General features: G+C 44.8%; 7 protein-coding genes, 1 long non-coding RNA gene and 2 pseudogenes across 13 annotated transcripts in view; 3 read left to right on the forward strand and 7 right to left on the reverse strand.

The window, feature by feature from the left end:
- Positions 1-2,991: 2,991 nt before the first annotated feature.
- On the reverse strand, positions 2,992-10,110 carry LOC136462669 (uncharacterized; annotated as a pseudogene).
- A 14,593-nt stretch (positions 10,111-24,703) lies between these two features.
- On the forward strand, positions 24,704-28,274 carry LOC136466595 (metal transporter NRAT1). Of its 2 annotated transcripts, XM_066465046.1 has the most exons (13): positions 24,710-24,821; positions 24,915-24,990; positions 25,113-25,153; positions 25,737-25,815; positions 25,922-26,026; positions 26,115-26,224; positions 26,339-26,520; positions 26,653-26,722; positions 26,855-27,028; positions 27,114-27,218; positions 27,365-27,496; positions 27,608-27,703; positions 27,796-28,274. In XM_066465046.1, exons 1-13 carry the CDS (start codon positions 24,741-24,743, stop codon positions 28,132-28,134), a joined length of 1,590 nt encoding a protein of 529 aa, XP_066321143.1. In that variant the 5' UTR covers positions 24,710-24,740; the 3' UTR covers positions 28,135-28,274. The 2 variants fall into 2 exon arrangements, with proteins under 2 accessions (XP_066321144.1, XP_066321143.1); XM_066465047.1 differs by lacking the exon at positions 25,113-25,153 and having other exon boundaries at positions 24,704-24,821.
- Positions 28,275-29,476: 1,202 nt separating this feature from the next.
- Positions 29,477-39,006, reverse strand: LOC136466596 (probable ATP synthase 24 kDa subunit, mitochondrial). The gene is made up of 7 exons (XM_066465048.1): positions 38,850-39,006; positions 38,050-38,152; positions 37,067-37,211; positions 31,006-31,116; positions 30,586-30,732; positions 29,968-30,090; positions 29,477-29,840 (listed from the first exon to the last, which is right to left on the reverse strand). The coding sequence occupies exons 1-7, from the start codon at positions 38,886-38,888 to the stop codon at positions 29,777-29,779; spliced, it is 732 nt and encodes a 243-aa protein (XP_066321145.1). The 5' UTR covers positions 38,889-39,006; the 3' UTR covers positions 29,477-29,776.
- Positions 38,921-44,558, forward strand: LOC136466594 (uncharacterized). The gene is made up of 10 exons (XM_066465045.1): positions 38,921-39,670; positions 40,005-40,481; positions 40,571-40,728; positions 40,872-40,955; positions 41,054-41,106; positions 41,339-41,420; positions 42,211-42,318; positions 42,532-42,655; positions 43,207-43,292; positions 43,414-44,558. Exons 1-10 carry the CDS (start codon positions 38,986-38,988, stop codon positions 43,639-43,641), a joined length of 2,085 nt encoding a protein of 694 aa, XP_066321142.1. The 5' UTR covers positions 38,921-38,985; the 3' UTR covers positions 43,642-44,558.
- Positions 44,559-46,926: 2,368 nt separating this feature from the next.
- Positions 46,927-63,410, reverse strand: LOC136466597 (uncharacterized). Its single transcript, XM_066465049.1, has 8 exons — positions 63,223-63,410; positions 52,627-59,711; positions 51,331-51,957; positions 50,992-51,237; positions 50,577-50,651; positions 49,765-50,088; positions 49,386-49,646; positions 46,927-49,277 (listed from the first exon to the last, which is right to left on the reverse strand). Exons 2-8 carry the CDS (start codon positions 59,614-59,616, stop codon positions 47,217-47,219), a joined length of 10,584 nt encoding a protein of 3,527 aa, XP_066321146.1. The 5' UTR covers positions 59,617-59,711; positions 63,223-63,410; the 3' UTR covers positions 46,927-47,216.
- Positions 63,411-72,623: 9,213 nt separating this feature from the next.
- Positions 72,624-73,432, forward strand: LOC136462670 (cyclin-dependent protein kinase inhibitor SMR6-like). Its single transcript, XM_066461737.1, has one exon. The coding sequence runs from the start codon at positions 72,765-72,767 to the stop codon at positions 73,212-73,214; it is 450 nt and encodes a 149-aa protein (XP_066317834.1). The 5' UTR covers positions 72,624-72,764; the 3' UTR covers positions 73,215-73,432.
- A 5,694-nt stretch (positions 73,433-79,126) lies between these two features.
- On the reverse strand, positions 79,127-83,795 carry LOC136462671 (uncharacterized; annotated as a pseudogene).
- Positions 83,796-85,661: 1,866 nt separating this feature from the next.
- Positions 85,662-86,502, reverse strand: LOC136462672 (uncharacterized). The gene is made up of 3 exons (XR_010760786.1): positions 86,376-86,502; positions 86,151-86,216; positions 85,662-86,044 (listed from the first exon to the last, which is right to left on the reverse strand). It is a non-coding gene; the product is annotated as an uncharacterized lncRNA (long non-coding RNA).
- A 49,409-nt stretch (positions 86,503-135,911) lies between these two features.
- LOC136466601 (F-box protein At2g35280-like) lies at positions 135,912-137,577 on the reverse strand. Of its 4 annotated transcripts, none has more exons than XM_066465055.1 (4): positions 137,434-137,577; positions 136,799-136,958; positions 136,512-136,674; positions 135,912-136,435 (listed from the first exon to the last, which is right to left on the reverse strand). In XM_066465055.1, the coding sequence occupies exons 1-4, from the start codon at positions 137,498-137,500 to the stop codon at positions 136,010-136,012; spliced, it is 816 nt and encodes a 271-aa protein (XP_066321152.1). In that variant the 5' UTR covers positions 137,501-137,577; the 3' UTR covers positions 135,912-136,009. The 4 variants fall into 4 exon arrangements, with proteins under 4 accessions (XP_066321152.1, XP_066321151.1, XP_066321153.1 ...); XM_066465054.1 differs by lacking the exon at positions 137,434-137,577 and adding an exon at positions 137,038-137,423; XM_066465056.1 differs by lacking the exon at positions 137,434-137,577 and adding an exon at positions 137,295-137,313.
- An 81-nt stretch (positions 137,578-137,658) lies between these two features.
- LOC136466598 (pentatricopeptide repeat-containing protein At2g17140-like) overlaps positions 137,659-141,470 on the reverse strand; it is a 5,106-nt gene continuing 1,294 nt past the window's right edge. The window contains exons 1-4 of one of the 2 annotated variants that reach the window (XR_010761387.1): positions 139,987-141,470; positions 139,119-139,738; positions 138,247-138,367; positions 137,659-137,683 (exon numbers count right to left, since the gene is read on the reverse strand). The exon at positions 139,987-141,470 is cut by the window's right edge and continues 1,294 nt beyond it. Coding sequence is in view for 1 of the 2 variants with exons in the window: in XM_066465050.1 (XP_066321147.1) it covers positions 139,609-139,738; positions 139,987-141,470 (1,614 nt within the window). In the remaining variant the exon portion in view is untranslated. Of the gene's footprint in view, positions 137,684-138,246; positions 138,368-139,118; positions 139,739-139,986 lie in introns of those variants that run through there. The other variant, XM_066465050.1, reaches the window with a different exon arrangement.

Raw genomic sequence — 141,470 nt, forward strand, 5'->3', positions numbered from 1 at the left:
GACGGTGGAAGAGAGGAGGGGGTGGCCGCTGTGAGACCTAGGAGCGATGGGAGTGCGGGCGTGGTCTCGGACGGGTGCGGGCGACGCGTTTGGGATAGAGATGAGCGGCCGCGTCTGGAGATAGGTTTAGGGTTTTTTTCTGTGTATATAGTTTTTCTGTGCGTGTATCTAGTTTTTCTGTGAGTTTTGAAAAGACCGACGGAATAATGTCAAATTTTCTGTGTATTGACACGCACAGAAAAATCACGCAATTTTTCTGTGGGTTTTCGAATATTTCTGTCGGGATTTTTGAAACGCACAGAAAAATTCATCACCCACAGAAGTATTCGAGTTTCCAGTAGTGCACGTTGCGCGGCCGTGGGGGCTCAAACCTGTGACCTTAGGTCTCGCACGTTCGTACCCTAATTAACCACTTCACCCATACAACACTTGTTTGAATATTGGTTCTCCTCATTTTATATTCATCCGGTTTTGAAATAAGTATTTGGAACCCTAAATAAATTCAAATGAAAAATTGTCAACTACAAAGTTTTATAACTTTTCGAGATCTATAACTTTGGTTTTGGTCGTTTCTCTATCAGAGATCGTTTGAAAAAATTGAATTTCAAATGTAAGAAATTCAAACGTAATTTTTCATGCATAGATGAATTCAACTGGAAACAATTGTCAACTACAAGTTGCATAACTTTTTGAGATCTACGTACAAGTTTTATCTTGGTCATTTCTCCACCCAAGGTTGTTTAAAAAAATCAAATTTGAAATGTGATAAATTCACATATAATTTTCCTTAGATAGATTATTTCAGATGAAAAAATTGTCAAATACAAAGTTATATAACTTCTCGAGATCTACTACTTTTGTTTTGGTTGTTTCAACATCATATCCGAGGTCATTTTAAAAATTTGAATTTCAAATGTAAAAAATCCAAACGTAGTTTTCCATGCATAGATGAATTCAAAAGAAAAAAGTGCTCTACTATAAAATTGCATAGACCTACAACTTTTTTTGGTCATTTCTCCATCTAAAGTCATTTGAAAAATTCAAATTTTAGTATGCAGCTCCTATTTTAAGAGGCGGCTCAAATCAATTTCTAGAGATCCATTTGTAGAGGCGATTGGGAATAGAGCCATGTCTAATAGTGGTATTTGTCGGTTTAGAGGTTACTCTGGAGGCGGCTGTATCTTGACCGATCTCTAAAAAAAGCCTCCATTGCTGATTTTTTAAATAGTGTTAGCACCTTCTGGAAGAAAAGAATTTAGCCACAGCTCCAAAATGGAAGTGGTAGAAGCATGGTTTACTTTTTCCAAATAAAAATAAGATATGCTTTAAACAAAGCAGAAGGGGGCAGGCAGTCACTCTACACTACTGGAATCCTCAAATTTGCCGAGTGTTTTTACGTTTGCCGAGTGTATTCTCTCGGGCACTCGGCGAACAAGATCTTTGCCGAGTGATGAGATAAAAAAACTCGGCAAAAAAAACACTCGGCAAAGATTCGATTTGCCGAGTCTAAAAAAAACAGTCGGCAAAGAGGGGGTTTGCTGAGTGTAAAAAAAACACTCAACAAATAAATAAAATATTTTTTCTGGAAAAGAAGGAGAAGGAAAAAATGAAAAAAAAAACTTTGCCAAGTCCTCATATCTAGAACACTCGGCAAAGAAGAAAAAAAATAAAAAAAAACTTTGCCGAGTGCCCCGATCATGACACTCGGCAAACAAAAAAATATCCTATATCCTGTCCGCGTTCCCTGCCTGCCCCTCAGGCCTCCTGTTCTCCCTCCCGTAGCGGCGCCCATCCATCCCCTCCGCCGCCTCCTTCCACCTCAGCGCCCCCCTCTGGCCCGGCTGCTCCATCCCGTGGGCCAGATCCACCGCCGGCGGGCAGGCCCCTGCCGTATTTGGCCTCCCGCCGGCGGCCTCCCCCACCGCTCCCCTCCCCTCCGCCGCCTCCCTCCACCTCAGCGCCCCCTCCGGCCTGACTGCTCCATCCCGTGGGCCAGATCCACTGCCGGCGGGCAGGTCCATGCCGTATCTGGCCTCCTGCCGGCGGCCTCCCCCACCGTCGGCTCCCACCCCAACCGTTCCTGTCGAGATTTCCCGGCGCCTGATCTCCAGCAAGGCTCCAAGACGTCGGATCTCCGACCTCGACGATGTCCTGGACCTCTAGGACAGCCAGGATGCCAGAGCTGCAGCCCTTCCCGCCGACAGCGCTGGCATAGACGGGCCCTGGTGCGGCAACCCCGGCGTGGCGGCGGCGCGGATCTAGTGGTGCGGTGATCCCGATGAGGTAGGCCCTCCTCCTCCTCCTTGATCTAGGGTTCCGGCGAGCTTTTCTCCTCTCTCTCCCAACTCTGATCCAGCGCAGGGAGGATGGCGCAGGGAGGCCAATGAGACCGTGGGGAGGTGGCGCGGCTGCATCGGGCGTCGCGGGGAGGACGGCGCGGCTGCGGGGAGGTGACATGGGTGGTGGTGGAGGTGGTGGCATGGATGGAGTGGTGGTGGCGGCAGCGGAGCAGGAGGTGGTGGTGGCGGCCGGTGGTGGCGTTCGGTGACTGGTGGTTGTTTTTTTATTTTTTTCAAAAAATATTTGCCGAGTGATTTTGGGGCACGCCGAGTGCCCAACAAAAAACACTCGGCAAAACAGTGTTTGCCGATAAAACGTTTGCCGAGTGTCGTTTACCGAGTGTAACACTGGGTAAACGGTTTGCCGAGTGTTTTGGGGGCTTTGCCGAGTGCCCCTGACACTCGGCAAACCTCCTGTATCCCGTAGTTTTAGTTTCAAATGAGCAAGAATCGATCACGTACAAGAACACAATCATTTTGGTAAAGAGAAACCATATTACATTATTCCGGAGCTTATTATTATTGTCTACTACAAAACTACTCACATGGATCAAGTAAGCTCGAACTATAAATGCAAATGACATTCCAGAACCCGAGTCTCTCTTTGGATATTTCTCGTCGAAGACTAAGAATTTAGCTCAAATTTGGACCGCTAATATGTGGACGGCTGTGTCTGGAGGCCGAAGCCAAACAGGAACAATGGATCGTAGTGCGCGTCACCGACGTTCATTGGCAGCTGATCCACCGAGCGGAACCACGTCCTCGACAGCTTCCCCATGAACCCGTAGTCGCCGAACAGCACGTCGCTGACGCCCTGCCCCTCCATCCCCGGCAGCCACGCCGCCACCAGCGCGTCGATGATATCGATGAACGGCTCAACCACCAGCGGCCGGCCGGAGACGAGCACCACGACGCACCTGATGCTGCCGCAAACATTCTGGATGATGTCCGGCCCGGGGGCAGGGATGGTCAGGTTCAGGTTGTCGCCGAACGTCTCGGCGTAGGGAGGCTCGCCGACGACGATGATAGTCTCGGATCTCAATCACGCACTGTATGTGGCTGGATCGAATGAAAGAAATCGATGAACACGAAGAACAAATGGGCAACCGCCACGATGGCACCAGGGTGACAGCGCCCCTTTTCGCTTTTAATGGTTTTCAACACACTGAATCTAACCGGCCTTTTTTACAATGTATAACTCGACACCTCAATGACCCAGCTACTTATACCGTAGCTAATGCACACGATTATAAAAGCAACAACTGCTTAAACACACTCTAAACATGACTAAAAATCCACTATGCAGATAACTGCAGTGTCATGGGCGCGGTCACCGCTAGCCTCCCGCTGCACCTTGATTCAAACTGAGTCTTGGCGCCTGGCTTGACCAACTGCTCCATGCCACGTCGCTGCTCTAGGTGTTCCCAATCAGTGTGACCAGGATTACACCAACAAGTTCCCTCCTAAGCCTGAGGCACACTGAGGTTTCTGATCCCAATCAGATGGCTCATGACTGACAGCTTCACAGCAGGCATGGCCTTGGTCAGAATGTCTGCTTTCTGCTCCTCAGTTCCCACCCTCTTCACCACAATCTGCCCTCTTTCAACACATTCTCTAATGAAGTGATACTTCAAATCAATGTGCTTACTCCTCCCATGAAACACTGGATTTTTCATGAGGGCTATTGCTGAATTGTTGTCCACAAATAAAGTAATAGGCTTAGGATCTTGCTTTGTAATCTCACTGATCAGGTTTCTAAGCCATAGTGCTTGCTTGGCTACTGCAGTGGCTGCCATAAACTCTGATTCACAAGAAGAAAGTGACACTGTTTTTTGTTTCTGAGAGCACCAAGTGATCAAGTTCTCATTCAAATAGAATGTCATTCCTCCAGTGCTTCTTCTCTCCACTGTATCACCCCCCATGATCACTATCAGAGTAGCCAATGAGCTTGTCTGCACTCCCACCTTGGACATACACCAGCCCAAAGTCCACTGTGCCTTTCAAGTATCTCAAGATCTGTTTGACAGCTTTGGCATGCATCACTGTGTGTTTTTCCATGAACCTGCTAGCAACTCCCACAGAGTAAGACAGATCAGGCCTACTGTGTAGCAAGTATCTTAGGCACCCAATCATCCTTCTATACTCTGTTGAGTCCACTGGTTGTCCACCTTTGTCAGCATTAAGCTTGCATCCAGGTTCCATTGGGAATTTAGTTGAGTTACAGTCACTCATACCAAATTGATCCAACACCTTTCTAGCATATCCACTCTGTTTCATAGTGATGAAATCTTCCCTTTGCCCCACCTCAATCCCAAGGTAGTAGCTTAGCAGCCCCAAATCAGTCATTTCAAATTCATTCATCATTTGTCTCTTGAACAGGTTGATCTCATCTGGATTTCCTCCAGTCACGATTAGGTTATCTACATAGACACCCAAAATGATTGCATCAAAACTAGTACCCCTGGTATACATTGCTTGTTCACTTAGACATCTTCTAAAATTCAACTTCCTTAGACTTTTGTCAAGTTTGACATTCCAAGCCCTAGGAGCTTGCTTGAGACCATAGAGAGCTTTGCTCAACCTGAATACCTCATTTTCTTTCCCTTTCACTTCATACCCTTTAGGCTGTGACACATAAACTTCTTCCTCTAGATCTCCATGTAAGAATGTAGATTTCACATCAAGATGATGAATCTTCCAACCATTGTTAGCTGCAAATGCAAGCACAGTTCTGACTGTATCTAGTCTGGCAACAGGAGCAAACACCTCCTCAAAGTCAATGCCATACTTCTACACATAACCCTTTGCAACTAGCCTGGCCTTGTACTTCATCACCTCACCATCTGAATTCCTTTTCAACTTATAAACCCACTTGAGGCCAATGGGTTTCTTTCCCACAGGTAACTTGACCAGTTCCCATGTCCTGTTTCTTTTCAATGGATTCCATTTCTCTATCCATTGCTTCAATCCACTCTTGATGACCAGCAGCTTCTGCATATCCAGTTGGTTCTCCTGTCTCCACCAACAAGGCTTCCACATCAGAGTCCATCAACTCTATTTCTGAGGTATCATCATATATTTCCTCTAAGTTTCTGAATCTGATGGGACCACTATCATTAGTTGAAGTAGGAGTGGAATTGTCTCCATGAACAGCACTATGTTGTGGTGTCACCATGCCATCACTGAAATCAACAGGCTCCTGAACAATCTGTTCTCCTTGCTGTGCAGGTGACTGTGGTAATTCAGCTCCACTGTCAACACTGACAGATGCATCATCTGCCTCTTCTTCCTGTGCTACTGCATCATTGACACCAAAGTCAACATAGTCATATTCAAAATCATTTTCAACTATGACTTCACTAGACACATTTTGGCCCATAGCTGATTCCCAGTTCCACACTTTCTTTTCTTCAAACACAACATCCCTACTGACAACAATCTTGTTGTTTTCAGGATCATACATTCTGTGTGCTTTGCTTCCTTCTTCAACCCCAAAATAAACCAACTGCTTACTTCTATCATCAAGTTTCTTCAGATGGGGTGTTGATATTTTTGTGTGACCAACACACCCAAACACTCTCAAATGACCTAAACTAGGCTTCCTCCCTGTCTAAGCCTCATATGGAGTCATGTCACCCAGCTTCTTGGTTGGCAACCTATTCAGCAGATAGACTGCTTGCCTGACAGCTTCTCCCCAATACCTTCCTGGTATTTTCATGCTCTTAAGCAGAGCCCTAGCCATCTCCATCACAGACCTGTTCCTCCTCTCCACCACTCCATTTTGTTGAGGAGTGTAAGGTGCTATGAGCTGCCTTTTGATCCTAGCTTGTTCACAAACCTTTGCCAAGACACCTAACAGAAATTCCCCACCCCTGTCAGATCTAAGAACTTTCACCTTGCACCCAGTGAAATTCTCTACCTTTGCTTTATACTTGACAAATACATCACAAGCTTGATCCTTGCTCTGCAACATGTAAGCTTGCATCCACCTAGAATGGTCATCGACCAATAGCATAAAATATTTGTTTCCACCTACTGTCTCTGGTGATATAGGCCCACACAGGTTAACATGAACCAGAATAAGCTTCTCAGTTGACTACCACTATGAGGCCTTAGGAAATGGACTCCTAGTTTGTTTTGCTGAAATGCAATCACTACAAACTTGTTCAGGATGACTGATCTCAGGCACCCCAACTGCCATTTTCTTACTAACCAGCTGTTTCAAAGATCTGAAATTCACATGGCCTAACCTCCCATGCTAGAGCCAAGCCAAATCATCAATGCATGCTAGTAAGCTTTTAGGTTCTATAGTTTCAAGCTCAATCTTGTAAAGTCTATTATGTGTCCTAGGTACACTCATGATCAATCTGTCAGGATGTTTCTCTGAAACTTCTAGCACATTTTCATCAAGCATAACTCTGTGTCCTAGCTTAGTTAACTGACCTAGACTGATTAAATTGCTTCTTAACTTTAGAATGTAGTAAACATCAGATAACACCCATTGATCACCCTTCTTCCCTTGGAACACTACAGTACCTTTACCCATGATTTCTACTGTAGAACCATCCCCAAATCTTACCTTGCCAGAAATAGCACTGTTCAGATCTCTGAATTTCTTGTGATCACCAGTCATGTCGTTGCTTGCTCCATTGTCCAAGTACCACACATTGCTCGATGGATCACCTCCACCAGTCAGATGAAGTCCAGGCTGTACTTTGGCTTCATTCAGAAACAGTTTCTGAATCCTATCCTCTGAAGAACACTGTAGCCGATCCGGCAATACAGTTTTTGCCAACAGAACTGCAGGCTCCCTCTCCACCTTGACAAGGTGAGCTTCCTCCTCCTTCTTCTCACCCGGGCATCGATTGGCGTAATGCCCATAGGCATGGCATTTGAAGCATTTGATGTGACTCTTGTCACGCTTCCCATTGCCATCCTTCCCGGCATCAGCTCCCCCGCCACGGCCACTGCTGCCTCCACCGCGCCCACGGCCTCGCCCACGCCAACTGCTTTCTCCTCTCTTCCCTTCCCCGAGGAATCACCATCAGATTGCTTCTGCCTCGCCTCCCACTCAGCCTGAGTTAGGAGGACCTGGCCTTTCACTGGACGAGCACCACTGCTGCCCCACCGCGTCCGCTCTTCGAAGGCCTTCAGGCGCCCTACTGCTTCATCGAATGCAAGAGTCTTCAGATCAAAGAACTGTTTGATTCCTGCCACGACGGTGAGGTACCGATCGGGCACGATGTCAAACAGTTTCTTCACCAGATCTGCGTCGGTGATGTTCCCCCCAAGCTGCTACTCTTGACTGACAGTGCCGTCAGTCTCCCCACAACTTGATCTAGTGGATCATCATCCTTCATCTCGACTGCATCGAATTCGCTCTTCAAAGTCTGCAGCCGAGCATCCCTGACTCGATCTACACCGACGAAACGCGCCTTCAGGGAGTCCCACACCTCCTTCCCTAACTTCTTCTTCGCAACTTGCATCAAGATGTCGTCGGGAATGCACTGAAGAAGGTGCGCCTTCACCTTCCGATCCTTCGCGTCCAGCTTCACCTTCTCCGCCACGGTCGGCGCCGCAGCTTCCGGATCTGGCTCAACCACCTCCCACTCCTCCCGATCCTCCATGATCGCCTGAACTCGAATGCACCAACTGGTGTAATTCGAGCTCGTCAGGGTTGGGTAAACCTGACACGCTTCCCCGCCGCCTCGCGCCCCATCCCCGCCGTCGCTGCCGCTGGCGACGATCGACATGGACCTAATCTGGAGTGTCTCCGCGCGTGATTAAGGCTCTGATACCAGATGATAGTCTCGGATCTCAATCACGCACTATATGTGGCTGGATCGAATGAAAGAAATCGATGAACACGAAGAACAGATGGGCAACCGCCACGATGGCGCCAGGGTGACAGCGCCCCTTTTCGCTTTTAATGGTTTTCAACACACTGAACCTAACCGGCCTTTTTTACAATGCATAACTCGACACCTCAATGACCCAGCTACTTATACCATAGCTAATGCACACGATTATAAAAGCAACAACTGCTTAAACACACTCTGAACATGACTAAAAATACACTATGCAGATAACTGCAGTGTCGTGGGCGCGGTCACCGCTAGCCTCCCGCTGCACCTTGATTCAAACTGAGTCTTGGCGCCTTGCTTGACCAACTGCTCCATGCCACGTCGCTGCTCCAGGTGTTCCCAATCAGTGTGACCAGGATTACACCAACAGACGACGATGGCGTAGTCGAACAGGGGCTTGTTCTGCTGGACGAAGTCCGCGTCGGGGTTCTCGGAGTAGACGACGTCGGTGCCGGGGGCGACGGCGCGCAGGATGCTGTCGAGGATGGTGGTCCCGGCGGTGAGGTTGTTCCCCGTGAGGCCCTGCCAGGTGATGGTCCAGCCGCCGCACTGGCTGCCGAGATCGTCAGCGTGGCTGCCGGCGACCAGGACGCTGCCGCCGTAGGAGAGCTTCTTGGGCAGCGACAGCAGCGGCTTGGCGCCGGGCTTGCCGTTCTTGAGGAGGACGAGGGACTTGCGCACGGCCTCGCGCGCCAGGTCGCGGTGCTCCTGCTTGCCGAGCTCCCCGACGAGGCTGGTGTCGGCGTAGGGGTTCTCGAAGAGACCCATGGTGAATTTGACCCGGAGGATGCGGCGGACGGCGTCGTCGATGCGGCTCTTCGGGATGGTGCCGTTCTGCACCAGCAACGTGAGGTCGTCGATGAACTCCGTGTACGTGTAGGGGATCATCACCATGTCAATTCCGGCGAGGATGCCCAGCTTGATGGACAGAAGGTAGTCAGCGTGATCTGGGGTCGTGATCCTGTCAAGCCCTTGCCAATCCGAGATGATGAAGCCCTGAAGTAAACAATTAAATTAAATACATACAGTTCAATTCATTTTATTTATGCCTCAACAATTGACTTCAACGTGGAGTACCCTAAAGCGGAGCCTGTTCTTGAGGTGGTCGGTGACGAGGAAGTGGTTGGCGTGCATCTTGACGCCGTTCCAGCTGGAGAAGGAGACCATGACGGTGGAGACGCCCCGGATGACGGCGTTGTAGTAGGGCGGCATGTGCACGGCCATCAGCTCGTGGAAGGACGCCACCGTGTTGCCCTCGTTCACGCCCTTGGTGGTGCCGCCGTCGCCGACGTAGTGCTTGGAGCACGCCGCCACGTTGCGCTGCCCGGCGACGTATGGCGCGCCGGGGCGGCCGCCGCTCGCCGGGATCTCGCCCTGGAACCCGGAGATGATGGAGGTCATGTTCCGGACCACCCCCGGGTGCTCGCTGAAGCTCTCGTAGCACCGCCCCCACCGAGGGTCTCTGCACACCGCGACGCAAGGAGCGAAGACGTAGGGGATGCCGGTGGCCCTGACCTCCAGAGCTACAGCAGCTCCAATCCTCTGTGCTAGCTCTGGGTCCCTGAACCGAATAAACATGCAACTCGATCAGATTTGTTTAATTATGTGATGATGAAAATTATATGTTATTACACACTTGATTTGTTTTAGGTCCAGTTTCACAAAGAAACTCGGCAAACATTTTGATTTTCATTTTTCCTTGTAATTTATTTTTGGCGAATAAATTGAAGCACACGTACGTACGTACGTACCTGGTGCAGCCGAGTCCGATGTTGTGTGGGAAGATGGTGGCCTTGTAGACGTTGCCGTGGCCGTGGACGGCGTCGATGCCGTAGATGATGGGGATTCCCGAGGCGCGTCGACAGTGCGCCGCTCTGCATCCCGTTCACCATCTTCACCCACGCCTCCGGCGGCGCGTTCTTCGTCGGCACGCTGCCGCCGCCGCTGAGCACGCTGCCTGCACGGCCCGGACGCATGCATGGCTTCAGGATCTCGCACGTGTTTACCATACATGCATTAAACTAGGACGTACGTACGATTCAACTCTAGTTTAATTATTTTAAGCAGCCACGTTACGTTACGTTGACTGGGAAACTTTATTTACCCATACCAACGTCGTCTGGCACGCAGTATTATCAATACCATAAAAAAAATCAAGTGGCCGGCCTAGACTAACTAAAGCACAAAGGTTTATGATAATATATATCATCAAATGCTAATAATCTCTCTCCCATCAATCTGGCAGATCTGAATAGTTTTAATTTACGCTAAATACTGGTGACTGTTGCAAGCATGTATATATATAGATATTATAGGCCTAAGTGTGGCCTTCGTTTGACGTTTATTCGAACTTGCTTAGAGTTACCAAGCTCAATGGCCCAAACTATAGACAAAAGCAAAAGCAAGGACTACACGGCCAAAATATATATACATACTCACCAGTACATAGTTTTCACGTCATTAAACAGAGTTTTCGTGCACCCATAATTACTGTTTGACTACTATTAACCTGGCCAAATAAAGTTCAATAGAATGCTCTATTGCAGTATCTAACCCGTCCGTCAGTACTGCTGATAGCTACTAGCTGCATCCAGAGCTATATATGGCCCGTTTGGGACTTCTCACATCCATGTTTTTCTTCTCCGCTCGCAACTTTTGCTATCCAAACAGGGACACCTTTACGAACATCGCTCTAAAAAAAAGTAGAGTTGAAGGTCAACTGCCTCTAGGTTTTTTGTGGAGCTACTTCATGACAGAGTTGGTGGAATATGATTGGTTTTGGTGGAGTTGAGCAGTGCCAAACAGCTGAATCGAGTAGTCACGCGCATTCGAGGTCTATCAAGCGACTAGCTACGAATGACAAGATGCACGTAGGCGCGCGTGTGTGTGTCTATATATATATATATATACACACACACACTCTCGACGTCGGTGGTGGCGTTCTCCCGCTCGATCTGCGACATCTCACTACCCTAGATCTGGACATCACTTTTATATATATATATATATATATATATATATATATATATATATATATATATATATATATATATATATATACACACTCGCATATATAGTCGCATACATACACATACCTATGAGGTACTTGTTGACGACGTCGGTGGTGGCGTTCTCCCGCTCGATCTGCGACATCTCACTACCCTAGATCTAGACATCACTATCGGATTTTGAACCGACAGTGGCATACCGGCAGTGATGGGGGTTGACATCGCTGTCGGTCCTTAAAAACCGACACTAATCTGCAGGAAACAGTATCGGTTCCTAGCTCCGCCCGACAGTGTCCAGTTGAACAACACTGCCGGTTCATGGATCAAACCGACACTATTGTAGTAAATATCAGTGTCGGTTCATGGACCAAACCGGCAGTGTTCTTGTAACTATCAGTGTTGGTTCATGGTTCAAGCCGGCAGTGTTGAGCAAGACAACACTGTCGGTTTGTTTCTAAACGGCAGTGATGGTTACGACAACACTGCCGGTTTGTTGCTAACCAGCGGTGATGGCCTATTCGTATTTTATTGTTTTATAATTTATTTTAATTTATATTTTTTCGTGGAATCGGGTTTCGCTTTTATATACGCTACGTAGACGACAGGTCCATCAATATTAAACATTACAAATGTTACGATTACAATTCAAATGTTCTTATCCACATCTCGATCCCTCAAAACAAAAAAGAAATGTTCTTGGACTTCACACATGCTTCTCGAACTTCTTACAATAATCTGGCGAGCCGCTCTGGGTCATACTAGTCCTTGTACTTCACGGATTGTGCAATGGAAAATACTCCATCTTTTTCCAATACCTCGGCTAAGAAGAATTTTGCCAGCTCCGATTGTAGTGCGACGATCTCCATGTCTAGCAGCCTTTCGTGCTTATATTTCTTGCGCTGTCGTTCAAAAAAAGATGATAACCAAAGAGAAACAGTAAATCATTTTGTTAAATTATTAACAGACATAAATGAAATGGGGATTATACACATCAACTTATCGGCTTCTTCCGATTTCTCGCCGATATAGCGAAGCATTGCCCACATTACATAAAACCCGCATTCATTGTTTCTCGCCGGCTGTGATAGGTACTTCCCCTCCATTTCGACAACCTTGAATGGGACCGGCGTCCCACCGATATGTCTTTTTCGGACACTGAGCAACATTAAAAGGAAAAACATTAGAAAGCGATATGTGTGATTAGAAAATAATAGTTATTAGGATCGCTTACTAATTCAGCACTGCCACCGGTGCATCGAGATGATGAAATGGTTTTTTCTTCGAGTCCCACACCTCGAGCATATTTTTAGCAAGATTAACACAAATAAAGACGAAATGGTTGCTGCAATCACATAATCCTAATTATCGAATAATATTAACGAAAAAGAAGCATAAAATTAAAAGCCGAGAACACATACTCGCAGTTGTAGGTTAGAAATATGTGGGTTTTCTTCTTCATCGTGAATTCATCAAAAACAGCAATCAATCTCTGTTTCAGGTCTTCCACGTCACATCTATAGAGACCTAGACATGTCCTCTCATTGACTCGCATGGGGTCCAAGAAGCCTATGTAATCCCATTTGCTTTTTAGAACGCAAAATTTTGCTATACACATACATAAAATCATGGAAATTGCTCAAAAGTTAACAATTTGTGTCTCGAGAGAGTAGTTAATTGTAATATCATGCGTGTAGGGTACTTACATAGTCCACAGCGTCAACATTTGAACATCGAGAGAGCGTTTCTGGTATAGCTGGAACAAGCACTCCCACTCGACATCGAACTTCTCTTCTTCAGGATATTGGAAAACATATGGCGAATGGATAATAACCTCAAAACCAAAGTCGTCCATCTCTGTTGCTTGAGCCATGTAATATTCATGTAACTGGCGCATATATGTTGTTAGATTTTTATACTCATGATCGAGAACCAAAAGATTGCCCCTTTCATACTTCATTGTCGGTGTTCCCGTCCCTTGTACATCATAATAAATGTTCGCAGCCTCTTCCATGGTTAAATCAGGGTTGTCTTCGACTAACCTCATAATGTTCCTTAAATCTTTATTGTGTATTTCTTCGTCTCTTGTTGTAGCATATTTATTCTGTGTTTGCCTTTCGAATTCGGACTTCAACAAAAATGGAGGCAGTGAGGCACATAGATTGAAGAAACTAACACAATCTTCCTTCGAGATGTGTGCTGTAAATTTTTCTTTCATCAAGGTGGTAACGCTGCCACTGAATGGCCTTTTTCTTTTCTGTTGGTCCACTTTGGGAGCATTAGCGACCGAATCCAAGGACATTTTCTGCGACTGTGAGGATGTCCTTGATCTTGTTTTGGGCTGAGGTGGAGGAGGAGGATGACAACGAGAATTCTGTTTTCCCGGGGCTGATGAAGATGGAGTCGGACGAGGAGGAATAGAAGGAGACATCTGTCTTCTCGGGGGTGATGGCTCTGGATGAGGAGGGGAGTGATCTCTGTTGGGAGATGATGAGTGATCATCGCGGGTGGGCGAAGACTCGCAGTCGTCCTCATCATCAGAGGACAATTGATGGTCAAGCTTAATGAAGCGCTTGTGCCAGGCCACTTGAGAGCCCTTGTTTTGACCAAGTTTCGGCCTGTCTTCCGCTACGGGGTACTCAATGGGTATCTTGTTATACTTCTTATCAAGTATTCTATCAATGGTGACGCGAGCGTACCTCAGTGGAATTGGGCGGCCATTAATTGTCCCGTCTCCCGCAGGCCAGGCCTGGCCGAGCGCCACCTTGTCCTTTGTCCATTCCTGATGGATGTATAACCTAACATTGATGGGTTCAGTGATGTCGTCCACCGGATGAGGCACATTCGCCTCTTCTTCATCGAGCGGGGTCAATCCGCAGCTGCTGCGACCCCTAAACCGTGGGCTAAAGGCACTAGGAGTAGAGTTTTGTGGTACTACTGACCCCTTGGACAACAAAATTTGCTCGACTCGCCCTTCAACGATCGCCTCAATCCGTGCTTCCATTCTGTCTTCCATCTCTTTTAGTCTCCTCAAATACTCTGCCTCATGTTTTGCTCTACCCCTCGAGCGGCTCCGATAAGTGTTAGATTCTTGGGGGAATGCTAGTTTCCAAGGAACAACACCGGTTCCTCTAGTGCGACTAGGGTGCTCCTTGGTTCTGAGTGCTTGGGTGAGCACATCTTTCTCCCTATTAGAAGTGCGAGTCCCTTGCCTCACATCCTTAGTTACCTAGGAGATCCTCTGGATGAGTTCGTTCATGGGTTGATTTAAGGAGCTAAAGCTCCCATCCTCGGCGTGCCGTACATTTCTTCCCATATAGTATAATACCGATCTGGGCTCCCAATCGATGGTCTCAACCTGAACGCCTTCCTCAACAAGGCGATCCATCTTTTGAAGTTCTGCTTTAAATTCTGGCATCTTTTTGGCGCAGCCATGAGAGCCGAGATGGTGAGGATTCGTCGCTTTATGTGAATTCTCCTTATTCTTTCTATAAAATGTGAATCCATTGATCTCATACCCTTGGTACTTAAGATATATACTCGAAGGCCCCTTGGCTAAGGCATCCAGTTGATTACCCAACTTTATTCCAAGCAAGTGAATCGCAACCAGCTGACAAATTCCTTCTTATGTTTTTTATCTAGCCAAGCCTGTGACCTGCTCGGGTACAGAGTTTGCAGCGATTGCCTATGCTCGTCAATGTATGGCATCACACCCTCGGCTTGCTGGAGAACAGCAAACTATGCCTATCTGAAAGAAACAGAGTCGTCTATTGTAACAAATTTCTGCCCCATCGTTCCTTTGCCACGTAGTCTTCCCTCATGACGAGATTCTAGAACTCTGACCCTTTTGATGTCCAGATAATATGTGCAGAACTCAAAGGCCTCCTCCGTTGACCATCCTTCAACCATGCCCCCTTCTGGCCTGAATCTATTCCTAACATACCTCCTGAAAACTTTCATCAATCTTTCAAAAGAAAACATCTGATGCAGGTACATTAGGCCAAGGGCTCTAATTTGGTCAACAAGATGAATAAGCAGATACAATGAGATATCAAAGTAAGTCGATGGGAAATGCATCTCAAGCCTAACGAGAGTTTTGGCTATGTCCCACTACAGCTGCTCTAGCATGGACACATCAATGACCTTTTTTGAGATCGTGTTGAAGAACGAGCAAAGCTTTATGATTGGGGCACGGACCTTTGGGGAGGATACCACGCAGGGCAACAGGGAGCAGCTGAGTCATAATGACATAACAGTCATGGGCCTTCATAGGGCCATAGTTGAACTTGAGTTCTCTCATGTTCACTAGCCTCTTCGGGTTTGCACAGTAGCCCGTCGGGACTTTGAGTTCATTGAAGAAAGAAATAAGCGCACATTTTTCTTCCTTCTTCAATGTCCATGACGCAACCAAAAGTTCGAACTGGCCATTCTCTAGCTCCACGGGATGCAGCTCCTTCCTGATTCCCAAGTGTTGCATGTCCAGGCATGTGGCTAGTGAATCCTTTGATGTCCCCCCGGTGTCCATCAAGGTGTTAAGAGTGTTAGCGCACACATTTTTAGTGATGTGCATGGGATCAAGACAGTGGCGTACACTCAAAAATGGCCAGTAAGGTAGTTTCCAGAAAATCGATTTTTTCTTCCAAATGCTCCCATCAGGCGTTGCTACTGCATTGTCCCCCTTCCCAAGGACAACCTCTAGTTTGTTGAGTTCTCGAAGTATCGCAGGCCCGTCTCAATATTTTGGAGCTAAGCGTTTCTCAATAGAACCATTGAAATCTTTTCTGTTCCTGCGGTAAGGGTGATCTTTAGGTAGGAACCTATGGTGTCCCATATAAACTATCTTTGAGTTATTTGGCAGATTTACCGCATCGGTGTCGTCCAAGCACTCGGCACATCTAGTATAGCCTTTTATCTTCTCTCTGGACAACGAACCTCGACCTGTTAGGTCAGTGATTATAGCGATAAGTGCTCCCTTGATCGTGACATGTTCCTTTTTGTACTCGTCCCAAACATCCGGCACACCCTTTTCAAACATCTCCACTAGTTCATCGATCACTGGTTCTAGAAACACATCGATTTCATTCCTAGGCTGTCTTGGCCCTTGGATCAGTAGTAGCATCTGGATGTCCGACCGCTTCATATAGACCCAAGGTGGAAGATTGTATATACAGAGCGTCACTGGCCAGGTGCTATGATTGCTTCTAACCTGGTCGAAAGGATTCATCCCATCTGTGTTCAAAGCAAACCAAAGGTGCCTTACCTCTCCACCGATGTCATTATAGAACATAGTATTGACAGTCCTCCAGTCATGCCCATCGGCAGGGTGCCTCATTATTGTATCTTTCTTACGCTCTTCACCATGCCAGCACAACAGCTTCGCTGACTTTGCATATGCAAACAGCCTATGCACCCGGAGAGCTATAGGAAAATACCAAACGACCTTTACGGGACCTCCTCTGGTCTTGGTGCCCTCATCTGACGGCCCTTCCTTGTACCGTGGAGCTTCACACTTGGGGCACTTGTCCAAGTCTTTGTATTTTTCTTTATGGTACAATATGCAATCATTGGAACACGCATAGATTTTTTCAACCTTGAGGCCGATGGGGCAGATCATTTGCTTGGCTAAGTATGTCTTTTCTAGCAACTCATTTTTTGGAGCATTTTCCTTATTATACCTAACAACTGATCGAAACCTTTATCGCTCAATCCGTTTGTCGATTTGAACTCTAACAGCATGATGTCGGCTTCTAGTTTGCTCATTAGACAATTCCTATACAATGGTGTTTTGCCATCTTGTCTCATTTTCTTTAGCTTTCTCAGCTGTCTTTCACTAAGATATCCGGTCTCTACATTACGTAGCAGCTGAGAAATGCCATCGTTATCCTCGGTGTCGTCAGCTAGCGTGTTCCTAAACACATTATTAACTGTGGACATAGGTTCCGTGTTGACATCGGGTTCCTCGTCAGCATCGTGGATGGCTACGTCAGGCATGTCCACATCATCATCGTTTTCCTGTAGAAAATTCACACCAACCTCGCCATGCATAGTCCATATCGTATAGTTTGGCATGAACCCCCTGGTAATCAAGTGCGATCGTATCGACTCAATTTGACAAAAGTTCCTATAATTCTTGCAATCTTTGAATGGGCAGAAGATAGGGTTCCCATTCCCAGCATGGGCTTTGGCATCGGTGATAAACTGGCTGACGCCATGCATGTACCGCTTGTCCGTTCGGGACAGATGCATCCACTCTCGATCCATCTCTGCACAAAAAAAATATTAAGATAGTAATTACAAAGAATTAATAAGAAATCGAGCTTCATGAACAACTATTGTAGCTCGAAAGTACTATTTTTAGAAAACATTATTGTATACTAATTATTGGAAAATTGAAAGTGGTAGCCCCGGCCCTGTAAATTGAAAATCATAGTAAAAAACAATTACTGCACAATATTGAAGAACAACTATTCTACTCTACTTCTAAGAACTAATTATAGCATCACATACTAACAATGATGATCTTGACCACCAAGGAATAATTAGCTAGGAATTTAAATGTGTTCATAGACACCAACCTTTTGGATAATGGATTTACCATAATTTGAGCCTGGCACAAATGTCTAATTGAAAAAGTGCTCTCTAGAATAGAGAAAGAACTAGAATGAGAATCAAGCAATGTAGCCATCAAAATGAAGCTAATTAAGCAACAAAATCAAATGAGTCGATGTTTGTTACTAACCTTAAAGCAAAAAGATCAAGCCATTCTTCAAAATCCAAGCACTAGCTTCATGGTGAAGAGCAGCCGCAACAATAGAGGGAAGGGTCCAAACGCGTGCCTCTGTTCTCGGGATGGAAGAGAGGAGGAAGGAGAGGATGGCTGCAGCCTTTTGTGTTGTAGGCTTATCACCGTCGGTTCTTGGCTAGAACCGACAGTGATAGAGCCCAATCACTGTCGGCTCTTGGCTTAAACCGGCAGTGATGAGTGCCCGCCAAAACACTGTTGGTTCACGCCACAAACCGACGGTGATGTGGTCCTTCACTGTCGGTTTTAGCCCATCCCCAATCATTTTTTTCATTTTTAAGCTCATAACCGGTAGTGAAGGTGTCGGTGTTTTGGACCGGCAGGCCCTCAACCAACTAGTGAAAGTGTACCGCATGCCCCTAATCCCGGATGGTGATGCAAAGAGACACAAGGTTTATACTGGTTTAGGCAATAGGTGCCCTACGTCCAGTCTGAGAGAGCGATCTTGTATTCCTTGCACCGAGGTACTTGTAGTAGGGGTTTACAAGCAGGGCGAGAGAGGGAGCTAGTCCCAGGTCTCTGCGTGGAGTGGCGTGGGCTGCTTGAGATGTTGATCTCTCGCAGTGCGGAGGAGTGCGCGTATTACAGAGTGTTGCGCGTTGCTCGTGCGTGTGTGTGTGTGTGATGTCTCCGTCTGTGCGTGCGTCCGTGTTCGTGGCTGTGTTCGTCTCTGTTCGTCCCTAGAAACGGCTCCGGTCACTCCCTTTTATAGTTGAAGGGGGGATAGGGGCAATACATGTGTTCGCTACGCGGCGGTTCGTGAGCGGAGGCGGTATGCCCAGCCCTGTGGCTTGTCACTGTGGCGGCATAGTCGACGGAGCGGTCTTGTCCTATGTACTGGAGCGACGCGCCGGTCACGCCCGATCCTGTGCGATGTGGGAGCTCCAGTGATAGCTTGACGCAGGGAATGGCACATGCTGTGGACGACGTGCCGGTCGCTGTATGTCGACAGCGTAGAGATCCGAGGCTCAGTCGGTGCAGAGGCCGAACCATCGTGGGGGCTCAGCGGGCGCGAATCCCGAGGCTGTCGAGACCCCGAAGCGGATGGCCGAGGCTCGGAGGGAGCAGTTGGTCCTGTACACTGATTCCGAGGCTACAGGGACCCGGACTTGACTCTCCACGCCGCGCTGTCCTCGGAACAGGCGGGGTTAGGTAGCACAATGCCGCATGGATGTCTGTTGTGGGCACAGTGCCGAGCACAGCGGCCGGTAACCCCTACCCCGTCTTGTCCGGGCGGCATGGTGTCGATGTGATTCCCATCTCGTCGGCCACTCCGCTGTATCGAGCTGTCGTTCGACTGATGTCGCGGGAGTGGTTGGTCGCGTTAATTGGACGTGACGTTCCGGTCGAGGCGGAGGTGATGGGGTGGCTACCGAGCCGGTCTCGAGCGAGGCGGAGAATCGGTACCTCATTCGAGGCCTTACGTGCGGGGTCTCGAGCGAGGCGGAGAACCGGCACCTCATCCGAGGCCTTACGGGCGGGGCCTCGAGCGAGGCGGAGAATCGGTACCTCGTTTGAGGCCTTACGGGCGGGGCCTCGAGCGAGGCGGAGAATCTGTTCGAGGTGGGCCGGGCGGTCCAGCCGAGCCTCGGACAAGGTGGGGGTTAGCCAGTAGTTGTCTCTTTGCTTCGATTTTTACAGGGTCTAAGCGATTTTTTCGGTTCTTGCTTAGGGGACCCCTTTTTATGGTACCCGACAGAAGGTACATCACTGCCGGTTCTCACAAATCCGGCAGTGATGTGCAAATCTGGCGTAGTGTCTACCTTTTTACTCCAATAACACCATCTCTCCTCTAGAAACCACCTGTAGAAACTATGCATTGGGAGTTCCCTAAGCAAACTATACAGGGACGTCTAGCCATTATTGACTTAACACTAAGGTGGTGACTTGGCTTTGCTATCCGAATAACTAGTGCAAACTCTTTTTCGAACAGATGCTTGCAACATTGTACAGAAGTCTGGATGTTTCTCAAAATGTGATCATTCCAAATAGGCCCAGATGGACTAGCACATAATAACTAGAGTAAAATGCATGGTTGATTTATCAACTTGTCTGTCTATGTCGACTAGCTCCATTAACTTTTAATTTTTATTGCATGGTGTAGGGTCCATACCAGTTGGTTTGCGATTATATCCCATGCGCCATATGTACACCATCGCTGCTGAGGTAGATCTACAGCACACGTTGAGGGGTGCGCGCGCGGTTGGCTTTTTCGCCCCAACCTCCCTAGACTTCTCCCTCAATTTCATCCTCAACTAACTCCCCCTCCTCCCATACCGATGGTGGAGAGGGGCGTTCGTCCACCCGTCCCATTCCTATCCCTATCATGCTAGTTGTTCGAGATATCAAGAGTCACTAGACCCAATCAGTCACTTTTTTCTCGATCGTGCCTCGTGGATTTCATCAAGGAGACCAATCAGTCACTTGATAGCTGACTTATAGTAGTATGCAGGTTTTGGTATGTACTAAGACATCCAGTAATCATATTGATAAGGTGATCCGACGGGAAAAGAGTAACGTTGATAGGCGCAACTCCTCTCCACTCTGCACTCTGCTTCGAGATATCAACGATCGCGACAATCGATCAGACATGGTCTACGGATAGAAGCTAAATCGTCAACCGTCCGTGAAGCAGATAATATCATATCATATCATATACACTCTCTTCTTCCTAAGCTAGTAGTAGTTAGGTCCAAGTTGGTGAATAGAGTGTGGATTCCAATAAAGAGGAAGGTTAATAAGGCTCTTGATCATAGAGTTTTTAATGCAGTGTGACAGAACGCTTCTTGTCCTTTCATCTGTTGCCGTGCATATTCTTTAAGGATATCACCTGCATGGCTATAATATATATATATATATATATATATATATATATATATATATATATATATATATATATATGACAGAGATATTGGCTGCACCAGGTCTGAGCTTCTTCTAGTTAGGTTGCCTTCACCAAAAGATGGCTGCCTGCAAGGCTCCAAATATTTGGCAAGAAGCAGACATGAGAGCCACATCGATCAGTAGCAGCATCTAGGAGTAGGTGTTTACTGCTTTTCTTGACTTTATCTGTCTATTTTATTTAGTTAAAGGAACACGCTACTACACGCGCTACATGAGACCTATACGTAATAATAATATATATACGGTGCTTAAACTTTCTAGCTGACAGATTATATATACGGTGCTTAGTGTCGAGCTGGTACATATAGTCTGTCAATTATAAAGTTTCAGTATATATACGCCCTACATGAGCCATTTGGAGGCAGTCTTTACATTCCCTGCTATTTTAATCCCCACATGGTATGTACCAGCTCGACACTAAGCGCCTCTAGATGGCTTTGATTCCTTGCTATAGTTGGGGATGAAAACGGATCGGATATAAATTGATATCACTATATCGTATTTGTTTTTAGGGAAAATTATGTTCTTGCCCTTCTTCAATAGTCCAATTATGATTTTATCTTTGTTTTTTTAACTTTGTGATTTTGCCCTCGTTATTTTGAAACGAATCCTCCGTTTGCCCCCTGTTTCGGATGTCCGTTAGATAAGGATGGAATAAATGGTTTAAAAAATACAAAATCTGTAAACACAAAAGGAAAAAGACCAAACTGCCCCTTATCAGCCTGTCCCCCCATCCGACCAGAAGGAAAACGTAGGCGCGGGCTTTCTCGTGGGCGACGGCTACATCGGGGGTGCATCCGAGACGGGGTCCGGCGGCGGCGGCAGCGTCAAGGGCGCTTCTAAGGCGGGGTACAGCGGCGGCGGCTACTGCATCGGCAGCGCAGGCGGCGACGAACATGCGGGGCGGAGGCGGCTGCCGTGCGCCCCATCGCGCGGAGGACACGGGCAACCTCTCTTTTTGGCGCCCAAGACCGGCGGCTGCGCTGCCCCTCACGCAGAGGACGCAGGGTGGCCTCGCCCAACGGTGGTACGGCCTGCTCGCACTCCGCCTTGCGCGGTGGAGGTGGGGCGGCCTCGGCTGGCGGCACACCAGCTCACTCGCCTGTGCCTGCCGCGCCGCCCTTGCCTGGTGCCTGCTGGAGGAGCGACGGTGGGACAGGAGCAGCAGCCTACTGGAGCCACCGCAGCAGGGCAGGCGCCGGTTCCTCGCTGGAGCTGCCGGTGACGGAGGGGCAGCCCTGGGCCTCCAGCTGGAGCTGCAGTCGGAGGGGTGACCTCTGTAGTTTAGGCTCACCCGTTCGTATGAATGCTAGCTACTGCCTACTAGTAGTAGATAATATCTGTAAAGATTAGTTTGATGAATGTGACGATATCTGTTGTCTGCTGGCTGTGTGGAAATGTGGATTTCATCACTACATTATCGTTCAATTTGTTAGAAGCATTCACACCCCGATTGGCTCCTGATGTAGACCGCATGGTTCATTTTATTTGAGGATGAATTAATTTAAAATCATTGCAAATTGTGCCAGATATATTTGATAAAATATAACCATTTTTTGTTAAAATACAATATAAATATCTTATTCCAAATCAAGGGTAAAATCACAAACAACCATAAAAACTTGGGGCAAAATCACATGGACATAATTGTCATTTGTATAAAAGTTAACACCGTTAGGTGAGGATGACGGAATAGGGGCAAAGTGGTGCTTCGTTTTGAAAACATAAGGGCAAAATCACAAAGTTAAAAAAATAGGGGTAAAATCATAATTTCGATATAAAACAAGGGTATAAATACAAGAGCCCCTTATTTTTATATTTCTATTCGAATTCGGATTCGGACATGGATAGCTACCGGATACATATATGAATATGGACTGTCCCGGTTACAGATACAAATAATGAGTATCCAATATGGTATGAATCGGATTCAGAGATTCAGATATCGAGTGAAAGCAACATATATATACTACACTTTATATTATTTACAAAGGCAGTGGAACTACACTTTATATTTTTATACACTTTTATTATTTAAAAACCATTTACTAAGCCTAAACCAAGTTAAATCAAGAACTCAGTCATACATGCACCAATGAAGTTGAAATTGTTACCACAGAACAAGCACGACATTGATAGCATAGCAATTGGAGCAAATATAACTGCAGACATGAATTTCACACTAAAAAAGCATAGCCAAGCATCTACAACAAAAACTTTCTACTGAAACCTATCATATTATATGTTAACTCTACTTATGTGGAGCTCAACAAAACTGGATTTGCCACTTTTGGAGTTTTCTACGAATTACCACGCATTTATCAAGTTTCAGCCGATTCAAAGAATAATGAAAAACGGAAAACAACTGACATAGACTTTGCAACTGCAACCCTAATTTCTATGGAATTAACCTGCAGCACATGAACACTATACAGCACTATTCATCTAAGTCTAGATCTTTGTATTGGGAACCCTGGAGAACTTCCCTAATCATTTTTCCTCCTTCCCTCTCTTCTTCCTCACAAACAGAGCACCGGCGGCCTGTGTATGCGCTGGCTGGCCTATGCTGTTCGGATGATATTCGACCGGATATATCCGATTTTTTCCCGTACCGATACTGATGATATTACATCCGTATTTGGTATCCGCATAAGGTATCCATTTTATTATCCGTATCCGAAAAAATATCTAGATATCCGAGTAACTATCCAAATAAGTGTTCATATCATTGGGTTGAACGGACAGTCGGACAAATATTCGTACCATTTTCATCCCTTGCTACAGTTAACAAAGAAACCTGAGCGGGTGAAGTTAAAAATAGAAGCTTCACCAGCTTCTACTTCATTCTAAGAAAAGAGAGAAAAAATAACTCCTTGCTATAGTAATTAGAGGAGCTAGAGCCCAAACCGGCTAGAGCTTTGGAGGCATAAGGGCTAGTATGACAAGGCTCCGACTCCTTTAAAAGGCCTTCAACTCTGGCTCTTTTTGTGGAGCAACTTCTCTAATAAAGAAAGTTATTTTAGAAAATATTGGCAAAAACAACTATGGTGACAATTTTGTTATAATTCGTGCTATGTTTGTAAACCGGAGCCTGAAGAAGCTACGTTTTTGCGACTCTGCCCACCCAATAGAAAAACGGCAGTGGCTCCTCCTGGCTTAAGGGATGTTTGGTTCGAGCTACTAAACTTTAGTAGCTACTAAACAGTTTAGTCACTTTTAGTAACTCCAGAGTTACTAGAGATGACTAAAGCCCTTTTAGAATTTTAGTAGCTTTTAGTCATAGCGTTTGGTTAAAAAGTTACTAAAGTGACTAAAAGTTATTAAATTTAGTAGCTACTAAACGAACCAAACAGACCCTTATTCGCCAGAGCTGTTTTTTGAATGGCCGTCTGACAGCACTTTGATCAGAGCCGGAGCCACGGGAGAAAAACGAGAGTTTTCACACGCAGTAAGGACTAGGAGGCTGTTCGGCAGGACTGAAAAATAAACCAAAATATTGTTCCAGCTGATTGTTAAGAGAAAAATACTGTTCTTGCTGAAACACTGTTCATGTGAACAGTGGTTTTGTGTGTGCGCCGGCCAGCCAGCCGAACGCACAATAGGGTTCAGATCTCAAAAGCATACAATAAGTGAGGAATCAGGAGACGAACCATGATGACAGCTAGTCACCTGCTCTTGGACTGCACTTGATGTTTCAGTGTCTGTATGGGGCAGTCTTCAACGGGCCCCTGGCCTATAAAATACATACACAAGAACGTGGCCTGTTGAAAAGAGCAAGACTCTGTCTGGCCAACTTCCAGTGATAGGCACATTACTAAAACAGAGAATGGAGCAGACTGGTGAGATGGGGGAGATTGGACGAGAAGCTCGCCATGAAGGTGGAAAAGACGAGGAATTTCGGGTTCAGGTACATAATCACATTTGTCCACGTTTGCAGGTCTAAATCCAGCCCCCTTTTTGTTACTGTCCAGTGCTAATCTTTTCTGCTGGCCTGTAACAGCCAAAATGGAGGAAGTTCTTGGCCCATGTTGGACCTGGAGCTCTTGTGGCCATTGGCTTCCTGGATCCTAGCAACTGTAAGCTCTCTCATCTTTTTTTTCTTAGATTGGCATACTGTTTCTTTTTAGATACTCTGTTGTTGGGAAGAAATAGAAAGTAATTATAGTGGTAATGCTTGGTTCTGAATATGGTTTGACAGTGGAAACTGAATTGCAAGCTGGGGCTGACTTCAAGTACCAGGTAGGCTATGTAGTTCTTGGCTTCTTGTCATAGCGAACCACAACTACCAACTTTGTATTAGCCAATGCTTTATCAAGCTTTTATTGCCCTCCCAGAAATAGATATCAAAATTGCAAATTTCAGCTGCAAAATCAATGCATAAAAGAGATTTATGACGAGTTGTAAACTATACAAGGGAAAGGAAAAGAAACATAGAAGACTATGTTATTGCCTGAAAATTTATATCTTTTTTCAGATCCCAATATTAGTCCATAGTAGAATTTCAATTTTGAAAGCTGGTAGATTATTCATGAAATACCTCGTGGACATTTTCAGGATTTTTTTGTGTTGACTCAGTAGCTGAATTAGAACGATTATTCCTACTGAAAGTGCATGATCTGCATATAATATTTCAACTGTACTAAACATGTGTCTGCACCAACAAGGATCTGCCCTGCTTTTAGTTTTAGTGCTCTGCATTTCCAGACCTTAGTTGACCAGCATTGAGCAGAGCAGCAAACTGCGTCATTTCCTCAATTTCTTTTCTCAAGTCTTCAACACCTTCTGATCATCTCGCTTTGTACTGCAATTTTATGATGAACAGCTTCTCTGGGTGATTTTAGTTGGAATGGTCTTTGCACTTTTGATCCAAACACTAGCTGCCAACCTTGGAGTGAAGACAGGTTTCATTTCACATCCATGTTGATCTCTGTACATCAAATCCTGAAAAGGCAATTAGGCACATAACCTCACCAAACCCATGGATGTCATTGGTCAATTTTGGTATAGGGAAGCATCTTGCTGAACTCTGCAGGGAAGAGTACCCGCGTTTCGTCAACATTTGCTTGTGGATCATCGCGGAGCTGGCAGTGATATCTGATGACATCCCTGAAGGTTGGTAAATTAGACAATTAGTTTTCCTCCTTCTTGTGTGTGCTCTGATGACATCCCTGAAGGTTGATCGATTGTTCCAATACTGCAGTGCTGGGCACAGCCTTTGCATTCAACATACTGCTCAAGATCCCAGTGTGGGCTGGAGTCATCCTCACGGTGTTCAGCACCCTCTTGCTTCTTGGAGTGCAGAGATTCGGGGTATGGTATTACATATAACATTCATTCACACTGAGGAAGTGAGGATACAATACCTTGAAGACGGTTTGGCCTACCCACTAACTAAGGCATACATATGTGCACCTCACCACACAGGCCCGCAAACTGGAGTTCATCATAGCGGCTTTCATGTTCACCATGGCGGCCTGCTTCTTCGGGGAGCTGAGCTACCTGAGGCCGTCCGCGGGAGAGGTTGTCAAGGGCATGTTCGTCCCCAGGATCCAAGGGAAAGGTGCCGCGGCCAACGCGATCGCACTCTTCGGCGCCATCATCACGCCGTAAGCAATCAATTCATCTGCTACCTGCCATGACCATGATGCTGTCATCAATAAGACTCTTCTGGATTTGATTGATGATCCATGACTTAGAAATCCAAAGTTGGAAGTTTGAAACGTGATTGGTCCGTACAGGTACAACTTGTTCCTGCACTCGGCTCTTGTGCTCTCGAGGAAGACCCCACGATCAGTGAAAAGCATCAGGGTAGGTCGTTGCACTGAATACAAGATTAGTGTCAGGATCCTGCTGCAGCTATATTAGTACACACTGTGTATCCTTCCTTCCTGATGAATAATGGCTAATGGCTTGGCTTCGTTCTGGCACTGGAATGGACAGGCTGCCTGCAGGTACTTCCTCATCGAGTGCAGCCTCGCGTTCGTGGTGGCGTTCCTCATCAATGTCGCGGTGGTCGTCGTCGCCGGATCCATCTGCAACGCAGGCAACCTCTCCCCGGACGATGCCAACACGTGCAGTGACCTCACCCTGCAGTCCACCCCTCTGTTGCTCAGGGTACACTAGTACACTCATGCATGCTGTACTGTATGTTCTGAACTGGATATAGATGAACTGATCACGCTCTTTGCTTCACTTTCAGAATGTTTTGGGGAGATCAAGCTCCGTCGTGTACGCTGTTGCGCTGCTGGCTTCTGGGCAGAGCACCACCATTAGCTGCACATTTGCTGGGCAGGTTATCATGCAGGTATTGCCAGTAGAACACTACTGTACACTGATCGATCCAGGTGTCGTCATCATGCATGTCCATCCACCCAGACCAAGTGTTTAGTAGTTAATTAAGGCCCTGCCATTGCCATGGCAATCATTCTGTCTATACTTGTGTATTTGCAGGGGTTCCTGGACATGAGGATGAAGAACTGGGTGCGGAACCTGATCACGCGAGTCATCGCCATCGCTCCCAGCCTCATCGTCTCCGTCGTCAGCGGGCCGTCAGGCGCCGGCAAGCTCATCATCTTCTCATCGGTGAGCAATTCAATCAGTTGGGTTGGATCATCCATCCCTCGAGGTTCAGGAGCTAGCAGTTATCTGTTTCTGTTCTGTTGTAATGACAGGTACGGTGTTTGAATACTGCAGATGGTGCTGTCGTTTGAGCTGCCATTCGCGCTCATCCCGCTCCTCAAGTTCTGCAACAGCAGCAAGAAAGTCGGGCCCCTCAAGGAATCCATCTACGTACGTAATCCGTCTTCCAATTCATTAATTTCTGACAAGGAATACATGTATGTGATGATCCAGTCTCAAGTATCATCTATGCATGCACGCAGACGGTGGTGATCGCGTGGATGCTGAGCTTCGCGCTCATAGTGGTGAACACCTACTTCCTGGTGTGGACGTACGTGGACTGGGTGGTGCACAACCACCTCCCCAAGTACGCGAACGCGCTCGTCTCCATCGTCGTCCTCGCGCTCATGGCCGCCTACCTCGTCTTCGTCGTCTACCTCACGTTCAGGAGGGACGCGGTGGCCACGTACGTGCCGGTGTCGGAGCGCGCGCAGGCGCAGGTAGAGGCCGGCGGCGGGACGCAGGGGGTGGCTGCATCGGCCGCCGCCGACGCCGACCAGCCGGCGCCGTTCAGGAAGGACCTGGCCGATGCCTCCATGTAGATCGGTAGATGTGTAGATGCAGATGCTTCGTTCGGGCAGTGACGATGTCGATCGATCACTGTTCATGCTGATCCTCTTCTGCATACTCGCTCACTGTACTCTGGGCTGGGGCTGATATGTGATTTGTCGATTGCCGTGTCGAGAGGTGTCCTGCAGGTTCATTCATTTGTCCCTAGCTTATCATCGGATCTTGCAATTGGCCGTGTACACGTAGGAGTGTCACCCGTGTGCATTGTGCAAGCGACTAGGTTGCGTTTGCGTTTGGTTGTCCATGTGTTCTCGTTTGGTTCGTGGGGTAGATAGGGTGAGGATGAACCGGTCGTTGCCCATCGTTTGCCCACCGTCTCATTAGTGGGGCTCTCAAGTGTCAGCCACTCAACCTCCAAGCGCGCGTTAGTAGCCGCCATGGACGATGGGGGAACTCCGCACGTTAGGCCACCCCCCACCCTGCACCTCCATGGACGGCAAGCCACCTCCTCCCACTAGGCCACCTCGACACACCGGTCGCTCTCGCCCAGCTGGCCACGCCGTCTCCGAGCACCACCACTGTATATGCTCACCCCGCTCAACCCTATCCACAAGAGCTCCGCATCAGGGTCCACGCCATCCCTGACCGCCCCCACCCTAGCGTGCCTCTGCCCAGAGGAGCTACATGCCGCGGTCCACGTGAGAATTTCCACCGGAGGCCACACAAGAGCTCATGGCAAAGCTCCGTGCCGTGCCCTATAGGCCCCAACTCAAGAAAAAGAGGAGCGCAGACGGACCCTTGACGTCGTGAAGGTAGGATGTGTGCATACTTCTAAATTTTAGGGAACGGGTTACCTCGGATCTAGAGAAAATATTCCTATCTAGATATGACTACGTCCCTCTCCCCCCTCAACCAAATTCCTGTGAAACTAGGATCACCCCCAGTCGTCTTTCCTCATCTCAACCGAACACCACCTAAGGTCCATTCTATAAAAACTAGCTTCGCTCCACCACAGGCTCAGAGCCCACGCCTGCTGTCAGTGGAAAATGTTAGTAACACATTTTTATATTTTCTTATCATGTAACTTTTTAAAATCGCAAAAATAATAAAAAAAAAGCTCTATCAAAATCCACAAAACAGCACTCATGTCCACATCTCTAGGCGTACGACAAAGTTACTTCCAATCGCATATGCAAATGTACAACATACCAATACCACCTCCGGCGTCAGCAATTTTGCAGCCAAACCATGACTAGCAGAAAATCATAAACAATTCCTTTACAAGGCGCAAAAATAATAACAGAATAAAACAAATGGATCTTTACTCTCCAAACTGAGTATCATCTCTTGAGCGATATTAAAGAAACCAAAATAAAGGTTAAATACCAGGTATCATCATTGCCTGAATGCCTCGTATCATAATCTGGTTCATCTACTATAACACAAGGACATCTCATTGTTGCTGGCCACCAGAGCAGTAGAATGGCAAGATGCAATCCAACTCAACGGTTGACTGTCCTTGTACTTCGGTGCAGTTTTTTATTACAAAAAGGGTAGGAGCAGCATTCATAGGTGTAGCTTACAGCACCGATCAACTTGAAACCAAAACCAAAGAAAAATCACAGGTGGTGGTTGGGCGATTTGCAATGCCTCAAAGATTATCGTCGATCAGGCCTACAGGAAGTTTCTGATGTCCAATTTCCTGACATCAGGCATCTCCTCATCTTGAAACTCCTCCCTGGCAACCAAGCACAAATGTGTGTTGTAATACAGATGTGCACAAAAATATGGTAAAAGTAAGAATCCAGAGGTTTTAGATAGTAGAGGCGCTAGATCAAGTAGTGAAGTTCAGTTAAGATGCACACCTCTTGAGTTGAGTCTCCATTGCTTCAACACATTCCTTCTTAAGTTCAGTCAGCTCGCTTTTGGCAATTTCCAATTCAAGCTCTTCCTCGATCTTGGGAAGATCCTCCTTCTGAATGCCAAGCCTATATCAAGTTTAACAGTGCAGCAGAAAAACTTGAGAATGCAAGGACAAGAAGCTAAATGCAAACAAAATGGTTTCCCGTAAAGACTTGTTATGCACAGGCTCGGTTTATGCTTAATCATAGTGAATTTGCAGCATCAAGGATTTCATTCTTTTCCAATCCAAGGAATTACATATAGAATATCTGACAATCAAAAGAAAGCCTACATCAGCAAATCTAAACAATTGATCTAGATTGCCTAGCTGCAAAAGTAACAGTGGGCCAGAACCATGCATTCTTTGCAAGAGATTAAAAGCCATGTGATGTATTGGTTAATTGTCAGCAGAGAGCCATTCAGATAAAAGAATGTTTTGTCATCAAGTATTTTACCAGGGCTGTCCAGATCCTCCAATAACCATTAATAATCAAATATGCATCTCCCAGGAGAGCTAGCAATCTAATAAATTTGCTTCTAAAAATACATTATTGAGATGAAAGATGCATATATTGGCATACTTTTTGTTAATCTTGTCAAACTCTGCCAAGAGGGTGGCCATGTTCTTCTTGTCGCTCCTCAAAAGTGGTTTCTTAATGTCCTTCTCAATCTTCTCAAGAGCTTCCATCATCAAAGGCTCAATTCCAAGATGATCTATAAGACCACTCCTGTATCATAGAACACAATAAGAAACAGCTAACACAATTTGTGACAGAATTTTGCAAGATGAACCAAAGTGACAGAAGAAAAAGTAGCACTTGCTCCAAAAGTGTATAGTCTAATAGATGCCAAAGTATACGGAAGGTGAAAAGAAAGGTACCAAAAAATGCATTATATCTAGGCTTTTGTATTATGCCATTTAAATGGTAAACACACACAAAAAAAGTGGCATTCAGCATTTTTGGAGAAAAGAAAACATGCGACAATGGCAATGGATGTACTTTATTCTGATCTGTTGAAGAGTATTCAAGTAAGTCCGTGCATCAGGGATGCCCTTGGTGAAGGTCTCAATGGTATATTTAATCCTTTGAGAATCAGAAAGAAGATCTGCCCTGCATTTAGACAAAAGTAGTATAATCAGATGAGCAGACCAATAACGATGGGCTTGAGTGAATATATACAGAAAATAAAAAGTAAACAAGGAAAGTGAATGCTTATTCAGGACACTAGATTTATGTTAGAATTCAATTCACAAATGTGATTTCAAACTTATCAGACACAGAACAGAACAGTGGTGATATATGCATTAGCAAAAACCCAATAGGCATTAGCCAATCCTGAAATCAAAACGTTTTTCTCACAAATATCATAGTCATACTCTACAGTGTTTATTTTGAATCATTTTTTATGGACTCTAGCACTACCAATTCTCACAACAACAACAACAACAACAAAGCCTTTAAGTCCCAAACAATTTCTCACTACGTCCAGAAAATTATAACAGAAAAACATATAAGCAAAGATAAAATTGCTGCAGATAATAAGCTAATGACCATTAATAAGCTAATGACCATGGAATATGTAAGACATAATCTGCTGCTAATCTCTCTCTCTTGTTGCAGCAGAGTTGGCATTTGGTCAGCTCGGCTGTCCAGTCTCTACTGCAGTGGCAGTATGGCAATAGGCCACCTCTAGTACATTAGTTGGTAGCTATTACATCAGCCATGTCTTGGTAGTGGGCTGATCTAAGCTTTGTACTGCTAGTACTAGGAGTAGTTGGTGTACCTTAGGAGTAGGTAGTTGATGTACTAACCAACAACTATGTACCTGGTAGAGATACTAGCACTTGTATCTATATCACACCTAAGGCAATGCTAAAGAGCAGTTCAGTTTGCCACATCCAGAAGCAGAGCTTTCGGCCAACGCTGAGCTTGTGCTGTGTGTGTGAGCTGTTCTCAATATCTTCTTCTACCTCTAGCCATAGTGAATAAGTGTGCTGGTAAGCTTACTGCTTACCTGTGCAGGGCAGCCGAGGGACCAACAAGTGGTATCAGAGCCGTACAAGCGCCGTCGCTGGACTAACCGCTAGCGATGACAGACGGTTCGAAGATGGGCGACAACAGCGGCGCTGCTGTGGCTGCCCAGCCACGACAGGAGGTCATCGTGCGCACGGAGCGGGAGATCAGCAGCACCAGTTGGCCGACGCTGACTCGCGCCAACTATGGCGAGTGGGCGGTGACCATGAAGGTCAAGCTCAGAGCCCAACGGCTCTGGAATGCCATTGACAAGGGCACCGACAACGAAGACGACATGTCAGCTTTGGAGGCTATCCTCGCTGCTGTGCCAGCGGAGTACAAGGAGCCGTTGGGGGCGAAGAACTCTGCTAAGGAGGCGTGGGAAGCCATTGCAGCGATGCGCGTCGACTCCGACCACGCAAAGAAGGCGACGGCCCAGCTGCTGAAGCAAGAGTACGCCAACCTCAAGTTCAAGGATGGTGAGTCAGTGGAGGACTTCTCCCTCCGCCTGCAGTCGCTCATCAGTAAGCTGAGGAGCCACGGCGTCACCATCGACGAAGAAGAGGCGGTCTCCAAGTACCTCCACTTCGTGCCGGTGAAATATATCCAGATCGCTCTCCATAAAGACGATGCTGGACTTGACCACCCTCACCATTGAGGATGTGACAGGCCGCCTGCGGACGGTGAACAAGCGCATGGAGCAGGCCACAGCAACGACGGACAGCGGCAAGCTGCTGCTGACAGAGGAGGAGTGGGCTGCTAGGACGAAGGAGAAGTCCGGGAAAGCCTCCTCTAGCCGCGGTGGCGATGGCGAGCGTCGCGGCAAGGCTTCTTCGGAGAAGAAGAAGAAGAAGCTCGACCCCAACGCCTGTCGGCGCAGCGGGAAGAAGGGCCATTGGGCAAAGGAGTGCCCAAATCGCAAGTAGGAGAACAAGGCTTTGGCTCATTTAGCGCAGGCTGATGAGGATGATAAGGCCACTCTCCTGATGGCGATGTTCTGTGCACTGCACGGCGTTAAGGCCAAGAAGAAGGGAGAGGTGATGGCGGTGGAAGGGCACGGCAAGGCTATGAAGGCTGTCAACCTCGACGAACCGCGCGCCCAAGCCCACCTCGAACGTGTGGGCAGCGAGCAAGAGCAGTGGTGGTACCTGGACTCCAGCGCTAGCAACCACATGACGGGCTCCAAGGAAGCCTTCTCTGAGCTCGACGGCAACGTGACCGGCACGGTGAAGTTCGGTGATGGCTCAAGGGTGGCAATCTGAGGGCGTGACACCATCATCTTCAGGTGCCAGAACAGCGAGCACCGCGCGCTGACAGATGTATATTACATCCCGCAGCTGCGTTCAAGCATCATCAGCATTGGCCAGCTAGATGAGCGCGGCAGCGAGGTACTGATCAAGGACGGCGTCCTCAGGATCAGAGACCGGGAGCAGTGGCTTCTTGCCAAGGTGAAGAGGTCCCGGAACCGGCTGTACCTGCTCGACTTGAAGGTGGAGCAACCCATCTGCTTGGCTGCACGGCACACGGAGGAAGTCGTGGTTGTGGCATGCCCGGTATGGCCATTTTAGCTTCGATGCTCTTGGTCGGCTGGAGAAGATGGTGACTAGGCTGCCTCATATCGAGCAAGCAAGCGAGCTGTGTGACAGCTGCCTGGTCGGGAAGCAAAGAAGGTTGTCGTTCCCGAAGACGACGAAGTACCGCGCGGCAGAGGCCCTCAAGCTGGTCCATGGTGACCTCTGCGGGCCGATCACCCCGGCGACGCACGGCGGGCGCAAGTACTTGATCTTGCTAGTGCGTGACTGCAGCCGGTTCATGTGGTTGCAGCTTCTGCCCAGCAAGACCGAGGCAGCGGAAGCGGTCAAGAAGTTCAAGGCGTGCGCGGAGGCGAAGAGCGGCAAGAAGCTGCGCGCGCTGCGGACTGATCGCGGCAGCAAATTCACCTCTGTAAAGTTTGCAGCGTACTGTGCAGATCAAGGTGTGGTGCGCCACCACACCGCGCCGTATACACCGCAGCAAAATGGCGTGGTGGAGAGGCGCAACCAGACAGTGGTCGGCATGGCGAGGTCGATGATGAAGGCTAAGAAGATGCCGGCGGAGTTCTGGGGAGAGGCAGTGACCACGACGGTGTTCATCCTCAACCGCGCGCCCACCAAGGCCCTGAAGGGCAAGACGCCGTTCGAAGCTTGGCATGGACGCAAGCCGAATATGTCCTTCCTCAGGACATTTGGCTACGTCGGCCATGTGAAGAACACCAAGCCTCACCTCGACAAGCTGGAAGACAGGAGCACGCCGATGGTGCTCCTGGGCTACGAGGAGGGCACCAAGGCGTATCGGCTCTATGATCCCAAGAGAGGCAAGGTGGTGATCTCTAGGGATGTAGTGTTCGATGAGATGGCGGCCTAGGACTGGGAGGGTCCAAGCACGGGGGAAGCTGGCAGCTTGAGCAGCACCTTCGTCGTCGAACACTTAGTCATCCACGGTGGTGGAGACGCCGGAGAAGAGGTGCCAACCATCCCAGGAGTGGTGCCGAGCGGTTCAGCAACAATGACAACCACTCCAAAGGGGGTGCCGAACACTTCAGCAGCAGTGCCGAGCGCTCCAGCAATGGAGCCGACCACTCCAGGAGTGGTGCCGACCGCTCCAGCAGTGGACCCGACCACTCCGGCAGTGGTGCCGAGCAGCCCAGCAGTGATGCCGACCACTCCGGCAATGATGCCGAGCGGTCCAACAGCGATGCCGACCACTCCGACAGAACAGGGAGGCCATGGACCACCGATAGAGTTCACCTCTCCACCCACCGACATCGATGAGTACGTGGACGCTTTCCACAACGGCAAGGAGGTCCGGTTCAGGCAGGTGGACAACACCGTCGGCTAAGGGGGAGCTCCTGGGTTGGCCAGTTATTTTCTCGATGACCCAGAGCTGCTCCTTGTTAGTGCAGAGGAGCCACCGACGTTTGCAGCGGCTGAACGCGACAACAATTGGCGCTAGGCGATGTTGGAAGAGATGAAGGCCATCGAGGACAATGGGACATGGGAGCTGGTGGATCCACCGGTGGGCTGCAGGCCGATCGGGTTGAAGTGGGTCCAAGGTGAAGCGGGACGAGCGCGGCACCATTGTCAAGTACAAGGCTCGGCTCGTCGCCTGCAGCGTGAGGGCATCGACTTCAAGGAAGCGAGGAAGTCTTTGCTCCGGTGGCGTGAATGGAGTCCGTTCGCTTGTTGGCCATGGCAGCAGTAAAGGATTGGCGCGTCCACCACCTCGACGTCAAGTCTGCGTTCCTCAACAGCGAGCTCGCGGAGACGGTCTTCGTCATGCAAGCTCTGGGCTTCGGCGTCAAGGGCACTGAGCACAAGGTGCTCAAGCTGCGCAAGGCGCTCTACGGGCTGCGGCAGGCCCCTCGGGTGTCGAACGCCAAGCTCGACGCTACCTTGGGCGAGCTTGGGTTCACTCGCTGCACCACAGGGCACGCGTTGTACATGCGGCGACGGGGGAAGGAGCTCGTCGTTGGCGTGTATGTGGACGACTTGATCGTCACTGGAGCGCGGACGGAGGACATCGACGGCTTCAAGCGTGAGATGGCTGCTCGTTTCAAAATGAGCGATCTCGGCACGCTCTCCTACTACCTCGGCATTGAGGTGAGGCAAGGGAAGGAGCACATCTCCCTGGGCCAGCGCGCCTATGCGGAGAAGCTGCTGGAGCGCAGCGGCATGGCGGAGTGCAAGTCGTGCGTAACTCCAATGGAGGAGTGGCTGAAGTTGTCCAAGCACAGCATGGCGACGAAGGTGGACGCGACGCGCTACCGGAGCATCGTCGGCGAGCTGCGCTACCTTACGAATACTCGACCGGACATCACGTTCGCGATCGGGTATGTCAGTCGCTTCATGGAGGACCCGCGCAAGGATCACTGGACGGCGGTGAAAAGGCTGCTACACTACGTCAAGGGGACGCTCGATCAAGCAATCATCTTCCCCAAGAGTGGCGGCAAGGGTGGGCTGCGGCTCACGGTCTTCAGTGAGGCACCCCCCAAGACAAAGGAAGGTGAGCCGGAGCTCACTGTCTTCAGCGATGCAGACATGGCGGGCGACATTGATGGGCGACGGAGCACCTCCGGCGTGCTCGTCTTCCTTGGAACGACCCCCATTGCTTGGCAGTCGCTGAAGCAAAAGATCGTGGCACTGTCGACGTGTGAGGCGGAGTACGTCGCAGCAGCCACGGCGGCGTGCCAGGCTGTCTGGCTACGCCGGCTGCTGGGTGAGCTGACAAGCGGGGAAGCTCACCCGCCAGCTCTGATGGTGGACAACCAGCCCGCCATCGCCCTTGCCAAGAACCCTGTCCTCCACAACCAGAGCAAGCACATTGACATCAAGTTCCACTTCCTCCGGGACTGCATCGATGGAGGGCAGATCGTCATCAAGTTCGTCGAGACCAGCAGACAGCTCGCTGACATCCTCACCAAGTCACTCGGACGCCTGCGGTTCATGGAGCTGAGGAAGATGATTGGCATGGATGAGGTAAGGCATCGGGTTAGCAGCAGGATTAGGGAAAGAATTGTAAGACATAATCTGTTGCTGATCTCTCTCTCGCTCTTTTGCTGCAGCAGAGTTAGCATTTGGTCAGCTCAGCTGTCCAGTCTCTATTGCTGTAGAAGTATGATAATAGGCCACCTCTAGTACATTAGTTGATAGCTATTACATCAGCCATGTCTTGGTAGTGGGCTGATCTAAGCTTTGTACTGCTAGTACTAGGAGTAGTTGGTGTACCTTAGGAGTAGGTAGTTGGTGTACTAACCAACAACTATGTACCTGGTAGAGGTACTAGCACTTGTATATATATCACACCTAAGGCAATGCAAAAGAGCAGTTCAGTTTGCCACATCCAGAAGCAGAGCTTTCGGCCAACGCTGGGCTTGTGCTGTGTGTGTGAGTTGTTCTCAATATCTTCTTCTACCTCTAGCCATAGTGAGTGAGTGTGCTGGTAAGCTTACTGCTTACCTGTGCAGGGCAGCCGAGGGACCAACAGAATACAAGTCACACAGTTGACTTACTTTTCCCTTACAGTCTTCATGACTTGGGCATAACGAGAAACTGCCGCTGGGTCATCTGGATCGATAGTGATCTTTTCCTTTTTAAGGACACCAAGAGCTGTCTCAAACTTTTTCTTTACCTCAAAGAATATGCCCTTCAGAAGATCTTGATAACATCAAAGAGTGAAGTTAGGAATGAAAATTAAACTCCAAAAGTTCTGTAACACATAAAAAGCAGTATTCTGATCATTGTTTTGTATATATAACTAATAACGAAAAATTGTACATGACTTTAAAGTAAGGGCCTGTTTGGATCCCAATTGAATTATGGTAATCTGTATTATGGATTATATCATTATAATAATCTAGACTGTTTGGATCCATAGATTATATAGGTGGAATATTGTTATTTGGAGTATAAATGACCTATAATCTAAAACAAACAGTCTGGAGAGAGAAAATAAGATTATTATAAACAAGTTGCAGGACTATTCTAATATAACCTATAATATGGGGTGTTTGGATCACCTTCAGGTTATTTTATCTTATTACTATAATCTAGATGGGACTGATACACCCTGTAAGAAACTACAAAGATTCTAAATTATAAAATGGACATCTTAATGTCAAAGGACAGATAGAGCAAACATCATTAAACACACAGCTTAGCCATGTCTGAAATGTTCAATAAAATGAACTAAATACCACAGTTATGTAGTTTGATGTTTCAGCTTCCTGTGCCCAGACTTCAGACATAACAGAAATTCTGAGCTATGCAAATATAGTTGTGATACTGGAACGCTTCATGATAAACTATCATACCACCAGGTCCCATAAAACAACAGGAGTTCAAGATGGAAGATTTGTGATTTTTAACTTTTTCCAGGACTGACAATTACACTTGCAATAAGCAGTTCAAGCACATATACATAACTGTAATAGATCCATGACCAAAGCAGTTTTTCAGCCAATAGGATACACAAAATAAAGTATGAGCAGCTTACCATCCCCACTGACAGGAGGACGGTCAGCTGGAGCTGCATCCTTGGCAAAGGAGCGAACTTGAGTGGCACCTCCATTCCCAAAAGCCGCTTGAACCGAATATAGCTGCAACAGCATCAACAAATGAACTGAGTAATGCAAACACAGGAGCCACCGAATATAGCTGCAACAACATCAACAAATGAACCGAGTAACACAAACACAGGAGCCAGTATAGAAGGTGAAGCGCCAATAACAGAACATATGCTGACACTAAATGGCCCCACACTGAAAATTAACGACGGGCACATTCTTGCTAAATAAACTCCTTTTTTCGTACTCAATTCAAAATGCACAACAATAATCAACTGTAAAAAACACCTAGGATCAATGATACTAATCATGGCGTCCGATATGCAAAAATGTCCAAATGGAATATTGGAAAATTGCATTCGGGTTGAAAGGATCTGGAGCGGTTGTAAACAAGAGAATGCATCGTCACCACGGCCTGCCCCCACCAATTCCCATTCTAGCGAACAAACTAAAGGTTTTCCTTTCCTAATCGATAAATTCCTTCCACACTCCGACCGCTCAGTCAATGCTGGCAAACTATGACGCCAGAGAAAAATGCATCGGAATAGAACATCGACCACCATTTGCGACCGATGTCTCCTAGATAAACTCCAGAGAGAACCACAGATCCCAGGCAAACCATGCGCGCGCGCGCGCCGGGGCAGACGGCACCGGATCAGATCTAGCAAGAGACTAGGATTCCCCAGGGCGCGACGCAGAGGGAGGCCAAGGGGCGAGCAAGCGAACGAACCTGACGGGAGCGCGAGATGAGGCGAGCGGCCAGCGCCATGGCTGATGTGGCGGTGGGGGCGGCGCTAGGGCTGGGGCCTCCTCCGCTTCTCTTCGATCTCCGCGAGAGCGAGCGCGAGCGAGAGAGAGATGGGGGGATGGGAGGAGAGGAGAGATGGGGGCGGCGCAGGAGCTCCGCTTTGTGCCTGCTCCCCCGCTGCTCTCCGCCGTCCGTTCCGCCAGGATCTCCCGGACCCTTGCACGGATCTCAAAGCACTCGTCGATCCGCAGGCCCCGCCGGTGCGCTGGACCTCTCTGGGCCCCATCACTCCTCTCGGTGCGCGGTGGGCCCGGCCCGGTCCAGCCCGCCTCGGTTCTTCCTCCCCGTCCCGTCGCTTGCCTGCTGCAGAGGTCGCCGTCTCCCCACCGTCTCTCGCTCCCTCCGCGGCTTTGACGTCGGCTCGCTCGCAATGAACTCTCTCCTGCGGCCGCCGCTGCCGGGGCCGACGCCAATCCTGAGCGCGAGGCGCCGGGTCTCGCCGCCGCCAGCGCCGGTGCGGGTCGGCTCGGCGGCGCTGGTCGGCGGCGGGCGCAGATGCCGGCGGGGGCTGGCAGTGGCGGCGTCGGCGGCTCCGTCGTGGATGGAGGAGGCCGGTGTGGACGTGCTGGAGGAGGGCGGGCGTTGGAACCCGTCGGTGTCGGACTCGTACCGCCCGGCGGGGCTCCCGCGGCCCAACGCCACGGTGCTGGAGGCGCAGGCGCGGGTGTGCACGGGGCCCGCACAGACGCGCCCGCTCGGGGAGGAGCAGGCCATGCGCGTCCTCGACACTATCCTCCGCTCCGGTGAGTACAGCCAACTCGCCACCTTGGATAACTGTGGATAGATGGCAGCGCGGGCTGCTTCGAAACGAACTGATTTTGCTAATAAAGCGCTGCTGCTTGGTTTTGGCGGTAGTCCAGTGACAGTGAGTGACTGATGTCTATGATTAGAATTTGGAAGCTCGATGCAACCTTGTTGTCTTAGAAACTCTGCATCATCATCATAAACAGCAATTCTGTTACTGGTTGGTTGACATGCATGCAGACAAATAGCGCTGCTGTCAGTTTCTTTGTTTTTTTCCTTGCCTTGCACTTCCCTGAGAAGCTTACACAGCATTTTCTTCGCAACTCTGTGCAGCGATGGGAGAACTCAAAGAGGAGCCAGTCTCTAGAGCACAGTTAGGTGCGTTCTTTGCAGGCATGACAATAAGAGCTAACTCATTTCCAGAGGCCACGCAGTGGAGCGAGGGCGAGCGACACGCCATGAGCATATTTTGGCCACGCCTTGTACAAGTCCTTCCTCCTGAGGTGAAGTTTATAGCAGACCCTGAAGGGACGATCATGGGTGCAAATGGTTTAACAGGGCCTCGGTATGTTGGCCAAGGAACTGGAGAGATGAGACTCGTCAGTGCTATGAGGGAAGTGCTTGCTGGTGGTCATTTAGGTTATGAGGAGGTTCAATGTGTACTAAAGGATATTCTACTAATTGGATCAAGTTCAGATTTGACGGAGGTTAGTGAAGCACTGCTAGCGGCATTTTTGATTGGACAGCGGATGAATAGAGAAACTGATCGTGAGCTCAAAGCGTATTGCCTAGCCTTTGATGATGAACTAGGTAACTCCAGAAAAACTAGGTAACACCAAGTGGGTTCTTAGACTGAATAGACAAATAAATGGTGTCATTTATTATCAACTTTTTATCAGGTCCTCCACCGGTTGCTGACGTCAAGTCCTTGACACACTATGGTGAACCATATGATGGCAATACGCGGTTTTTTAGGAGTACTCTATTTGTTGCAGCGGTTCGAGCCTGCTATGGTGAATCGTGCCTCCTCCATGGTGTTGAATGGATGCCACCCAAGGTCGGTTATCTACTAAACTTATCCAACAACAATAGTCATCTGCAAGTATTTTCAGTAATATTTATCTTGTGGTTCTGTTGTGTATGTATCTTTCAGTTGTTGTTTGGGAACCATTTGTATTGCTTAATGATCAAGGTTTTCAGGGTGGAATAACAGAAGGACAAATGCTTAAATTCATGGGCGCAAACATACACTTATCTCCAACACAGGCCAAGATACTGTTGGAGGTGCGGTAGCAGCTCTGCCTATTCTTGCTGCAACCCAGTATTTTCGTCTCTTGTCACTGCTAACTGATCCGATTATACAACTCTTTGGTTGCTTTCAGGATGAAACCGCTGGTTTTGCATACTTGAATCTTCAGGAAGCTTGTCCACCATTGTGAGTTTGTCATTTCTTTTGCAACTTTATACTCCGATTACCAAAGTCATTTCTCCATATTCCTGCAGGGATGGAATCATGAACTTTTCTTATTAAAACTGCAAGAAACATGTACATTTTTCAACTTTAAGTTACCATTATTTATTTGGATGCATGCTATGTGATTAAGAATTTACTTGGTAAGGAAGTCATATTTTATGAGGAGACAGTTTTTAACCTTGTATTCTCGCAGACATTCGATTATTGGGCTCAGGGAGCATATTAAGAAACGTCCACCATTGGCTACCTCTGAGAAAGTTCAACAATTTGTGAGGGTGAGTTACTCTTTCTCAACCAATCGAGAATAGGTAAATCGAGAGCATTTTAAGTGATTGAATTTCTTTAATGTTTGGAATAGTATATTTATTTTGTATCATCAGTTGTGCCTATAGATACCTTAAAAGATTGAAAGCTTTACCTTGAAAGCTTTTTCAAAGCCTCCTGATCTTTGAACAACTAATAAGGTAAAGATTTAGTAAATCTCTGTTACACCTTCTTAATAAATTGTCAGGTGGTTTACTAGCTTTGGCTTTCGCCTTTCAATGTATCTCTTCACTAGGATATTTTACGCAAAAGTTAATCGTGAGACTTTTAAGTTTTAAGGACTGTCAAGATAATTCGAGTATTTCTTATGATGATACAATTTGGTGTCAAATTGAAGATCTTTATCGCCTACGACTTTATAGGAGTGCTTGTTCATTGTTTATAAATTGAATGAGTAATGTTATACTGGTGGTTAACCTTTTACTGTGTACTCTGGTGGGCGCTTTTGTTTTTTGTGTTACCTTTGTGTGTAAATGGGTTGCCGTGGGTTTAGTCGTGAGGGTTTTTGTGTTCTTGAGGGGTCTGTTTATTAATCTGTGCGTCTGTAAGGGTTTTAGGCCTGGTTTTCCCTTAAAAACTAGGCCAATTCTATTCTTCTTAATTGAAAGGCAGAGCTCCTGCCATTACATTAAAAAAACTGCAAAATGCGGCTTGGTCATGTATTGGTGCATGATTCACTCGAATCTATCAGTTCATTTTTTAAAAAGGCTTATTGGTCTTATTTGTGCTGCCACATGCCAGGCACGGGGGAGAGAATCAATGGTTGCAGGATTTTATCATGAAGGCTATGAAGATCCATTGCTTATGCTGATGAGAAGGAGAACTATTCATGCTGGACTAGTTGTAAAGGTAAGTTCAATGGTACTGTTTTGTTGCCTTTTTTAAGAACTCATTAATGTGTCCTTGAATAAAATGAAAATCAATTTGAGTTTGAATTCTGTTGGATAGGAAGTTCTGATGTTTCAGTTAAAATATCATTTCACTTCCCTTTGTCATTTTGTCGTAATGCAAATGCAATCAATAAACAATATTGTGTTCTCACCTAGACTGTTACACGTGCAGGGTGAGGAAGGTGCACTGTCAATGACAACCAAGGAAAGATCAGCTCATGCATCGAAAGGACTTCCTGTTAACCACTGTTCAGGGTTTCGGACACCAAACAGCATAAATTCCTCTGAGACTGATGGTACAAAAATGAATACATTTCACTCCTACTAGTTATATGTGGCCCTAATATTAGTAGTAATCTGCTGAACATATGTTGGAGCCCATTGGAGGCCATTGAGGCCCATTTGATGGAGCAAGGGTCAGCACTGAACCTCCCTAGGGCTGTCACATGAATAGTACCACATGTTTTAGTGTTCGCTCTAGTACAGGGTGGGTTCGTTAGATCAAACCAGATTGAGTGTTATCTCTTTCCTTAATTCTAGATAATCCCTACTCTTGTGGTGCAGCTGCCATTCACCGGCATGGTTGCGCTGCTTGGGTTCTGGGTCATCTAAAGTATGTCCATGACAATAGGGCAACTCTTTTCTGGTATGGATCACCACTCATATGGAAGGGATCGGGCTACTGCTGCCTAAGTTAGGAATATGTCAATTGTTTTCTACTTCAGCTTTGTCCTGTACCTTGACTGATCATCCATATAAACAGGATTTGTCCTGTACTTAAGTTAGGAATATGTCAATTGTTATGAAATGATTTCAGGCTTATCGGATTATCTCTTTTATCTTTCAGGTATTTCTAGAGAAAGCTTCAGGGTCATTGTGAATGCCCAGGAACTTGGTTTTGAATCCACCGAAACTCCAAGAACTGATAGATCAGTAAGCTTTTCTCCCCTGGCTCCTGGCAGTATACATAATGTTTGCTAGTGATCATGTATGGCCCATAATTTGTCGGCGTGGGATATACGTACGCTTACTTTATTTCCTAATTCTGAATCAGATTCTAAAGAACTTGGAGCTTGGTCTGGCAGCACTAGGCGGCGAGAAAGGAGCAGCCTATGACAGAATAGTTCTTAATGCAGCTATGGCTGACCACTTGCTAGGCTGCAGCGGAGCCGAGGACATCGACACTGCACTTGACCGGGCGAGGGAAGCCATTGATAGCGGTGAAGCTCTGAGAAGGCTCATGAGTTACATAAAGATCTCGCACAGAGTGTCCTATCGTTGACCGGTGACCAGGTACTGATTGTACAATTTTGGCTTGAGTCACGGCCGGATAGGATATCTTCTTCGCGGAGTCTGAGTGCCTTCCTCCACACGATGTTACAAGTCACCATGGAAAAATACTCCCTCGCCCTCAAAGAACATGTCAAAGAAAAAACGGTTGAAAGGAAACAGTGCCTTGTTGAAACTGGTAGTGACAAGGGATGTGTTTTTATAAGTTTTTTGTTTTGCCCTGAGAGAAGTCGATGTTGTGTAAGGGCCAGTTTGGCAGCGCTCTCAACCCGCTTCCGCCCCTGCTCCCCGTTGCTTCATCTCCCTCCGGCTCCCTAGTGCTCTCGGCGCTGTTTGGTAGAGCTTCCTCGCCGCACCTGCTCCTAACCTGCTGGAGGAAGGGGAAGGCAAGCTGCGGTGATGCAAGGAGGAGGCAAGCTCGGCCTTGGGCTCAGCAAGTTTAGCGGCCTCGATCTAGGCGACGGCAGCGGGCTGAATTTTTAGGGTTCGACGACGATGGCGACATGCTGGACCTGGGCAACGCCGGCGAAGACTCAGGCGGAGACGAGCTGCCGACAGAGAGGGGTGCATGCGACCGCGAGAGAAACGAGGGACAGAGAGGGGCGTGACAGATGCGAGAGAGACGAGGGAGCGGTGGAGAGCGGGTTTTTTCGCTCCCCATCGGTAGTGGAAAAATGAGGGAGCCGAGGAAAGATTCGCGTTGGGAGTAATTCGCGGAAGTGGGCCTTTGGCAGCGCTCCGCTGATTCTCACAGGGAGCAGAGCTGCAGGAACGCTGCCAAAGGGGGCCTAACACGTGCAGATTCTCCTCTTGAGATGTACAAATCAGATTACGGAAGCACTCAGCCACGGGCGTCCGTGCCGTCAGACACGGCACCCAGTCCTGCCTCTTGTGCAACGGACCAGTCTCTCTCTCAAAAGAAAAGAAAAAAAATTCCCCGCTTCGCTCATCCGCTCGGCGCAGCATGGCTGAGGATTTTCGGGCTGCTCATCTATCCGCCCCGCTGCACCCTCTTCCCCCACCGCGCCCGCGCCCCTGTCGCGGCGTCGCGGTGTGCCCTCCCCCCACCACACCGCACCCCATCGCTGGCTGCGCCACGCCCATCATATCCCCTGCGAGCGAACGACGCTGGACAACTGCGGTCGAGCGAGCAGCGGCGCTGGAATAGCAGCAACAGGGTTACACTGACGGCGCGTGAGCCTAGGCCACAAGCAAACGTTGGAGAATTGCTAGAGGGCCGCGCCACAACTGCAGAGGCGAGCTCTATGTGCCACCGCTGACCTCCGCGCCGATGTCGAGCTCCGCAATGTCAAGAGTCTATTCGTCCAAGCAGCAATGTGACATTGTGTTGAAAACACATGTATGCAAGCGTATGTTTCAAGTATTTCAGATGTTTCAGATTTATGTTTAAAGTGTTTCATGCGGATGTTGTAAAAGTATATCAGAATGTTGCATATGCTGCAATGTTTTATATGCGTATGTTGTAAGCTTCAATTCCCAATGTTTCATTTTTTTCGAGATATATGTTGCAAGTGTTTTATCTGGATGTTACATATGTTTTACAATGGTTTTCAAGTGTTTTTCATATGTTTTTGCAAGTGTTTCAAATGCATGTTGCAATTCTTGCATCTGGATTTTTCAAAAGTAGATGAGTATTGCTTCTCCTTCCTCGCTTTCTGCTGCCTCACCTCGGTGTCTCCTCTTCCTCCAAGACGTCCGCTGAGCATTCACCGCCCCCTCCCCTCTTCTCGATGCTAGTGAACGTTAGGCGCGGCGCGGGCCCCACATGGACGCGTGACGCGCATAGAAAATGGCTACAGACACGGCATCCGAACGTCTGAGCGCTAGCACACCCATCAGATAATAGTGGCATTGTAATGAATACTCTGCATAGTGCATAGCCTCATTAAGGTTGAAACAATACTAAAATTTGTTTATGGATCTATGTGCCCTTCTCTTTGTAGTGGATCAGTATCCCGTGTTTTGTTGTGATTAAGGATAAAAACGGTATGGATATTTTTCGATCGTATTCGTGACCGAATTCGTTTAAAGGAGTTCAGATCTATCTGTGTCCGAGTCTGGATATTTAACATCTAATACTGTATCCATATCTTAATACTAAAATCGTATATTTATAATGTTGATATCTAATCGTATTCTATCCGACATGGTTGCGTATTCGAATCCGTATTCAGACAGAAACGTAAAAATAAAAATAATATCACTGGTTTCCGTCCGTATCCTATCCGTAGTCGTGATATCACACTGATTTGGTGATTCTGGTATCACGTTTCAGTTGACGCCCATTCAACAGTTTCCCTCTTCTCGTCCGACGAAGATGCAAAGGTGCAGAGAGCCGTTACAACGAGAGCACCCGCGATTGTTGAATTTGACTCGGTCTTCCTCGCGTGCCTATGCAATGTACCTCGCCTCCACCATCCACTATTCATTGCCGCCGCCAAGCTCGAGAGGTGAGAGGGGATGGTAGGGCGGCGGCCGGGACGCCGCCGTAATCGCCGCCTCGCGTGTACCTCGCCACGCCCACCACCTGCTCGACGCTCGTCCTCCTCGGACCCGCGCCCATTCCGGTTCGCCACCTGCTCATCTCGATTCTCGACTTGGGGACGCAGCATTGCATGGAGCACGCGCACGGGGGCGTCGCAGAGTGCGCGGCGGGCGGTTCCGGCCGCAACGCGGTGCTGATTCCACACCAGATGCGGCTGCGCGGCAGAGAGCAGCTGCCCCGCGTCCGGTCTTCATATCACGTCAGGTTATCTCGCCCGCCTCACTTCTCGCTCTAAATTTTGTCCACAGACATTTGGGGTTCGGTCCAACGGCATGGGTCGATGCTGCTTGTTCTGTTCCTGACGAGTCTGGACCCACGCTTTCGTATTTTTTTTCTCCACATTTCGGCCGGTTTATAGTTACTACTGCTAAATGTAATACTCAATAGTCCGGATTATAGTTACTACTGCTAAATGTAAAACTCAATAGTCATTACTTGCTTGCTTAGTTCTAGCTTCCACTTTCCATCGTCATGATCTGATTGGAATTGCATTATCACATTTTACTTTCGAAGAGGGACTGACCAGACCAGGAGCAAGACACAGAGTGACAGAACATGGTTTTCCACTTTCCATCATCATGATCTGATTGGAATTGCATTATCACATTTTACTTTCGAAGAGGGACTGACCAGATCTGGAGCAAGATACACAGTGACAGAACATGGTTTTTTCACCTTTTCTTTTAGTAAAGTGAAGCATATGCTGCATCATGACCACAAATTGCTTGTGCATATCAACAAAGAATACAAGCAAGTCCATGTCCTTGATTCTACCTCAATGTTTCATGGAAACTTGAATTTACACACTAGACATATTTACAAACATCTGCAACATACTCTCGAGTGGGGGAAACAAACGTCTGCAACATCACAGAATTTCAATGGGATGGTTGTGAAGAGGACCTTCTCCTAGCCCATCGCAAACATTCTACCACCGAAATAAATGGCTCACAAGACTACAAACAATACAATAATGTACATGTTGTAAGGTGAGTGAAGTGTTATGCCTTCGGAGATTCTGTTTTTGTGCGCCCAGGTTTGCCTACGATGGCTTTCTTCACTTTTGCAAGTTGGTGCTTTACCTTTGATCCCACACCAGACAATAGGCCATGTTTTTTAAGTGCCTTCTGGGCTGCTCCTGGTGCTTCAGTTTTCATTGCCGCTTCATCAGTGAAATTCTTAGTTCCCTCTATGTCCTTTATCTTCTCGTCATAAATCTTCTCTTCTGCATCAGCCTTTGGACTCTGTTCTGCATCAGCCTTTGGACTCTGCATCAGCCAGAGCTTGCTTACGTCCACAAAGTTTTCTTCAGCCTCAGAAGCTTCTCTGGGTGAAACTACATTGAGATCACGTTCCTGGACCTTTGGATCAAACAGTTCCTGGTCTTCATTGGATTTTATGCTCACTGTTTGCTGAGGGCTTTCGACTGTCTCATGCACATCCTGTTCTTGGGTCAGAATCTCTTTCTTGGCCAAAAGTTGCTGGTCTCCTTCATCAGTCTCTTCAGGAGACTTTTGCTCAGTACCAATTTCCTGGTGTTCCTGAAAATTAGATTCCCCTACTTTTTCTGGCTCCATTGCAGATTCATTGTCAGCAGCTTCATTTTGCTTATCTTGGTTGATCTGCAAGTTTGGACCATCAGCCTGAATTTCGACTGCTGTTGGAAAGTTTTCTTCAGATATTTCCTTTTCACGAGCCAAAATTGTCTGAGTGTCACAAACTGGTTCGGTAATTTGAGTTGTTAGTTCATTAGATGTTACTTCGGAGCTTGTGATTTTCTGCAGATTTACATGTGAACTTTCTACATTCTCTTCAGAAACTTCATCTGTGGCTGTGTTTGCATGCTGCTCCTCTTCTTTCTTATCTACTTCTTCATTCTCCAGTTGAATATCAGTAGAACATGTGGCCTCAACGTTGGCAGATTCAGTGGGTTTGTCTTCTTTTGCAGACACAGGGTTCTGAACACTTGCAGTATCGCTAGACAAGTCATTTGCATCAGTCATTCCTGATTCTGTCAACAAAGGTGCTTGCTCAGACACTGCATCAACACTTTTGTCTTCAGGTAAAGATTCAAGCACGAGTCCTGTTTGTCCTTCTCCTAGAGTATCCTCTTCGGGAGCCTTTGTGTTTGTTGAGTCATTTAGGCTGGTCCTCAAGCTTCCATTTTCATATTTTGTTGATACCTCCATGTTTTCCTGACATACAGTACCAACTGCTCTGTCATCCAGCTCAACACTCGAAATATCAATATCTCTAGTTTCCATTTTTGTAGAAACACCAGCTGCTTCTCCTGTCAGCAATTCACCAGAAATTTCATCCTGGGGATTCTCTTGGTATGCTGGTATTTCCAAATCATGAGTGTTCTTTTTGACATCTTCATCAGTTTCAATTGATCTTTCTGTGTCCAGCTTAATATCATCACTTTGTTCTTTGACCATTTCCTGTGTTTCTTCAGAGCATTTAACTTCATGTTTTTCTTGTTCAACAAAGGTGAGATTGTCATCCACCTTATTTTCTGTAGGAAGTGACCCTAGACTTTCTTCTTGTTTAGAAATGAATGCGTGGCTGCCATCTTCTGTCACTTCGCCTTGTTTCCTTGTAGCCTCAGATTCTGAATCTTCATTTGCATCACTGCTCTCTTTTCCCAATATTAGATTCATCAGAAAATGGGAGACAGGTAATTCTTGTTCAACTTCTTTCTTAGCCTCTCCAATTTCTGTATCTTGCATGTCATCTTCATTCTTTTCTTTAGGAGTTTGATTCTCATCTTGTATGTCCTTTTCATCCTGTTCATTGGGAATTTGATTCTCTCCTGGTTCAGTTTGAAGGACCTTCTCTGACGAAGGCATCTCTCTTTCTGTTTCCTCTAAGCTGAGCACCTTTTCAGGGGTGTTGCCATCCTGTGCCGGATGTCCAGGAAGGTCAAGACTGAGGTTTTCCATATTGTCGTTCACACTTTCTTCGTTTGGTGTTGTAATTACCAATGAAACATCAAGATCCCTTCCAGTGCCAGTAAAGGTCTTGAGACTTCCGCTAGACGGTGCTCCATCAGCCCCGCTAACCTACATGGAAAAATGAAAATTACTTTAGTTTTTTCTTTCTCAAACACAAAAATTACTTTACTAATACTATATAACTCCAAAATAGTTAATAACTGCTGACTTACTGACCTTATCAGTAATATCTTCATTGATCGATACTGCTTCAGTGGCTGCTGTACTGCTTGTCTCTGTTTCCTCATGTGAATCAGTTTCTTCAATCTTGTCAAATGAATTTTCTTCTGTTTCAAGTTGCAGAACATCATCTGCATTAATTTCTTCTTGACATTGTTCTGTTTGGTTTATGTCTGCGGCAGATTCATCATTGTTTTCTTGCATAGCTTCAGTATCTACATCATTTTTCTCAGACATTGAAAGCTTTTCATCTTCAACCTGATTGCAGGAAAAAATGGAATAGAATTTCACCAAGAACAGACTTGATAAGAAAAACTGGTAACATGAATTTCGAGGCATATAAGAGTGATACTTATTGAAGGGTATTAGGACTGACCTTGTGATGACTGCTTGAGTCCTCAACATTGTTCTGTATGGATGATTCTACAGAAGGTTCAGAAGTGGAGTCGAGGCCCTTGTTTTCTCCTATCTCTTCGATTTCTCTAGGCTTTATACTTGCATTGTCATGGATTATTTCTTCGCATAGAGGTGTTGTATCATCAATTTTAGCATCCACATTGTACAGTTGAGGTGACTCTTCCTTCTCAGAATTTGTCTGTAATTCATCATGACAAATAGCATTGTCTTCATGTATTTCTTTACTTTCTTCTATTTCATCTGCGATCTCTTTCTCTGATGCTTGAATGACGTGAACAGGATCCTGCACAACAAATATAACAGCTATTGCTCATTGCTCAGATTATTATGGTGTCATTTTAACAGAGAATTACTGCTAGCTATGAATGCTTCTGGATCTGCTGGTGCATAGTGAGCTAACTGAAGAGTCAGACCATTGGAAATTGCAGAAATTTACTGAGTGATGATGCCCACTGAAATTGCATAAGGTGGGGGAGCGAAGGAGGAAACATGTTTTGTATGTAATGCAAATCTAAACATCACTCTTCATTTCTTGTTGTTTTGTTTTTACCTGTATACCACTATTGTTATTCCTATCACTTTACAGTTTTTATTATGGAAATTTCTTAATATTTCTTCAAGAGGAAAATAAATGAAAAGTGATTCCAAAGAAATTACACCTTTTGGACTTCAGAACATTCATAATAAACCCAATTTATTCATTACTTTTGAAACATCATGCACAATCTTCAGTCAGTTTTTTAGAGGAAAATTCAGTTAATTAGACCTTACATTCTCTAGTATTTTGTCTTTTGAAGGAGCTGGGTCAGATGCTTCTTGAATAGATGATACCAAACCAGGTTCAATCTGCACAATGAGTAAAACATAGCAGTGTTTTTAGTATAAGCAATGAGAGGCTTTCACCAAATAATCATTACTTTGGTATAGGTCATTTTTAATACTCATTTCTTAATTTTACTTCTACTTAGTGAGCTCACATAATAATTCAATGCACTAAGAGTAGTTTTCACATCTAGTGTTTTCTCAAGAAAAAATGGTGATGTGATAGACCAATAATAAGGAAGCATTTTCAGTTTTCCCCCCTCTACATTTCTAATCTGGAAATTTATCACTTTGAACTTGGTAATCCAACACTAATACGATTAGCAAAAGGACATATATCCACTGGTGAAAACTCAGAACTGACCTCTTCTTTTCTAATTTCATCAGTTGTTTCGCCTTGTTCATTAGTAGAAGTTTTTGCTACTACATCATCATTTTCTGCATTCTCCTGCTCATCTTTGTTATCATTTTTGGCATCATCATCTTCTTCAGTTTTTTCACTTGTTTCCTTAATGTTTTCAACTTTCATATCCATAACGCTTGGGGTGGATTCCTTGGATAGGGCTTCATTCTTGAGAATCTCACTAATGGTTGCCTCTGTTTGTTCAGCCTGCAGGGTTTCATTGGTAAAAACTTATTTTTCGTTGTTTCTGATTAAAGAAATCCAGAAAAAGTAACACATGCAATGAGTCCTTATATTTACCTCAAATTCATCATTATCTTTTGTCTTGTTTGTTGCTCCATTTTCGAAATTCTGGTAATCCACTAGTGGTTCTGTGGTTAAATCATCCCTGTTTTCTTCATGTTTCTGTTCATCTACCTGAAGTTCATCATTCTGACTTTCAATCTCCTCATCTTCTTTCTGCTTTTGATCTGAGTCATTCTTGTGCAGAGCCTCATCTTGTTCCAAAATGGATAAGGCATCTGTCTCACAACTTTGTTGTTGAAGTGCTACATCACAATGTTGCCTGCTATCGTGATCACTGGTTTGCTCACTAGCTTTTGTTGTATCATCTTTTTCTGTAGTATCTTGTGCTGCCTGAGGATCATTTTCAAATAAAGCCTGTGATGCTTCTGCAGTGCCACTTTCTGTGAGAATTTGCACGTCTACATTTCTATCTTGGACATGAGTTTCGTTCTCTCCATTACGCTCACTTGCCATTTCGCTTGAATTATGTTCGGTTCCAGCATTTGGCTCTTCTTTGACTTGATGGATATTGTTTGAAGTCTCTATTGTATCATCGCCAGAAGTTTGAACAGCATCTTCATCAATCATGTTCTCACTTCTCTGAGTTGTTAAAACAGTTTCGCCCAAATCACATGGATCGTCCTGTATAAGATACACTAGTGAGGTGTCTTGCAAGCTATGCCCAATCTCAAAGAACTAGAGTCATATTTTTTTCTCAAATACGCAGGAGAGCTGTGTATCATTGCATTAAGAAGAAAAAAAGTGGAGTACAAAACACAAACACCACCCACCACACCCTCACCCAAACTAGAGTCATATTCAGACAGCACTACTGATGTTTTTCTTTCTTTGCAGTATGCAACTTAGATTTAGCTTAATAATTCTGCATCTTGGCTAGCAATAGTTATACCTTTACTGTCAATTTATACTTTACAATATATGTTTCAGCTTTCCAACTTTGCATAGAGCCTGCTTATTCTCAAACTTTTTTATGTTGATCTAACTAAACAGTCTGGCGTGCCCAAAAATGAAAAATAGTCTGACAGAAATAAGTTAAGAGCTTATCTTTGTTTGGTGGACTCCTTCATGTAATATAATGATTCTAGTCAATCTATGATCAGATAGTGTTTATACTTGTATAAGGTGATGGATGCCACAGCTTGTTATCTGCCTCATACTGGATAAAAAATGCTGCGGTAATGCTAGGTGTTCCCAGTTATTTAAATTCTAATTGAGCAGTATACCAGTACCTACATCTTGTATTGGTCTAGCATTTATGAAAAGGGAGGTTAATGTACAGAATATAAATACCTTTAGTTCTTCTGACTTCTGTATTTCATCTTTGATTCCGTGTGCCAAAATGACATTGTCAGTTTCAATCCCCACCGTTCCTTCATTTGATTTTACATGATAATCTTCTAGTGTTGGTCCATTATCTGTTGGAGTTGGTTCCTCTGGAACAGAAATATTGGATTGTTCTCCATCATTAATGGCTTCAGTGTTCTTCTTTTCCTCCGTTCCTTCCAAGTCATCCACTTGCTGAATATCATAAGTCGGTTCAGTTGTTGCTATATTATTGTCTGAAGCTAGTTTCTCTATTGCATCAGCTTGGCTTGTATGAAAGTCTTCTTCAGCTTCAGTGGCATCGACACCCTTGATTTCTTCCACTGGTTGCTCTTGTTTAATGTCAACAGGTGGGTCAATTTCGCTTGCAACAGAATCTTCTGTAGTTCTTTCTTCAAGGGCAACAGAGTTGCTTTGGTCTGAGGTTTCTTCTGCCCTTACAAGCTGGCTGTGCTCATTGTCTTTGGATAATTCTACCTGTTCTGCTGGCTGGGCATATGAATCTGGATCACTTTCCAGTTCATTCCTTTCTTCAGCTGCATTATCAGGAGTGGCAATATTACTTTGCTTGGAGGCTTCATCAGCTTCAATTGCTTTATTGTCTTCCACTTCTGGTAGTTTGTCCTCATGAACCTGCTGATCATCAGCATTTGGCTCACCATCATCTACTGCTGGCTTCTCAAGGGTAGAAACTATGTGTTCTTGCTGATCTTCAGGTTCTACGTCTTCAATGTCTCTTGTTTCTTCTGTTAAACCCAGTTCTTGCACTTCTTGGACACCAGGAGTTGGTTCAATTCCTGGTACTTGATCTGCATCTCCAGGAGTCGGAAAGCTACTGATATCTGAGAATTCATCAGTTTTGTTATCTTCACTGTCCTTGGTTTCTTGAGATGTCAGATTCTGCACTTCTTGTGTATTAAAAGATGGCTCTGTTACTGCTGTATGTTCTTCTGTTGGAGTAAGCTCATCAGAAGTAGAGCCATGGGTCTGTCCTGGATGTTCTGTTGTGTCACTGCTGTCTTCAACTGATTCTAGTTCACGAACAGGTTCAGAACCAGCATGTGGGGCATTTGGTGTTGAAGTGTCATCTTCAGTGTGTTCCTTTATATTTGCAACATTAATCTCATGAGGGACTGCTTCAGTCTCCATGGTTTCCATGTCCATCTTTTCTGATGTATAGTCACTTGATGTCATAACATCCTCTGTTTCACTTGTTCCTGTGTCCTTGGTTGTGTCCTTGGTCTCTTCTAGATCTGCCTCATGGAAAGATGATGTATCAGCATTTGCATCTGTTTCTGGAGCTGCTGCCTCAGCAAGAGGAGTATTGCTTTTCACATTTTCTGTATCCTCAGTTTCTTCTGCTAACTGTGAATTGTCTGCTTGAGTGACAGAACTTGGTTCTGTTAATGTGAACTCCTCAGAAGAAAGAGTGTTAGATGAGACAATTTCTTGAGATTTATCAGCTTCAGTTTCCTTGATTTCGGCAGGTTCTTGATCCTGAAGTTGTTGGTGATCAACGTCTGGTTCAGTGGTTACATTATCTTCTGTTGCTATTTCTTCTGGGACAGACTCCTCAGAGGTAGAGATTATTTTTTCCTGGGAGGAACTTTGAGATTCATTGGTTTCAGTATCATTATCTTTGATTGGTTCTGGTTTCAGACCGCTTGATATTTCGTCTGTTGCTTGCTCCTCTGACTGAGCAGTAGCATCACTTTGGTGGGGGTTTCCGTGCACTTCTGTGGCTTCAATGTTGCTCACCTCTGTTGATTCATGCAATTCGGCTGTGGCTGGATTTTCTTCTTGAGTTGGCGTCTGAAAGACAGTAGCATTCATTTCAAGGGATGTTTCATTCACTTCGTCAATTTGAGTGTTCTTTATCTCCTCTGATCCCAGTTCCTGCACAGCCTGTGCAGGTGGCTCGCCTTCAGGGACATTGCTTTCTTCAGCTGAATCCCCAGCCGAAGCTGTGTTGCTTTGGCCAGAGATTCCTCCAGTTATGATATCTTTGTGACCATCAATTACTTCTGAAAATTCTGCGATGTTCACTTCTTGATTGTCAAAACTTGTTTCACTTTCTTTTTTATGATCTTCTTGAGAAGGCTCCTCTGAAACACAGGCATTGCTTTCTCGGGGAACTGCTTCAACTTCATTGGGTTCAATTTCCTTTGTTTCTGTTGCTGACTCTGTCTGCTGCATCTCACTTTCCTTTGTATTATCTTCTTGAGCTGAAGCTTCCTCTGATTCAACAGGTTCTGTTCTCTTCGTTTCTTCTGATTCTAGCTCCTGTTTATGCATTTCAGCGATATCCTCAGTCTGTAGCACATTCCGTTCAATTGCCTCATCAACAATCACCACATCAGAGACTTCTGCAATATTCTCATCTATGTTTTGCTTAGTTTCTTCTGTTGACTCTGCATTATCTACTTCTTGACTACCACAACTTGGCTCATCTTCTGCTACATTATCTTCCACTGTGTCCTCCTCTGAAGTAGATACAGTTTTTTCATGGTAAGTTTCAGTGTCCTTAACTTCAACTAAATCTTGTTCAAGGGTTTGATGGATTTCACCATTATGTGATTCTGGTTCATCTGCTGTTGAATCATTTTCTACTGCAAGTTCCTTGGAATGAGTAACATGGTCGAGTTTGGTGATTTCTTCAGCTTCAGTAGCTTCAATGTCCTTTAGTTCTTCTGTTTCAGTCACTTGTGGCTCACTTGTTGCTGTAGCATCTTCCTGAGCTAGGTCATTGAAGATAACAGCATGAGTCTGGTAAGCTTCATCCGTTTTAATTTGTTCCAACTCCTGAACTGGTTGTATATCTATTGTTGGCCCACTCTGCAGAATATTGTCTTGAACTAGATTTTCGGTATTGCTCATGTTGGTGATCGCATCATCTTTGGCATCTCCAGGGCCATTGATTTCCTCTGGTTCCACATGATGTACATGTTGGATTTCAGAACATGGCTCTGTAGTTGCTACATGGTTTTCTGGAGTTGTCTCCTCAAAAGCAACACTGTTTTGTTGCATTTCTGCTTCAGTATCGACTGCTTCAGCATCTCCTACTGATTCCTGGCTTTGTTCTTGAATATTTACAGGTGGCTCCCTCATTTGTGCATCATGTTCTGGCATTGTCTCCTCAGGGACCACCATGTTGCTCTTGTGCTCAGATTCTTCAGTCTTTACATTCATCAGGCCATCAGTTTCTTCAGCAGATTCTTGATTCAGCACTTCTTGAGCATTGATCCCTGGCTCATCAGTGTGTTCAGATTTAGGCACCTCTTCCTGCACCACGTCTGCATCTTCTTGAGCATCTTCTGGAAAGCTCTCTTTCTTTTCAGGATGGATAACACCTTCTTCTTTAACTAGTTCATCTATTTCTGTGTTTCCATCGGTAGTATCTGGAATGACATCAGAGATGTCCAGATTGATCTCTACAGGAGTTTGAATTCCAGAAGGTGCTTCGGTTATAACCTCAACATCAGGAATGTTTTCCATGCTTGCAGGTTGTGTGTTCTCAGTTGCATTTTCTGATCCTAGATCCTGGTATTGCTGACCATCTTTTGTCTGCCCAATAGCTTCCTGTGTGTCTTCCTGCACTGTGTTATTTGTAGCACCTAAGTTATGTTGATCTTCTGGAACTGCGTCCTTAAAAGCAACACTGCTTTGTTGCACCGGTGCTTCAGTACCAACTGCTTCATCAACTTCTCTTTCTTCTACAGTAGCTTCTATTTCTTCTAACAATTCCTGGTTCTGCGATTGAATATTTACAGGTGGCTCCCTTGTTGTCACGTCATATTCTGGCATTATCTCCTCAGATGCTGGCATGTTGCTCTGGTTGGTTGTTTCTTCAGTCTTTTCATTCACTGGGCCATCGGTTTCTTCAGCAGATTCTTGATTCAGCACTTGAAGAGCATTAGTTGTTGGCTCATCAGCGTGTTCAGATTTAGGCACCTCTTCCTGCACCACATCTGCATCCATTGCATCAGCTTGCTGGCTCTGCTGATCTTCTACTTTAGCCACCTCTTCTGTAGGTTCTGCGGTAGATGTATCTTCTGGAAAGCTCTCTTTCTTTTCAGGATGGATAACACCATCAGCTTTAACTAGTTCATCTGTTTCTGTGTTTCCATCAGTAGTATCTGGTATGGCATCAGAGATGTCCAGATTGAGCTCCACAGGAGTTTGAATTCCAGAAGGTGCTTCGGTTATAACCTCAACATAAGGAATGTTTTCCATGCTTGCAGGTTGTGTGTTCTCAATTGCATTTTCTGATCCTAGATCCTGGTATTGCTGACCATCTTTTGTCTGCCCAATAGCTTCATGTGTGTCTTCCTGCACTGTGTTATTTGTAGCACCTAAGTTATGCTGATCTTCTGGGACTGCATCCTCAAAAGCAACACTGCTTTGTTGCACCAGTGCTTCAGTACCAACTGCTTCAGCAACTTCTCTTTCTTCTGCAGTAGCTTCTATTTCTTCTAACAATTCCTGGTTCTGCGATTGAATATTTACAGGTGGCTCCCTTGTTGTCACGTCATATTCTGGCATTATCTCCTCAGATGCTGGCATGTTGCTCTGGTTGGCTGTTTCTTCAGTCTTTTCATTCACTGGGCCATCGGTTTCTTCAGCAGATTCTTGATTCAGCACTTGAAGAGCATTAGTTGTTGGCTCATCAGCGTGTTCAGATTTAGGCACCTCTTCCTGCACCACGTCTTCATCCATTGCATCAACTTTCTGGCTCTGTTGATCTTCTACTTTGGCCACCTCTTCTGTAGGTTCTGCGGTAGATGTATCTTCTGGAAAGCTCTCTTTCTTTTCAGGATGGATAACACCTTCTGCTTTAACTAGTTCATCTGTTTCTGTGTTTCCATCAGTAGTATCTGGAATGGCATCAGAGATGTCCAGATTGATCTCCACAGGAGTTTGAATTCCAGAGGGTGTTTCGGTTATAACCTGAACATCAGGAATGTTTGCCATGCTTGCAGGTTGTGTGTTCTCAGTTGCATTTTCTGGTCCTAGATCCTGGTATTGTGGACCTTCTTTTGTTTGCCCAGTAGCTTCCAGTGTGTCTTCCTGCACTGTGTTATTTGTAGCACCTATATTATGTTGATCTTCTGGAATTGCCTCCTCAAAAGCAGCACTGCTTTGTTGCACTGTTGCTTCAGTATCAACTGCTTCAGAAATTTCTCTTTCTTCTACAGTAGCTTCTCTTTCTTCTAATGATTCCTGGTTCTGTGCTTGAATATCTACAGGTGGCTCCCTTGTTGTAGTGTCATTTTCTGGTGTTGTCTCCTGGTGGGCTGTTTCTTCAGTATTCACTGGGCCATCAATTTCTTCAGCAGATTCTTGATTCAGCACTTCAAGAGCATCAGTTGCTGGCTCATCAGCGTGTTCAGATTTAGGCTCCTCTTCCTGCACCATGTTTGCATCCATCGCATCAGCTTGCTGGCTCTGTTGATCTTCTGCTTGGACCACCTCTTCTGTAGGTTCTGCAGTAGATGCATCTTCTGGAAAGCTCTCTTTCTGGTCAGAATGAACAACAGCGTGTGGTTTAGCTGGCTCATCTGTTTCTGTGTTTGCATCAATAATATCTGGAACGGCATCAGAGTTGTCCAGACTCGGCTCCCCTGGAGTTTGGACTCCAGAAGGTGCTTCAGTTACAATCTCAGCATGGGGAATGTTTGTCATTCTTGCAGATTGTGTATGCTCAGTTGCCTTTTCTGGTTCTAGACCCTCATCCTGCTGACCATCATCCTGTTGCTCAATAGTTCTCAGTGTGTCCTCATTCACAGTGTCATTGTGTATTGTAACACCTAAATTAGATTGATCTTCTGGAATTGCATCCCCAAAGCCACTGCTTGGTTGGATTTCTGCTTCAGTATCTTCTATTTCTTCTAATGATTCCTGGTTCTGCACTTTAGTATTTACTGGTGGAGCACTCATTGTTGCCTCATGTTCTAGTGTTGTCTCCTTTGGAGCTGCCACGTTCCTCTGGTGCGCAGTTTCTTCAATCTTTTCATTCATCGAGTCATCAGTTTCTTCAGAAAGTTCTTGATTCAACACTCCTTGAGCATCAATCGTTGGCTCATGAGCTTCAGATTTAGGCTTCTCTTCCTGCTGATCAGTTTTTTCACATTTAATCTCTTCCGGGGCCACATCTGCATCCATCGTATCAGCTAGCTGACTCTGTTGATCTTCTACTTTGGCCACCTCTTCAGGACGAACAACACCATCTGCCTTAGTTGGTTCATCTGTTTCTGTCTTTTCATCAATAGTCTCCGGAATGCCATCAGAATCATCCACACATGGCTCCACAGGAGCTTGGAGTCCAGTCGGTGCCTCAGCTACAATCTCAACATCATTATTTGCGATGCTTGCAGGTTCTGTGTTCTCGTTTGCCTTTTCTGGTTCTTGATTTTGGTCTTGCTGACCATCATCTGTTTGCTCAATAGCATTGTCAACATCCGCATTGTTTGTGATGCTTGAAGGTTCTGTGTTCTTGTTTGCCTTTTCTGGTTCTTGATTTTGGTCTTGCTGACAATCATCTGTTTGCTCAATAGCATTGTCAGTTTTCAGCGTGTCTTCCTGCACCGAGTCATCATCCACTGTAACACCTAAATCTTGTTGGTCATCACCCTTGGGTTCTTCATCTTTCTTGTGCTTCAGTAGGCAGCTGTCTTCTGTTGTGCTCTCTCCATGTCTTAAACCATCAGTCACATCTTCTTTGTTGATTCGGTTGCTCTGATCCAGTTCTGCTTCTTCCTGGTCGTTGTCATGCGGCTGCTCATTTGAAATCTTCTCTTCTTTGTCTGTATGGCCATTCAGAGAAGATGCTTCGCCATTTAGATTATGTTCTGGAGGAAGTTGGACATCAGAGGGTGCTTCTACAAAAACTTGATCCTCTGGAATCTTCAACGTTCCTTCAGTTGAATCGATGGTTTCTCCCATGCTCTTGATCTCCATTAGAGATGAAAGCTTGCCTTCTGGGTGTGCTTGCAAATGGACTGTTCCTAAATCCACAGCTTCCACTTGGACTTCCTTGGAAGTTATAGATAAATCTGGCATTAAAATAGTGGATTTCATGCCACATTTGACGGTCATAATAATATTATTAATTTGTGATGTATTTTTAACTGACTAACATACAACAACAAAGCCTTTAAGTCCCAAATAAGTTGGGGTAGGCTAGAGTTGAAACCCAATAGAAGCAATCAAGGTTCAGGCACGTGAATAGTTGTTTTCCAAGCACTCCTATCTAAGGCTAAGTCTTTGGGTATATTCCATCATTTCAAGTCTCCTTTTATTGCCTCTACCCAAATCAACTTCGGTCTTCCTCTGCCTCTCTTCACGTTACTATCCTGGCTTAGGATTCCACTACGCACCGGTACCTCTGTAGGTCTCCGTTGGACATGTCCAAACCATCTCAAGCGGTGTTGGACAAGCTTTTCTTCGATTGGTGCTACCCCTAATCTATCACGTATATCATCGTTCCGAACTCGATCCCTTCTTGTATGACCGTAAATCCAACACAACATACGCATTTCCGCGACACTTATCTGTTGAATATGTCGTCTTTTCATAGGCCAACATTCTGCACCATACAACATAGCAGGTCTAATCGCCGTCCTATAAAACTTGTCTTTTAACTTCTGTGGTACCTTTTGTCACATAGGACACCAGATGCTTGGCGCCACTTCATCCATCCTGCTTTGATTCTATGGCTAACATCTTCATCAATATCCCCGTCTTTCTGTAGCATTGATCCTAAATATCAAAAGGTATCATTCCTAAGCACTACTTGACTTTCCAAACTAATATCTTTCTCCTCCCGAGTAGTAGTGCCGAAGTCACATCTCATATACTCAGTTTTAGTTCTGCTGAGTTTAAAACCTTTGGACTCCAAAGTTTCCCGCCATAACTCTAGTTTCTGATTCACTCATGTCCGGCTTTCATCAGCTAGCACTACATCATCTGCGAAAAGCATATACCAAGGGATGTCCTCTTGTATGTCCCTTGTGACCTCATCCATCACTAAGGCAAACAGATAAGGGCTCAAAGCTAACCCTTGATGTAGTCCTATCCTAATCGAAAGTCATCCGTGTCTCCATCATTTGTTCGAACACTAGTCACAACATTGTTGTACATGTCCTTAATGAGCCCGACGTACTTCGTTCGGACTTTATGTTTGTCCAAAAGCCACCACATAACATTCCTTGGTATTTTATCATAAGCCTTCTCCAAGTCAATAAAAACTATGTGTAGGTCCTTCTTCTTCTTCTCCCTATACCGCTCCATAACTTGTCTTATTAAAAAAATGGCTTCCATGGTTGACCTTCCGGGTATGAAATCAAATTGGTTCATAGAGACCCGCGTTATTGCTCTCAAGCGATGCTCGATAACTCTCTCCCATAACTTTATAGTATGGCTCATCAACTTAATTCCCCGGTAATTAGTACAACTTTGAATGTCCCCTTTATTTTTGTAGATCGGTACCAATATACTTCTCCTCAACTCATCAGACATCTTGTTCGATCGAAAAAAAAGGACACGGCGCGTCACCAAGGGGGTGCCGACCCGGCCCTTGCCCATTTAACACCATACCCGGGTTCCGATATGGCGCGTCGCTAAGAGGGTTACGCCTCAACGGTTTTCTTTCGGGTTTCATTTCCATTAGAATGACTAGATTTAACGTTGGCTCGCCACGCCTATCACAACCTTCCTCCTTTACCAGGGCTTGGGACCTGCTATGTTGAGACAACATAAGGTTTTAACTGACTAACATAGACAAGAAATATTAGTACTCCCTCTGTCCCTGAATAAATAGATTCCTAGAGTTGTCTTAAGTCAAACTTTTTAAACTTTGACCAGATTTCTAGAGAGAGAAAAACGTCAAGATTTATGATGTCAAATTAGTATCATTAGATATAGCATAGAATATTTTTTCATAATGTGCTCATTTTATGTTATAGATGTTGTTACTTTTTTCTATAAAGTTAATCAAACTTAAGAAAGTTTGACTGAGTTATCTGGGGATAGAGGGAGTATATTTTAGGCTTTATATTATCCATAGTAGTCATGAACCAAAAGTATGAATATAAAAGGAAATGTTAACCTGTACAATCTTATATTAACTATCTCTTGACTTTGTTCAATTACAGCCATAATACTCAAAAGGACATCCAGTCATGAGTGTACTGCAGCACTGCAAAAGTGCAAGCAAACTGTCCTGCATGGCAGTCGGCCAGTCGCCATTTCTCGTTGGCGAACTGATAAATGGGTTTCCATTTCATGGCTCTAGCCTCTAGAGTCTAGACTTCTAGTACTGCAGCAAGTGGTCAAAAAGAACATGCTCACTAGTCAAATAGTACACTGCCCCGGCAGTACTGCATGTGGGCATCCTAACTGGATGAGTTTGTGCCTCTCCAAAAACCTTGTTTAGTTCTAACATGAAGGGTTGTAATACTGAATGTTCCTATTAAGCGTGTTAGTGCTGCAACTATCGCTCTGTTCGCTTGGCTTATAAGCCATACTTTTTTAGCCAACGAACAGTATTTTTCTTTCACAACATATCAGTCAACAGTACTTTCAGCCATGGCTCATCAGCCAAGCGAACATGGCATATATGTTTTGGCATGCTTTAAGTAGACTTTTGCTCTCTTCATGCCTTTGTATTAAATCACCACACTGAATGGTTGATGCTCAGTGTAAATTAATGTTAGATGCTTATGCATGTTTACCTAACCCTGTCATTCACGTCACAACAGTTGACCAAACTGTTAAACTTGTCTATCCTTATTGTTAGCATTTTTTTTTTGGTTCTGGATGGGTTGAACCTAGGAGGAAAAAAATGTTATATAATCCTTTAACATTATTTTCTAAAAGTTGGGTGAATTCACATCCATCAAGTTCAGGAGAGCAATACTAGGTTGAGAAAAAGGAGTAATCAAAAGAGAAGAGCAAAGCATGTCACTCAGTGATACCTACATGGGTGATTACCTATGAAACTGTAATTTTCCATCGTTATTTTTCTTGATCCCTGGATCCTTCAGACATACACTACAATACTAACTAATTTCGCATGTACGTTTTTCCCAATCAAATCAAGAACAGAACACAATTTCAAAATACATCTTAACTAGGCTTGTTATAAACAAGGGCAATATGATTCTTCCTACTGCGTTCAATTCTTTCACTCTTTAAGGAAACTTGGCTGCTTTTGAAGATCATTTGTTTAACAACTGAAAGAAATGAGTGCAGCACCATTTGTACACAGTTTACTACATGAAGAAGAATCCTTCTTCCTTCATGTTACTGAAAGGAGATTAACAGTAAACACGTAGCAACTGTGGAACCAGAAAGAAGGTACCATAATGGTTTTCCTTGCAAAATGGTAAAAAAAAAATTACTGAACTGTTAGAAACATGCTTCTCGTGACATAGCTGATAAGATTCCTGTGACAGTGAATCTCCTTACGTAGCTCTACATCTTAACAAAGTATGTATGCATGCAGGAAAACAGAAGCAAGCAAGTGATGCAGAAGTTCTGAGGCTAAGAGGAGACATTTCTTACCGTCCCATCTGCTGCTTCTCTCGCTTCATCTTTGGTTGCCATTGCTCCAGATCAGAATGAGAAATAAGAGGAGGAGGAGGAGGAAGAAGAAGAAGAAGAAGAAGAAGAAGAAAGGAAAAAGGAAAAAAGAAAGATGGAGTGGCTTCTCCCTGAAAAAGGCTTGTGAGCTCTCGAAAAGCTGGTGGTCTTTATACCGACCTTTCCTCTGCCCCTCTGTCAATATGTTTTCTATTGCTGAGCAGCGGTTAGGAAGCAGTGACAGACTGACAGTGCCTTGACAGGGAATTAAACTTGCCTAAGTGTAATCTTGATTAAACGGGCGAAGTTATCCCTGAAATGGCAGATCAATGAACATGGAGAGTCAGCATTAGGTGCCAAAATGCCAACTGGTACGTGAGGCACATGGTTGTGGTGGCTGGACCATTGTGTCTGCGTTCTTGCTTTGATGGACCCACAGAACCTTTTCTGTGTGACATTATTGGATCGATAATTGATCAGCGAGTACCATTCTTGGATCCTTCATCTTTCATTATCTTTTTTCTCCTTCTTCTTTTCTAAGTGCGTCTCAAAAGAAAAGTTTAGTTTTTGGTGTGAATATACTATTATCTGCTTATCTTTTTGCTTGGCTTCACATATCAGATAACATGATTGGTCTTCAGAAATCCATTATGGTGCAAATTTTCTCCTACTGGTTAGGCTTCCCGTGTATGCTCCAGTCACTTTCAACTATTTATGATATTGGCTGCGTTCATCTTACCTCATATTGCACTTGGGGCGCAAGGGAACAACGGGTTTGGCCAATGTTTCTGCAGCCTGGAGGAAGTTTACCTGGATCAAATCAAGTGAAAAGCAGGACAGCATGAAAGTAACCTGGCCTTTGGTATAATTATCGTGTTATGTCATGTTAAACATGCATTCAAGGTTGCTTTCACTTTAAAAAACGTGGTTTCTTTCAAATTCATCTACCAACATGTTATGTGTCACTTTTTTTACACCCTTAGTCCTGAGTCTTAAATGAACTGGCTGCTGCGGTTTATGACCAAGAGCCCCTAACCCAGTCTAACTTTTTGTTCAGCCCATTGTTTCAGAGCTATGGCACTGAGGTTGCTCCCTGTGGATTCATCTCTGAGGATCACTGAAGCACAAGGACAGAGAAAGGCTGTAGAATGCAAGCCCCAGAATACTGAATCCAGTCAAATGGCTGCAGGGGACGGTGACCCACAGCAAAAGAGCTCCACATGTTCAACCGCCCTGGACAAGGAAAATACCAAGTTGGCCAGCCCAAGAGCCACGCTGGATCCACCTCACGCAGTCCAAGTTCTTGCAGCAGAAAAGAAGTCCAGCCGTCAGTGCTGATCCGTCACCTGCTACTGATTATCAAAACTCGAGGCAGGTAATGCTATTATTATCCTATCATATTGTTGCACCGAAAGAAGGAATGTCATGGCGCCATTGGAGGATGACATGTCTGCTTTGCCGAATCCTCATTAGCAAAGCTTCCAGCCGCCCTGGTGCCGCTGTCAAGCCTGACTCAGCATGGTACGTAGATTCTATCATCTCTTGGAAAACCTCCTGTCAGAGGTTGATGTTTTGGTTCCGGGAACTGTTTGCTTTCGGTCCTTAGAATATAAATCGTCAATTGTGTGGTCCCACAAGAGCAATATGCACACATAGGGTCAATGATTTATTAACCAACACAAATTTTTTTCTCTAGACGCCATAACCATTCAGTAATTCTGGTTTTCATGTCACCACAAATTCTGATCTGACATTCTGTCCATACACAGTTTCCATTTTTGTGAATGACATATTCCACATACCAAAATCTCAAGATTCTTCACTCACCAGTCATGACATCATCTGATGCTGCAGGAAAGGATGAAAGTAATTCAGAAGGAAAAGAAAAGGCAGAGGAGGACATCTCACTTCTAAAAAGCAGAGGAGAGGGTGCCCAGTTATCTGTGGATGAAGGCAACAGCAGCGGCGAATATGAGGTGCCGACCGGAAACGAACACCAGCATCGGCACCGGCCATGCTAAAGCCGTATTGTCATTTTATGCCGCCAAAGTCATAACCACCTACGGATTTCTGAATTGATTTCGTCACCGATATATACATGGCCTGTCAATTCGAGCAATTTGTGCCAGCCCGGGAATATTTGAGGACGATGTGTGCCGGACAAAGAAAAAGGAGAGGTATACTAAAGCTATACGTCACATAAAGTGCAGTCTAGTATATTTGAGATGAGGAGAGCGAGCATCTTCGACCATTGCCAGCTCCATCGTGGATGCTGGATGGATGCAGCGCAGCGACATTTTTGTATCCAGCGTGTCACCTCAGGTTGATGAGGCGTGCCTCAGAGGCCACACGTGAAATACGGTAACAGTAACACCTCTTTTTTTGTGTGTGTGAAATGAAATGTAGGAATTTCGTAAGGATAAAATTCAAGGAGTGTACACGGCTAGAACCTTTTCTGGTTACTCTACAAAGATTCGTTTGCTTCTTGTGAAATTCTTTGCGAAAATACGTGTAAACTTGTGGTTTGCAAGTAGTCTCGACAGTTGCTGCTACAGCTTTTGCACAATGTCAGGAGGATGTGTTTGCTCCGTTAAGTGGCTGTGGATCAGGGAACGAACCGTAGCTTGTACGGCATTCGCTCCAGTGGAGGAGCGGCCGGTCGTGAATTCGAGCAGGATGTCAGATACTCCGTACGAATAGACCACAACTATCATACCTCTCTAGATGTACCGCCGTGTACGCGTCTACGGGCTTGTTTAATTTCTCTCCCTAAAGTTTATTCTCTATCACATCGGATGTTTAGACATTTGTATGGAGTATTAAATATAGACTAAAAAATAATCAATCGCACAGATTACGACTAATTTACGAGATGAATCTTTTAAACCTAATTAGTACTCCCTCCATACTAAAAAATAAAGTCGTTTTTTATAAGGTTTGGATCAAACATTGGAAATATAAATCATCAATAACTTTTAAGTTGTTGAGTTTGAAAATGTGAAAACCATATATATATATATATATATATATATATATATATATATATATATATATATATATATATATATATATATATATTTGTCTTAAAAATTATTTTCACAAAAATTTACATATATCACTTTTTGATAAATATCTTTATAAAAACAAGTAGTCAAAGTTATGCTTTGGAGACCGTGTCGCTATCCAAAATGACTTCATTTTTTAGTATGGAGAGAGCATATGATTTGATAAGGTGGTGCTACAGTAAATATGTGCTAATGATGGGCTAATTATGCTTAATAAATAATGAGACTTCTACAATTTATTTTATTATTACTATCCAAACACTTACATGTGACACTCCGATGCGATGTACCTAAACTTTACTCCCTAGATTTAAACACCGCAACTCTGTAGCTCTTCCCCCAGCTCGAGCAGCATCTGACTCATATGTGCTGCCAGTCCGATGATGGCGATGCTAGTTTGGCTCATCTAGGGCATACAAGAAACTGGCATGTGCAATCACTAATGAATAGTTCATTCATGCATTGGTTTGTCCTGCGTTCTTGTCTAGATCCGTGGAGTTGAAGCCTCAAATTGCATAAACTAGAGCCCTTAAACAGGATGAGCAAATAACCTGGATTCTTGAAAGCTAAGGACAATACTCGGCAAGGTCGGCTTACGACATCCAAGAAAGCCTAGGCACCGCCAAGGTGCAAATTATTCTTGTGGCTCCTTCAGAACAGACTTTGGACAACAGCAAGACTGCAGCAGCAGGGATGCGAGAATAATTATTTCTGTGCTTTATGTGAAAGGAACATGGAAACCTCTACCCACCTAGAGTGCCCATTCACCCGTCTCGTATGGAGCCAGGTGGCAGCATGGAGTGGCTGCCGAAATATGTGGCCACCACAATGGACGGAGGTGACTAAATGTGAAGATTGGTTCTTGGCCTTGACCTAAGAAGGCACCAAAACGTCACATACCTTGGCCATCCTCACTCTGTGGTGCATCTGGAAGCAAAGAAATGCAATGATCTTCAAGGATTCTAGACGCACGGGCTAGGCAGTGTTCATAGAAATTAAGGATGCTTGCTCTCTTTGGTCCATGGCTGGAGGGAAATTTCTCAAGCCCCTTTTAGTTGGTTATTTGTCTACGAGTATTAGCTTACAACTCTAAAACCACTACAACGGTCTGTTGTACGTGGTAAACTTTTCCTTCTTCTTTTTTTGAAACGAACTTTTCCTTCTTATTAATGTTATGTCGGGCAACCAAAAAAGAGTCCTTAAACTTGCTACATACTTCTACTTTGCTATGTTTTACCTTTTTCATTATTAATTAAAAAAGAAAAACCTAGGGCATCCCCAATGGTTTCTAAATCATCAGCATAGGTGAGATTTGATTGGCCAGAAAGGAAAGAAAAGAACGCGCTAGCGACTCCAAACCCGCTAGGCTCGCACAAATTTCTAGAAGGCGCTCTCTCTCAGCTCTACTACCCTCACTACCGGAAACAGTCGCTTTGTCGTGTGCCACAGGCACTCGACAAAGGATTTGCCGAGTGTAACACTCGGCAAACAGCACGCGTCATCTACAGTGCCGGCAAATGGCTCTTTGCCAAGTGTTTTCTATCGGGCACTCGGCAAAGATTTTGCCGAGAGCTGAAACCGACGCTCGGTGAAAAAAAGTAACGTGACGGAGTGGAGACGGTTACGGCGCGTTTGCCGAGTATCAAATCTCAGGCACTCGGCAAACTATGCTTCTTTGCCGAGTGTCAAAGTTCGGGCACTCGGCAAAGCTTCTTCCTTTTGCCAAGTGTCAAAGTTCAGGCACTCGACAAAGATTCTTCCTTTGCCGTGTGTCATATTCCAAGCACTCGGCAAAGATTATGCCTTTGCCGTGTGTCAAAGTTCAGGCACTCACAAACATGTCCTAGAATGCACAGAATTTTGGCTTCTTTGCCGAGTGTCATAGCGCAGACACTCGACAAAGAAGCCATTTTAATCCCATAATGCACAAAATTTTGCCACGTGTCCACTTTGCCGAGTGTTTTAACCCTGGCACTCGGCAAAAGGCTTCTTTACCGAGTGCAACATAGCCATTCTTTCCATGTCTGCAACCACGGTACGAGATAACTCCTTAGCACAAAGCTGGCGAAAGAAATTGCTCAACTCCGCCAGCACTATCCAGACATGCTTAGGGACATAGCCTCGAACCATCACCAGCAGTAGCCGCTCAAGCCATATGTGATAGTCATGACTCTTGAGCCCGTTGATTCGCAAAGTAGTTAAGTTCACTCCCCTCTTCAGATTCGCTGCACACCCATTAGGGAACATTAACGTTTGGAACCATTCTAGTACTTCCCTCCTTTAGGCCCTCGTCAGAACGAAATCGGCCTTAGGCTTTCTCCATGACTTTCCGCCTTCGAGAGGCGCCATGTCTAGCTTTGGTCTATTGCATAACCTTGCCTGATCCACTCTAGCCTTAACATTATCCTTTGTCTTATCAGGAATGTCCATGATTGTACCAAAAATTGCCTCGGCGATATTCTTTTCAGTGTGTATTATATTAATGTTATGTGGAAGTAGAAGATCATCAAAATAGGGGAGGTTCCACAAGCACGACTTGTGAGTCCATGCATGTTCCTCACCATATCCTAAAAAACGATCTCCTTGGTCATTGACCTCGAGAGCGTCTAACTGAGCACGGACCGCGGCACCAATCATCATCTGGGGTGCAGGGCCTTCAACTACTACATCTTTCGTAAAGTTTTTGATGTCTCATCTAATGTAACGTCCCGCCTCTCCAAGGCCGGGCCCGCTTACATCTGGCAGCTTCTCTAGGATATAGACTGTCCTCACAAACCAACACAGGTCTTTTCTGCACACTTTGTCCTCACTCGTGCGCACCCGGGAAGAACTTCCCAGTCGGTCACCCATCGCTCCAGGCCAAGCACGCTTAACCTCGGAGTTATTTGCAGATGGGCTTCCGGAAAAGAAGTTGCAACTTATTGGTATGAGTATCCTATTAATCCTGTTAAGCCCTGGGCCGAGATGTTACATCCTCACCCCCTTAAGAGATCGACGTCCTCGTCGATCAATCCTAAGCCAGGAGCGTCCTCTCTTGGCCACGTCCGTGTGTCCAGAGCCAGCGCATGTGCCATGCTGTGTGACCACACCGGATCCACACCAGCCATGCGCACCATGCCTGCGCAACTGCGATACACGCGCCCGTGAAACCGCGAGAGTCGGCTCTGATACCATTCTGTAACGTCCCGCCTCTCCAAGGCCGGGCCCGCTTACATCTGGCAGCTTCTCTAGGATATAGACTGTCCTCACAAACCAACACAGGTCTTTTCTGCACACTTTGTCCTCACTCGTGCGCACCCGGGAAGAACTTCCCAGTCGGTCACCCATCGCTCCAGGCCAAGCACGCTTAACCTCAGAGTTATTTGCAGATGGGCTTCCGGAAAAGAAGTTGCAACTTATTGGTATGAGTATCCTATTAATCCTGTTAAGCCCTGGGCCGGGCCCAGGGCTTAACAGGATTAATAGGATACTCATACCAATAAGTTGCAACTTCTTTTCCGGAAGCCCATCTGCAAATAACTCCGAGGTTAAGCGTGCTTGGCCTGGAGCGATGGGTGACCGACTGGGAAGTTCTTCCCGGGTGCGCACGAGTGAGGACAAAGTGTGCAGAAAAGACCTGTGTTGGTTTGTGAGGACAGTCTATATCCTAGAGAAGCTGCCAGATGTAAGCGGGCCCGGCCTTGGAGAGGCGGGACGTTACATCTAAATGGATGGTCAAGAGGAAGGAATTGTCGATGTTTGTCGAACGAAGAATACTTGCCACCCTTCGTCAACCAAATGAACATCAGAGACGCCTTGCATACTGGGCATGAGAACTTTCCGTGAACACACCAGCCGCAGAATATCCCATACGCCGGAAAGTCATGCAGGGAGTACTGGTACCAAACATACATTTTGAAGTTTATCTTTGTAGCTCGATCGTATGTTCATACCCCTTTCTCCCAAGCACGGACCAAATCATCAATCAGAGGCTCCATGTATACACTCAAATTATTCCCCGGGTGTTCAGGAATTATCAACGACAAGAACATGTTCTGACGTTGAAAGAGGACGGCAGGAGGGAGATTGAGAGGGATAACGAACATGGGCCAACAAGTGTATGATGTAGCCGCCATTCCATAAGGATTGAACCCATTTGTTGCCAGCGCAACACGTACATTACGAGCCTCTAGAGCTTTCTCACGATGAATCATATCAAACCTTGTCCATGCTTCACCATCGGATGGATGCACCCGCTTCTCATAAAACTCTTCAACTGACGATTTGATATTTACCGTTGTGGACGCCATAAAACTTTCCATAAAACTCTTCAAGGAGAGATATTTTTTTAATGTGTATACCTTTTTAATGTGTATACCTTGACTTCTACTTTACTATTCTATCCCTTTTGGTCTTCTTTCTTTTCTTTGAGTATGCAGTAGATATGACTTACACCATGTTCGCTTGGCTTATAAGCCGTACTTTTTCAGCCAACGAACAATATTTTTCTCTCACAACAAATCAATCAACAGTACTTTCAGCCATAGCTTATCAGCCAAGCGAACAGGACATTAGAACTTGTAATCATCATCAGTCATCAATATAGAAAAGCCTAAGCTGTTTTTGTTTTTGCAGTGAACAGTGCATGGAGGCGATACTGTATTTTCGCCACTTCCCAGATCTTCACTCCACTCATCAGACATGCTAGCTGATCTCGATTGCAGATCACTAGACGAGGTATGCATGTATGCTAGCAACTGGGCCCAACCCAAACAGGCATCTAGCCTAGGCTGGAGAGACGGGGGCAAAGAGGAATCCTTTCTGGTGAAAAGCTTGTGCGCTTGCAGGCTAGTGGTCAAGTTGTTGGTCCAGGGAGCAACCAGCCAACCTTTACAGTTTTTTTTGCCAGGATGATGAGATGGGAAATCGCAAAGCAGATGAAAGAGCCTGGTTTTCCAGAGTGGATCCGCCATCCGGTGGGCCCATGCTTTCAAGCGTGTGTCTAACATGTGGGCCCCTGAGAATGGCATGTCTGCTTACGTTGACACACACACAGCACATGCAGAGGCTTATTCAGAAAGCTACACTGAACACAGCCACTGCTCACTGATACTCCTACTTGACTGCATTTGCACAGGAATAGATGAATAAATAAACAAAAGCAGCTGGAATGCCTTGTTCGCTTTATTTATATTTCCATTTCATTAACACAGTCATTTATGAGAGAATGATTGGTGGATCATCATAGACTGGATTGGCAGATCAGACAGGAACCATCTTCTTCTCCTTCTGAAAACCCAAGAACGAATAGGTGGCCTCTCGTGGTTGAGCTGTCCCTGCGCATGGCGCGTACGTCATGCGGGCCCCACCACGACAGTGAGGTACACAAGATCTTCCCTCTTCCCTGAGCTTTCTTTTCTTCTCTCTATCTGAGACCAGATTAGGTGCCTAGATTAAGAGATGGGAGCTATATTATAATGCCAAATGACAGAGCCAGAAGGTAGGTAGGTGCCATGCAACGGTGACATTGTGCCATATGCAGTGCAGCAGGATCGAGCTGGCTCCCATGTCGGTCTCGGTCCCAACAACACCAACAACGACAACAAAGGGGTTTTGTTTCTTTGGCTTCAAATGACAGGAAGGAATAATCAGAATTCAGAACTGGAAAGGCACTCATCATCATGGTTGAGTCAGTGAGGTCAAATATGAGAGTTCCTAACTTCCTTTCAGTGTGCTGGTTTGGTTGCCCGGTTGGAGAAGTGGTCATGTGTGCAGGCCTGCAGGGCATTCATGCCTGGTAAGCTAGGGCTGGGATAATCTTTGATTGCAATCTCTTCTTGTGTGATGGACAGGATAGTTGTCATCGGACATCATGCATTCATGCATGTAGGTGTGTCACTGTCAGGCTGTCAGCAACCACAGTCACACATGTCTTCCTGTTTAGAAGCTGGTACAGTCTACAGTGTGTGTGAGTACTAGTACTGATCTGAGTATCTGACTGTGCCAAAAAGGAAGGGAAAAAATAGTGGTAGCACAAGTGAGATTTGCATTGGGCCGTGCTATTAGCAGCATCGTGGGCCTGGAACTGGCAGCCCATGAATAACGGCCCGTTTGTCATCAGTAATGTAATGACTTGGAAAGAATGATTGCCTCTCTGCAACTTTGCAAGTGTGTCCAATCTCCCTGCTCTTTCTTCCTTGCCTTCATCATGCCTGCCTGCCTGAAATAATTTCCCTTTTTATATATGTATATATATTATATATACACACACACCACACACAAGAGTAAGAGTAACCCCTTGAGCTTTGTCAAAAGAAGGCAGCACAGAAAGCCTAAAGCCTCACTTATTTAGCCTCCAGTAGCACCCTCTTTCTTCTGTGCACAAAGCTCACTCTCAACCCCCCTACACTCCATTTCCATTGCTTGCATTCTTGGTTCTCAGCTGCTGCTTAGATTAATTATCATCAGTCGTCAGTAGAGATGGGGTTGCCGGAGGTGAAGAGGAAGCAGCAGCTGGTGCACAGTACGCGAGTGGAAGATCGTCACGGGCACCAGCACCAGCAGCACCAAGACGGCAGCAAGGTCTGGGTCCTGGGCCTATCCGGCGCCGGGATCGCCGCCCTGCCGCTGCAGCAGCTCAAGCCCGTCAAGACCGGCCGCCGACGGCACGCCGCCACCGCCACCACCGAGGAGGAGGGAGAGGAAGAGCCCGTGACGCCGAGAGGGGAAGGGTGGAGGATACCGACGGAGGCGGCGACGTGCCCACCCGCGCCCAAGAAGCCCAGGACGGCGGTGTCCATCATCAGAAGCACTGCCGCCGCCGCCGGTCGCCGGTGCAACTACGACGGCGGCGAGGTGCTCGACGAGTTCTTCCGCGTGCCGGCGGATTTGGAGGCCGTCTTCGTCGCCCGCGCAGCCAAGGCGAACTAGCTAGCTGGACTGGGTACGTAGGAAGGACTGCCAGTGTGGCAGTGTGTGTATGTGATGCTTGAGCTCAAGTGATCCAAGCAGCAGGCTGGGCTCAAGCAAGTGTATGTGATGCAGATTGTAATGCATCGGCTGCTGGTGGTGAGTGAGAGTGATGATAGAGTGAGTGAGTGAGTGCAGTTGTACAAATTCTCTTCTAGTACATGTTAATGCAAGTCCTAATTCCGTGAAATCAAATTGTGTTAAAATGGAAGAATTGGTTGTTTGTTCATTCATTCTGGAGCTGTTATCTTTTTTTTTTTCTTTTTTGGTTTCTACAGATTTATTGAATGGCATTTGTCATAGATTCATCTCTTCCCTGCAGTTCCATTTGGAGGAGGGGAAGGGAGTGTAATTTCCTCCAGTGGAAAATGGTGACGAAATGCATGCATGATTAAGGTGGCATGCAGTTTTAAGAGAACTAGAATTAGCAAAATGTTTCTTCCATTGGTTGGAGGAGCTGCTAGTTTCTTCCATTGTAAATAAAATGTATATATACATGTCTCTAAAATGTATGATTACACACTAACAGAGATTCACTCACATATTGTAAATGTCACTTTCTATATATGAAAAATTGCAACATTCGTTTAACAATAAATAATGTATATATGTCTGTGCATGATATATATATAACATAATCCATGTAGTTAATGCATGATTAAGTTTCCCGCGTTGTTTAATATAGTGAGAAGAAAACAGGATTATGTGGCAACTGTTCTTGCAACGGTCCCTTTAAATATTTCCTTCCGACGAAATTTAGTGGATAGGAATTTAAGAGATTGGCACAGGATTGTAGCTTCTCTACAAGATATAAACTTACAGGGGGAAAGGGACAAATTTCGCTGGACACTTAATTCATCAGGTACCTTTTCAGTGAGATCTATGTATGCTGCGTTAATTAACAATGGGGTAAGGGTGTCACAAGATATTTGGCAGGTTAAGATCCCATCAAAGATTAGAATTTTTTTGTGGTATTTAAAGAGAGGTGTGATTTTACTAAGGATAACCTTGCTAGACGTAACTGGAATGGTGATAAAAGTTGTGCTTTTTGCCATTGTCCAGAAACGATCCAACATCTCTTTTTCCACTGTACATACGCTAAATTCTTATGGCGCGCTGTTCATCTCATGTTTGGATTACCACCCCCACTGAGTATAGATGATCTTTTTGTTAATTGGTCAAAATGGGGTAGTAAGCTTTACAATTCATTGTTTTTAACTGCAGCTTCAGCTTTATGTTGGACCATTTGGATAACAAGAAATGAGGTAGTCTTTGACAAGTGCAGACCAAAAAATTTTTTTGCAGGTTCTATTCCAGGGGAACTTACTGGCTGCGGCAATGGGCAAAGTTGCAGTGGCGTGAGGAGCTTCGTCTTCAGCTTCTTCTTGTGGGGCAACGTTTACAGACGTCCGCGCTTCACTGCTTTAGTTCCAATGGATGGTTATCGAACAGATTTATTGGTTAGCGTTTGTCAGGATCTCTTCGGTGTCAACTTTGTTATCCTTTTGGATGTTTTGTGGCCCTCTAAGTTTTTGAGTTGGGCAAGGGTCTTAGGACCTGGTGTTTGTAATAATTGGTCTGATTCTACCCTCGGGTAGATGAAGCCGGATGTTTTATCCATTATCTTAAAAAAATGTGGCAACCTCTCTCTCTCCCGCCAAAATTTGAAATCCTAACAGGGAAATCTGATTAAATCCCCGGAAACATGCGAATCGCTTTGGAGTTTGATATAATCATGTAATCGGCAGTTGCTCCTCGCCTAAAGCCGTTTGCTTTCTCGAGCTTCGAGCTAGAAGAGAGAAAAGGGCTGTTTAAGTTAGGATCCCAACCTAAAGTACTCAATACTCTAAACAAGAACTTTGGCGACTTGTCACTCTTTATGCTGCATTTCACAGAGTTATCCACTCATACGTGTACTAAATATTTATTTAACAACTAAAGGAGCATATATATAATAATATCTCTTTGTGCTTTCCTACTCCCTGACTTTTCCTTTTACCGTATGAATAATGAACAAGGTCTTTAGAGACTTCAGGCACACTAACACAACAATCCAATGTGCATGAGGATGTGATACTCGTACATACTTCTCTCGGTTCTAAATTAAAAAGTTATTTTGACTTTTTTAGATATATTTTTTTCTATGTATCTACTGGATGATATAACGTATGAGTAGATATATAGAAAAAACTATATACTTATAAAGGCAAAACGATATATACTTTGGAACGAAGGGAGTAGTTGTCGTCGGGTGGCAAACATGATTTCTTTTGTCACTATCTTGAAGACCAACGCACTCTCATGTAACCTAACTACCTAGCTAGTTTTTTCAGTAGGGCCGGCCGGTATTTAATCGAATGTTCTAGCACTTTAAATATTCAGGTTCAGATACTGCTGGCTGCATGCACCACAGTTTGATCTGACGAACTAGGCAGATATACATAAAGTTGGCGATATAAAATCTGGATACTAGTATAACGGCTCCACTACTAGCTAGGGCTCAGTGGCCTCCTTTTCTTCCCTTGGATCCCTCCATGTCTGGGCCCCTACATTGCTCAGCAAAGCCACCGGCCTTGTAGTTGTAAAGAGGGTCTCACCCTACGTCTGATTTGACCTGCACAGTCAAGTTTTTTTTTTTTTTGTTGAGTTACTCTTTTTTGTTTCCAGTGAAAAAGGCACTGTCAACTTTACTACACACAGTATACATCTTTACTAGATAAGCACTGCGTGAGTGTATGCAAAGAACCAGTTGCTAACTGTATGTCTTCTTCTGCATGCATTAGTCAAAGGCAAGCATATGTTTCTGCCAAGCCAATAAAAACATCTATGTGAAAAACAAATTCACCCTAATAATATCTTATCTGACATTAAATTATTAACTGCTTCCTGCTGGACCAAACCAACCTAGCTAAAACAAGAAGTGTTATTGCAAGCCAAATATATATAAAACAAGAAGGAAAAAATGAAGACTTGAGGAAAGTGGTACTCAAAATGCCTTTGGGAGAAGGCACACTAAAACAATAGGCTGATCTCTTAACCATCATGATTCATGAAATAAATCTAGGGCTACTTGATCCATATGCATTATTATGGCCTTGGGTTGGGCATGTCTCCAATTGATGAAGGCTTCCAGTTAATGGTACGTACGTACGTTTATAAACATGGTTAGAGGCACTAGTTCCACTGAACCATGTCTGCCATTATAGGGGCCTACCTGCATGCATATAATCAATTGACTCCTTGTGTTTAATTTTATTTTTTTCCTTTAACTAGACAAAGAAAGAGAAGAGCAATTATTCAGAGCAGTGCGTGTACCTTCATGTAATTAACTAGACTCCAAGTTTTGTCGTGATCCATCTAATAAGATATATTAGATATATGGTGATCCAATTATTGGATTGGATTGGATGTGGCAAATGAAAGAAACAAGGAGCTAGAAATGAGTTTTAGTTACGGGTGGTTTCCTAGATGAACACACCAGATTGAATGTTATATCGTGCCTCGGCAGCCGTGTTAGTGTTCAGTTAGTGTGGTGTTGAGTGAGAAGGACAAAAACTAAAGCTAAGCTCTTGTTGAAATACATGCAGGATTGGTGGCCAAATGCGGCGTGAATTGGAAAATTTAAGCTCAACCCATTATATGCTCCTAATCGATGGTACACAAGTCTGTCTTTTTTCTTCTGTATTTATCTGTAAAATCACTTTGATCATAAGACTTTTAACTTTATAATGATTGAACACAAAAGGGAATTATAATACCTAGTGGGGTGGGGGGGGGGGGGGGGGGGAGTCTACCCCCTTCCGTCCACAAAAAGAATGCAATTCTCAGTTTTTCGAGAAGTCAAACAGTTTGAACTTTGACTAAATTTATACTAAAAAGAGCAAACATTTATGAATACAAATTAAGTACCACTAGATTAGTTATAAAATATATTTTTATAACAAATTTATTTGGAGACATAAATGCTAATAATATTTGCTATAAACTTTGTCAAACTTGCTCTTCTTTGACCGACACGCATCCCATAATTGTATTCTTTTGCGGACGGAGGTAGTACCACAGAATCAATTCAAAGCCTACATTCGTGCCTCCCGTCGACCTATTCTTGCAATGTACTACCTCCATTCCAGAAAAGGTACAATTTTAGATTTACATTGAGTCAAACTTTCTTAATTTTAACTAAGTTTAGAGAGAAATTTATTGATATTTATTAATCTAAATAAGTATACCATGAAAATATATTTATTATGTGGTTAATCAAATGATACTTATTTGGTACGATGCCATAAAAATGTCATCTTTTTTGATAGATCTGATATAATTTAAAGATGTTTGATCTCGAAAGCGAGAATTACATCTTTTTTTCGACAGGACTAATACAAGAGAACGTGACATGCCTTTGGATCTATCAATGTGTAGGCTGATGTTAGCTCACCAAGGCATGGCACCTAGTGTGCTTCACCATTTGTGAAACAACACCTGATACATCACGCAGGGGGGCCCCGCCTACAAGGCACTTTCACGGTTTTGGCAAGGGTCTATGGCAATAATGCGGCTCATGAGCATGTGCCGAAACACAGCAAGGTGGACGTAAGAACAGGACAGAGCCCGGAACACCGGATAGACATAGACCCATGCACGCATCTACAGTTCCAGACAAGTCGCTGGCGGGCACATGATTTCGCAGCAAAAGTTATATAATGCACCCAGTGTTCGCCTTAAACTGGCCAGTAAAAGGTAAACGGTGATAAACTGTTTTATTTAGGAGGCAAACGAAAATTAAACGGTTGACCGTTTAAATGGTAAAAAAAAAACAGGAAAAACGGTCTAAACGGAACGGAGATAAACAGCATTAAACGGGGCTGTTTAGGCGAACACGAGATAAATCTAGTTCAGTTTTGTATAGATAAATTTGTATACTTAAGTTTATTATATTTATAAATGTGTACACTTGGTATGTTACATGCATAAATATCTATATTTGGTTCTTTTCACATGCATAAATATATATACATACTAAAATAATTGATTTTTACTCAGATAAATATGTATAAATGCTAGAATACTTGATTTTTTTACATGCGCATATATAATTATATGTATTTTTTTTAATACAAAACCGTTTAGACCGTTTAACTTCGTTTAAACACTGTGTAAACAGCCTAAACGCTAAACGAAGGGCGACCGTGTAAAGACCGTTTGCCGTGTAAAGACCGTTTACCGTTTAGGAAAACATTGAATGCACCTCGCTACTTTGTTACAGGCTAGCCTAGGTGGATCCTTTTCATCTATGCATATGTTCACAGTTCACTGTATGCAATACAACGGTGATAGATATGGTAAAAATCCTGCACTGTTATGCAGAATGCATTGTGTGGCTGATGACATGTGTAACAATGAGGTACTGTTTTTATGTGAAACTAGATCATATATACATGCGCACTAGTCAGAAGCTAGCAAATATGCAGTGAAACGATTTCTGTAGGAAAGGAATGAACAAGTTACCAGTCATGAATGTGCATCACAGATGTGTCCCAGCCTCCCAGGGGTGCTCATCAACTGCTGATGTTATGTTACACAAGCACAGAGGCTAGTACTCTTCTATCCCGTCAGAGGGCACAGTGGTTGTACCCATGCATGACAGCTCAAAGTACTGTTTCCTTCAGCAATAATGCAATATACATGCCAATTGATCGTGTCCTTCTTGTCATCTTAATGGACAAGGAATGTTGTGGTTTACATCGAAATAATCACAAATGTGTCACAGGGACCTCTGGTATGCAGACATCAGTTGGACCTTGGGCCAAAACCGTACATTCAAGACTTAGCCATTTCAATAGAAGATGTTTCAGTAGCATCAGGGCCAGTATTAATAAGATGCTGATCTGCGTTTGGTTCAAAAACTTTGTTCAAATCCGAAAGGAATCTTAAAACTTCCAAGAGCAAGTCACTCCACAAATTTGTCACCAATAGTTGGAGTTAGTTCCATATAAGAAAATCAAGACATATCGGATTTTATACACCGAAAGAAAAACTCGGTTAGTATGTTTGATCATTTAAACCTTCAGAGCCACTAATAGCATGCTAAATGCTGTGCAACTATATTACCAGAGAAGCTGAAAGTTTTGGATTAGCCATTACTCCATTTTGGATGCCAAATCTTTTGAGAACAGAGGACAAGGCGTGACATCTTAAACTTTAAAGAAATGATCAGGGAACTTGCTGAAAGGTCAAAAGAAACTGGGGATGATCAGGTACGCCGATCAGGATTCTATGCTAGCTGTATGGCCTCTGAGTACAAAAAATGTGACCAGTCCAGGCACAATTTCCCTGTCGAATACTCAAGTCAGCGCCTAAGAGATGAGAGCTGCATCCCTTCAAGGGAAGAACAAGAAACTGGAAAGTTATCCATTACTGAGCTTAGGCATTCAGTAAGTTCAGTCTATTTGACGCTTCATCATGTACAGCTCTTCAGCCCGATATTTGGATGTCCACTCTTCGACAATCCTAAGAGTTGGAAACAGCAGAAGATAAGTAACAATGACATCAAAAGAAAAGCACATAGACATGGTATGTTGACCTTATGGGATATGGCTTTGCACGTGACAGCCTTGAAGATGGGATAATACACATTGTTGTCAACACAGTTGAAGAAAATAAATACTGAGGTATATACAAGTAATAACATGGAAGAACTGAACTTTACATCAAACAAATGTTGCAGATATGCAAGCCATCTGCTGAGATCCTAAAATTTGCGCCAAAGGGCACCTAGTCCAAGCGGTTAGGTGGACCCGGCGGCACTCCTCAGGTCCTGAGTTCGACTCCCCGTGGGAGCGAATTTCAGGCTGAGGTTAAAAAAATCCCCTCGCCCGCCCCAGGTGCCAAAGCGCAGTTAGGCCCCGGCCCGGTTCTCATAGGGTTACGGTACCACTGCGTCAGGATGGGGGCGGGGGTTCGGGGGTTTTCTCGATCTGTGTGAGAAGATCTTCTTCTTAAGGGGAAAACCCGGGGCCGTCATCCCCCCGCAGGTCGAGTTTTTTTTTTTTAGATCCTAAAATTTGTCATCAACAAAAACGGTACCCCAACCACTTGGCCAGTTTGGAGCTGGAAGCCATAACCCATAGCCAAGGCATAATTATGATACTCAAACAAGAATAGTCTTTTTTCAGTTAATTATTGCAGAATTATGAACATTAACAGCAAGTAATTTGACAAAAGAAAGGAACAGCTCAGATATCAGTTTGAAATTCGAATGACTAAATATTGCCGGCATTCTTACAAAACACAGTGTTAATGTTTCTCTGCCAGTAAACATTAGACATGTATGTAAAACTAAAAACCAGTATGGACCTCAAGATATTGAGCAAGGAGGGTTTCTATTTCAACACTAGAATAAGATTACACTGCCAGTAACCTATGGCATACTATGTGCAATGCATCTTCTGCGAATGGAAAAGAAAAGGTTTCAAAAGTTTTGTCCATGACTAAATAGCTAAATACTTCCTCTGTTCTTTTATGTAAGACATGGATCAGTTCAATTTTGAATGGAGGGAGTAGCAAAGATCACAAACATCATAAAAAGTGTGCAGTGTGCTAAAAATGTACCTTAAGTCCGCTTCTGAAGCATTGCTATAATCAGAATACAAGAGTTTAACACTAGGCTGCAGGTCTGCTGTTCCATGTGAACCATTGATATCATTTTCATAGCAGCAGCCAGAAGATAACCATGCTTTTGGGCTAAGAAGAACTAATTGCAGCATGGGCCTTTTGGTTTTCAAATCTCTGACTACTGTACGAAAAGATATTTCGTCTTCTGCGACTTCGAGCAGCAGATTCACAAAAACTCTTTCCAATGTATGTCCCCTGCACATAGATAATGTATGTCCATGTATCAGTGGTGAAATCAACTTCTTAGCAATAAGTGCAAAATATCTATACAGAGCAAGAAAGATCATACTTAATACTCCCTCTATTCCAAATTGTAAGTCGTTTTGGCTTTTGTAGATACGTAGTTTTTTCTATAGACCTAGACATAAAGTATAACTAGATGCACAGTAAAAGCTATGTACCTAGAAATGCCAAATGTCTTACAATTTGGAACGGAGTGCTTATTTTCCTTTTACAATAGAATCAGAACTGTGGGCCTTTAACATCTATCTCAAGATTAAGAAGCAGTGTAGAGAGTTACCTAAACGCATCACGAGGCCCTGTTACAGGAATTTCTGTAGATGTGTAGCACTTGAAGAGTCGTACACGGCCATCAGCCGGAACAAGTGAACACTGAGAAGGGTATGAACCAAGAGGTGATGAACATCGACCACAAAAAAGTCCAACCCACTCAAAATCATTCAAAAGGTTAGAAGCTTTAACAACAAAGCTACTACCAAGAGAAATGGTTTTTGTTAATTTGTAATCCCTTTTAATCTCCAACATATTCTGCTTTTTCTCGTTCCCCAAGGACATTTGTGAAGGGTTATCTTCAGCTTTCCCATTGGATCCATTGACACAACAGCAATGGCCCAGATCTCCCAGCGACAAATCAACCTCTTTCTTAGATTTCCCCATGTTTTCAACACAGAAGTCATTTTCAGACTTCTCAAAGTACACATCAGTATCAGTTTCCATCTGAGAAGTGACAGGCTGATTAGTCTGAGGACTGACTCCATTTGTTTCACTACTACTAACACTAGTCCCCTCTTCCAAAATAATAGGCAGTTGTGCACGAGTAGCTGTGATCTTTGCTTGCTCTTCTGAATTATTCATCTTTATCTTGCCAGTGGTATGATCTTTTTCTACACTAACATCAAATATAGCTTCTTTTATAGCAACAAAATCTCTACTAAGCGCCGAACAAGCTAGCTGAGACACTAAATCCGCTTCAAGATAGTCTGTTTCTACAGTAATGGCAGTTGCATCCAGTAGACTTGTTCCCTCTAAACGACCATATGCACGAAATAAACTGAGATACGAGTTTCTCGCCTGCACCACCAAATGAGGTGCAACATCCACCAAACCAATTGTCAGCCACATCTTCCCAATCTACAGATGGCATTTCCATGATTTTCCTGTAAAAAAAGGGAATCGAGATTGTTATACTCACCACCAAGATAATGTCAAAATCATTTTTTGTGTAATAAGAAATTTTGAGCCAGGTTCTCAAGTCTAACTAAAAGATATTAATAGGAAATCATGAGCAAAAGCCAACAAATATACACCAGCTCATAAGTAGCCAAATTTTGTAATAACCTCAAATCACTACTCGCAATAGGAATTTCTAGGTTTATCAACATGCAGCTTTGGTGGAAGATAAAAACGATATGATTCTGATCTGCAGATTGCAGGTAGTTCTACAAATTAGAATTCTGGGAGTAAGCTTCAGATGCATCCGGAATAACAAACAACAGAGGTAGAACAATCGAAGGCTAACACTTAGAACATTTTAATTCACTGCAACTTTGCAAATCTTTGTGGTCAAGCAGGAGCCATCATCCTATAAACAGTAAGACTTCTCCAACTTAAAATCAAGGTAAAACATACATAAGTGCAGGGAATCTTAAAAGTCAATACATGTGAATATGAATAACATTGGTTGCACAGAAGCTGTGAACAGTGGGAAGTTATTTAACTTGACCAAAAATTGGGGAAAAACAGCCACTTCACTTTAAGCTAGAAGTACACTGAGGTGAAATGCCACATAAGACCTAACTATATACCATTTCAATTTTCGCTAATGACTGATGCAATAAATGTGCAGATTAAATGGAATGACATTGTCTAGTGGTGCCAAGTGTGAACCACTAGTTATATGTGCCAGAAATATGATTTAAGCAGGACAGGTTTCTACAAATATCCACTGGATACACATGCTACGCATAAACTAGCTACTGAAGATTACAACAAAGTGCAATACAACTGGAGGTGACAAGGCACGAATGCTCTATACCTTAGTGGCTGTTTTGTCAACCTTGACGAACAACTTTTGCAATACAAGTGAACGTCTCCAGTAGATAAGCTCTTCAAATCTGTTTATTGATGACAACGAATCATAAAAATGCATATTCAGTTTCATCTGAAAAAACAGATACAAAACGAACATTTTGCCAAGCCTAATTTCAAACGGAGAGACAGCATAGGAATGACTGACCATCGCGCAGCGCTAGAGAAGCCGGAGGCTCCGCGCCGGCGGGCGGGGGGAACGCGGCGGCGACGACGGGGTGGTCGACGGGCAGGACGAGCGCGAGGCGGAGCTCGAGGTGGTCCCCCGCGGCGGCGGCACGGCAGTCGAAGGGGGCGGAGGGGTCGAACGAGCACCTTCGGGACGGGGACCCTGAGCGCGACGGCGGCACCATCCCCGGGCAGCGAGAATGAGAGGTGGAGGAGGGAACCCTGGAGTCGGAGGTCGGCGCGGAGGTCGGAGGGGAAGGGGGAGGAGAGTGCGGGGCGGGGGAAGAGGTATAGGCGGAGGAGGGGGAGGTGGGCTAGGGCTTCCCACGTGTACCGCCATTGACGCCGGGGAGCGGACACGACGGCGGCGGCCATTGCAAGTGTGAGCCGAAAAAATCTGTATAACCCCTTAACCTTTGCTGGTACCTAATCTTAGCCCCTTAACCCTTAAAACCAGTGCACGTTAGTAAACTTTTAGAAACAAGACAAATAATCCTAAGGATTTAAAAAAAAACAAGTCAAAAATACTTATATTTTGGAAAAAAAAAGTATGGCCCAAAATAAATTATCATGAATTGACTCATTTGTCCTGTTTGGCATGGTTCATTCCTGGCTTTAGCTCTAGCTCATGTGAGAGAGCCCTACCAAACGTTTCCTTAAGAAGCTTTATTTTAGTAAAAAGCGGAGGAGCCGGAGTCGTTTTGAAGGAGCCATAAATTGTGGCTTCTCCAAAACGGCTCTAGCTCCTCTGGAGGAGCCCCTCAAGAAGAGTCATGCCAACACTAAAAGTTATTGCGCGACTCATCACTACAGTCACACGGGAACGAAATCCTCTGCAGTCGCTCCCACCGACGGCGCTGTGCAGTCACCAAATCTCAGCCGATTGTTGCGGATCCAACGACAACCCCAATAAAGTTACGTAGCAGGCCAATTTGAGCGGCTCATTACAGCCCACAACGCAAATAAACAGAAACGACCCTTTCTTTTCCCTTGTGCCGTCATCTCCGCCGTCGCAGCCACAGATGCGCTCCGCCGCCGCCGTCGCCGCCACGGTGCTCCGACCCACACCATCCGCCTCCCTACCCTCGTCGCGGCACAGAGGTGTGGCCCTCCCAGAGGTCGGGGCTGCAGCTCATAGCCGACGCATCAGGTGCACCCCCATGTAGGCCGTCATACACACGGCTGCTGCTCGTCGTCTGCCGCAGGAAGTGCTGTGTTCGGGCCGTGGTCGCTGGTGATATGTCAACGCTCTACTCCATCGCAGATAAGGTGAAGCCCCTTTGGCGCACAAGCTCTGGCAATGGAGATTGACTTGAGAGGCACGGTGCTCTTTAGCTATTTGTTCAGCGACACCCATCTCAGAGTATTAGCACTTTGTGTTTGTAATACATAGCTGTGTAAGCGTCTTCTGTATTGGAAGCATGCAGGAAAAAATAGCAATTTTGTGTAGGAAATTTATGCAAGAACTAGCAATATCGTGCAAGTATATTGTGTATAGAAACCAGGAAAAAAACAAGCAAGCTGTACAGACTGCAATTGTGGAATAAATTGTTCTCTTTTTGCAAGTTCAGACATGTTCAGAACAGAATATATTACTGATCTTTGCAAGTTCAGAGGTTTGACAAAATATAGTACTGTTTTCTGGCATCTATTACAATTGAACAGGCTGAACTTTACACTTCAAGCAAAATACCAAAAGCTATTCTCCGGAACTAGCTCTGTTACTAGAATTCAACATTAAGATCATCAGTCATTGCTCCCTGCAAAATAAAAGAACAATAACTAAACTCTGTCCAGATGCTCCAGATCCTCACTAGAAAGATGGAAGATCATGGTTTTTAAATCTTACTGTCAATAACTGAGAGTAGCTATGAATGGTCATGTAAGATTCAGACATCCCTTCCTTGGGACAAGAAGTACTAGGACAAACATTTTCTGCAGAGTAAGGTTCAGACATCCCTTCCTTGGCTACACCATCATCGAACGCCACTTTGACAGTTTGTTGTTCCTTCTAATAACAGAAGAGTAAGATAACAGTTTTTCATTGATACAATTACGGTCTACAGATGGCTTGACCATATGCCATCTCTCATTAGCGCTTGCCCCTTAAATAGTTCTTATGGTCACGGAGTGTGTAACTTAGATTAAGTGAGCCACCAACTTGGAGACTAGCCAATTCATGTGCAGCTTTAGGACCAATTCCAGCATCATCAGCGGTCTCAATTTTAAAACCTTGTAACTCTGAAATTTTTCTTTGAGACACCATCAAGTGCGAGGTTTCTGGCAAATGAAGGCTGTGATTGTGTTCCAAAATCAGATCAGACACCTTATAGTTTTCCTTCTCTCGATCCATTACAAGACCCATGCGAACTTTACAATCAGTTCTAGTTTCAGCTCTTGGACACTTTGTTACATGATCCCTTTTATCCTGTTTCCTATGACCCTCACTTGCACAAACAAATCTGCAGGACCGAACCTTCCCATATGTCTTCCTTTTGTTTGCATACCTTTTTCTAACCTTAAAACCATTTTGACCTCCATAGCTAATCCAATACATCCAGGCATCATCTACAGTACTGAACTCCATTCCAACTTGAGGTAATAAACTAGGAAGCAAACCCTCCCTGCTGCAGAAAAAATAATTACGACATGCCTAATTGATTTGGTGGTAAAGGAACTGAAGTCTATCTAATTTTGTGGAGAACAAGAAACATCGGTCGCATTACAAACCTTTTTTCTTCCATGTCGAATATGCAGAATTGATTTCAATGTGGGCAAGTTGATCTCTCCTTCAATCTTCCATGTGAAATATGCAGATTTTGTTTTCGTACAGGACAAAAGCAACCAAATTAGGACCCAACCCTTGCAATCTGGGCAAAATTGGTGAGAAGAAAAAAGAGGAGTGCACTTTGCAATCTGACACACAGAAACAAATTAAAATGAAGAGCGACACACCTGCTGCCATCGAAGGTGACTCCAGCTCCAGATGATCGCCCCCTAGGCTTTTCGTCGCGCCAAAATACGGAAAAGGCGCGTACTGCCGCAGCCTCGCGCCAAAAACACTCGCTATAGTTCCAGAAACCCCGAGCAACATGATGCTCTTGTTGGGCCGAGGCCCATCGCAGCTGACGAAGCGTGTCATGGAAGCTTGGTTGGAGCCCGCAGCTGTTGGATCCGCAACGATCGGTAGAGATTCAATGACTGCACGGCGCCGTCGTTCGGTGCGACTGCAGAGGATTTCGTTCCGTCACACGATATATATTAGTGTGACTAATAAGATATATACAGTATACACTGGTATCGTCAAGAGTACTTTCCGTGTGCGTAGCTAACATGCAATTGCACGCCATCCTAGTTGGCATAATTCATACTTCTGTTGTCCATCCAAAACAAAAGATCTATAAACCTTAAAAAATGTTTTGATTTAATTTTATTTATGTGGATGCTTAAAATCGAGAGCGACCCATTTTGTTTGGATCTAGTATCATACATTTTGTAGTTTTGAAACTAAAATTGTTCACGGAATGCTATATTTGAGTGTTTATTAAGCTATTTTTTTCTTGTCCATCCAAAGGGAGGACCTAAGCACCTAAAAAATCTTATTGTTCTTCAACTAGATGTTAAAAATCAATCATAACTCTTTTTTGGATCTGGCATCATAACTTTTGTAGTTTTAAAATTAAAAATCTTCTTAGAGTGCTATATTTGAATTTTCGGTTAAGTAAAGATTGTTTCAAAAAAATATGGAGAAATCATCTAAATCATTGGTTCGGAACATATGGGTTCTAAGTAAAATCTAAAGATCCTTAACAAAGTGTGTGCTCAAAGTTTTTAATGCGAAGTAAGATTTAAAAGACTTCAAAACAAGCTTAAAATTTTCATTAATGCTAAGGAGGTGATTATTAATGTGATGCATCTAACACATTGCCATGTAAATTATCAATCACTCCGTAATACTGCGAATAATGGCTTTCAATTATGGAAAAAAAACACTAGGGTGATGATGTTACTGACATGTTGAGCCAGACCCATCATAGGGAGGGTTATTACATAATACAAATTCTAATTTGCATTTGTTGTTATTATTGAGCAAGCATTGCTCGGTAAAAGTAACATTAATGCTCTCGGTCGTCCATCCGTCCAGACGGACCCCATCCGAGTCGCTCGCTTGCAAAATGGACCCCGCCTGCGCCGCCTTCATCTGCATCGCCCACTCGCTTTGCGGCGTCTGCTCGCTGCGCACCCCTGCTCACGGGACGGATCCTGTCCTCCCTCGCACCGCCCCCGCTCGCATCGCGCGCCCCTACTCGCGGGACGGATCTCACCCTCCTGTGCCGCCGCCGTCCGTACTCGCGCCTCCCGTGCTCCATCTGCCTGTTGTGCCCTTGCCAAGGTCCGTGCCACCGACGAGCTCCACACCAACGACCTCTGCTCCACTTCGTAACATCGGGCTCCATGCCGACGTCGAGCTCCGCGTCGACGAGCCTCCATTTTCGTCCAAGCAACAAGTATATGTTGCGCTTAAAAACGCATGTTGCAAGCGTCTGTTTTCAAGTGTTTCAGATGTTTTAGAGGTATGTTGCAAGTGTTTCATATGGATGTTGCAATGGTTGTACACGTATGTTGCAAGCTTTTTGTTCTAATGTTTCATCTAATTTTTCATATGTATGTTGCAAGTGTGTTTATCTGGATGTTGCATATGTTTACAAGTATTTTATCTGGATGTTGCTTATGCTTTTTGCAATGGTTTTGTTTTTAGGTGTTTTTTTCAAGTGTTTCAGATGCATGTTTCAAGTGTTTCATCGACCTTCAGACATATGTTGCAAGTGTTGGTATTTAAATGTTTTAAAAATAGATCGGATGTTGCATCTTCCTCCTCGCCTTCTGTTGCCTCGTCTCGGTGTCCCCTCCTCCTCGTGACGCCTCCTGCACATCCGCCTTCTCCCTCTCTTCTCGATGCCGGTGACGTTTGGGGCGGCACAGGCTCCACGTGGATGTGTGAAACGGCAAAAAAAATTACTGCAAGCATGAGCGTCCGGACATCCGCACCCTAATAAGCCCTTAAAGTAATCGCAAAACACCTCTTGTCTTACTGTTGGAAGACACGATTCGGATTTCGAACGCAGGTGCACCGGCAGCCGTCGCCGTCGCCGTGGTGTGATTCCTTACATTTGCCTCACATATGCACTCCACATCTGGAATGGCCATCTGAAGTGATCCTCAGCTGAAAATCTGAGATGACAAGGCAGCTCACCCTTGCGCTAAAGGTCAAGCAGGCCTTGCGGCCATCTCAGGCCGATGAGACCGCCGACGGCGCCGGTGAGGAAGATGACGAGGCTGATCGAAGAAGGAAGGAAGGGAGAGATGCCTTGTCAAGAGTGGTGGCGCTGGCGGCGGAGGCAAGCCATCGTCCAAGCCCCGTTCATGGCGTCCAGCTCAACGTCGAGCCGTCCGAACCTTCTCCGATCAGGTCCAAATTTTGGGCTATCGGAGAGGAGACCGATGAGTCCGAGAGTGATGAACCGGAGGAGCCGCGGACTCCCTCAACATTCATCAAAGCCGCCATTGATGCGGGGTTTACGACCGAATAGCTCTACAGAGCCGAATAAGCACTAGGCTCAGGTAAGAATCCATCCTCCAGTGATCTTCTTCTCGCTAAATCCATTGTTTCAATGTTGGCCCAGAGGAAGCTCATGGGAGCGCCATGGTACGGCCCGCTGCCTTCTCCTCACGTCTCTCCACTGAGAACCCTTGGGGACATCCTTGACATGGCATCATTCAGGACGTCAGGTTCCCACGGTGGTTCGATTCCGTCCCCTAGACGGTCGAGCTCGCCGGAGATTCTCGGTCCAGCAAGGCAAGATGACGCTTCAAAAAAATTTGAATCACCAAAACTTCAGGATCCTGATCCGTTTTTTCCTTCGCTATCTCGAGCGAGGCTTCTGGTTGCGGCAACCACGTGTCCTTCGCGTGGAGCGGCTAAGAAAGTGGATCGAGGTTCTTCCGTGGCTTCGTCGGCTTTGGCCGAGCGTGCTGCATGCATTGCGGAAGGGAAGGATCCAGAGAGTAAGGGGGTGGAGTCAAACATATCAGAAACTCCGATCCACTAGGGAACCGATCCCGGCTTCTACTCATGTACCACTGTGGCATCCTCGGACTCTACTCCGAGGGTCATGTGCGGTCTTGAGAAAAAATGGGGAGAGGCTCGTCCTAGCATCCAGGATCGTGTGCAGCTTGGGCCAGGAAAGTTCTTTAGGCCCACCAAAGGACTAAACGCCCTATTCCTCCGAACCAGTGCCTGACTCCGTCCCGTTGCAAACCGAAGCCACCGCCACTTACCTCTTCGCCACAGCGATGTTCCTTCGCGGAAGTTGTGCGTGAGGGCAAGACCATGGTGGCGCTAGGAGCAGGCAATGGAGGAGGGTTTGGAGAGCGAGGAGGAGGCAGAGGTGCGGGATTCAACCCCTGTTTCAACCTGGGATTTAATCCAGGGTTCGGGGGAAGTGGTCGTGGACACAGTTTCCACCTGCATGGTCGAGGTCGTGGTCACGGCGCATATGGAGGTGGGCATGGAGGGTATGGCGGCTATGGCAATGGATATGGCCATCATGGACAAGGACGTCGGCCTTACTTTGGTGGAGGCAGATACGGCGGTGGACGTCGTCCTTGGTCCGGCCAGGGCCATTCTAGTCATCTGTCTATGGGGCCTGTTCTGAATTATGGTGGCGCCAACCCTAACAAGCAGCAGCAGGCCGGCGGGGGGCAACCTCTCCAACAGCAACCCGGTGGTGTCTTGGGGCACCCTTCTCAGAACGCGGGGAGGCCTCAATACCAGAACGCGGGGGGCTCCATCCTGTTCCATGGGGGAGGGTCCCAGGCAATGGGGGGTTCATTCCCTCCCTAACTCGGGCGCGCAGGCGGGTGCGCAGGGGGGGTCACACTAGTTGGTTGAGCCGGCTCAAGGGAAGGCACCGGAGGGTGCTGCTCCTACCATGGGGGCAGTGCCTTCACTGGACAACGTGGATGCAACAGCGACCACAACATCGGCTTCGGCAACTGTAGAACCACATGCGACAAAGGAGGTACAGAAAGGCATTGTCCCACCGAATGCAAATGCTTCTAAAGTAAATGTTGAGGTACCAGAGTCATCAAAAAATGTAGGGAAAAAGAAGGGTACACCATTTTGTTATCGCTGCCACACTAAAGGTCATACCATTCATGAGTGCACTACAGTTTTATGTTGCGATATATGTTATGGTGACCATGTTACTAAGTTGTGCCCAAATATAAAGAAAATGAACATTACTGCTATCCCTTGTGGCTATGCTGTAGAAGGTCTGGGGTTCTATTTTATACCAATCAATGAAAATCCTAAGGTCATTGTAGAGGAAAAGTCTGCTATGGTACGTGTGTTGGAAGGTTCCATTACTGCTGAGTTGTTAGCAGTGGAACTGGAAAATCTACTACCTGGCAAGACCAAGTGGGGGATTGAGGAGAAAGGCAAGGATGCCTTCACCACTAATTTTCCTTCCTCTGACCTTTTGGACACTATGGTTTACTGGGGCCCCATGGTTACAAAAACTGTGAAAGGCAAAATTCAATTTGAAAAGAGCGTGGAGGAGGATGTTTACAAGTATGAGATTGAGAAGGTCTGGGTGCAGTTTAGGGGGCTACCTAAGGAATTTAGGTAATTCCCCATTATCTGGGCAATTGCCTCTATCCTAGGTGTCCCAAGAGCTGTGGATACTAAATTCATGAAGAAATTTGGAAGAGCAAGAATGAAAGTAGCGGTGCTGGATTCCAACCTCATCCCAGTCTTTGTGGATGTGGTCATTGGGGACTATGTTTACCAGCTACACTTTGGGGTGGAGCAGGGTATGCCTGATGGTGAGCCAGAGCTAATTGATCTAGACTCTACCATGGAGGATGATGACCCTAAAGGGGAAAAACCAAATGAGGACAAAACTAATGGAAAAATGGATATTGATGGAGGTAAAGAGGGGGATCACGTGCCTAACAATGACGCTGGTAATCAGCTACCAGCCGCTGGTGCTGCTGCTGATGCTACACAGCAAGAAGCAAAAGGGGCTGATCCAATGCCCTCTTAGGGAAAGCCAGTGAAAGATCCTAACAGACCAGTGATTGTCCTTTCTCAGATTGTGAATGCAAATGGGGATGGCCAATGGAAGGCTAAATTGATGCCCCCTCAAACAGACTTCGGGAACCTCAATAATTTGAAAGCACATAAGGATGGGATAGTGTCTCCTTCGAGATCAAGCAAGAGGACTACAGCAACTATGGATCAGGATTCCGTGGACAAGGCAACAAAGCTGAAGGCTAAAAGGAACATGGATACTACACCAGACAAAGGTAAAGAACCACAACCTTGCTCTTTTATATCTCGTGATGATTCTTCTTTGCTAAATTCTGCTACATCTATTGGAGTTGTTTTAGGGGATAATGAGTATGAGATATTGAATTCCTTAAATTCTTTAAGGGACTTAGAAAAGTTCAGATTAAATCAAAATAAAAAACTAGTGGACAATAACAATATAGTATTGGATGATGCATCAACAGTTTGTTCTAACGATGATGGTATAAACTTAGAAGCTTTAAACTTTATCTGTTCTGAAATTTTAAAAGGACTAGGTGATGGGGGTTGCAACCCTAAGTGTCTACAAACCCCTATATCACGGAAGAAGAGTCCACATAGGCATAAGAAAAAAACCAAGAATCATTCTAGATGAAAGGCATATTCTGGAATTACAACGGGTTTGCAGATTGTAAGAAGTATAGATTCCTGTCAGATTTAACAAAAGCGAAAAACTTGGATTTCATTGCCTTATCAGAAACTAGTAGAGCTAATTTCCCACAATCGACCTTGAATAATATCTGTGCAGGCAGAGATTTTATTTGGCATTGCATGGCTCCACGTGGTAGGTCTGGTGGCATGATTCTAGGTATTCACTTATTAACTTTTGACATAGGAGAAATAGAGGAAGGGGAATTTTTTATTCGTTTCAAGGTTAGACATAGAGAAGATGATTTTAAGTTCAACCTGATTTCGGTGTACAGACCAGCACAACATGAGTATAAATCACATTTCTTATCCGAAATTGTTAGGGTATGTTCTAAAGAAGCTTTACCTATTGTTATAGGTGGCGACTTTAACATTATTCGTAGACCGGATGAGAAAAATAATGACAACTATAATGATAGATGGCCGTTCATGTTTAATGCTGTGATTGATTCCTTAAATCTCAGAGAAATAGAAATGTCAGGACGAAAGTTTACTTGGGCTAACCATTTACAGAATCAAACTTTTGAGAAATTAGATAGAGTACTAGTTTGCACAGATTTAGAGGCTAAATATCCGCATACCACCGTATATGCATTAACTAGAGAAATATCTGATCACACACCTCTACTTTTATCCACTAATAACCCATCGTCAGCTTATCAACCTCAATTCAAATTTGAATTAGGTTGGTTGCTGAGAGATGATTTCTCTGAGATGGTTAGGGATGTGTGGAACAGTACACTAGTTGATGGCTCACCTATAGAGAGATGGCAAGCAAAGATTAGACGGCTTCGCCAGTACCTCAGAGGATGGGCAAAAGAGTGTCAGTGGTGCGTACAAGAAGGAAAAGATTGCCATACTAAACAAGCTGGACGAATTAGACAAAAAGGCAGAAATTACCGCACTTAGTGAAGGGGAACTAGATTTAAAACATGTCCTAAATGAAACGCTGGCCGAATTGCTTCGGGAGGAGGAAATCAAATGGTACCAAAGGGCTAAAGTCAAACACCTTTTAGAGTGTGATGCAAATGCTAAATATTATCATTTACTAGCCAATGGTAGACACAGGAAAACTTGTATTTTTCAGCTTGAGGATGAAAATAATATAATAACTGGCGATGCTCAACTTAAAGAGCATATCACCAGCTATTATAAGAACCTATTTGGACCTTCACCCAACTCGCACATCATGTTGGATGAGTCACAGACTGATGACATTCCTCAGGTCTCTCAGCTGGAAAATGAGTACTTGACAGATACCTTTTCCCAAGAAGAGGTGAGGGCGGCAATTTTTCAAATGGAACATAATAAGGCACCTGGACCAGATGGTTTCCCTCCAGAGTTTTATCAGGTATTCTGGAACCTTATAAAAGATGATCTGATGGCTCTGTTCACGGATTTCCATCAAGGAAACCTACCTTTGAATCGCCTTAATTTTGGAACTATAATCCTCTTACCTAAAAAGAAGGATGCGAAAGTGATTCGGCAATACAGGCCAATTTGTTTGCTGAATGTATCTTTCAAAATCTTCACTAAAGTCGTAACCAATAGATTGTCTACCATTGCCTAGAAGATAATTAGACCAACACAGACGGCTTTTTTGCCAGGGAGAAACATCATGGAGGGAGCAGTAATACTCCATGAAACGATACATGAACTTCATTCCAAAAGGAAGGATGGGGTCATTTTTAAAATTGATTTTGAAAAAGCATATGATAAGGTAAATTGGAGTTTCTTACAACAAACGTTGAGAATGAAAGGGTTCTCACACCAATGATGTGAATGGGTGCAAAAATTCACACAAGGGGGTAATGTTAATATTAAGGTGAATGATCAGTTAGGGTCCTACTTCCAAACTAGAAAAAGGCTTAAGGCAAGGTGACCCCATGTTGCCCATACTATTTAATATTGTGGTCGATATGCTCGCCATAATGATTGCCAGAGCAAAGGAAGCAGCGCAGGTCGAAGGGGTTATTCCTAATCTAATCCAGGATGGATTGTCTATCCTCCAATACGCGGATGACACAGTAATTTTTATGAGCCACGATGTCGAAAAGGCGGTAAATATGAAGCTTTTGCTTACCACCTTTGAACAACTATCGGGGCTTAAGATTAACTTCCACAAAAGTGAAATCTTTTGTTTTGGCAAAGCAAAAGATCATGAAGAGTTTTATTCGCAGCTGTTTGGATGTGTTATTGGAAAATACCCCTTTCGCTACCTTGGTCTTCCCATGAATACAAGGAAGCTAAACAACAAAGATTGGAAGGTAATTGAGGAGAGAATTGAAAAGAGACTTAGTGGATGGAAAAGAAAAATGCTTTCGGTGGGGGGCGAATGGTTTTGATAAACTCGGTGCTGTCTAGCTTACCGATGTTCATGATGTCTTTTTTCGAACTACTGAAAGGCGTGTCAGAAAAAATAGACTGCTTTAGATCACGTTTTTACTAGCAAAATGACCAGCACAAAAGGAAATATAGATTGGTCAAATGGGAGATTTTATGTCAACCCAAAGACCAGGGTGGTTTAGGCATACAAAACTTGGATATACAAAACAAATGTTTATTAAGTAAATGGCTCTTCAAACTTTTAAATGAAGATGGTATGTGGCAGGAACTATTAAGAAACAAATACATAAAAGATAAGACTCTAGGGAGTTGTGTTAAGAAACCAACAGATTCTCATTTTTGGAAAAGTTTAATGAATGTCAAGGATGTCTTTATGGACTTTGGCTCGTTCAAAGTGTTAGATGGGTCTCAAACTAGGTTCTGGATAGATACTTGGTTGGGAAATAAACCTCTCAAAGACAAATTCCCCTCGTTGTTTAATATAGTAAGAAGAAAACAAGACTCTGTGGCACAGGTTCTTAGTACAATCCCACTAAATATTTCCTTTCGACGAAATTTAGTGGGGGCGAACTTAATGGCTTGGCATAGAATTGTTGCTTCTTTACAAGATATTAACCTACTTGAGCAAAGGGATGTCTTTGTTTGGAGTCTAAATGCATCTGGGAACTTTACAGTCAAGTCCATGTATGCTGCGTTAATTAACAATGGGGTTAGAGTGTCACAAGATTTATGACAAATTAAAGTACCTACAAAAATAAAAATATTTTTGTGGTACCTAAAAAAAGGTGTAATTTTAACTAAGGACAACTTAGTTAGGCGTAACTGGAATAGGGACAGGCAGTGCTGCTTCTGTCACTATCCGGAGACCATACAACATCTCTTTTTAGACTGTGCTTATGCCAAATACTTATGGCGTGCTATACATATACTTTTTGGTATTGCGCCCCCCGAGATATAAATGACCTTTTTATTAGATGGTCAAAGATAGCGAACCAAAAGTATAATTCATTGTTATTAACAGCAGCTTCCGCACTTTGCTGGGCCATTTGGTTAACAAGGAACGAGGTGGTTTTTGTCAAATGCAAACCAAAATCTTTCTTGCAGGTACTCTTCAGGGGAACGCACTGGCTTCGACAGTGGGCAAGATTGCAGCGGCATGATGATCAGCGAGATCAGCTGATCCTAGTTGGACAACACCTAGAATCGTTAGCTCCGCAGTTTTTTAGTTCAAATGGATGGTTATCTACAAGACGTCTTGGTTATGTTTAGTCTAAACTTTATTTTGTTTCGGTTACCAGTGTGGCTGGCAGCAAAGGCGTTGTTTTTGAAGTCTGTGTGTGTGCCTTTGGACGAGATGTTGTAATAATTGGCATGATTCTATCAGTTGATAGACGAAGCCGGGTATAAACTATCCATTATCTAAAAAAAAATACACTCCACATCTGCCATCACTAGGATTATTCCTGTCCATGAACTATCCCGGCGACATGCAGCATTCACACCCGTGCTATTGACTTTTAAGATCGTAAGCGTGTTCACGATATGCTAAATGGAAGAAACTAGCAACAAATGCAGCATTCATGCACATGTATACGACCAGACGTGGCTGCTGTACGCGCGCAAAGACCGGAGGCGGAGCTTGCAATGTGGCTCCTGGGCGCGCACGTGAACGATCCGAAGCCGACGTACCATGCATGGTGTATGCACCTGTGCCCGGTACGTATGCGTGTGTGCGTTTGAAGATCCATGCAAGAAAGATCCACGGTGGCATGTCCACGTGGGCTCCTGGTGCACGCGTGGCGTATCTTCGACGGTTGGTGCACGTGACAAATAGATCCACAACCCAAATAGTACTATTTTTAGTTCGAAGATCCAGATAGGAATCTACCAAATATTTAAGAACCTACGGTGTAATTTACTCTATATGTAACATTCAGATCTACTTTTGCAACATCTAAATGAAACACTTGCAACATGCGTCCGAAATAGATGAAGCATTTGGAACCTACACTTGAAACATACGTGTATATCCATTGCAACATGTGCAACACCCCAATCTACTTTTGTAACATCATTGTGAAACCTTGCAACAAACCTCAAAAAACATCTGAAACACTTGAAACATACATTTGCAACATGCGCTTTTTAGCGCAATATCACCTTGTTGCTTGGACGAATGGAGGTTCATCGTTGCGGAGATCGACGTTGGTGTCGAGGTCAGCGGCGGCGCATGGAGGTCACTGGTGCCCCAGCGGAGGCAGCGTCGTCGGTGGCCCAGCGGAAGCACTGCGCTGGACGAGCACTTGCGCGATGCCACAAGAGCAGCACTAGGTGAGCACCTGCGCGAAGAGCAACTGGCGAGCACGGAGGCTTGCTCGGCTAGCCCCCTAGCACCACCACCTTGGCTGGCGTCAGTCCAGGCGCGCGGGGGCAGAGGCGGCCCCAGTACCCGCACATCGCGTGCCATGCGTACACCTGCTCCACGGTCAGAAACACTGCCTTCACCTCCCGCACGAATGTTGTAACACCCCTGGTGTTACGAGCTCGTTTAGCACCGTGATTTAGGCCTAAGAAAAATTTCCGAATCAAGTTTCTCGGATTTTTAATTTAAGACGTACTTGAGGCGATAAGCGAATCCTGTGTGACTTAGTTTCGTTGACTCAAATAAACGTCCAAGTTAAATTACTCAATGCGTAAAGATATTTAGGAATGTCGAACGACGATTCTAGCCAAGAGATAGCGAACGGTTTGCTCTGTTAGATTAAGCCTGAAAAGCAATTTTTATAAATAAAATAAAATCCATTAATAAATAGAACGATATACATATATATATATATAGCTTTTGAATAAAATTTAAATTCGAGCTTTGTTGAAAATTTTTATGTAACTAGACGTTGCAAATTGCCTAAATTAGTAAACCGTTAGAGATATATATATAGGTATATATACGTTACGACGATAACTCTAAAACAAAGAATGAGAAGAAAGGACAAACGTACTCAGCGATCTTAGTAGCGATTGACTGTACCAGTTAACCGACTGCTCCTCTTTCTTTTCTCTGCTCGTCTACCTCTGCTTGTCTTCTCTTTGATGGTTACTGCTGCCGTACTAGACGTTGCTTCCTCGCGGCCTCGCGCGCGTGGGCCTGCCGACTTGGCTGCGCTGGCTGCTTGCTCGCTTGTGTCACTACATGCAGCGCCTGCCTGTGCACTCTCTCCTCTCTCTCTCTATCCTTTCGCTGCACTGCACAGGCTACGCCCCGGCAGCCCATGTCGTGCCCTCGTGTGCCTGTCTGCTGCCTGCCTTCGTCAACGCGTCTGTCTGTCTTGCCTCTGCTCCTCGTGTTCACTAACCCAGCTCGCATTAAATCCGAAGCGAGTCCCACAGCTTCTCTCGTCACCCCGATCTTCTTTTCTGCCCACCACCACCGATCACCGCCGCTGCCCCATAGCACGTGCCATGCCTCTTTTTCCGCTGTCATCGCTCGGTTCTCCGAGGCGTGCGCGAAGCCACGACCACGCTGGGGACCGCATCAAGCCGCATCACCGCCAGGCTGTCGTGCCGCATCCGGCCGCCCGTGCCCCGTGTCCTGCTCGCCCTTCTCGCCCGCGCGAGTCCCCACGGCAGCTCGGGACTGCTGCCCCGCCCGGGACCCGCACTGCTCCGCCACAGAGCACCACACCGTTCCCCTGCGCCACGCCTCCCTCCGCCGTCGCGTGTGCGCGCGAGCGCGCGCGCCCCACGGCCGCGCCGGGACTCCGTCTCTTAGGCGTTGCCTCTGTCCGAGCGCCTCCTCCGCGGCCCGTGCGTCGCGGTCGTGTCGGTGCTCCGACGTCTCCGCGGCCGCTGTTCCGGCCCTTCCTCGCGCGCAAGCCATGGTCCTCTCAGGACCATTGTTCCTCTTCGATGCCCGTGCCACAGCGCCCGGCCGCACCGTGGTCCTCGCTGCCCCTGTGCACCTCCTCCATCGCCGCCGGCCGGTGGCTCTGCTCAGCGCTCTGCTTTGAGAAGGTGAGAGCGTGAGATAGAGTGAATACGAACTAATATGGGGTTCTATGTGTGAAATACGTGACTCATGTTAATAGTGTTGACTAGTGTCTAGAGTACTGCGAGGTAAATTTAAGATAGTCCATGGGCCATTTCGCAAATTTGTCGTCGCCGCTGCCGCCTGGGCCGCGCATGTGCCTGTGGGCCGTGTCGTGCTTGGCCGCTCGCGCCCATCCCCACGATGGGCCGGCCGTGCGCTGCTTCCTTGACTGGGTCGGGTGCGCCCGCGCATGATCCGTCCGCGCCGTTCAGCCGCCGCAGGCCGTGCTCTAGCTGGGCCGGCCTGCTGCCACTCGCGTCCACACGCGCGCCTGGGCCGCGCTCGTCGGTCATGGGCCGCGCTGGAGCCATGTTTGCCATGGGCTTTTTGGGCCACGGTGTTCTTTTAGTTTTTCCAACGAATTAGTGAAGGTTTCTAAAATAGATTCTGAGCTGGTTTTGTTATTTAATATAAAATCATTTATGAGTCCAAAAATTGTGAAACCGGTTTTGTTGGGTTCCTAAAATCATGATCTACCTAGTAGTGTATTTTGTTCACATAGACTCGGTATGTTTTTAGGGTTGCTCCAATTATTTTAAAAGGCTTAATATTGTTAAAAGGAGAACTTGTAGGAAATTCCCGTGGTAAATTGGTAGTGGTGTTTGAAGGGACCGTGACGCCTAAGAGGGGGGGTGAATTAGGCAACTTAAAAAATCTAACTCGAAACTATGGCCTCTTTTGCTAACCCTAGCAAAACCTATGCAATAGATAAACTATCTAGATATGCAACTATGGTTTTGCTAGTGTGTTGCTATCTCTACCGCAAACGTAGTAAAGTAATCAATGTAAATGCGGAAGCTAAAGAGCAAGGTAGAGATATGCAAACTCCCGTCGATGACTCCAGTATTTTTACCGAGGTATCGAGAAGCGCGCAAGCTTCCCCCTAGTCCTCGTTGGAACCCCTCGTAAGGAATCCCTCGCAAGGGCCAAGCTCCCAGTCAGGTAACTCTGTGGATAGCCTCGGGCCTTCCCCATGCGCAAGTGGGTCTCCGATGTGCCTCTCGGCAAGCCTCTCCTGGATGCTCCCCGCCGTCTTCACTATCAAGCTTCCGGCCAAAACGCCGTGGGCCTTGTTCCCTCCGGTACACGGTGGCGGCCACACCACAACCGCGGTTGGTGTGATCTCGCAAGACTTCAAGCCCCTCCGTTGTACAACACTTGTGCTCACAAGCATGGGGTGGCAAGAGGTATGCAAACCTCACTAAACACTAGGCAAACACCTAGAGCAAGCGCATAAGCGGTGGTCTAATCAACCTAAGCACTTCGCAAAGCACTTATGCTAATCACCTAATAAAACACTAAGCACTTTGCATGTGGAGATCACTAAAATGGTGTATCAACACCCTTGGTATGTTTCCTCAGCTCCACACTTCTCAAATGGCCGGTTGGGGTTGTATTTATAAGCCCCACTGAGAAAGTAGCCGTTGGGGTCGAACTCCCACGAAACTGCTACTGACCGGACGCGTCCGGTCGTCCCGACCGTTGAGCCAGCAAAACACTGATCGGACGCTAGCCAGCGTCCGGTCGCCTGCCACCGGACACGTTCGGTCGTAGATATGCTGCTCTGGAACCTTTCTGTACTCGATCGGACGCTGTGTTCCTGCGTCTGGTCGGTTGCCGCCAGCGTCCGGTCCTTGCGTCCGGTCGCCTGTCTGCAGAGCCACCGGTCCAGTGTCCGGTTGTGCTTCCAGCGTCCGGTCCAGCGTCTGGTCGCCTCTACGAGCTCGTTTCTTCGCGATCTAGCATACGGCTTGGTTCCTATCTTCATGCTTGGACTTTACTTGATATCTTGGGTCTTTTCTTATGCTCCTAAGGTCTTGCTTAAAGTGTTGATCATCGGATCATCACGTCACCTTCGTCCAAGTTACATCTTGCACCCTGTTGGACTACAGAATAGATACTTGCAAATTCATTAGTCCAATTTGGTTGTGTTGGACATCAAACACCAAAATCCAAAGTAAATGGGCCAAGGGTCTGTCGATGTTTTACCACCGATAGCCTGCCACGGGGGTACCCGGGGCAGTATGTTCGGGCTTCGGCGTATGCTGAACTCGATGGTTTACGCAAGAGACAGCCGATTTATCCTGGTTCAAGCCCTCGATCGTAGATCGAGTAATAACCTTACGTCCAGTCGGCCTTAGCCTTTGCGTTGGATTGATTATGATCTGCTCTGTTCTCTCTTTTGACAGGAGCATTGCCCTTCTTTATATAGTCAGGAGGCCAGAGTCCTAGTCAGTTTACAATAAGATTTCCTAGTAGGATTACTTGATAGTTCTACTACTAAGATTTACATGGGAAGAATCCTAGTTGAACTAGATCTCTCTCCCTTGCGGGGTATCCTATGGGTCCCGTATCGACAAGCCCCCAAGCACTTCATGGTTGAGCTCTGAAAGTCTTGCTCTGCCCCTTCAAGTCTTGTTGAGTAGGAATAAGATGTCATCCGAGTGCTTTCTGGAGTGAAACCTTGTAGCGCTTCTTAGGATCTTTGAGTGGTGAGTGCTTTTCTGAAGAAAAAATACATCCATCTGGAACGAGGAGCTGGAGGATCTTGTCTTGAAGTTGTTCCGATTGTTCGTTGAAGTTTTATCAAAAAGAACTCGAATATGGCTCGTTGTAATGTCTTGAAATGGTCTGTGTTGAGGAAGTCTTTTGGTGACGTGCGCTTTTTCAAAGAAAAAGTGCACTCACTGAGTGTAGCCCCCGAGCCTCTTGCTATTTGGAACAAAAAGTTGGAGGGTCTTGATCCTTTATGTTGTTTGAAAATTTGTGTTCTGAAGTAGTCCCCAAGACTTGGATTAAACCATCGTCCGAGTAGTCTCGCGGCATCCTTCCGAAGCAGCCTTTTAGTATTGGATTAAACCATCATCCGAGTAGTTTTGCGGCATGCAGCCTCCGAGCTTATGTCCGAGTTCCTTTTTGGTGAAATTGCACTCACTGAGTGTACGAGCCTCGTGCTTTTGGGTTTATCCCGCAGCTCCGCGCTTTCTCCGAGTTCTTCTCTTTAGAAAAGAAGTCGGATGAAGAGTCTTGATGTATCGTCGTCGTTGTAGTCTTGAGTTTCTTGTATTCTTGGTCTTTTGTCTTTGGTTCCGAGCCTCCGGAAGTAGTTGAAATGAAAATCGGGTTCCCTAGCTTAGTGTTGATTAGGCTATGGTGCTGGTCGAGCCTCCGAGCGTATATCCGTGTTGTTTTGTTCAGGAAGAAATCGGATGCGAGGTCCTGGCGTATTCTTTGATGGTCTGCTGTTGTCAGATGTAGTTGTATGGTGGTGGTTGAGTGTAAATGCCTTTTGTTCACGGGTTGTACTGTGCTGGTATATTCTTCCGAATATGCCCGTCTTCGAGTACTGCTTCCTCTCGCCTGAGTCATCTATTATTGAGTCCTGTCTTTTCACTGTGTCCTTTGTTAGGCTTATTTCGTTGGTACTCCTAGTCCATGTGCGCCAATCCTTTGGTCTATAAATACTGTCCCGGAGTGCTTGTTTTCATTCATTGAATATTCTGTTGAAACCTTGGTGGTCATGAACATGGTAGTTTGTGAAGTAGAGCAGCCCCCGGGCATGTTTTGTAGTTCCTGTGTCTTGTCATAGCTGGAGGAAGTCTTATGATAGGGATTAGAGGTAGGCTAATCCCACGACAGCATTGTGACAGGATGTATGTGGTGGTAGTTGGAGGAAGTCTTGTGATGTGGGCTTCGTTCCTTCATCCGGCAGTTCTGGGTTGATCCTCGTCGCCTGTCTTGAGACCGTCCGGTGCAGATCAACACCATATCCAGCATCACATCAGTCTTGGGTAGACAAATGCCTGCCGGCCTTCTATGCTCCATGTTGCCCTGCCGTGCTGTCGATTTCTACCTTAGATGCACTGCGTCTGTCCTTTGAAGAAAACAGTGTAACTGATGGCGGTTTGTCCTTCCGAGTAGCAATTTGGGACACGTAGTCGTTCCAGAGCCTAGTCGTGTCTGTGTTCCTCTTTGCTACTTTGCTTTTCGTGGTGCCGAGTTCGTTGGGTCTTGTAAGATTTGTAATCTTCTATTTTTGAAGTCGCTTGTAATGTAACGAATCTTGTCTTCTGAGTTGTCTTTGACTTTTCTGTTGTGATCCCTATCGTTCGTGAGACTACCGAGTTCTTTCTAACATAACCAGGTTCTTTTGTTCCTCGTGAGGTAGCCCTTTCTTTCTTCTTTCTTTCTTCTTGGTTTGACGGGTTGTTCTTGTATCAATCTGATAACCCTGCCGTGGCGTTGGACGGATAAGTCTGAAATCTGCCCGTTGGTTTGTACCATTGTGAGGATTCGTGCCCTCTGTCGTTTTAGCTACGTCGGTAAATGGACCGTTGCGTTCCCACATTGTGTTTTAACGGGCCTTGTGGGCCGTTTGTATCACTGAAAAATCTATTTAAAGACCTTTTATCTTCCTTTCCCTTGTTGCCCAGCTCTTGCCTTTAAACCCTAGCTCTCAGAAATCCGCCGCCGTCATTGTCGCCATCACCCGAGCACCATCATTCTAGCTTCATCTTCCTTAGTGCCTTTTTTGCTTCCGCTAGTTCATGGGAAAGAAGAAAACCGCAAATAAGTCTCAGGCGACCTTCGTGGACAAGGAGTTATCCCTATCTTTGATTGAAAACCAGGAGTTCGTGGCCATGAGGGCAGCTCAGAAGGTTTGGCCGGCTCCAACAACAAGCGAAGACCAGCTGCGCGAGCTCGTTAGCGACGGCTTGATCCAAAGCAAAGTCATCGCTGAATGGAGAGTTCCGGGCGAGCATTGGGTTCCGGCTCCGGGTCCTGGTGAGATTGTCCTTTTTGTTTCCTTTGTCCGCGCTGGACTTTGTCTTCCTGCTTCCGCCTTCCTTCATCAGTTTCTTGGTTATTTCGGGGTTAGTCTGAACCATCTAACCCCCAATGCCGTTCTCCATCTTTCTGTTTTTGTTCACCTTTGTGAAGCCTTCCTTGGGATCCCTCCTTCTCTATCTCTTTTTCGCTTTTTCTTTCGTCTGAAACCTCAACCCCGCCGTGAAGAAACCAGCGCCCTCGGCGGTTGCGGGATTCAGTTTCGCCAGGGTCTCAAAATTAAGTTTTTTGATTATGACCTGGTCAATTCTGTCAAAGATTGGCATGCCGAGTGGTTCTACGCTGCCAATTTGATCCCTTCTCTTGTCGTTCACTCCGGATCTGGTCCTGTGGTGAATGACCGATGGGACAAGAAGCTTGAGTCACCTGCTGAGATTCAAGCGATCCAGCCACTCCTTGATAGGATTAGCATGCTGAAACAGCAGGGTTTGACCGGCTTTGGTATTGTTTCAAGCTTCCTTCGTCGCCGGGTTCAGCCTTTGAAAGAGCGGGAACATCTCGGCTTTGAGTATTCTGGGGCCGAGGATCCTTCACGCATGGTCCCAGCTCTTGAGCTGACCGGTGAGGAGGTACTCGAGCGCCTCCAGAAGATGCTGAAAGGAGTGAGCGTCATTCCTCCTGCCATCTCTGAGTTCTCGGCCATCAACCCGCCCCCAGCTGTGAGTTGTCTATCTTTTTGTTTGAGTTCTTTATGTACTCTTGCTGCATCCGTTCTCGCTTAGCTTTTCCTTGTCTCGGTGTTTTATCTTTTTTCGCAGGAGCTTGGGCGGAACTTTATCGATCCGATCCCCCCTTGATGTTCTCCCTACCGTGGCGGAGACTGGGGATCGTCTAGCTGGTACTTCTGCAATTAGTAAGTCTCAAACCTTTACAGCCCTTCCTGGGGTTTCTTTCAGATTTGTTGATGTATATGAAGAATATGTTCCTCGTCTAGTCCCTCACGGTCCTCGCAGTGTCCCGAAGAGGGGGCGAATGGACAGGTCTTCATCTGGCTTGCCTATCTCCAAGAAGCCTCGCAAACCAAGTACTCCCTCAGGTACTCTAGTTGTTGCTAGCATGCTCTTAGGTGAGCACATTTAATACTCTTTGTTCTTTTATTTTCATGTTTCTCTCTTGAACCGAGTACTTTTCATCTCCTTTTCAGCAGGTGCTCTGGTTTCGTTGGCTGAGGAAGAAGAGGATGATGAAGTCCCCCTCATCATGCGGCGGTGAGTTGTTTTTCATATTCTTGTTGCATTGAATTTCTCCTCTTTGTTTTGAATTTTAGTCTTGAACTTTTTGAAGTAATCGGAGGTCGGGTGTGAGTTCTTCCGAGGCTCCCGCGCCGACTTCTTCTAAAGCTCCGGTGTCGAGTTCTTTGGTTGCCTCTGTCCCGAGCTGTACCGCTCCTCCGGTGCGGAGTTCTTCCATGGCTCCAGCCCCGGCTTCTTCCGCGGCTCCGTTGTCGGCTGTCCCGCTCCCGTCGCCGGGTGGCGGGGACGTCTTCGCCGTCGTGGTTCCCCCTGCGAGGCTTTCTCTTGGCTTCGCGAAGAAAAAAGTAGTCGGGTGAGTAGATTCTAGCTTTATCTTTTTGGCTTTTATCTTCCTTCCTCTGGTTCTTATTGGTGCTTCCTTTTATCACTTTTCAGTGTTTCGTCTTCTCTAATTTCTTCATCGACTTCTTCTCTGCCTCCCGCCGTGCCAACGAGTTCCAAGCCTCAAGACTCACAACATTCTGTTGATGAAGTCGCCGCAGGGGCTTCAGAGCTACCTGGCAGAGTCGCGGACTTGGTCGCTCCGGAGGTAACTGTGGCCGTCGCGCCAGGTCCTTCTGAGGGTTTGGCTCCGGCTTCCCTGGAGGTTGCTTTGGTCGTTCCTTCTTCGCCCCAGCCGGCCTCTCCTTCCCCTTCTCTTGCCTCCAGCGGCCCCTCCTTTTCTGGTGACATGGTGCAACAGTTCGATGCCACTCATCGGTTATTGGAGCTGACCGCAGCCTGGGGGAGCTTGTCGACCCTCGCGACTTCTTTTGGTGAAAAGCTCCAGGTAGGTTTTACCGCCACTCCTCTTTTGCATGCTTGTTTTTCTTCTATCCTTACGCCTTGTTTCTCTTTGCCTCTTTTTGCTCAGTCTTTTTCTCGTGATCATTCTGGCTTCTTTTTCTCATCTGAAAATGAGAGGAAGTTGTCTTCGGAGGTGGACGCTCTAAAAGCCGATCTTGACCTCCTCCGGGCTGAGTTGGAGACAGAGCGTCAAATGCACCAAAAGGAGGAGAAAGCCCTTCGCGCCCGGGTAGTGGAGACGGAGAAACAGAGAGATGCTGCGGTGGAGTCTGCGAAGAATGAATGCAAAGGTGTCGTAGGTTCTGCCTGTTTCTTCTTGTATTTTGACTTCTTTTTCTGCTGACTTGTTCTTAGGTGTCCTGTCTAGCTCTCCGAGTTGAGAAGCAGAAGCTCTTGGAGAGTATTGATGAAATGAGGGCCCTTGTCCGTTCTAGTCATAATAGAGCTGAGGAGGTAATTACTCATGCTGAGGAAGAACTCGCCCTTGCTAAGCTGATTAGGCGCGGAGCTGACAGAGATCTTGTGCTGGCCCAAAAAACTATTGAAGGCTTGTCCGGGAAGCTGGCGACGGCTACTGAGAATTGGAATGTTTTGTGGAAATCTTTTCGTTCAGTAGCCGATGTCCTCCGGACTCCAGCGGATGACGGGCAATCTTGGGCGCAGTTCATTCCCCGGATTCCGACTCGTTTCCAAGAGTTCGCGAAGAGGTGTGCCCAAGTATGTACCAAGAATGTGCTGGCCCAGGTCTGGGTCCTTGCTCCAGAGGCGCCTCTCTCCAAGATAGCAGAAGAAGCTGAAAGCCAAGAATATCTTGACGCCGTTGAGAGGATGGAGTCTGAGGTCGAAGGTCTAGCCAGTAGGGTTGTAGACAGTCTAAATATTGACATTTCCCTTTCTGATGACAACGCCTGACTCGATTGAGCATCCCCTTGTAATATTACACTCCTTTTTAAATGAAGATTCTTTATTTTTGTTGATGTATTCTTTGCCTGGGTGCGGTTGAAGTTACTTGACTTGCTGAGTACTTTGTCCTGTTCCCGTCTCTGCTCCACAAAACAACTCTGTGCGTTATTCTGACGAGACCCCTCGATTTGTCGAGTACTTTTCTTTTCTTCCTCCTTTGTGATCCGTCGAGTGCTTTGTCCGTGCTATGACTTGTTAGATGTAGATCTTTGCGTTAACAACCTTTCGCCTGCGCTATGTAAAATGACTCGGTATAGAATGTTGCCTCGACAAACTTCGGCATCCGAGTGCTTTCTTGAGTGGCGCTTGTGCTTTTCTGAGGAAAAAGTATTCCTATCTGGATGTAGCCCCCGAGCCTCTTGCTTTTCGGAACGAAGTGCTGGAGGGTCTTTTGAAGTTAAATTTTGGTCGACTCAGCCATTTTGCTTTTTGTTAGCTTTTAGCTACCCTCATCGGCGAGCTCAAGCGTTTTTTCAGCTCTTTTGCTCTCGGCCGGGATGCTCAGGCATGTTTTCAGCCATTTTGCTTTTTTGTTTCGGGTGTTAGCTTTTAGCTACCCTCATCGGCGGGCTCAAGCGTTTTTTCAGCTATTTTGCTCTCGGCCGGGATGCTCAGGCATGTTTTCAGCCATTTTGCTTTTTTGTTTCGGGTGTTAGCTTTTAGCTACCCTCATCGGTGGGCTCAAGCGTTTTTTCAGCTATTTTGCTCTCGGCCGGGATGCTCAGGCATGTTTTCAGCCATTTTGCTTTTTTGTTTTGGGTGTTAGCTTTTAGCTACCCTCATCGGCGGGCTCAAGCGTTTTTTCAGCTATTTTGCTCTCGGCCGGGATGCTCAGGCATGTTTTCAGCCATTTTGCTTTTTTGTTTCGGGTGTTAGCTTTTAGCTACCCTCATCGGCGGGCTCAAGCGTTTTTTCAGCTATTTTGCTCTCGGCCGGGATGCTCAGGCATGTTTTCAGCCATTTTGCTTTTTTGTTTCATGAAAACAACTCGTTGAAGGTCATGACAAGACATGCTGTGGATGAATGCCATCTTTATTGATCTTGAGTATAAACTACTACATATGTTGTTGAAGAGTATTGCTTTTCGTCGATTGTGAACGTTGGTCCCTTGTGGCTTGCATATCTGTTTTTTCTTGAGTTGTTTCTACGCGTAGAATCTTCTTAGCTGGCTGATGTGCCATGTATTGCTGACTTCTTTTTCATCTTCGGTTATTAACTTGTATGTGCCTGGTCCGGTGACTTTTGTGACAATGAAGGGACCTTCCCATAGACTGAGTAGCTTATGTCGTCCGTCAGTCTTCTGTATCCTTCTTAGTACTAAGTCTCCGACTTGTAGTGATCGAGGTTGGGTACTCTTGTTGTAATGCCGTCTTAAACCTTGTAGGTATCTGGCTGATTGGAGGGTAGCGTTTACTCTGATTTCTTCTGAGCTGTCGAGTTCTAATCTTCTTGTGTGTTCCGCTTCTCCTTCATCGTATTGCTCTATCTTTGGGGATGTCCAGATCAAGTCGGTGGGCAGTACGGCCTCTGACCCGTAAACTAGGAAGAAAGGTGAGTAGCCTGTTGCTCTAGTTATTTGAGTTCGTAGTCCCCATACTACTTTCGGTAATTCTTCAATCCATTTGGACCCATAGTCCACTAGTTCTTCGTATAATCTTGGCTTTAATCTGGCTAGTATGAGTCCATTAGCCCTTTCTACTTGTCCGTTGGCCTCTGGATGTGCAACAGACGCATAGTCTATACTGAAACCACAGTCTTGTGCCCAGCCCTTGAATTCTGTAGCTGTGAAAGGGGAGCCTAGATCTGTGATGATTCGATTGGGCATGCCGAAGCGGTGCATAATGTCTTGGATGAACTTGACTGCTTTGGTTGCGCTGTACTTCGTGAGTGGTTTGTATTCAATCCACTTGGTGAATTTGTCGATTGCTACGAAGATATACTCAAAGCCGCCTTTTGCTTTTTTCAGGGGTCCTACTTGATCTAGCCCCCAGCAGGAAAAAGGCCAAGCGGGTGGGATGCAGATAAGATTGTGAGCTGGTACGTGGGCTTGTCTTGCAAACATTTGGCAACCTTTGCATTTTTTGACAAGCTCTTCTGCGTCTTTCAAAGCGGTTGGCCAGTAGAATCCGGTGCGAAATGCTTTGCCAACCAGTGTCCTTGAAGCGGCATGATTTCCACAGCAACCTGAGTGTATTTCATCTAGGATTTCTTTGCCTTCTTCAAATGAGACACATTTTAGTAGTACTCCTGATGATGCTTCTCTTCTGTAGAGTTTATCCCCTACTAGAACGTAGTTTTTGCTTCTGCGAACAACTTGTGTGGCCTCTGCTTTATCTGCTGGCAGTTTATTTTCTTTGATATAGTCAATGAAAACTTGGGTCCATGAAGTGTTGATTATCAAGATCTGAACGCCTTTAGCCTGAATTTCATGTGTTGTTTCACCGGGTTGTTTGATAGAGGGAACTGATAGCTCTTCTATGAATACGCCGGGTGGAACCTTTGCTCTGTCTGATCCGAGCTTGGCAAGGACATCTGCTGCAATGTTGGAATCACGTAGGACGTGTAAAATTTCTAATCCTTAGAAATGTTTTTCAAGTTTCCGTATTTCAGCACAATAAGCACCCATGTTTTCTTTGGTGCAATCCCAATCTTTGTTGACTTGGTTGATGACCACTACTGAATCGCCGTATACGAGTAATCTTTTTATTCCGAGGGTAATCGCCACTCATAGCCCGTGGATGAGGGCTTCATATTCTGCTTCGTTATTTGTAGCTTGCCATAATATCTGAAGGACGTACTTGAGTTGTTTTCCTTCTGGAGAAATGAGGAGAACGCCTGCACCGGCCCCGCCTAGTTTGAGTGATCCATCAAAGTACATCTTCTAGTGGTCAAGGATTGTATCTGATAAAGGCTGTTGAATCTCTGTCCATTCGGCCACGAAATCGGCGAGGGCTTGAGATTTGATTGCTTTCTGTGGGGTGAAATTGATGTCAAGAGCTCCAATTTCAACTGCCCACTTGGATATGCGCCCCGTGGCATCTTTATTGTGTAGGATGTCTCCGAGTGGAAAATCTATCACCACGGTAATCTTGTGGCTTTCGAAATAGTGGCGAAGCTTCCATGAGGTAATGAGTAGAGCGTAGAGTAGTTTTTGTACATGCGGGTACCGGATTTTGGATTCTGACAGTACTTCGCTGATGTAGTATACGGGACGTTGCACTTTATACACGCGCCCTTGTTCTTCTCTTTCTATGACTATTGCTGTGCTGATTACAGTAGGAGTTGCCGCGATATATAGCATCATATCTTCATCTTTCTTTGGAGGTGTCAGGATAGGCGATGAAGTGAGGTATTCTTTAAGTTTTTTGAAAGCTTCGTCGGCCTCTATTGTCCACTCGAACTTGTCTGTCTTCTTTAGTAGTTTAAAGAAAGGTAACCCCTTTTCGCCGAGTCTTGATATGAAACGGTTGAGGGCCGCCATGCATCCTGTTAGTTTCTGCACATCTTTGACACTTCTAGGTGGGCCCATTTCTGTTATAGCTCGAATTTGCTTGGTGCTGGCTTCAATCCCGCGCTGACTGACCAAAAATCCGAGTAGTTGTCCTGAGGGAACTCCAAATACACATTTATTTTGGTTCAACTTCCATCTCCATTTCTTCAAGTTTTCGAAGGTTTGCTTTAAATCTTCAATTAGAGTGTCTGGGTTCTTTGTTTTCACCACCACATCATCCACGTATGCCTCCACATTTTCACTGATTTGATTCCCAAGGCAAGTCTGGATAGCTCTTTGGTACGTGGCGCCAGCGTTCTTTAGTCCAAACGACATGGTCTTGTAGCAGTAGGCACCAAACGGGGTGATGAAAGATGTCTTGCTCTGGTCTTCTTCTTTTAGTGTGATCTGGTGATATCCTGAATAGCAATCGAGAAAAGATGATAGCGCAAATCCTGCTGTCGAGTCAACTATCTGGTCAATGCGTGGTAGCCCGAATGGATCTTTTGGGCAATGTTTGTTGAGATCTGTGTAATCGACACACATACGCCACTCGTCCGTGTTTTTCTTCTGTACAAGGACCGGGTTTGCTAGCCAATCTGGATGAAGGATCTCCTTGATGAATCTGGCTGCCATTAGTTTTGTTATTTCCTTTTTAATTGCTGCCTTCTTGTCGGGTGAGAATCGTCGTAGCCGTTGTTTTACAGGTTTGGAGCTTTTGTTAACATCAATTCTGTGCTTAGCCAACTCCCTTGGGACTCCTGGCATGTCGGCTGGCTTCCAAGCGAAGATATCTTTATTGTCCCGAAGAAAGTTGGTGAGCGCGAGTTCCTATTTTGCCAAGAGGTGAGCACTGATAGTTGCTATCTTGGAGGTATCGCCTGTGCCTAAGTCGATTTGCTTGACGTCGGCTTCTTTTGGTGGTGCGATGATGCTGGGCTTTTTAGCCGATATTTCTAATTCTTCTTGGCTTGTTTCTGCAGCGATTGCGGCTATTTCTTTTCTTCCATTGTCGGCTTGCGCTTTAGCTGCAATTTGGATCGCCTGAACATCGCAGTCAAAAGCGCGCTTTAAATCGCTTTGAAGAGAAATGATACCGTTGGGTCCTGGCATCTTAAGCAGTAAGTACGGATAATGTGGTATTGCCATGAATTTGGCCAGTGCTGGACGTCCGAGGATTGCATGATATGATGAATCGAAGTCGGCGACTTCAAATTTGATAAACTCTGTTCGGTAGTTTGAAGGAGTTCCAAAGGTAACAGGTAAAGTAATTTGTCCGAGTGGCATGGCTGCTTTGCCGGGTACTATTCCGTAAAAAGGTGTGCTTGTTGGCGTAATCATCCTGGCGAGTTGTAGTCCCATTTTCCTTAGAGTTTCTGAAAAGATGATGTTAAGTCCAGCTCCTCCATTGATTAGTACTTTGGTGACGGTCATACCAGCAATAGTCGGATCTAGAACCAGTGGATAATGGCCTGCGTTTCCCACGCTAGTCCATTGGTCTTCTCTGGTAAATTGGATAGGATACTGTGACCAATTGAGGTATCTTGGTGTAGCCGGTTCTGCTGTCATAATGGTCCGCAGTGCTAGTTTTTCTTGATGTTTGCTTCTGCAATCCGGAGCCCCTGAGAAAATCACTGCTACCGTTCCCCTGGGTTTTTGGAATCCTTTGTCCTCGTGGTTGTCTTCTTCTCTTTTCTGATTGTCCTCTTTGGTGTTTTCCTTACTATCTTTTCTTGTGTATCGATCATTGAAAGTGTAGCAATTTCCGATGGTGTGCCTCCCACTAGGGTGCAATGGGCAACGTATGTTTTCAATGTCATCATATCTTCTGGGTTTGGGAAACTTCTTTGATTTGTCGGCCATTGCCACAGTATTGTCTGGTCTACGTTTTCTTTCTTGATGTCTGCTATTTCGGTGATTTTGCTTGTCTGGGTTGTCTTGGTTGTTTCCGTCCGGGAACCTCTCTCGTGTTTTTTCTTCTGCAGTAATCATCTTTTCTACTGTACGTCTGAATTCTTCATTGTTTCTCGGATTTTCTTTGCAGAAGTCTTGAAATTGCCATCTAGCCATGATTCCGTGAGAGAAAGCTTCAATTACTTCTCGTTCGGTTATGTCATGCACTTGAGCTCGTAGTTCGCCGAATCGTCGATAGTAGTTTCTAAGACTTTCACCTCCCTTTTGCTTGAGTCCTTTTAGTTCTACATGAGTGATTGGGTGTGTAATGATTCCTGCGAAATTCTCACAAAAAGCTCTTTGCAAATCCTCCCAATTTCTGATAGATCCTGTATTTAGTTTATCGAACCATTGGAGGGGCATGGCCTCCAGTGCCATGGGGAAGAAAAGGGTTTTGATATCGTCGTCTCCTCCGGCTAGTTCAATTGATTGTGAATATATTCTGAGCCATTGCTTTGGTTCAGTTTTGCCATCATACTTGGAGTGATTAGACGGTTTGAATTTGTGAGGTAATCGCACCAATGCGAGCCTGTTCGCGAAGCAGGGGAACCTATCGTGTGCCTTGGTTTCTTTGAATTCAGATTCGGCGCCTTCCTCTGGCCAACTGTTGTTCTGATGGGAACAATCTTGCGAGGTTGTCTGGGTAGGTACCCTGCTCCTAGTCTTCCTTAGTTGTTCAAATCGGTGGCCTTGATTATGTTCCTTCCTACTTCCTCCGTCATGGCTTCCACCCGGCCTAAGTCTTTCGAAAGTGGATTTCCTTTGATTTTGATCTTCTTGCCGGTGGGTTGTTGATCTGGCGGGTAGTCTTGATCGAGCTTTCTCTTCATGCGTTCTCGGGATTGTTGATCGAAGCAAGTCCTGGAGCTGTTCATACTTCTCACCAGGATGCGAAGTTGCTCCGAGTTCTTCTAATGCTTCTCGAATCTTATCGTAAGGCGTATTCGCCGTGCGTCTTCCTTCGACTTCTCATTGCGATTTTCTTTTGTCGTACTCAGCCAATTCTGACTCGTATCTGATCCAAGCTTCCCTGCGCTGCCTAGCACGGTGTTGGCGCCCTTGCTTCAACTTGTTTTTTCTTTCTCTAGCTTGTTTCTGACTATCTGTTTCTCCGTCGTAGCCCTGGGCAAAGGGTGATATGTTGGATTCTGATTCATCTGATGATCTGACATCGGGTGCTTCCGGGGGATTTAATGGTGACCGCGGTCGTCGAACCATGAGCACTTCTCGTGCATGAGTCGTTCTGTTATTAGTGTTAGTTTTCATGCTGTCGGAGTTGCTGATAACTTTAGTGGATGCCTCGGTGTCGTAGATCGAGTCTCCTTCTTGGTAAGGTAAAATAGCTATTGTTGTTGTGCCGACTAGTTGGGTTCCACTACCCTCAGGAACGGAATCCGGCCAGTGGATGATACAGTCCTGTGATGTTATCGTTAGTACGAGACCCTCCTGAGCTCCTGTCAGTGGTATCCCGAATCTTGGGTTGAAAAATCTTTCGACCTGTCCCTGATAGGATTTTGCCATGTTGTCGAGCCCAAATGGAAAAGAACTCGACTTCTTGAGAGAATTCTGGGGGTAATCCGAGTTGTTTTGGGTTGTGCTCTGGAATCTTGCCAAAAAAGAACTCGGTTTCTTGAAAGCACTCGGATAAAACTTCGCCTTGGAGCTTGAATTCGAATCGGATACGAGTGGTCGTGAAATCCGATTTGACTCGGATACTATGAGCTGCGCGAATCTTCTGGTGAGCTGATCCGTTGTAGTTGTTGAAATAGGAACTTCTTTTAGATGATCTAGATCTTCGAGGAGATGGCTTTGAAGCTTGCCGTTGTTGTCTGCCTCACAGATCCATGAGCCGAAGATGAAAGTTGATCCCGTCGAGAAAATTATGTTGTCGAGGTCCATCGAGCTCTCGGAGGCAAAGTCGCCGAAAGCCCCTACCTGGCGCGCCAGCTGTCGATGTTTTACCACCGATAGCCTACCACAGGGGTACCCGGGGCAGTATGTTCGGGCTTCGGCGTATGCCGAACTCGATGGTTTACGCAAGAGACAGCCGATTTATCCTAGTTCAGGCCCTCGATCGTAGATCGAGTAATAACCTTACGTCCAGTCGGCCTTAGCCTTTGCGTTGGATTGATTATGATCTGCTCTGTTCTCTCTTTTGACAGGAGCATTGCCCTCCTTTATATAGTCAGGAGGCCAGAGTCCTAGTCGGTTTACAATGAGATTTCCTAGTAGGATTACTTGATAGTTCTACTACTAAGATTTACATAGGAAGAATCCTAGTTGAACTAGATCTTCTCTCTCCCTTGCGGGGTATCCTGTGGGTCCCGTATCGACAGGGTCCATTTTCCTTACAATCTCCCCCTTTTTGGTGATTGATGCCAACACGACCAAAGCAAGCAAATAATAAGAATTTGGAAGTTAAAAACTATCTACTTGCTAGGATGCAATGCAAAGGGCAAGGTTGTATGATACTAATTGACAGATACCAATTAAAACTTAACTTAAAAGCTTGTCTTGCCCTTGCAAATGTCCCCATGTGATATTATGGATTAAAGCCTATCTTTCTATAAAAAACTCCCATTACTTAGACTAACCCATAAATCACTTTTCTCCCTTTCTCGGACCATTACTCCTTGAAACTAAAAGCTTGTCTTTGGTCCTTCAAATTCTCCCCCTTTGGCATCAAACACCGAAAAGGAAGACATTAGTAGCACAAGGGAGGATCAAATTTTGTGATCATTTGTGTAAAGGGTGAAATGGATCACAAATTTTGATTCTCACATTATATAGACTAAGCTCCCCCTAAATATATGCATACATATGGTAGAAAGCAACGCATATGCATAGCTAGCAATTTATTGTACAAGAGAGTTTAATCTATATAATGCATGGAGAAAGCATATAAATATGTAAAATAGATCAACATGATGATGCTAAATGAAGAATGATGCTTAACTCCAGGGACTCCAAATTCCTTACAATGAGACTACTACATGTGTGATAGGTTTCAAAAAATTGATATCATTTGAAAGTGTTAGTCTCAAGGCATCCAACTTGTAGATTAAGCTCCCCCTAAATTTGTGCACACAAGTGTTGAATACTTGTAACATTTGTGCACATTGATTTGAGTATCAAAATACCACTTGAACGATGATATTTGGGAGAGATTATCTACAATTTGGACTTTGGCACATATTAGATAAATAATTGTAAAACAAGCTATGTGCCGTGCTTCTTAAGAATTTTAAACCATGTAGGTTTGCTTCTAAGGTTGATAATGAAACCGAGCAAGCCTACCATATGATGTACCTATTGAATGCATGACAAAATATTTAAGCATGTAAATGCAAACATTAGGCATGAAAGATAACTAGATGCTTTAAGAGTATATCAATTGAAAAACAAAACCAATTGAAATGAATACTAATTGAAAGTAATGACATCTAGTTACCTAACATGGGAAGGGGAATTTGGGTCCATAGTATTCACTAACCTACTTGGCAATGACATTGTCCATCATGATGCACCCCATGAAATGCACCCAAACTTTGCCAAGTCTCCAAATTCCCCATCTTCCGACGGACTTCTCACTTCCCTTTCGGGATCTAAACCTTCTTGGTGCTCTTCATGTTGGAAATGATTTCCTTTGGCACCCAAAAGCGTTTGACCCCATTGTTGGCTTGCTTGTTCACCTTGATGGCCACCACCTTGTCATTTTTCTTCTTCTTCAAGAGATAAGGTGTGGAGGCCTTCTTGTCCACCTTGTTGGTGTAGGTGTTGGAGAGCTTGCTTGTTTGCTTTTTCTCCTTCTTCTTTGCTCCTCCCCCATTCTTCACCTTGCACTCATAGGACTTGTGACCTTCCTTGTGGCACACGTAACAAACCATGGTTTGTCCTTCATCAAGCTTCTTCACTCCCTTGATGGTGTTATCTTGATGAAGTTAGATTTGCTTCGCCTTGCCTTTTACTTGAGTCAAGTCTTTGGTGAGGCGAGCTACTTCTTGCTTGAGTTGCTCATTCTCCTTTGCAACCTCTTGTGTGCATGTATCTATAATAACTTTCTCAACACAAACTTGGTTGCACAAAGGTGAGTCTAAACATAAATCATTACAAGAAGTAGAGGCATCCTTTTTAGACATGTTAAAGATAGAACTTTTTCTTTTTAGATGCCTTGGTGGGGTTTGTGCTAACGGTTTCAAGATTAGCAACTTTATTAGTTAGCTCATCACAATGTTTGCACATGGTTTTCATTTTAGCAAGCAAACTATTATATGCTTCTTGTGAGCTAGCTAACTTTTCTTTTAATTTTTCATTTTTCTTTAAAAGTTGCTCATCATTGATTGTGCATGCATTTGTTGCTGCACTAGCCTCAAGTTGCTCAATTTTAGTAGATAGTTCAACATTGAGATTTGCAAAGTTTTCATATTGTTCAAGCAAATTTTTGTATGCTTCTTGTGAACTACCTAGCTCTTCTTTTAAATTTTTGAGCTTCTTTTGTTGACTAGTGCAAACTTTAGCATATTTAATATTTTGTTGCACAATTGTATTATAAGAAGGCAAATCATCATCACTATCGCTCTCACTAGAGGATGAGCTTTCATTACCTCGTGCCATAAGGCACACACGAGAAGAGCTTGATGATGAGTGCTTGCGCCCTCGGCTCTTGTGATGATCTTCTTCACTTGAGGAATCATCCCATGACCTTATTGATGTGAGGGCTTTGTTCTTGCACGCCTTCTTCTTTGGCTTGGGTGTGGGCTTGTTTGGACAAACTTCCACAAAGTGCCCCAACTCACTACATCCATAGCATCCTTTCTTTCTTTGCTCGTTTCTTTGATTAGTGAAAACGAGGTCTTGAATTTGGATGGGCACACCCTTGACATTGAGCCTTACGATCATCTTCTCCACCTTTTTGATAAGTTTGATTGATTCTTCATCAAGGTCGGAGGTGGAGGAGGAAGATTGATCATCATCACTTGATTCTTGTTCATCATCATCCTCATCCTCATCTTCTTCTTCTTCACTTGAGGAGCTTGAGCTTGAGCTTGACTCAACTTTCTTGCCCTTCATCTTTTTCTTCTCGCTACAAGCGAGAGCTTTGCCTTTGCTTGATGAAGATGCTTCTCCTTGACCCATCTTACGTGACATTTCAAATGCCACTAGCTTGCCAATGACAATGCCCGGGGTCATGGTGCTCAAGTTCTCCATGTTGTGAAGGATGGTGATGATGCTTGCATATTTCTTTTGTGGTAGAATGGAGATGATCTTCCTCACGATGTCCGCATCATCTAGCTTTAATAATCCTATTGAATGGAGCTCATTGATAATTAGATTCAACCGAGAATACATATCACGAACAAGCTCATCATCATTCATAGTAAAGGAATCATAGTTTTGCTTTGTTAGACAATGTTTTTGCTCACGGACATTGCTTGTACCATCATGGAGCTCTTGGAGTTTTAACCAAATTTCATGTGCCGTATTTAAAGTGAATACTTGGTTAAAAACATCCATACTAAGTGATTCAAACAAGCAATTTTTAGCTCTAGCATTGAAGTGCATTTCCTTTTCATCACTCTTTGTGGGTTTTTCGGGATTCTTGATGTGTTTCATCCCGTCACGAGTGACTCTCCATACACCCAAATCAACTGCCTCAAGGTGGCAAGCCATTCTAGCTTTATAGTATGGGAAGTTAGTGCCGTCAAATTGTGGAGGCCTAGCGGTATCCATCCTAACCACTCTACAAACGCGTCGGCTCAACGATGGTTAAGCCAAGGGTCAAAATATGAGCCAACCGGCTTTGATACCAATTGAAGGGACCATGACACCTAAGAGGGGGGTGAATTAGGCAACTTAAAAAATCTAACTCAAAACTATGGCCTCTTTTGCTAACCCTAGCAAAACCTATGCAATAGATAAACTATCTAGATGTGCAACTATGGTTTTTCTAGTGTGTTGCTATCTCTACCGCAAACGTAGTAAAGTAATCAATGTAAATGCGGAAGCTAAAGAGCAAGGTAGAGATATGCAAACTCCCGTCGATGACTCTGATATTTTTACCGATGTATCGAGAAGTGCGCAAGCTTCCCCCTAGTCCTCGTTGGAGCCCCTTGCAAGGAATCCCTTGCAAGGGCTAAGCTCCCGGTTGGGTAACTCCGTGGATAGCCTCGGGCCTTCCCCACGCGCAAGTGGGTCTCCGATGTGCCTCTCGGTAAGCCTCTCCCGGATGCTCCCCGCCGTCTTTACTATCAAGCTTCCAGCCAAAACACCGCGGGCCTTGTTCCCTCCGGTACACGGTGGCGGCCACACCACAACTGTGGTTTGGTGTGATCTCGCAAGACTTCAAGCCCCTCTGTTGTACAACACTTGTGCTCGCAAGCACGGGGTGGCAAGAGGTATGCAAACCTCACTAAACACTAGGCAAACACCTAGAGCAAGCGCATAAGCGGTGGTCTAATCAACCTAAGCACTTCGCAAAGCACTTATGCTAATCACCTAATAAAACACTAAGCACTTTGCATGTGGAGATCACTAAAATGGTGTATCAACACCCTTGGTATGTTTCCTCAGCTCCACACTTCTCAAATGGCCGGTTGGGGGTTGTATTTATAAGCCCCACTGAGAAAGTAGCCGTTGGGGTCGAACTCCCGCAAAACTGCTACTGACTGGACGCTGAATCATCCTGACCGGACGTGTCCGGTCGTCCCAACTGTTGAGCCAGTAAAACACTGATCGGACGCTAGCCAGCGTCCGGTCGCCTACCACCGGATGCGTCCGATCATAGATATGCTGCTCTGGAACCTTTCTGTACTCGATCGGACGCTGCATTCCTGCGTCCGGTCGGTTGCCGCCAGCGTCCAGTCCTTGCATCCGGTCGCCTGTCTGCCGAGCCACCAGTCCAGCGTCCGGTCCAGCGTCCGGTCGCCTCTACGAGCTCGTTTCTTCGCGATCTTGCATACGGCTTGGTTCCTATCTTCATGCTTGGACTTTGCTTGATATCTTGGGTCTTTTCTTGTGCTCCTAAGGTCTTGCTTAAGGTGTTGATCATCGGATCATCACGTCGCCTTCGTCCAAGTTACGTCTTGCACCCTGTTGGACTACAGAATAGATACTTGCAAATTCATTAGTCCAATTTGGTTGTGTTGGACATCAAACACCAAAATCCAAAGTAAATGGGCCAAGGGTCCATTTTCCTTATAGTGTTGGATCTGAAATTTCTACAGTAGGTTTCTAGCAATATTAGGTACTCATTGTAATTATTGTAGCTCCAGGATAATTAGTTTGCTAGATAGATAATAATGCCCCATTTCGAATAATGGTTAAATCGATAGAATGAAATAAAAAAACACCTTGGGTTTATATAACTAAAATAATTGTTGGGAAATAATGTCTTATTCGACAACTTGGATACGTAGATCAACGTTAGAGCTATCTCGTTAGTGAATGAGATGTGATCAGATTTTTAAGCATTTCGGATGTCGTTGATTATTTACATCTATGCATTTGCATCAATGCATATCATATAGGTACGATAATTGGTCAACGGATCAATTGAAGGATGATTTGGAATCCGAAGATGGTGTAATGATATTCTCTCAAGAAGATGATGCAATGGGTTTTCTATTTAGTTGATGGTGGATGATCTGAAGATGCAGATACTAACTTTTGGTTATATTTTACCTAGGCAAGCCCCGGTTGAAAGGTCCTTGTGTGGTTTTGGTAATTGAGTGACAACCTAGGTGGACTAATTGTGTTTATGTGAGATACACAGGTAATTAGTCCACAGGTACATGTGTGTGAGCAACATATGCCATGAAGGTGAAAATGGCTTGGAGATGTTGCAAAGCTCACACATGTAATGAAGAAGGAGCTCATTGCACATGAGACATGACATTGAGTCATGTGATCAAGGTGGAGAAGATCAAGACAAGACTTGGCTTGATGGACCGGTTGCAAGCATGAAGGGCAAGTCAGAGGCATTGGAGCGATGGACCGCGTGGCGGTGAAGCTTGAGCAAGACTTGGCGCCGATGGACGAAGGCAACGGTGAAAAGCAAGTGAAGTCAAGATCGATGAACCAATATGATCATGTGATGATATGAAGTGGATCATATCATTGTTGATCGTGTTGGTGCATGTGTTGCATCGACATTGGAGGAGATGGAATGGAATGCGCAAGGCAAAGGTATAACCTAGGGCATTTCATTTAACCGGTCATAGGTGTATAGAGAAGTTTATGACCAGGTTTAGGATAGATGGCCGTACTATCAAGAGGGACAAACTTGTTTGTATATCGGTCATCTAGTGCCACTCGAGTGATCTAACTTTGCATCGTCGCTAGGATCGAGTGGCGTGGCAAGTTGAGTGGCTAACCCTTTGGGAAATGATTGTGAAAAGCTAACACACATACACATGGTGGTGTACACTTGGTGTTGTTGGCACATTTACAAAGGAGATGAGTTGGAGTTGATGTGGATCAACTCGGTGAAGAAATAGAGATGAGAAAGGTCCCACAGAGTGGATCGGACTCTGGTCACGTAGTGACCGGACGCTGAGGCTCAGCGTCCGGTCAGTGGTGGCAGTCAGCGTGTAGTGTCGGTCAGTCAATCGGACGCTGGCTCTGAAAGTGACCAGACACTGGAGGCAGTGTCCGGTCTTGTTGTCAGACGAAGCAGTGTCACTGGAGAGTGACCGGACGTTGGGGCTGCATCTGATCACGTCCGATTGGACGCATCCGGTCGGGGTTGGTACCTTACTGTAAACGACCGGACACTGAGGGTCCAGTGTCCAGTCAGTTGAAGCTGTTGCGTCTGGTCAGAAGATGACCATTGAGATCGGAAGAATGCTGTTGAACGCAGGTGACACGTGGCTATCATCAGGCGACCGGACGCTGAGGTCCAGCGTCCGGTCAATACGACCAGAGCGTCCGGTCGTCCCGTTTTTTCCCAGTGAAGGGGTAACAGCTAGTTTAGCCCTTGGGGCTATAAATAGAAGTGGCCTTCGGCCATGGCTGGTGCTGAGCACCTCGAGGGACTTTGTGTCCATGCTTGAGAGTGCTTAGGAGCCCTTCATCTCACACATACTTGATAGTGATCATCTGATTGTGTGAGTGAGCGATTCTAGTGCGATTGCATCGTGAGGTTGCATCAAGTGGCACTAGGTGATCGAGTTGCAAGCCGGTGGTGCTTGTTACTCTTGGAGGTTGCCACCTCCTAGATAGCTTGGTGGTGGTCTCCGTCGAAGCCTGCAAGAAGTTTGTGCGGCGCTCCGGAGAAGTGCTTTGTGAGGGGCATTGTGCTTGCCCCGTGGGAGCCACGAAGAGCAACTTTAGTAAAGCGTGTCATTGAGCTACCCTCACTTCCGAGGTAGGTTCCTGTGGCGCTCGACGTGCAGGCTTGGCGAGTGATGTCAATTAGCCGCTGAACCACCAAGTGAGCGGTCGACACAATGAGGACTAGCGTGTTGGTAAACACGTGAACCTCAGGAGAAAAATCATCGTGTCAACCTTGTTCTTCCCATTGGTTTGCATCCCCATTACACAAGCTTGCTATTATTTTCATATACATTAAGCTTGTGTTGTTGCTCTTGTAATTAGTTAGCTTGTGTAGCTTACTAGTTACCTTCTTGCTTGTGTAGCATGGAAGTAGCTTCCTTACGTGGCTAATTTGGTTTGTGTAACCTTGTTAGTCACATTGCTTAGTTTGTGTAGCTAAGTAATTGCGCTCTCTAATTTGGCATTGGTTGCCTTGTTATTGAGCATTGCTAGTAAGCTTAGGTAGCTTTGTGCTTTTGCTTACTAGCTTGTGTAGGAGCTCCCTTGTTGCTTGAAGTACTAGCGGCATAGGTTTGTGTGACCTTGCTTCTAGAATTGGTTAGGTAAGCTCTAGCTAGCCCGGTGCCTTTGTTGCTTAATTAGTATCTTTGGAAGGTGCTAGAGAATATAGATAGAGGGGTGTAGTCTTGGCTAGACCGATCATCTTAATTCCGCACTTGTTTCGGTTAGCCGACGTGATTAATTTTAGAAAAGACTATTCACCCCCCTCTAGTCCGCCATCTCCACCTTTCAAGTGGTATCAGAGCCCGGTCTCTCATTTGTGGTCTTCACCGACCTGAGAGGATGTCGTCTGATGGGCTAGATGTTTGTGAGGCACATATTTTTTATGGCACAAACTTTGCACTTTGGAAAAATCATATGCTTGACCATTTTCGTGCAAAGGGACCTAAATTTTGGTGGGTTGTCATAAGTGGTCTCACCCATGTCTTGGACCATAGAAATCTCACCAAAACTCAAAGAGTTCTCTATGAATTTGATGCACATGCTTGTTGTTTTCTAATGGATGCTTTAAACTTTGATTTGATGAAACAAGTAAACATCAAGGGAACTGCTCATGAGATATGGGAGTCCATCAAGGAAACCTTCGGTGATTCCTCCACATGGGATGATGGCAAATTCAAGAAGGAGGATGAGCCCAAGAAAGAGGTGCATGAGTGTGTTGAGCATAAACACAATTTGGTGATTGTGGAAGATTGCTCCACCTCATGGTCAAGTGATGATGACGACGATCGATCAACTACAAGTTCACTTGACAAGGTTGATGATGATGCCACAAGTGTTGCAAGTGATGATGCTACCCCATGCACACTTGATGGTAATGATGGTTCATGCTCAAGCCATGATGAAGATGCTACTACATGCTCTCCAACCACACCACATTGTCTCATGTCACAAGGTGACACCAAGGTATCAAATGATAATGTGGTTGATCATGTTGATTCATATGATGAGCTTGTTAGTAGACTTGCTAGCTTGACCATGTCTTTAGAAAATGAGAAAGCTAAAACATTGAAATTAGAAAGTGAAAACTCATTTCTAAAGAACTCTTGTGAAGAACATAAGAAATTACTTGATGCTTATAAATCTTCACATGATGAGCTAAAATTGAATCATGAGACACTACTTGCATCTCATGATGAATTATTAGAACAACATGCTTCTCTCATTAAAATGTTTACAAAGAAACTTAAAAATAATGAGAGCTCATCACATGGATCAAATGATAAATCACAAATTATTGCTAACCCTTGTGATGTAGGCAAGAAGCATGTATCCACCTCTTGTGATGATTTATTAGAAATGCCATGCTCTTCACATATAGATGCTTGTTCTACTTCTATGTCTTGTGAGACTAACCTTTTGAAGGAGAACAATGAGCTTAATGAACAAGTGAAGAAATTAAGCAACAAGTTAGAGAGGTGCTACAACTCTCAAGTCACCTTTGAGCATATGTTGAAGACTCAAAGAAACTTTGGTGACAAGAGTGGAGTCGGCTTCAAGATTAGCAAAGTCAATCATCAAGAAAGCCGCAATGACACAAGTGGCATTGGCTTCAACAAGAGCAAGATTAAGGGCAAAAGATGGGGCAAGAGAAGATATGAAAGAGAGATGAAGAAGCAAGAACAAGAGAAGCTCTCTCATTTCATGTGCTTCAAGTGCCATGAAGTGGGACATCTTGCAAATGGTTGCTCCAATGAAGAAAAGTTCAAGTTAAAGAAAGAAGAAGAGAGGCTAAGGCATGTGAAGTGCTTCAAGTGCCGCACTTGGGGTCATCTTACCTCAATGTGTCCAACCAAGCAATTGGTGAAGCAACAAGTGAAGCCTCAACCAAAGCCACAAGTTGAGCAAGAGAAGACACCTCAAGAGCAAATCAAAATCAACCATGAAGATGGTGGTGATTTGATGATAAAGAAGAAGAAAACAAGAAGGGGTGGAAAGGCAAGGCATCCAATGCAAACTCAAGATGCCAAGATGATGAGCAAGAATGAAGATGAGAAGAAAGATTATGCTCACATCAAGTGCTTCAAGTGTGGAAGTACGAGACACTTTGCCTCTAAGTGTCCTACCAAGCTTGAGAAGAAGGCTCAAGCAATTCATGAGAGGCAAGGCAATGAGAAGCACTACATGAGCAAAGAAGAGAAGGCTCAAGCAAAGAGAAAGTGCTACTCATGCCGGGAAAGGGGACACATGGCACATTCATGTCCCCTAGGTGACATTTCTAAGCCTATTTCAATTGTTGATAATAATGTGCTTAGAAAGGATGGTAATGGTACCTCTATGGTTGCTATTGCAAAACATCCCGCTACTCATACTAAGGCATTGCCTAAGTATGTTGCTCCTAACTTGAGAGGACCCAAACTTGTTTGGGTACTATCAAAAAGTGGATGATTGATTGTAGGTACCATCGACATTGGAGGCTTGGTTCAAATGATATTCATCTTGTTGATCATGTAGTTGAGCCAAGTATTGCTAAGTGATGATCATTATCCCAATACCATGACAAATTAAATGAAGTCCAAATGTGCTATAACATACAAGTGTAAATTTCAAGTTGTTGGTGATTCATTGGATATATTTGATGACTTGCAAATAATTGAGTTGAAGCTTGCTAGTTGGATGATCATGAGCTAACCAAGGTATATCTCTTGTTGATCATTTCATTTGGGTGCATATGAGTTGATTGAATTAGATAAATATGCAATGTTGCTTGCTATGAGATGATTGAATGGATAATTGATTAGTAGTAAAGTTTGGATTGATTTGTGTTGGATAAGTTCATAAGATGACATTTAGTAAGAGGTTTGAATTGATATATGTCTTATGGAAGTATTCAAACAAGTTAGTTTCAAGTTTGATTCATATTTGATGAAGTATAGCTCAATTGTTGAAATCTGTCCTATATTGCAAAATCTGAGCTAGCTGTGAACTTAGCCATGTTTGAGAAATCAAAACTTATTGGATTGGCTTAAAAATTGGTGTACATGATTTAGACTTATGGTATAAGATGCTGTAGAAATTTCATGAAAATTGGATAAGAAATGCTTTGGTTTTGGAGTGGTTCTTGTCAGCTATAGTGCAGCAGTTTTCAGCATGCAGCAGTGGTGGAAGAATTGAAATATGGCAGCAATCTAGAAGTCAAATGAAGCTCAATTTTTTACAGCTGCTAGATAACTTAGTAAAGAACATCTCCACCAAATTTCGTGGTATTTGGATTTATACTTTGGAGAATATGCTCATTCCTTTGAAGGGTACAAAATCTGTCAGAAAAGTGACAAATATTAGATCGATCAATAGTCACTTTAATTGAAAGGTCCTCAAGTTGGAAACATGTTTACAAATGTTTGAGTTACCTAAGTTTGGTTTTGAGATGATCTAAAAAGCATGACAAGCAAAGAGTACAAGGCCATTTGATTGTGGAATGTACTTTGCATATATTTGGTACTCAAATTGGAAGATCAAGATCAAACTCAAGATGAAGTTGAAGGTTAAGTTCTAGTGACTATTGGAAATCATTTGGTAGAAAGAAAAGAACTTAAACAAGAAGAAAAAAAAAGGACTTAAAGAAAGAATCAAGGTTACTCATCAAGTTAAGTCCATCACTTGGATCAATCAATCAAGTCATTTCAAGTGAGTATCAAGAATGATTCTTGGAGAAAGGTCACTTCTCCCTAGTGTAGGGGCTTGCCGCCTATGTGTAGGTAAACCAAGTGTGGTACTTGGAAGGCTAACATGGAAGTGGTGATCCGAGAAACATTTGAGATGCTTAGTTGAAGCAATCAAATGGGTTGATCAAGAAAAGCAAGCTACACCCAAAAGACAGTTAATCATGATATTTCAAGTGGTATTCTCAAATTGATACTCTCATACAAGAAAAGATCAAAAGATAAAGTAAGCCAACAACAACAAGAAAGTGCACTTGATCATAAGTGGTATTCATTTCATATGGGTGAAGAATGAAATTCAACATGATATCTATTGGTCTTCACCAAGCTTATAATTGGACTTCACATTGCTATTGGAGTAATGAATTGGAATCTATGTGACTATCCTCTACTCCAACATAGCAAAGGTATCATTGTAATGTGCATGATCATTTCATCCCTTACTAGTATGCGGTTAGTGCATACAATACATGCTTAATAGGATCATGCATAATAAATGAAATGTTTAAATTCATAGCCTACCACTATTGTTTGGATGATTACTTGATCTAGTGGTTTGTATATGAATTTGTTCATGAGCTAGTGATCCCAAGTACTTGATCTAATTTGGATTGCTAACAAGTGACAAGTACAACATTGGCAAGATAACCCTTGCAAGAGGTGTGAAGAAGCTTGTCATTGGTTCAAATCGGACTTGAAAGCTTAGGCAAATCAATTTAGTTCAAGTTAACCATAGAAGCTCATGATAGTGATAAGAGTACAAGCACAAGACAACAATGCAAATGGATATCTAGTTTGTTTGTTTCAAGTGGTATCTAGACTCAAGTATTTCATCAAGAATCTACAAATGATGTCTAGATCAACTCACAAGTGATATCCTATAAGTGGTACTCATGAAGATAGCAAATGTTCAAGAAATGGTTTTTATTGAAAAATCCAACAAGTGGTTCCATACTAGAAGATTCTTTCAAGTGATATCACATCTACACATAATATCAATCATGCAAGAAAATGGTTCCACAAGTGATCCTCAACTTTAAGTGATCATCAAATGAAGAATGCATCCCTCACCTACAAGAGCTCAAGTGTATCAAATGGATGACTCATGCTATCACATAGAGGGAGGTGTCACACAAATTGGTATCAAGATCAAAGATCCTATGTGTGGTATCTCAAGAAGCCTTACACAAGATACAAGTGGTATGAGTTACAAGTGGTATTTACAAATGGTGTCATTCCAACAATCAAGTGATGTCTATCAAAAATGCAAGATTCAAGCCTCAACCATCTACCCCAAACATATACCTTTGCATCAATGAGAAGCTCACCTTTTATGGAAATTGATGACAAAAGGGGAGAGATTGTACAAAGATATGAAAGCTTTGAGATTGAGATTGTACAAGGGGGAGAGACAAGATATAAAAGCTCAAAGAAGATGTAGAGGTTGGACATGGACATGGACAAAGAGGGAGCAACATTGAAGAAAAGAGATGGATCAAAATTCTTGGACAAGAGAAGCACACAAGTAGGGGGAGCAAGCTCATGAACTTTGATTGATTGCATTTGATATGTGCATATTCATGTGCTTGCTTGCATTGCATAAGCTTTCAAATTCAATATGCATGCTTGTGTGGTGTATGCTAGTTGTAGAACTTGAATGGTGATTTGATAACTAGCATGCATAGGATGATAGCTAGACACTTGGTATGCTTTTCAAAGTAATGCTAGTACCTTGCTTTTAATGTTGATCTCATGAGGTATCTAGTGCTTTTATGTCCAAGTGATATCTAGCTAACCATGGTGCTAAGGATGAACTTAAAGGTGCAACTCCGATTGGTACATGCTTCAAAGGTTTATTCTATACACCTTAGCATCATCCGGTAGTAATTACTCTCCTACAATTTTAATCTATGCATATGTGCAAGCTTCAAATCAAACACTCTAGCACATATGTAGGAGGAGCTAATACTACCATTTCGAGTTTGTGGTACTTGTCCAAAATCATTTTCACATGGTAAAATTGCTTGGGCAAGCAACATGAATCCAAAAGAGCTTAATTTCCATATCTTTGTAGAGTTGTCATCAATTACCAAAAAGGGGCAGATTGAAAGGTCCTTGTGTGGTTTTGGTAATTGAGTGACAACCTAGGTGGACTAATTGTGTTTATGTGAGATACACAGGTAATTAGTCCACAGGTACATGTGTGTGAGCAACATATGCCATGAAGGTGAAAATGGCTTGGAGATGTTGCAAAGCTCACACATGTGATGAAGAAGGAGCTCATTGCACATGAGACATGACATTGAGTCATGTGATCAAGGTGGAGAAGATCAAGACAAGACTTGGCTTGATGGACCGGTTGCAAGCGTGAAGGGCAAGTCAGAGGCATTGGAGCGATGGACCGCGTGGCGGTGAAGCTTGAGCAAGACTTGGCGCTGATGGACGAAGGCAACGGTGAAAAGCAAGTGAAGTCAAGATCGATGAACCAATATGATCATGTGATGATATGAAGTGGATCATATCATTGTTGATCGTGTTGGTGCATGTGTTGCATCGACATTGGAGGAGATAGAATGGAATGCGCAAGGCAAAGGTATAACCTAGGGTATTTCATTTAACCGGTCATAGGTGTGTAGAGAAGTTTATGACCGGGTTTAGGATAGATGGCCGTACTATCAAGAGGGGTAAACTTATTTGCATATCGGTCATTTAGTGCCACTCGAGTGATCTAACTTTGCATCGTCGCTAGGATCGAGTGGCATGGCAAGTTGAGTGGCTAACCCTTTGGGAAATGATTGTGAAAAGCTAACACACATACACATGGTGGTGTACACTTGGTGGTGTTGGCACATTTACAAAGGAGATGAAGTTGGAGTTGATGTGGATCAACTCGGTGAAGAAATGGAAATGAGAAAGGTCCCACAGAGTGGACCGGACTCTGGTCACACAGTGATCGGACGCTGAGGCTCAGCATCCGGTCAGTGGTGGCAGTCAGCGTGCAGCGTCGGTCCGTCGACCGGATGCTAGCTCTGAAAGTGATCGGACGTTGGAGGCAGTGTCCGGTCTTGTTGTCGGACGAAGCAGTGTCACTGGAGAGTGACCGGACACTGGGGCTGCGTCCGATCAGGGTCGGTACCTTACTGTAAATGACCGGACGCTGAGAGTCCAGCGTCCGGTCAGTTGAAGCTGCTGCATCGAGTCAGAAGATGACCGTTGAGATCGGAAGAATGCCGTTGAACGCAGGTGACATGTGGCTGTCATTGGGCGACCGGACGCTGAGGTCTAGCATCCGGTCAATACGATCAGAGCGTCCGGTCGGCCCGATTTTTGCCCAGTGAAGGAGTAACGACTAGTTTAGCCCTTAGGGCTATAAATAGAAGTGGCCTTCGGCCATGGCTGGTGCTGAGCACCTCAAGGGACTTTGTGTCCATGCTTGAGAGTGCTTAGGAGCCCTCCATCTCACACATACTTGATAGTGATCATCTGATTGTGTGAGTAAGCGATTCTAGTACGATTGCATCGTGAGGTTGCATCGAGTGGCACTAGGTGATCGAGTTGCAAGCCGGTGGTGCTTGTTACTCTTGGAGGTTGCCACCTCCTAGACGGCTTGGTGGTGGTCTCCGTCGAAGCCCGCAAGAAGTTTGTGCGGCGCTCCGGAGAAGTGCTTTGTGAGGGGCATTGTGCTCGCCCCGCGGGAGCCGCAAAGAGCAACTTTAGTAAAGCATGTCATTGAGCTACCCTCACTTCTGGGGTAGGTTCTTGCAGCGCCCGATGTGCGGGCTTGGCGAGTGATGCCAATTAGCCACCGAATCACCAAGTGAGCGGTCGACACAACGGGGACTAGCGTGTCGACAAACACATGAACCTCGGGAGAAAAATCATCATGTCAACCTTGTTCTTCCCGTTGGTTTGCATCCCCGTTACACAAGCTTGCTATTATTTTCATATACATTAAGCTTGTGTTGTTGCTCTTGTAATTAGTTAGCTTGTGTAGCTTACTAGTTACCTTCTTGCTTGTGTAGCATAGAAGTAGCTTCCTTGCGTGGCTAATTTGGTTTGTGTAACCTTGTTAGTCACATTGCTTAGTTTGTGTAGCTAAGTAATTGCGCTCTCTAATTTAGCATTGGTTGCCTTGTTATTGAGCATTGCTAGTAAGCTTAGGTGGCTTTGTGCTTTTACTTACTAGCTTGTGTAGAAGCTCCCTTGTTGCTTGAAGTACTAGCGGCATAGGTTTGTGTGACCTTGCTTCTAGAATTGGTTAGGTGAGCTCTAACTAGCCCGGCACCTTTATTGCTTAATTAGTATCTTTGGATGGTGCTAGAGAACATAGATAGAGGGGTGTAGTCTTGACTAGACCGATCGTCTTAATTCCGCACTTGTTTTGGTTAGCCGACGTGATTAATTTTAGAAAAGACTATTCACCCCCCTCTAGTCCGCCATCTCGACCTTTCACCAGTGCATAACCTCTATTTTTCTACAGTTTAAATTATATTTGTGCATTAAGTTCTAAGGAGTTGAATGAAACCCACTTGCATATATATATATATATATATATATATATATATATATATATATATATATATATCCTATGAGTCTTACTAGTATGACAGGATCGTGTAGATTGCTATGCTACATGGCTCCGGTAGAAGTCGAGTGATTGTCTGTCACTCGCAAGAGATAGGAAATGTATTACTATATTATTATCACTTGGAAAATATAAATGGTGGAAAGGAAAAATAGTGACCAGGCAGGGATATGGTTTGGGTATTGGTGGGTGTAAGAGGTTGTGTCGCCGCGAATGCGAGGCATGGCTTGGTTACACTGTTTTCCCTGTCTGGTCGGTTAAGGACCGGCCGTTGCAATGGACGCGAGGCAAGTCATAGATCTATTGTCCCGAGCACATGGGCGATTGGAAGATTTGTTGCTCTCTTGTCTTGGGTTCTGGCTCTTTCCGGACCGACTGTCAGGGTTTTTTGTGGTGGAGGAGGTCCTTGCGCCGCACTGAGTCTGGGACTCAAGGGCGGGGGCTTAGAGTCCTAGTTTGGACAGGGACCTAGGACCCCAGGATAGGAGGGTGATGGGTTGGTCCTGCTTGTGCCTTGGGTGCAAGCGGGGTGTGTGTTTTCGGGGCACCCAGCTATGCACATTGGTTCGTGAATCACCGATGAGTCGGTACGACTTGTCTTACCTCTAGCATCGTAGTAAGAACTGAAAGATGAAAGATGGAATGGAAAAAAGGAAATCTGATTGCTTGCCACCTACTTGAAAGTAGTACAGGTGCTTACATAGAATGGTTAGATAATGAACTAACGCACTGCTAATAAAAATCGAATATAAGGACGCACTTTTAGTAATGCTTCCTACAGATGCAATAAACCCACAAGCCAGATAGCCTTGCATATCATTGGAGTCTTTTCTTTCTTCCTGTCGGGTAAGTCTTGCTGAGTACAATTGAGTACTCAGGGTTTTATTCCCACTGTTATAGGTGACAGGTGCATGCTAAAGCTGACTCTTGTGTGTGGATTCCTCCTGGTGGGCTCAGAGAGGATTTCTTTTACGCTGCGATCATAGTTTTTATTTATAACTCTCACTAAATGTCTTTATGAATGAAAGTTTTATAATCTGTTGTCATAGTTTATATCTCAATGCTTCATCATGTCATGAATAGACATTGATTTCCGTTGTAATACTGATAGCATGTTTATATTCCGCTGTAACTTAAATTGTTCATAACTCTGATAATTTGATTACATTTCGCTGTTATAACAATAAATATTATATTTTGATGTTGTATTAAAAGTGATGTAAGAAATGGTTAAGAATGATGTAAGCTTTATTCTCTCATTTGTGATCCTGATGGCAAAAATATGAATTTTCGGGTTCTCCTCTGGGGCGTGCCCGACGGAACCGAGTAATTTAATGTTCTCCCCTGAGTGCTTAGTGTCTAATGTAAGACGAGCACTCCTGGGAGGCATTAGATTAGGCGGTTCTGCCATAAATGTGCCCAACCTGCCCTGCTTGTACTCCTTGAACTTGCAGCACCCCTGGCAAGCGACCAGCAACCGATGAGCACCCCCTGCCTGGCGAGCACAAGCACCACCTACTGCGCCAGCAGCTAGCGAACACCCCCTGGCTGGCAAGCACACGAGTTCAAGATGGGGAGGAGAGTCACAAACTCCACGATGGAGAGACAGAGGAGAGAGAGGAGATGGAACCAGAGAGGATAAATCCGACCACCTGACAGGAGTAGATATTTGTGTGGTGAGAAAATATGTGGACCACGTGAGGCCATATAGCATCCGTTTGTCCGGGCGTGGGACGGAACGTGAAGCATTTCTGAATTTTTAGAGCTTAGTTCAACGCCTCCTAGGCATCCCATCCTTTCACCGGCACAAAATTCACCATCCTCACTAACCACTAGAGGTCTAATTCATTTGGTAGAGCAAAAGGTACATCAAGATCTGCAACACAGGTATTTTATTAAATTAACGACCTGCAATAATGCAGGATAATTGATAGAAAGAGACCTGATAACAAGGGTATTGATGCTCTATCTAGTAATTTAGGCAAGTCATACCTAATGACCTTCGTGTTGTATCCACTGCCATACCAGGGTGGTTGGAAATTATTATTGATGAAGGTTATAGGAAAAAGTCCACATTACCTTTCTCAATTTTTATGAAAGTCTATTTTTCTTCCTTGAACTCTAAAACCGGGTAAACTACCTCCTTGAACTTTTAAAGCCGTTCGTTTTACCTCTCTGACCGGTTATAAGCGGTTTTTAAAGACGGTTTTGTCTTTTCTTTTTTATTTATTTTGGCTGAATCGTTAAAAAATTATAGTAAATCATAGGAAAATCATAAAATGGAAAAGCAGACACCTAAATAAATCAATAAATAAGTTATACATGATCCAATGAGTATGAAATTTTTACTACAGTTTAAGCAGACAATAATTAGCCCACCATAATTTTTTTACCACAATTAGACCATAGAAACTACAGCTATGAATTAATTATAGAAAAACATATATCTAAAGCTACAACAAAAAAATTGTACTAAAGCATACCATATTATATGTTCATTGTGTAGATCTACTCACGTGGAGTCCAACAAAATTGGATTTTCCATTTTATGATTTTTCTGTGATTTACTATGATTTTTCAAAGCTTCATCTGAAATAAATAAAAAAGAAAAGGACAAAACCGCCTTTGAAAACCTTGGTCAGGGAGGTAAAACGAATGGTTTTAAAAGTTCATGGAGGTGATTTATCCGGTTTTAGAGTTCAGGGAGGAAAAACAGACTTTCGCAAAAATTATGGGAGGTAATGTTGACTTTTTCTAAGGTTATATCTAGACCAGAGCAAATTGAGCCTGGCTCAGCCCGAGCCCGCTAGGTTTTAGCCCGCCTATGGACCTTAGTGGACAGGGCACGAGCACAGATCTCGCTACACAGAAAAAAAAATTCTCAGCGCAAGCCCAGCCTAAAATATTTATTTTGGCTGTTTTACACTATAAAATATGTGGACGGCCTGCTCAGGCCTAGCCCCAAAAAAAGAGGGTCCACAAAATGCTTAGGTCTAGTTATCTCTTAATGAACTTCATCCTTCAAGGTTCAAACGACAAAGGGTATACATTAAGTATGCCACAATAGCTAGTTAGGCATTCAAAAAGAGGCACATCAAGTTGTGCCTTGTTTGGCTCAGCAAAGCAATGACATCAAGTTGTGCCCCCGTTCAGCTTACCATATATTCGGTTTGTTTGGCTTGTTTTTTCAGCCGAAACAATGTTTTTCTCTCACAACAATTCAGCCAGAACAGTGTTTTTCAGCCAGTTTCAGCCAAGATTCAGCAAGCCGAAGTGGGTGCGGCACGGGGCCGTTTAAGATAACACAAGATCAAACTTCTCTTTTATTGGCCCAACATGAAAGAAGATATAGGTTATGTAGCTGCCTACAGCGGCGGAGCCAGAGATTGTTTTTAGTTGGCACGAATAATATACATGATCTAAATGAAAAAAACGCAAAAAAGAAATAGCCCATATACTTACAAAAGGTACCCCAACAATTATTAATCACCAAAACACAGTGCTTTTACTACTTGTTGAATGCAATTGCTGACATAGCAGTTGCAGACTCGCTCATGTTCACGGCTAGCTTCAACCTCTCCCCGAGTCGCAGTCGATGAGGCCAAGCCTCCGGGGCTCCGGACGGGTGGCCAACGCCAGTACATAGGCAGAGGGACAGCCTACCCTGCTACCCACCCGATACACAGAGTCAGAGACACAGGAGGGAGGCAGGCAGATCCATCAGCTAAGGGCTTGTTTAGTCGGTGAATTTTTTGGCGAAATTGTACTGTAGCACTTTCATTGTTATTTGACAATTAGTGTCCAATCATAATCTAATTAAACTTAAACGATTCGTCTCGTGAATTTCGTTTAAACTGTGTAATTAATTTTATTTTTTATTTATATTTAATGCTTCATGCATGCATCAAAGATTCGATGTGACGAGGAATATTAAAAATTTTTAGGAACTAAACACCCACCGCCTAAGCTGGGGAAGGCCGATGAGTCCACACACCCTGGCCGACCAGTGGTCCACGTCCACTAGCCACAACGTTCTTATTTTCCTCAGATGACAGTGGGGAGACGACCTCCTAGTCGGATCGGAAGACAGTTGCTCCTATTTCCCTCGGATGCAGTACAAATCCTTTTCCTTTCTGCCTCTTGTCGCCAAGCTCCAGGTCCGGCCAATTCTTGCAGAAATTGAGCGAAGCAGAAGCTGGACAAGTTATTTGGTGATCAAGATCAGAAGGGAGACAAACAAAACCTCGTATAAACTCACAAAATTGTCAAGACGGACGACAATCTCTAGCTTTTGCCAGTATTCTTGCGAGTCCCTAGCTCATCTACTGAGTTGTGATGTTAAAGCATCTCCAGCAGTACCTTGATACTTTTCGAGGGTAACTATGCTTTTTTCTTCAACAGTTTTCTAATATCTCTTTTTTTTGCACTAATATTTTTCTCATGTCTCCACAAATATATCCCTTCTTTTTTTTGGATACTAATATTTTGCTCATTTTTCTCAAATAAAGGGAGAGCTACATCCCCTAATACCATAGTAATCATCTCAATTACCACTTTCAACCATCTTTTCTCCTACGCTCTTGTGGGACCCACCTTCCATATAAGTATTGAGAGAGTTACATTGAGGTACTGTTGCAACAACTCCTTTATTATCCATAAAAATAAGGGACATGTTATATTTCAGGTGTCTGAAATATAACTTATTTTCAGGCGACGGCTAGCGGCCACTAAATTAACAACCAACAGCCACGATCTGTTTGCACTAGTTTATGTTCACAAGCAGTCAAAACACCGGAGCATAGAATGCTCCTTAACGGGTCTGAAAAAAAATACATGTTAAAGCTTGTTGGAGGTTTTATCGGGTGAATAGATATGGGCCTATTTTTCAGATTAATTTGGGCTTTGCCTCTTTCACTAACACACGAAAACACATACAAACAAGCAATCACAAAAATCTGAACAAATGACAATTCTTTCTATAGTTAAGCAATGATAAGAATCTGATATGTCACGAATCTGATATGTATTGACATAGAGACAAAAAAAAATGAATTACATTTGTTCTATAGTTAAACAAGGACAGATATCAGATCTATGTTGTCCAATTAACAATTTACAATTATTTCTATAGTCAGACAATGACAAAAAAAATAAAATATATTCACACAAATACAATTAACAAATTATAATTTTTTATATAGTCAATAAGGACAAAAAATTGGTATGAGTTGACACAAAGACAATAGTCAGACAAGGGAAAATCTGATTTTATGTTGGTACAAGAACAATTAACAATTCACCAAATAATTTGTCCGGGCCTGAAGTGTGTAACTAGGTTAGCTTGTAATGGATCACATCTACATGCAATAGAACCCAATAAGGGCCCGCTCGCTTCCTCCGGAATGACCCCAGGAAGAATTCTCAAATGGAATCGTTAGTTAATTTATATAAATTTTCATTAGCTGGAATAATTTCTGGTGTCATATCGCCCTAAACAAACGGGCCCTAAACAAGTTTGATGCCGCACGGATTGAAGAATAATGGACAGACGCTAGTCGCCTGAACAAAAGCCATAATTCAGGCAACTGACATCCAGAAACGTGTAAAAATAATATTATATATATTAGGCTACCCAATAGATAGATAGATTATTAGAAAACTGGTGGAGATGCTCTTAAGATGGCTCTGCAAAACATTAACTGGAATGATCTCACTCAAATTTCTGTACTGTGACTCTCCCTTTCAAAAAAAATCATCTGAAAATGCATTTTAGGTAAGCATGGACGCGTGCGGCGTGTCCTTGCAGGTATGGAAAGTGCACTCTCTCTCTATCATTATTCGAGACCTTTCTATCCTTCTTTTGAGGAGCAAGTTACCATGCATGTCGCCAAAAATTACCATATGTATTTATCGAAAGAACAAAAAAAAATGAACAATTGATAACAATACTCTCTCCATCCTAAATATCTCTGCTACACTATCTCAAATCTTCTGAATGAATTTACAATACTCGTGTTTCCACCAACACGTCCGGCTGCAAAACCTCCTCTCCCCGTCGTCGCCGTCGTCCCAGACCTCCACCGACCCCGTCTCCGCCTTGCCGCACCACGGATTCGAGCAGGGCGTCGGAGGCTCGGCCATCCTCCACCGACGCATCGTCAGCCTTCGCATGACCGACAAGGCCTCCCTGCGAACGGAGGCGACCCTGCGCCTTGTCCAGGTGCCAGCGGATGCAGACGCAGACAACCGGTCCAGGCGTTCCAGCGCCTGCTCGGTGCAGCCCGGCGAGCGCGACTGGTGCAACGTGATCATCCCGATCATGTAGGCCGCAGCGGCGTGGCCATGCTCCATGGCACGTCGGAGGTGCCGGAGCCCGCTGGCTTTTCTCCTCCGGTTGCAGAACAGCTCCTGGCAGATGAGAAGCTAACATTCAGTACACGCTGCCGATGCGATTCTCTGCTTGAATTTGTGTTCCGGACGTTACCAATCCAAGGATGTAGGATGCCTCAGGGTTGCCGCTCGCGGCGCACCGCCGAAGCACGGACAGGAACCTCGTCTTGTCCCACCAGTGCAGCCTCCACTCTCTCTGAACGGCCATGCACCGCCCGACCTCCCTCGCCGCCGTCGCATCACGGAACAGCTTACACCTTCACACGCAGCCACGCAGGCCCACCAACTCAAGGTTAGGTCACTGTATTTCTCATGGCGATGGCGGCAGCCAAGCAGACAGAACCAAAGAGAAGATCAGAATTCAGAAATGGGATGACTTACGATTGCCTGAGGTTGACAATGTCGTTGAGGGGAGTCGAAGACCTTGTCGCGATGTTAGCCGTCACCTCCACAAGGATGTCAGAAGGGAGCCCAGCGATGTCCATGCCCAAATCTGCCGAGCTCGCGTTCCCCGTCGTCCTTTGCCTTCTTGAGGCTTCTCCTACGGCCAAACAAGCACGTGTAAGCATAGCTAATTGTAGAAAAGTCGTAGGAGAGGTGGAAAAGAAGTTGGTTTGTGCCTTTGTGGTCTTTAGATGGTCCTGGAATCTGAGCCCAGCAATAAGCGGCAGAGGCATTAACAGCCATACCACGAGGAGAGGACCTAGAGAAGTTGAGTTGTTTGTTTCTCACAAACTAACAAGCTACCGCATGGATCACAAGTATCGAACTAAAGTAGTAGATGCCGACTTCATTGATAAGAAAGACTAGCAGTGTGTAGCTGGTGGGCAAAAACACAGAAAACCGTGCCAAGCTACCACAGAATAAGGTTCAGTACCTATCAACAAAGGGAAGGGAACAAAGCAGCCTATAGTTATCCGGTGGATTGGGTTGGGACTGGGGTAGATGGCACCAGAGAGACCGAGTCTAGTTATAAAGAGTGGAAAGAGTAGCACTAGAAATATCTCTGTGCCTACCCTGCTGCTTTCTGGTGTAAATATCGTGAGTTGTACTTTTCATCACAGTAAGTCCATTTATCTGCATTTACCTGTCAACAGCTCACGTACTTGGTATGAAAGTCTAAGAAAGGAAAAATATACAAAACAAAATTACTGGCTCCTCAAATTAGGTCAGTGATACTCACCGAATTCCAGATCTGGCACAACATCAATGGGGTGTGCAGCTCTGTACAACATTTATCCTTTCATTTAGTTCTACAGCGAATCTCTGTACACCAACGAGCAGGAAATGAATCGTTCAGACGCAATGAACTTAGGCTGCATGGATGGAACTTTTCTATGTACATTTTCAAAAGCGCAACCATTCACATTTCAGAATACTGCAGAGATTTAATGTCTGATGATCAATAGAGGCCTAAACCGGCAAAACTAATCTACATATAGCCTAGCATAAATTCAAATGACACGCAGAGATTTAATGCCTGATTATCAATAGAGGCCTAAACTGGTAAGACTAATCTAAATATAGCCTAGTTTCAATTCAAATGACACGTGAAAGTTTGGTATGCAAACGCTAAAGCAATGAAAATCAAGCTTTAGAAAAAGATTATAAAACATAAACGATGATCTAAGTGCCAAATGTATGCAAACATAATCACTAATTTTTTCGAGTATGCATAAACTAGCATGCTAAAAAAATAAAATAACTTGAGAAATATGATCTTTTTGTGAAATGGTGGCTGACTGGCCAAGTCAGCACTCAGTAGTGAGTACCAACAACTAGTGCATTTCTTTCCTGAAGGATGAATTCCAGATAGCACATAAACTTACCAGTTATAAGCAGAGCTACCAACAGTGATGAAGAATTCATGATAGAACAAAAGCTGTCTGAGATGGTAGCACAGAACTATAGCGCTGCAGTACTAAACAGTTTGATACGATCACATAACACCTGCACAATAAAAAAAAATGCATGCCACATGGTTATCCAATTCTCTGCAACAATATAGTCAAAATTATTGTCATATAAGCAAACATTCCAAGTCAATCATAAAATTACAGATCCATGGCATGTCAGTAGATTATTCAGGCCAACTTAGTAATTAAATAATGTAATTTACTCAATCAGACTCTGCAGTTACATAGACACTTGCCAAGGGCATGTATATTTACTCATCGAAACTGATTATATCATTACATCGTTCTCAAATGATTTGAGAAGACAACGATAAACCAAACAACGATCATCACTGAAAACGTCGCTGCCTAGATGGTACCCTCTCCCAGTACAGAACCATACCTTTTCATGTTTCATACAACCAAATTATGATAACTTCGACTAAGAAAACATTATGAATGTTAAGATCAGCCATACTAAAAACATAAAAGTACTCCCTCCGTTTCAAATTATAAGATGTTTTGGTTTTTTTAGATGCATTGTTTTAACTATGTATCTAGACATAGTGTATATCTAAGTGCATAGCAAAGTCTATGTATCTAGAAAAGCCAAAACGTCTTATAATTTGGAATGGAGGGAGTACTTTTTTTCTTGAAAATAGTTTCATAGTAGTGCAATTCAGTAGATGTTATAATACAATGCAAAAATAATTGTTGGCCAGAACCATGTTTCCGAGATAGAGGTCAATGTCCAAGATGATGCTTTTTTGACACTACAGAGTGTAAGGGTATATCTGTTGTCTTACTCGCCGGGTACTGCCAAGGTGGCTGCGGTCGACCAACAGCTTCAGGACCGTGACGTCTTCCTCGCTGAAATACACGAGAGGTTGCTGCTGGTTCAGGACACTATGAAGGAGCATCAAAATAAGCGCAGGCGTCCAGTTGAATTCGTGGTGGGGGTTTGGCTTCATCTCCATAAACTCCCGCACGGGCGTGGGGTTTCCTTCAACTGTGGCGACGGGGAACTCTGACCTTGCCACCACCGAGACCCATGACTGGCTTCGCTACCCTCTGTGCTCCTCCTCACAATCGCAGCTGCTCCTCTACTCTCCCCTGCACACCCCTCGCCGCCGGCGCCGTATCAATATCTGAGACTAAATTACACTGAGCATACATGTGTTCCGATTAACTTCATATGATCAGCTAACCATTCGGAAGTTTCCAACCCGAGCTAGTTACAAGAAAGCTCAAAGAATTTCCATGCATGTCTACTGTCCAGGGTAAAGAGTGACTTACTTAGCCAGTGTTCTCAAGTACATAAAAGTCATCACCCTGTTGCTGTTTATGCTCATATACATTGCCTCTTTGACCCCATCCTGTCCTCACTCTCTTTGTAATTTTCATAATCGTGTGGGCACTGTCATCTCTGCACATCAAAAATAGTAGTCAGTAATTGGAAGCTCGAGTACACGAAACAAAGGAAAAAAGTGAAGAACTAATTTTCTTGCTAGAATAGTTTGTCTTTGTCAGTTCTCGTAATATATTCTTTGACATTATATCCTATTTAAATTTTGAAACAGCAAGTTATACACTAAGCGTCGCAGAAACATAAAATCAAATAAACAAAAGAAGAATCCCAAAAACATAGCAAAAGAAAGTTGATCATGATGATACCTGTGCAAAAGAGTACGCCAATCACTTTCACCATTCCTTTCATGCTCATGCTTACAGCTTACAGGGGTAATCCTACCAGAATCAGTTCCAAGACCATCATTACGGTCAGCCATTTCCATCATTTTCGCTGACAGCATATCAACATCCTGTTTCTTTCCCCTATCACCTAATGCATCTATCACTGGCATGAATGCTGCTGGATCAAACAAATGTCGTTTAGCTATTAACAACTTGAGAAGGCTATGTGCATGATCCACCTCCTCAACTTCACATAGCCCAGAAATTATCTGCTTATACGGGAAACTCTGGATAGAGACCCTCATTTCAAGTGCCATTTCTAGAACGTTCTTAGCTTCAATCCATTTACCATAAGTCGAGAGTTCAGTGCACATTAAGCAAAAGAGCACTTCCTTCTGCCCACATGTTCTCAAAGCAGCATCAAAAACCATCTGCGCTGAAGGGAAATCTGTGATCTTGCAAAAAGCCTTGATCAACAAGTCAAAAGAAGTTATATTAGGAACTAATTCATTTTCTAGCATTTCATCCAAAAGAGGCATGGCCTTGTTAACCATTCCTCGTTCACAAAAGGACTTTATCAAGCTATTGTAGGTCATCACATTAGGAGAAATTCCTTTCTCCTTCATTTCACTCATCAATTTCATGATTTCATCTGATTTATGTTTTTCTTCAAATCCCCGAATCAACAAGTTGTATGTCCTTGTGTTTGGGTTGCAACCTTTCTTTTCCATGTCCCTCAGAACCTTAATAGCCAGAGAGGTTTTTCCATGCTTACAATACCCGTGAATAAAGGTGTCATATATAACTGAATCAGGGGAAATATCTTTCGCTATCATCTCAAGTAATTTCTTCTTGGCTTCATCAAACCTGCCTTCTTTGCACAATGCATTTATCAAAATAGAATATGTGATACGATCAGGAAGACATCTTTGGCTGATGGAAGAATCACTAACTACACTAAGGAACGAATTCCCCAGTCGGCCAAGAGCTGTGCTTCCTTCTTCCCACATCCCATCAACAATGCCCGTAGCCACATCTAATTTACTATTCCTGCATAATCCATCAATAATAATATTGCAGCCTGCTGTATCCAAACTGTATCCTTTCTCACTCATCCTCTCTAACAACCGTTCTACCTCTGTGGTCCTACCAGCTCTCCAAAGACTCTGCAGCAGAACATTATAAGTAAATGAATTTGGTGCACACCCTTTCTGTGCCATCTCATCAAGAATCCTGTTGGCGGCAGCAATGTTGCCCTTTGAGCAATAGGCATGGAGCAAACTAGTGTAAGTCACAACATCTGGGGACATCACACCACTCCTAATGAAATTCTCTACTCTCCTCGCATCAAAAGCCTTGCCCTCCTTGCACAACCCAGAGACGATAATATTGTATGTGTAGCTGTTAGGCTGGATTCCTTCATGCGCCATCTCTCTCAGAAGCTCCTGCGCTCCGCCGACCCTCCC

The sequence above is a fragment of the Miscanthus floridulus genome, chromosome 7 (assembly GCF_019320115.1).
Source record: "Miscanthus floridulus cultivar M001 chromosome 7, ASM1932011v1, whole genome shotgun sequence".
NCBI classification, from domain to species: domain Eukaryota; kingdom Viridiplantae; phylum Streptophyta; class Magnoliopsida; order Poales; family Poaceae; genus Miscanthus; species Miscanthus floridulus.

What these genes read in the sequence shown, in the direction of transcription:
- LOC136466597 (XM_066465049.1), bottom strand. Translation starts at nt 59,616, where the DNA reads ATGGAGATCAAGAGCATGGGAGAAACCATCGATTCAACTGAAGGAACG. An exon ending in AGAAGTCAGAAGAACTAAAG is followed by an intron (nt 51,958 to 52,626) that starts GTATTTATATTC and finishes TATCTTATACAG; the next exon opens with GACGATCCATGTGATTTGGG. An exon ending in AAGATAATGATGAATTTGAG is followed by an intron (nt 51,238 to 51,330) that starts GTAAATATAAGG and finishes GAAACCCTGCAG; the next exon opens with GCTGAACAAACAGAGGCAAC.
- LOC136462670 (XM_066461737.1), top strand. Translation starts at nt 72,765, where the DNA reads ATGGGGTTGCCGGAGGTGAAGAGGAAGCAGCAGCTGGTGCACAGTACG.
- LOC136466595 (XM_066465046.1), top strand. Translation starts at nt 24,741, where the DNA reads ATGGAGCAGACTGGTGAGATGGGGGAGATTGGACGAGAAGCTCGCCAT. An exon ending in GGGCTGACTTCAAGTACCAG is followed by an intron (nt 25,154 to 25,736) that starts GTAGGCTATGTA and finishes TATGATGAACAG; the next exon opens with CTTCTCTGGGTGATTTTAGT. An exon ending in TTGGAGTGCAGAGATTCGGG is followed by an intron (nt 26,225 to 26,338) that starts GTATGGTATTAC and finishes CTCACCACACAG; the next exon opens with GCCCGCAAACTGGAGTTCAT.
- LOC136466594 (XM_066465045.1), top strand. Translation starts at nt 38,986, where the DNA reads ATGGGAGGAGAGGAGAGATGGGGGCGGCGCAGGAGCTCCGCTTTGTGC. An exon ending in AGCCTTTGATGATGAACTAG is followed by an intron (nt 40,482 to 40,570) that starts GTAACTCCAGAA and finishes ACTTTTTATCAG; the next exon opens with GTCCTCCACCGGTTGCTGAC. An exon ending in AAGTTCAACAATTTGTGAGG is followed by an intron (nt 41,421 to 42,210) that starts GTGAGTTACTCT and finishes GCCACATGCCAG; the next exon opens with GCACGGGGGAGAGAATCAAT.
- LOC136466596 (XM_066465048.1), bottom strand. Translation starts at nt 38,888, where the DNA reads ATGGCGCTGGCCGCTCGCCTCATCTCGCGCTCCCGTCAG. An exon ending in ATGAAGACTGTAAGGGAAAA is followed by an intron (nt 31,117 to 37,066) that starts GTAAGTCAACTG and finishes GTCTAAATGCAG; the next exon opens with GGCAGATCTTCTTTCTGATT. An exon ending in TTTGACAAGATTAACAAAAA is followed by an intron (nt 30,091 to 30,585) that starts GTATGCCAATAT and finishes AACTTGATATAG; the next exon opens with GCTTGGCATTCAGAAGGAGG.
- LOC136466601 (XM_066465053.1), bottom strand. Translation starts at nt 137,094, where the DNA reads ATGCCTCTGCCGCTTATTGCTGGGCTCAGATTCCAGGACCATCTAAAG. An exon ending in ATTGTCAACCTCAGGCAATC is followed by an intron (nt 136,675 to 136,798) that starts GTAAGTCATCCC and finishes CTGCGTGTGAAG; the next exon opens with GTGTAAGCTGTTCCGTGATG. An exon ending in CATCCTACATCCTTGGATTG is followed by an intron (nt 136,436 to 136,511) that starts GTAACGTCCGGA and finishes CTCATCTGCCAG; the next exon opens with GAGCTGTTCTGCAACCGGAG.